At 41.0% G+C, this 129,527-nt stretch overlaps 11 protein-coding genes and 1 pseudogene across 15 annotated transcripts; 3 read left to right on the top strand and 9 right to left on the bottom strand.

The window, feature by feature from the left end:
• The first annotated feature begins 4,091 nt into the window (after positions 1 to 4,091).
• proca1 (protein interacting with cyclin A1) lies at positions 4,092 to 7,775 on the top strand. The gene is made up of 4 exons (XM_034603512.1): positions 4,092 to 4,746; positions 4,844 to 4,976; positions 5,500 to 5,634; positions 5,748 to 7,775. Exons 1-4 carry the CDS (start codon positions 4,236 to 4,238, stop codon positions 7,441 to 7,443), a joined length of 2,475 nt encoding a protein of 824 aa, XP_034459403.1. The 5' UTR covers positions 4,092 to 4,235; the 3' UTR covers positions 7,444 to 7,775.
• A 4,507-nt stretch (positions 7,776 to 12,282) lies between these two features.
• Positions 12,283 to 15,963, top strand: ca4b (carbonic anhydrase IV b). The gene is made up of 8 exons (XM_034603521.1): positions 12,283 to 12,360; positions 12,563 to 12,607; positions 12,706 to 12,870; positions 13,224 to 13,369; positions 13,464 to 13,556; positions 14,409 to 14,484; positions 14,734 to 14,897; positions 15,675 to 15,963. The coding sequence occupies exons 1-8, from the start codon at positions 12,300 to 12,302 to the stop codon at positions 15,858 to 15,860; spliced, it is 936 nt and encodes a 311-aa protein (XP_034459412.1). The 5' UTR covers positions 12,283 to 12,299; the 3' UTR covers positions 15,861 to 15,963.
• A 3,362-nt stretch (positions 15,964 to 19,325) lies between these two features.
• Positions 19,326 to 23,100, bottom strand: LOC117772408 (RIMS-binding protein 2). Its single transcript, XM_034603517.1, has 5 exons — positions 22,278 to 23,100; positions 21,764 to 21,920; positions 20,427 to 20,548; positions 20,261 to 20,332; positions 19,326 to 20,169 (listed from the first exon to the last, which is right to left on the bottom strand). Exons 1-5 carry the CDS (start codon positions 22,641 to 22,643, stop codon positions 20,104 to 20,106), a joined length of 783 nt encoding a protein of 260 aa, XP_034459408.1. The 5' UTR covers positions 22,644 to 23,100; the 3' UTR covers positions 19,326 to 20,103.
• A 2,570-nt stretch (positions 23,101 to 25,670) lies between these two features.
• On the top strand, positions 25,671 to 32,343 carry ywhag2 (3-monooxygenase/tryptophan 5-monooxygenase activation protein, gamma polypeptide 2). Its single transcript, XM_034603519.1, has 2 exons — positions 25,671 to 25,955; positions 29,212 to 32,343. The coding sequence occupies exons 1-2, from the start codon at positions 25,869 to 25,871 to the stop codon at positions 29,866 to 29,868; spliced, it is 744 nt and encodes a 247-aa protein (XP_034459410.1). The 5' UTR covers positions 25,671 to 25,868; the 3' UTR covers positions 29,869 to 32,343.
• Positions 32,344 to 41,353: 9,010 nt separating this feature from the next.
• On the bottom strand, positions 41,354 to 49,384 carry camkk1b (calcium/calmodulin-dependent protein kinase kinase 1, alpha b). The gene is made up of 17 exons (XM_034604238.1): positions 49,307 to 49,384; positions 47,849 to 48,166; positions 47,705 to 47,752; positions 47,562 to 47,615; positions 47,419 to 47,470; positions 47,167 to 47,297; positions 46,415 to 46,451; positions 46,274 to 46,295; positions 46,074 to 46,162; positions 45,538 to 45,737; positions 45,340 to 45,393; positions 45,166 to 45,239; positions 44,740 to 44,827; positions 44,525 to 44,653; positions 43,742 to 43,845; positions 41,979 to 42,030; positions 41,354 to 41,555 (listed from the first exon to the last, which is right to left on the bottom strand). The coding sequence occupies exons 2-17, from the start codon at positions 48,086 to 48,088 to the stop codon at positions 41,496 to 41,498; spliced, it is 1,434 nt and encodes a 477-aa protein (XP_034460129.1). The 5' UTR covers positions 48,089 to 48,166; positions 49,307 to 49,384; the 3' UTR covers positions 41,354 to 41,495.
• Positions 49,385 to 53,146: 3,762 nt separating this feature from the next.
• LOC117772771 (mitochondrial uncoupling protein 2-like) lies at positions 53,147 to 57,992 on the bottom strand. The gene is made up of 6 exons (XM_034604214.1): positions 57,340 to 57,992; positions 56,676 to 56,883; positions 55,597 to 55,800; positions 55,338 to 55,439; positions 54,903 to 55,083; positions 53,147 to 54,811 (listed from the first exon to the last, which is right to left on the bottom strand). Exons 1-6 carry the CDS (start codon positions 57,463 to 57,465, stop codon positions 54,709 to 54,711), a joined length of 924 nt encoding a protein of 307 aa, XP_034460105.1. The 5' UTR covers positions 57,466 to 57,992; the 3' UTR covers positions 53,147 to 54,708.
• A 1,750-nt stretch (positions 57,993 to 59,742) lies between these two features.
• c2cd3 (C2 domain containing 3 centriole elongation regulator) lies at positions 59,743 to 75,368 on the bottom strand. 3 transcript variants are annotated; one of them, XM_034604213.1, is made up of 34 exons: positions 75,132 to 75,354; positions 74,042 to 74,311; positions 73,763 to 73,920; positions 73,179 to 73,357; positions 72,924 to 73,087; positions 72,709 to 72,841; positions 72,464 to 72,616; positions 72,239 to 72,386; positions 72,146 to 72,155; positions 72,046 to 72,085; positions 71,224 to 71,424; positions 70,997 to 71,112; positions 70,773 to 70,891; positions 70,323 to 70,454; positions 69,318 to 69,767; positions 69,046 to 69,197; positions 67,987 to 68,230; positions 67,458 to 67,641; positions 67,188 to 67,371; positions 66,606 to 66,778; positions 66,381 to 66,516; positions 65,920 to 66,188; positions 65,580 to 65,660; positions 64,874 to 65,491; positions 64,431 to 64,772; positions 64,215 to 64,353; positions 64,047 to 64,111; positions 63,753 to 63,958; positions 63,520 to 63,650; positions 63,273 to 63,422; positions 62,993 to 63,183; positions 61,496 to 62,240; positions 60,714 to 60,822; positions 59,743 to 59,979 (listed from the first exon to the last, which is right to left on the bottom strand). In XM_034604213.1, exons 1-34 carry the CDS (start codon positions 75,184 to 75,186, stop codon positions 59,842 to 59,844), a joined length of 6,585 nt encoding a protein of 2,194 aa, XP_034460104.1. In that variant the 5' UTR covers positions 75,187 to 75,354; the 3' UTR covers positions 59,743 to 59,841. The 3 variants fall into 3 exon arrangements, with proteins under 3 accessions (XP_034460104.1, XP_034460102.1, XP_034460103.1); XM_034604211.1 differs by having other exon boundaries at positions 72,046 to 72,155; positions 75,132 to 75,368; XM_034604212.1 differs by having other exon boundaries at positions 65,580 to 65,657; positions 72,046 to 72,155.
• A 1,870-nt stretch (positions 75,369 to 77,238) lies between these two features.
• p4ha3 (prolyl 4-hydroxylase, alpha polypeptide III) lies at positions 77,239 to 111,489 on the bottom strand. Of its 3 annotated transcripts, XR_004615834.1 has the most exons (14): positions 89,397 to 89,627; positions 87,605 to 87,759; positions 87,257 to 87,480; positions 84,361 to 84,504; positions 84,225 to 84,276; positions 83,800 to 83,957; positions 83,329 to 83,505; positions 81,088 to 81,152; positions 80,764 to 80,923; positions 80,311 to 80,373; positions 79,828 to 79,896; positions 79,003 to 79,099; positions 78,726 to 78,873; positions 77,239 to 78,040 (listed from the first exon to the last, which is right to left on the bottom strand). XR_004615834.1 is itself a non-coding variant. In XM_034604210.1 (13 exons), the coding sequence occupies exons 1-13, from the start codon at positions 111,436 to 111,438 to the stop codon at positions 77,970 to 77,972; spliced, it is 1,548 nt and encodes a 515-aa protein (XP_034460101.1). In that variant the 5' UTR covers positions 111,439 to 111,489; the 3' UTR covers positions 77,261 to 77,969. The 3 variants fall into 3 exon arrangements, 2 of the variants coding, with proteins under 2 accessions (XP_034460101.1, XP_034460099.1); XM_034604210.1 differs by lacking the exons at positions 78,726 to 78,873; positions 89,397 to 89,627 and adding an exon at positions 111,326 to 111,489 and having other exon boundaries at positions 77,261 to 78,040; XM_034604208.1 differs by lacking the exon at positions 78,726 to 78,873 and having other exon boundaries at positions 77,262 to 78,040.
• On the bottom strand, positions 91,682 to 94,594 carry LOC117773036 (odorant receptor 131-2-like). Its single transcript, XM_034604731.1, has 2 exons — positions 94,497 to 94,594; positions 91,682 to 92,621 (listed from the first exon to the last, which is right to left on the bottom strand). The coding sequence occupies exon 2, from the start codon at positions 92,612 to 92,614 to the stop codon at positions 91,682 to 91,684; it is 933 nt and encodes a 310-aa protein (XP_034460622.1). The 5' UTR covers positions 92,615 to 92,621; positions 94,497 to 94,594.
• Positions 101,858 to 105,037, bottom strand: LOC117772669 (odorant receptor 131-2-like). The gene is made up of 3 exons (XM_034603993.1): positions 104,112 to 105,037; positions 102,128 to 102,174; positions 101,858 to 101,979 (listed from the first exon to the last, which is right to left on the bottom strand). Exons 1-3 carry the CDS (start codon positions 105,035 to 105,037, stop codon positions 101,858 to 101,860), a joined length of 1,095 nt encoding a protein of 364 aa, XP_034459884.1.
• A 2,122-nt stretch (positions 111,490 to 113,611) lies between the features above and the next one.
• LOC117772983 (odorant receptor 131-2-like) lies at positions 113,612 to 114,556 on the bottom strand. The gene has a single exon (XM_034604638.1). It carries the CDS (start codon positions 114,554 to 114,556, stop codon positions 113,624 to 113,626), a length of 933 nt encoding a protein of 310 aa, XP_034460529.1. The 3' UTR covers positions 113,612 to 113,623.
• A 5,046-nt stretch (positions 114,557 to 119,602) lies between these two features.
• LOC117773091 lies at positions 119,603 to 124,789 on the bottom strand (annotated as a pseudogene).
• Between the last annotated feature and the right edge of the window lie 4,738 nt (positions 124,790 to 129,527).

The raw sequence follows: 129,527 nt of genomic DNA, 5'->3' as shown, positions 1-129,527 counted from the left end.
TCCATTGAGAGCAATAGATAATCGACACTGGACTAAATGAAGTGAGACGTACTCATCTCACTACATATTGATCTCATCAGTTCACTGCTCATAATATACATGTTTAAAACTGCTTGATTCTTGACTGATGTTTCTATTCCTGTTGTTCACTTGCTTTCATTTACTATTTTATTTAATCCTATGGTTTTTACATACATATTTGTGATTTTCCCTTCAATGAGATACATACATACAGAAAATTCCTCCCCTGGTCCTATGAAAATGTTAATATTTTCTCTCATCCACGCCTGCAGTCCTGAGGCGTGGATGAGGACCAGCGTGTAAACAGGCTCAGGTTGCGATGGGGCTCACTGCAGGAGACACAGAATCCATGATGATACTGTTCACGCCCCAGTGCTGAGACTAAACAGATTATCACAGTTATAAAATAAACTCATGTCTGAAATTTCAGGCCATTTTTTGTGCAACAGATTTCAAACTGAGCTCAAGACTGCGTGTTCACTCTTCTGCCAACAGTAACTTTCTCACACTTCTGATTTATGTGTATCCTGAACCCAGTGAACTTACTGTACAGTTATTTTACACGTTTGCATCTGCACAGGAATTTACAGGATAATAAACCTGACAAGATATATATGATATTTGAAGGATTCTGCTGTTTGAGTTAATAGTGATTGATTTATGAGGTTTTGAAGTATCTTATAAATAAATGCTTAGACCTGCTACAATACATGTGTTTAGCCACCCGGTGGCAGTGTAAACAAGCTGTAAACTCAACATAGACATAAGAGTATTATCACCTTATAGCAAACAAACATGAATATTTACACATCCAGCAGACATGGAACAACATCAGGAGAATAGTCTTCTGAAACTTTTACACAAACAAACTTTTTTCTTAAGTTCTTTCAGAAAAAGTTTCAGAAAACAGAGGAATATTATACTTCTATATACGTTTCAGTTATATAATATTCATAAATATATTGTAAATATGTGTTTTTACTTTAAGTTTATTTATAAAAATTTTCATGATGCCTTTTATATTTTATGTAAATTACTTTGGTTTGCCTTGATGTCCAAATCTTGGAGAATACTTTACTTTAACTACTGCATTTAGCATCTATATACGCAGTATGTAAAACTTCAATGATTGGTTTACTACACACTAAAATGCAGTAAGGAAGTATTACTGTAAAGTAAAACTGAAAAAGAAAGTAGTTTCATTATCAATACTGACATCTGGCTTAACAACAATTGATTTATAAGATTTATGTCTTTTTGGTTTGGTCAACAACCTTAAAATGACTTAAATGATAATTTACTTAACAAAATCTTTGCAGATTAAAGAATGAAGACATATTTTATATTACTACTGTGCTTTACTGTATCATCATTTATGATACAGTGTTCACAAATGCATTAATAAACACTTTATATGTAATAAACCATTGTTGTATAATGCTTATAAATATACTTACAGTGTTACTGATACATGTAGCACATTTCATTTTTATGAAGACACTGCGTTCACTAACTTACAAGAGTAATTTGTTTGACACTTTGCAAACACATCTGGTCTCACAAAAGGGGCCCTGACACCTCAGCTCGTCCAGGGGGCGCTGTTCTGAAGCTGTCTGTGGATGAGAAAAAATGTTACCCAGCAGGAATTCTAAAGTACACAGAGCAGTACAAGTGTCAGCTTTCTGCTTCACTGGGTGATGTCAGTTGACTCCAGATATCTCCTGATGAACAGCAGGATTACTCACGTCCTCTCGCACTCAATCCCTCCTCCACTTTAATTCATGAGAAACCAGTCCCCCCCTCCTTCCTCCTCCCCCTCTTTCAAGATCTGGTCGAATGTTGCCTCTGGTGATTTTACATCATTTCTCTCCGCCTTCCTACAATCCGATTTCAGTGCCTGGAGTAGGCTGGATCTCCGCCTCTAGAGCTCTGAGTAAGACCAGCCATGTGACATAACACTGGGCTGATTAGAAAGATTTTCTTTTCTCTGGGGAACAAGTCCCTTGTTCACAGAGTTCTTCGTCCTTTTTCTACACTCAACTGTGAGAATTTGTCATTTGTAAGCCCACAAAGTTATTGATCAGACACAGATAATAATCCAATCCACAAAACACGTTTCTTGACTGAGTGGATGAAATAAAGTGCAGCCGCTGACACTTTAATGACTGAATAACTGTTTTTCTTTTTCTTGAATTGTTGTGTCCAAGCCCGGTGTGCAGGCAGCTTGCTAGACACCACAATGTGGACCAGATTCTGATCCACATTTCCAAACAACAAAAAGCACATGAAAGATACATCAGGTTTTCAGATCTTCAAGGTCTTCCAAGTGGAACCTAATTCAGCAAACATTCACACTCGGAATTCTTACAACCTTTCTATTTTTTTCATCACACAAACTGTACAATACAAAAGAAAAGAAGTGTTTCTTCTCAACTGTGGCACCAAAGATATGTGGCTTCTATTTAGGCAGGTTTAAACGTGCAATGGGATTCTGGTCAAAAGTTCTAGAACATCTTCATTCATTCAGCTGTCATTTAAATTTACACAGTTTATTGTTTATTTAGAATAAAGGTACCGTTGCAGATTGATGATCATGGAATTGTCTTTTTTACTAAACTTAATCTTAATTTCCTAATCACTGAGCAGCCGAACATACATTTGTTCAGTGGAAATGAAATATTGTTCAAACTGTTCCCACGACTGTGTTACACTTGCAGGTTTCTTAACTTTCAACCTTCCATCCAGATCAATAATGTCATTGGGGTACGAGTCTGGAGACGGTGCAGATCTTTCATTATTTGATGCCACTCTCTGGTCCTTGTGATGTTTTGGGTCAATGAACCTCTGACCAATCAGTCGATCTTCATTTGTTACTCTGACAGCAACATAGAGTTTCACCTACTGCAGCTCAATCTTGTCCTAATGATGCATCAGAGGGTTTAGCAACATCACAGGGTTTGTAAGTCATCAACAAACTTTGAGGCACCTGTCGGGATCATTTGTAACTTCCAGGCTTCATTTACTTCAGTCGCTCCAGCAAAACTGTACGTTGAGTTTATTTTTCGTGGCAGTTTATACACTTTTGTGTCATTTTTAAGTTTTTACCAAAGATTGTTCATTGGATTCAACTCAATGTTGTCATGCGTCTAAACTCTGAGATAAAGTGTTTTGGGACACTTTTGATTATAGACTTTCCATGCTTGCTTTTCTGCAAGAAACTTAGTTTAAACTAAAATACATTTTAGTTTTTACTACCTCAACTCTGACAAATGTTCAATAAAAACAGGAACAATTAAACTTTTCTAAAATCTTTGTTCACATGGAACATACAGTACTATTTTCATGATAAAGGAAAAAATGAAAATTGGAGCATTTTGACAGGGAACTGTTTGATCGATGAGTTACAAAATCCTTAAAAAAACATAATTTTCCTAACACACAATTAAAACGGATATAGAGGATTACATAATATATCACCATCCACCTATAGAAGCAACTTGAGCTAATGTTGGACTAATTTGAGTAATAAGGGCACAGTCACATTTTTAATGCTGAGTTTTGTCTTAATCACCATCATTTCAGTATCAGCCTCAGTCTCGTGGGCTGCTGAGGTCTCTCAGTCAGTCCGTGGGGTTTGCGTGCAGCACCAAACCTTTCTCCACATTCCACAATGAAAGAGTTTAGTCCCTGGCGCGCATTGTGATTTAGGTCATCGCCAATTCAGCGCCTGTTTTGTGGCATCTGAAAGATGTCCAATCTCCTGGGTTGGCACAATCACCCCATGCCTGTTACCATGGGGAGCAGGGCAAGCTGGAACCTCCTCCGTGCGCGTTCCCAAAGTAAATCTCCACTTTCCAGGGGGTTGAGGCTGAGGGGGTTGGGAGGTAACTAGCGGTCATATGTGCAGTGGAAGGTGCTGGAGGTTCATGAGGCACACACCCACTAATTAACCCTCTCCTCTACTCCTGCAGGGCTTCACTCAGTGGGGTGATATTGATGGATAATGTGCGCTCTCAGTGCGTATTGGCGCTCAACCCCGATGGAAATCTAAAGAGGTTAATTCAGCTGACTCCTCCTAGTGTTGTCATTTATCGTATTAATAATCGCGCCACTCGAGTTTCGCCTTAAAAGTGGGAGGGCTGCACGGGAGCGCCGGGAAACCGCGAGGAGCTGTCTCCGTTACGCGTGGTGCTGAAAGTGCCACACGCCGCATCATGTGGTCGGTCTTCTTTGTCTTTCTGTCTTATCTGGACAGAAACTTCGTCAAGGGCGACTTCCTGGACGCGGAGAAGGAGAGCAAAGAGATGTTCTCCATGCTCAACGGCACCTTTTGCGCAAAGATGTCCAGCGTGGGGGAGAATCTCCTCTACCAGGTGTCAGACGGAGCCGAGGTGGTGCGCTCCGTCGTCAGTCCCTCCGGCAAGCTCGTGAACTGCACCGTCATAGTGAACCAGATGCAGGTGAAATCCTTCATGCACGAGTGCAGGCTGGGGCTGAAGGAACAGAGAGCCGGGAGCCAGCTGGAGACGCGTTTCACGCGCATGGATGAAGCCAAAATGGTTTGCCACGAGTTCAGAGAGAGGTCCGGGCGCAGCGTCAAGAGGGAGGACAGCGATGACTCTTCGCTGCAGAACAAGGTGTTAAAAAGATCCAAGAGGGGCTTCACTTATCCCGGGACCCTGTGGTGTGGAGCCGGTAACATGGCTGATAACTATGAGCAGCTGGGTAGGTTACACCACATCTATATGTTTCAGCAAATTACATTCTGTGTGCATTAAGTGTGTTTGTGCACGGTTTACTATCAGTGACCTCCTCTTTGCAGGAGACTTTGCAGAGACCGACAGCTGCTGCAGAACTCACGACCACTGTCCTCATGTCATCCACGCCTTCTCCTCAAATTATGGCCACACCAATTTCAAGTGGCACTCCATCTGCGATTGTGACTGTGATAATACGTGAGTAAAAAACGTTTTATTCTTCTGTCAGACCCAGATTGTTTCAGACTTGTTAACCCCACTCACAGTTAAATGGATTATTACAAAAAGAAAAGGCTGGAATGTGTTGAGTCACCAGCGTTTAGTCATATTGACAAACCTGTTCTGTCCAAAAATGTGGTCACGTTGTGCGCAGTGGGAGTTTAAAAGCATATTTACACAAAATGAAATTACATCAGAATTAATAGATTATTGATGATGTTAAAATAAAGGGAATTCATTGAACTCAGTGAACCTAAGTTGTTACTATGAGAACCAACTGGTATTTATGTCACTTTTAGTCATATCAATATTGCAGTCATCATCTGGACACCTAAAAATTAGGTTTAAGTAAAATCTAAATTTCAGAATTAATGACCTTAACTTGCAGATGCATTACAGTTCAGGATACGTGTCTATATGTTAACACCTCTGTCAATTTTTGTTTCTTTTCCTTTTGAAACTTAATGAAACAAGACTTTTTGTTGTGTCCATCTCTCTGCAGGTTGAAAACTTGTCTGAGGAAAGTCAACGACACATCTTCCAGGGTTGTTGGTCAGGCGTTCTTCAATGTTATCGGCGTGCCTTGCTTTGAGTTAACCTATGAGGAGCGATGTGCAGAGCGGCACTGGTATGGCCTGTAAGTATGGAGTTAAACTTTTAAGTAGCTTTACAGCATACTGAGCAGTATTACTCCCTGATATCCGCACACTAACCCCCCCCCCCCCTTTGATCCCTCTTTTTTTTTCATAGCTGTAAACGATATGAGAAGCTCCCCATTGCTCTGCTGCAAGAGGCGGTCCCATACGACTTTGGTGGTATTGATGTCATCGATGAGCTGACATTGGCTCCTCCCAAGAATAAAGAATCCGAAAAAACTGAGGAGGAAGAGAAACCGGAGAGTCCAACTCAGTCAACCATGCCAGGCCCTGAACAGCCCTCACTCACAAACGTCGTCACCGCCGCCGAGGACTTCATCAAGGTCCTTGCTACTGTCTCCACCTCGCAAAGCTCCACCAACGACTCTGACAAAGAGACTCAGAGCTCAGAGAAGAAGAAGAGGAAGAACAAAGGGAAGAAGAAGAAAACCCCTAAAAAGCATAAAGGAAAGGGGAATAAAAGGAAGCAGAAAGCAGAGGCAGGTGTCAAAACAGACGACAGAGCTGCGGTTTCGCCTTCTGGCAGCAAACCAGGGGAAGTCATCGCCCTGAGTAACTTCATCAGTGAGTCACACAAACATGACCAGTCAAGTACAAACAGAGCAGGTGACAATGAATATGAGCTCAAAGGAAAAGAGGAGCCCTCCAACGAAGTCATGAAAGATGAACCAGCTATGGATAAGGAGACGCGTTCCACCACGCCATCACTGATAGTCCAGAAGAAGCCAGCAGAGGAAATTACTCTTTCTGCAAGAACAAACACAACCATTATTCCACGTAAAGCAAGAACCAGAGGGATAAGAAAGGGCGGGAGAAAGAAGAGCAAGAAAGTTCCTCCTCCTTCTTCTGAGGAGGTTGTAAGGAACACAACAGACAAGTCAAGTGACATTTCTGTCCCCACCTTCATTACCATAACCCCGATGCCACAACCCCAGCAACAAAGCCTTCAGAGCGACCCTGAAAAGCGACCTGTCGTCAGCACTGCTGGTACCCCCACTGGAATCACCAAAGTCAAAAGGAACAGGTCAAAGGAGAGGGGAGACAGAGAGGGGAGGAAAAAAAGGAGGAAAGTCAGCTCAGCTTCCCCCATTGTGGCTGTTGCCCATGAAAATTCCTCCGTGGACAATCTGAATGTGATCCCTCTCAACAGGGCTCCCACTGTAAGACCGGTCTCCACTGCAGAGCCGCCGGTTTCTCACCGGCTGGACATTTATGGAGGGAAAAGATCCGACCACAGTACAGCTCCGAACTCTTCCTTTAGTGTCTTGAAGAGGCGAAGATCAAAGAAGAGAGGACTGAGAAGGAGGAAGACGGCTTTGCCTTTTTCAAGTGAAAAAACATTTTATCACAACATCTCTGACAATTTGCCCCCTATTCCCACAACTCCAGCCCCGGGTAGCAACACTCTTGCAATTCGATCCACAGAAAGTCTTCCAACTCAAAGTGTATGGAGGCTTTTTACAACAGCGCCCCCTGCTGTCAGTGCAAAACGACACAGGCCAACAATCAGGCGGCAGAGGAAGTCGAGACAGAAAGCCATGCCCACTACTCTCAGCAATGGACTTTCTGTCCTTGAACAAACTAAACACATACCAATGACATTTACAACCCCGCCGTCCAAAATCACCACCACTGACGAGCTCAATCCACAGACGTCCGACAGGCCCCGCATCACCACCTCTGCTCCTCCCGCCATGAGCCCGATTCAGATAACGATTGAGAAAGTAAAGGCACAATTCACCAGGAAGAAGAGGAGGAAAGCAGCAGCGCTATCTATCAGACAACAATGAGCCATGTGGTCTGAGAACAGCGGGATATGCTTAAAAAAAGGCATCCTAGCTGGCTATGCTAGCTTCTGTCAATCAGATAAATCTGCTTCATAATGAGATAAATGATACATATTCAAAATATAATCTTCTTTGTTCGACATTAAAATCACAGATATGGACGAAAATCATTTAGATTGTAAAGTGTGGATCATGTTTTGTTATACTTTATTCTGGATGGGTGTAATACATTTACATCTGAATGACCATGAATGTATTTCACAGTGCTTCCATGTAGCTATGTTGAGTGATAAAATGAATAAAGTAAAAAAAAAATCTTTTCAACAATTGTTTTACATTTGAGAAGGATGCCTCTTTTTTTCCTTGTCGAGAGTTAGAGGGTCAATGCTACTTTCATTCCTGTATGCTAGCTACCACACAAACTACATAGTAAAAGATATTGTTTATTTACACATTGGGTTTTGCATGAATTAAACAAACTAGATCTAATATGTTAGCAGTTGGTTAGCTTATATGGTTAGCTTACTGCTAGCAGTCAGTTAGCGTAGTTTAGCTTACTGCTAACAATTGGTAAGCTTATTTGGTTATCTTACTGCTATCAGTTGGTTAGCTTACTGCTAGCACTCGATAAGCATGTTGAGAGTGGTCTACTGATCCAATCCCTGACAAGAAAGCACACATTTTCCAAAATATTTTATTATTTCTTTGAATATATCTGTAGCTAACTGATATCTAAACAGCAGTAGAGAAGTGTGACACTTTACTGGGTCTAAAATCCTTTTATGTCCACAACCCCCCTGTTATCTCAGCTGGAATTATTTAATCAATATTGGAAGAAAACTTTGAGGCTCAACACATAATCTGCTTAACCAGATTTTTTTTGCGAACCTTTCTTTCCGTACTGAGCACAGAAACCATGCCAAGAAAACGTTTGTGTGTTTACTGTGCTCTTTTGCTCCGGGGCACTGAGGACTTTGATCTTATAGCTGCCACCTGCCTGTGTGGTTTGAGACATGGCCACATTCTCCACACAGATTAGGAGCTCACTTATACACTTTCACCCCCCACCATTGAGGGTTGTAACACCCAGTGCACAGGCTGAAATCCTCCAGGTCAGCTGATTCTCACACTCTGACCAGAAAAATGTATCTGGACGTGTTTCAAAGGCCAAAATGTTCAAAATTAGACTCACAGAAAATGCATGTTGGCATTTTTGAAGAAAGAAGAATCTTTTCTGAGAATATTCCCGTTCCTTCGTCTTGCAAACAGTGGGAGCGATGAAACAATGCAGACTTTCATGCTGCAGCTCAACTTTCCCGATTTTTTGGAGGACATCCAAGCATTCAAAGGGGCTTAGCATTCATAAGCTGAAATGGCAAAGTGACTAACACAATTAGATGTGTGGTAAAGCCGATTCTCACAAAGAGACGGGAAAGGTGGCAGAACATTGAAATGCTTGTGTAAGTGTATGACCTTTGAGAACGTTTCGGCCTCGTGGTAAGTTTACATGAAACATCATCCAATGGACTGAAAGTGTACGTTTCAAAACTCCAATGACTATGAACCTCAGCCAAAATATAAAGACCATTATTACCCAAAGGATGAAGAGAAATCTTCTGCACAGATGAACAGTAACAGTCTAGTTCACTTTAAGTCATGTCATGATGCCCATTATCCTCGTGAGATTAGAGTCTCAAGGTTCATCTTATCACGGCACCAGACACAGGTTGGCAACTTCCAGCACCAAACATAAAACATCTAATCTAAAGCATTCCTGCAGAGGCCGTCAGTCCTCAGGTCAACTTTCTGTGGAACACAACTTTGGCCAGGAATAATTTTAGTAACACAATAGTAAACATGTATAAGCAAAAAATTATCTGACACCAACACAGGTGCATATTTGAAGTTATGCCTCAATGCTTACTTATACTAAAGATTATCTATCTATCTATCTATCTATCTATCTATCTATCTATCTATCTATCTATCTATCTATCTATCCATTTGAGTAAATGTACTTAGTTACTTCCTACTATGGATTGTTAGTACAGCAATATACATACTGCAATATCCCGTACCTTGCTGACAGGTGCAGCTGAAACAACCTTCACACTGTATTGTCTCGTTACTGCGGCGATGGCTCTGAACATCTGAGAGTGGGCTCTCACACAAAGGAAAACGCAATCTGTGCTATAGAGAAGGACACGGTAATGAGAGGACATACACTCAGCGGCAGAGAATCCAATAACCTATTATAGTCACCAACAAAGCGGAGAATTTATTGATTGAGAGAAACAAACCTACAGAGGTTAAATTGGCTTGTGTGTCATTGATGGATGAGGAAGTGCACGTTCTTCTCTTGTTTCTGAAATGAGGAGAAAGGCAGCTCATCCAATTCAGGCAATCCTGCAGCAGCAACAGTCTCTATAGGAAGTAAGTTAAGTATGACGCACAAACAGGCCAACACAGTGAACAATAAACTCAACAACTGAATAAATATTTAAATATACCCTTTGCCAGTTTTCCATTGGTGTGACTGCTATCAGGTTTTGGTTGTTTTACTTGTTTGATTTGTTCCTGTTCAGGGACCTGAACCTGTTTAGTCAACCACCCTCCTTTCATCTTCTTAGTCTGGGGACATCATGCCACTCATGGCCACTCCTCTGTCCACGCCCCTGACAACAATTTCTAGCAGCCAATCGTGGAAAAGACAACCCACATTTTTCTGACACACTTTTTCTGTTTGGGTGCGAGGAACCATGTCCTGGCACCGAGGCTGATTCTTAACAAAGTGGAGTACGTATGGACAAAACCATGGAGCAAAGTGCACTGTGCAACATTTGTGTATTTCTACAAATGTGCAGTCTCCACACAAACAGATGGTCATTAACATCAGAAAGATGGTAGGGGGTGGTTGGCAGGCACCGGTGTCCCTTGGCTTCCGTTGGACTGGAAGCTGAACAGGAACTTCACTGGCAGCTCTCTGCGGCAGGAACACAGAAACAGAGGAAAGTTGGTCTCTGTCTTCAGAACCTTCTTTTTCTTATTCACTAAAACGGCAGCTTGTGAGTTTGCGTTGGGTTGAAAACATATGTCCATTAAAGTATCATATACAGAATAAATGTCTTTGTGCTGCTACAAACTGTCAACAGAATCTCCCTTTCTGTCACAACCATTGCATTTCTGAATAAATATGCGAGAACGTTATCAAATATGAAGAAAAATAAAAGTTTACTAATCAACAATGTCTTTAACATGTTAACATGCAGTGGTGGAAAAAATACTTGGATCCTTTTTATGTGAAAGTACAAAAGTGTTGGACTGAAAAGGCAGCTTTTCTGTGACCAATATATTTACCAAGGACATTTTCACCAAGGATATGTTTTCACTCGTGTCCGTTTGTGTCTGTCCCACTGGAGGACTAACCACTAGACCAAATGAGTTAGTTCAAACCCTCTTGACAATTCACAACTGAAAATGTTATTTTGTTAGTGCTGATGATCTAATAATGTCAGAGTGAAACTTCAGCTAGGGTCACTCTTCTGCAGAACAAGTACATCTCTTTTTGATACTCAAAGTACATTTAGCTGATTATTCATTTTCATTTTTACTGAAGAATGGATTAAAATACTTCCTCCACCACTGACTGCTAATTATTTTAATGAAGGAAGTAGATAAATAATCTGGAGGTGTTTATAATTGTGCTTGTTGGGACCTCTAGTGGAGAAAGCCTTAAATGAAACTCACTCAGTGGAGATTCAAGCAAATAGTCAAATAATTTGATAATTAAACTATTAGTGCAGCTCCAACGTAACCAAATAGTAAAATGTTATTCACACATTCAGACATGAGTAATAATGATCCAGTGATATATAAGCATAGTAAACAGAATATTTAATTTGACTAACTTTCACTTAATTTCATTACTTTCCATGATAAAATAAATTGTTTGTTCAATCATACTAAAGGTTAATTGTACCACAGTTAAAATACAATTTGATTCGACAACTATGTTACATAATCTGAAGCTGAAGTGCAACAGATGTGTTCCTCTGAACCATGAACCCATGTCCTTTCACTTAAAAATCATTTATTCCACAATCAGATCATTAGTTTCACAAAAAGTCATAAAAAGGTCAGATGAAGAATGTGTGAGTACAATCAGCAATCAGCCATCACATGACCGACATGTACAGGTCGCACCCGAATGTCTCCAATCTGAAAGAGAAGATATATGAAGGGTGTCTCATAATAGGTAACCCATGATATTTCAACAGTGAGGGTAAAAGGTGAGTCACTAGAGAAAGCACTGGAATATGTACACAAGATTAAAAATCACATACCTGTGCATAGGGAGGAACACATGTGTAACAGCATTCACAACAACTACTGCGTCCAAATACTACAGGTGAAGTGAAAATCTAAATAATATGGACTGTTCCAGATGCAATTAATAGAGTTCTTAGATCAACAATTGTATAATAATAACACTAATACTACTACTACTACTACTACTACTAATAATAATAATATTAACAACAACAATAATAATAATAATAATAATATAATAATAATAATAATAATAATAATAATAGTAATAATAATAATAATAATAATAATAATAATAATAATAATAATTTTAATAACAGTTTTACATTAAATTTTAAGTACACAGAAGCAGATTTGTTTATCTTGAGGATATCAGTCTCCTTATCTCAGCGCTTGCTGTGTGTGAGTGGTCACAGAAATCACAGGTCATAAAAGAGGTGGGCCTACCTGTCTTATAACCGTCTGGTTTCTGCCATTGTCCCTTGAAACGATCAGTGCAGACAGACATGGACACATGCAGGACATTTGCAATGCTGCTCGTAACTGTTTTATTTTTGCTTGCATCTTTCCTGAAGATTGTCTCAGGCTCAGGTATGTTTGTGCCATAAAAACAAATAATTACAATTAATCTGAAAAAGTGTAGTGAATGCATTGTTTGGATTTGTGATAGTTTGTTAGTAAATTAGTTGCGTGTAATCAAATATTATTCAACTGAAAGTTTTTTTGCTTTTATTCAATATTAAGAAAAGAAATGCAGATGTTTGTTTTTTTTCATAATCTGCTGTTGTTCTAGATTGGTGCTACCAGTCCCAAGTCACATGCAATCACACCTGTGCAGGTAAAGCTCAAGACAAGACACTGACAATTAACAGTTTTTAAAAATGCAGAAAGCAGTGTATGCAGCATCTGAGCTCTTCCATCCTCCTGCCTTCACAGGTCCAGAGACATGGGGACTGGTGTCTCGGCATTGCAGCGGCAGATCTCAGTCTCCTGTTAACATCGTGACGAGGAGAGCACTTCCAGATGAACGCCTCACTTCTCTTCACCTCACGGGCTATCAAGAGACTTTTCATAGCCACTTCATAAACACCGGTCACTCTGGTATGTCTTTGTGATCACTGAAGGTTTAATTGAAAGATTGGTGGTTAAAAGACAGTTAGTCACTTCTGGATGATTTAAATCAGTTTGGAAAGAGATGCTAACTCTACTAAGAAAATGAAAGCCAAAAAAAACCATTAAGAGACATAAACTAAGCACAAAATGACTCAAAATACCACAAACAGATGCAAGATTACGAAAAATGGATTCTAAAATAAAACCACCAAAGGAATCAACGGTCACAATGAGTCACAAATAGAACAGAATGATGTGCCAGACAACACAAATGACGCACAGTCACAGTCTGGGTGGGATCTCCATGAACCATTTTGTTCTTTTTGACTTATGTTTTGCAGTTAAACTGGACCTGCCCTGGAGTATAAGGATCAAGGAAGGAAATCTGCCTGGGACGTACAAGGCGATTCAACTTCACCTGCATTGGGGCAAAGATGGAGGGCCGGGTTCTGAACACTTAATCGATGGAGAACAATTCCCAATGGAGGTATGAGATGTGTTATAACAATCACTACATGTGATAAATTAAGGAACAATTATACTTTTAAAAATGTAACATTAACTTAATATGTCACCCACAGATGCATATTGTTCACATAAAAGAAAAATATGACTCCTTATCCGAGGCCGCCACAGACCGCACAGGTGTGGCTGCTCTTGGATTCTTCTTTCAGGTGATTTTTTTTTAATTCTAATATCTTGCAACATAAGTAGTTTATATTAAAAATACAAAAAGTTGAAATATGAAAGGCCCAATATTAAAAACAATGTTTGGAAAAATACTACATAAAAATGTTGCTCTGGATTTCTTTGGGTTCAGTAATTGTTCAAAGTGTCAATGAAAGCATGTTTCAGGTTTGAGCTCAAAGAACGTACTTAATCTGGGGGTTTTCAATTAGTCAGAGGAGCAGGACTTTAAGCTCATGAAAGATAAGGATAAATATAACTGTTGGCACTGGTGGCACTGGTGGCACATGGTGGTTCAAATACAAAGATCGATTAAATACTAATAAGGAGATTTTCTGAATTGAAGTAAGTGTCATCATCAATGACCCATTTTGTCGATATTTTAAAACACTAAAAGGTCCAAGAATCGAGCCTTGAGGAACACCAAAAACATTTACACAAAACAATGACTGTAAAACATAAAATTAACTGGAATTTGAAGTCATGAGTGAAGCAGTAACTTTACAATGGGCAGTATGTTTTATTGTTGTGTTAATTAAGTTCAAAAATGTCACAGGCAATAAACTGCAATACAACTTTTAAAAGGTGATTGTTTAACACTTGACTCAGATAGGATGAGATAGGACGTAAAGCCTTAAATAAACGTCATTGTTGTTTGTCATCAGCGCACACAAAGCATCAATTTACCAGCAAAAATATATTTCAAGGGACTTAGCACTGCTTCAGTTTGCAGTCCACTTATCAACCTTTTCAAACCAAATAATTAACGGTATTTATTTGTTCATTTATTACATTTTCTATTTATTTCAGCTAGGTAACATTCTATCCTTTCATTGCAGGAGTCTGAATTTGCAAATAAGAAATTTGACCCCATTATAAGGGCTCTGAAATACATCCAACAACACAGTAAGTCTCGTTTACTGACATGGAAAAATAATGTAATGGTGCTTTATCTTGGAGTGCCATAGATCTAATTGTTCTGCTGATTGTTCCAGCATCAGGCTAAAGTGCAAATTTAGAGATAATAATGTGTCATAAAACACATTTCCTGATATCTCAACAATGAATTGATTCGAACAATAAATCTGATACCTTGAACTAATTTGTTTGATAATAGATCTCTTGCTTACTTGATTGCTTTGTCAATGTTTAATAAAAAACCAGAAAACAGCACTACACTGAGGGAAGTGTCGCTGGACATGTTCACTCCGCCGCAGAAAAACATGACCAAGTACTTTCGCTATGAAGGTTCCCTCACTACACCGGGCTGTGCTGAAGCTGTCGTCTGGACTGTGTTTGAAGACACTATTCCTCTGAGCAGGAAACAGGTAATTATATGCAAAATACTGCCTCTGAGGAAAGTACTGAAGTACTGCACTTAAGGTTATATAACATTAAAGGTTCAGTGTGTAGAATTTAGTGACATCTAGTGGTGAAGTTGCATGTTGCAGCGGAATACCCCTCACCTCACCCTCCCCTTCCAAATGTGAAAGAGAACCTGTGGAAGCCTTTAGTTGTCATAAAAACTCAAAAGGTCAAAAACCTGTTTAGTTTGTGCTACTGTAAAAAACATGGCTGCCTCCGTAGAGAGGACCCACTCCTGATGAAAATATAAAGTATTTAAATATAAAGGGATCATTCTAGGGTAAAGAAAACAACAATTCGTACAAGTTAGATGAAACACACTAGTGAAAACATCACTAGGATTATTCTATATTCAATTTCTGCCAATAGATCCCTTTCACCTGAATCTTACACACTGGACCTTGAAAGCAGTTTGGGTAATCATCATGAATTAATCTACATCTCTTCCTCTTCCTTGTCTCTTTACTCTTTTGATTCACCGACACAACTCGTATAATCATTTAATCAATCATTAATATGCTAATTACGACAAAATACATTTACTTTTGTCACCACATATAACATACGAGTCCATACAGACATGGATGTAAACTCATACTTTGCAGAGGCATGAAACACTGAAGTGGTTATTCCAATTTTTATATTTTTGTATTTATCTAATTTGCTAAAAACAGCTGTTTCGTGCACATGCAGAACGTTGTACATTTGACCTGTGTGCTGTGATTCCCTCCTTGTTACAGCTCGCTGCTTTCTCCCAGCTCCAGTTCTCTGACGGAAAGCAAATGGTCAGAACCTTCAGATCAGTGCAGCCCTTGAATGAGAGGCAGGTGTATTACTCCAGAGGCCACGTGGCAGCAGTGAGCACTGTGTTACTCATGCTGGCAGCGCTGGTGCCCAGTGCACTCTCCCTGCACACCACAGCGTGAACCTTAGTGAATGAACCTTGATGAATGAATACTGCTCATACAAGAATAGCAAATACAAGAAATGTATTTAAAGGTAAATTAAGTATGTGTGAGTCTACTGTATGCACTGTGTGCAATGTTATTTTTGGGTAAAAAGAAATGTCATCAGCATTTTCTTTATTTGTTCTATACTTGAGTTGTGTATTCAAGTTTAGGGCGCGTAGTTTAAGTCTTCATTTGATTTATACAAGAAAAGCACTGGGGTTCACTGACGTTATGGATCTATTAATCGTTTTCACCGCTTTTGATTGCACCATGTAGGTTGATCCAGTACAATCACAGATTAGCAGCTGCTAATTCTTTTATTCTTATCTGATATGTTATCTTGGTTCATTTAAGTTTCCTTCCTGTTCTACAAATATTTGCACCCTGACCTGAGTGATGGCACATAATGTATGTTCAAGCTGTTTGGTTACAACAGGTTAAGCCTTTGGTGCACTCAGTTTGTGAAACATTATGTGACCAGTAAAAGAAAAGTAAAAGAATAAAGTTTGATTCCTGCGTGGTAAATAAACATTTTAAAATTTTTTGTCTTCTTTATGAGTCTCTGTCATTAGTCCCATTCTCTCATTATCTGTTCATAGAGTTTATTTGATTATATTATTAACTTTATTTGGAGTAATTAGAGTAACATCCATGTATTGCATTGAATAAATACTGTTACTATTAATCACATGCCGTTTGTTATTTGCCAAGTGTGTGTGTGTGTAAAAAAAAAAGCCAAATGTGAAAATAAAGGATACAAAATATTCACCTTTAACAATCTGTAAAACTGTTTTATATTTTGTTAGATTTCTCCTCTACAGACTACATCTAGCCTGGATGTGCTTCAGTGTCACCTCCACTAACATCCACTAAGTGGCAGCACCCAGCACTGGTTTCAGGTAGCAGTTGCATTGTGTCATAAATGTCCTCAGACTTTTTATTTCTATCCTCAGGAGTCATGAGGAAGTTTCATCTTGTGTGGCAACAATCATGATGTAATGAGAAAGAAAAACAAAAATAATCGTTGTCGTGGATAGAGTGTGCAGAAACACAGGTGGTAGAGTCACAGTTTCCAGCAGATGCTCACAACCATATAAAATGGTTGAATAATAAAAATGATAATAATTTGCAATGCGACTGTTACATAGGAGATAAATATTGATTTCCTGTCTGGGATCAATCATCATAGGTGAAACATAATTCAATTAGTCCTAAACTGTGACCTGCAGGATTATACCCACTGGTGTCATTAGATGCTGCGCTTGTTTTTGGCACCCGGACACTATCCCTATCACCTTAAGTGCTCAAGCAGATCGCTTCGGATATAATCCCATGTTGCACAGGAATAGATGTCTGATGCAAGCACAGCATCAGTGCTGAGATAATCTGCAGGATGCACAGTCATGCTCGCCTGCTGCAGAGCTCCATCCCCTGCTTTCTTGGACAGGACACAAAAGCATGTGTGTGCATGTGTTATTCATCATAAAAAAGGCTTTAGGCGCCCGATTCCCGGCAGAAAACCAAACTTTGTTATCAACACCTGCATCTGCGAGCTTGACTGTGTGCATGTCATTTCTTTTCTTGTTTTCTCACAAGGACAGCTTTTCTCGGTTTGTGCAAACAGCCCATCCCCCACTTCCTCTTATTTCTCTTGGTGTGACTCTGAGGTTTGTGTTGTCGTGACAACAGAAGACACGGGCCCGTCTCTCGTCTATTTGCGAAGTTTCTGTTGTTGCAAGCATATTGCACATTTGCCGCCAGGATAGGGAAGAGCCTCGCACCACCATCCCCCACCCACACCTCATCAGATACATGCAAGGCGTGAATGAGTTCTCAGAAATGTAAAGGAGATTTGAAGCTTCCTGTTATCAGCAGAGGAAATTTTAGACTTAGAGTAACTTTGATGATATCATGTAATACTTGCTCATGAACATTTAACAGCCCCAGGATCTTTACATGAGCTCCCTCAATCGAATTTTAGTCTGTTGAAAATCTTTGATTTATCATTATCTTTGTATCTTCAGTCAATGTATGCCTTATAAATGCTGCATCTAATACTGTGGAACACATCCACATCAATTATTACCTGGATCAATATTCATCTGCTTTAGTGTCTAACTTCTTTTTTAAAAGCAGGTGTACTGTTTGTCCTTATAAGGGATGAGCTCACGCTGCAGTGGTGCAGTACGGCCACTCATAATGGGCGTAGGCTTTGAATTTAGTCTCAGAATAAGTGTGTGTGTGTGTGTGTGTGTGTGTGTGTGTGTGTGTGACTGTGTGTAGAGAGAGTAAATATGTGCACTTCCCAAAATAAAGTAAATTCTGAGACATTGGTACGTTGAGTATTTATAGTTTGTGAAACGTTATTTGATGTTTATGGCTGTATATACAAATATATTCTATAAATACTTCAATTTAATTCAATTTTATTTGTATAGCACCAGTGGATAAAAATGGAGAAGAGAAGAGAGATTGGTGGAAAAGAGGGGAAAGAAGAGAAAGAGAGAGAGATAGGGGACAGGGCAAGGAGAGGGGGGAGAGAGGAGACAGAGACCAGGAACAGTTAATACTATGAAACGTGTTGATTTATATACAAGAATATGAAAGAAGATATATAAATAATAGTATGAAAGATGTGTTGACGCACCTCCAGACAAGTTTGTAAAGTAGTGTGAACTATAATCACCTGCAGCAGCTACAAGTTCATACAATACTGTTTAAAACTGCCCTCAGTGCTGTGTGAATATAGAAACATGCATGTGTGCATTCACTTCCCTGCATGGAGACTGTGGTGTGTGTGTGTGTGTGTGTGTGTGTGTGTGTGTGTGTGTGTGTGTGTGTGTGTGTGTGTGTGTGTGTGTGTGTGTGTGTGTGTGTGTGTGTGTGTGTGTGTGTGTGTGTGTGTGTCAGAGCCTTTCCTGTTTAAACCACGTGGCCCAGACAGGGTTAATAAAAAGATCACGTTCACTTCTGGGTTTTCTTTCTTCTGCCGAGTCCAGACACTGGTAAGACCCTGACAGCAAGTGACTTTTTTTACAGTGACAACTAATGATCGCTGCTTTTGTTTTATTTGTTGTATCCCTTCTGTAAAAATATAGAGCAAACCTGTTTCGTCAATGTCCTATCTCAGCATTTTATTTGGCAACAATGTTGAAGTTGCAGTTGATGGGAAAAGTTCATGTTTTTCACGTTTCTGTTTTACCATGTTCCCTTGTGTCATATTTAACTTGTGAAAACTTGACATTGCTCAACCCATCGTGCCGTCGGCGTTCGAGGTGAAGCGACCAGGATCTACTGATGTACAGTGTTGTCACCCATAAAGTAGAAAGCACTACTAAACTTCTCTACACAGTGTAGTGTTTCCTACTTTATGGATGAGTATACTGTTGGCTGCAGAGAATTCAAGAAGAGACCAGCGAGCTGCGTGGAAGACTTTTAGCCACCATCATCATATCCTGTTGAATTTCTCTGTCATTTATTTTTTTTTTTCATTTAAGATTTGTATTGTGGTCATTTATCACAAAGTCATATGATAATGGTGAGACTAAAACTTCATTGATATGCAGTAAAATCATGTACAAGTACAAACAAGTAGCTGAGACGTATGGTTAAAAGATCACAGGTAAACGTGGCAGATATTTAAAGTTTATTTTTATTTTGTGTTACACTGGAAACATAATCAGAACATTAACAATTTCCTTTATGCAACATTTTTGTTGTACTTTGTTTTACATTAAAGTTGCTGTAAAACTCAAAAATTTAAAAATACTCTTTCTTAAGAACTCCTTTATGAGCTGTTAATATAAAATGTACTGTATAGAGAGAGTATAAGGCAACTTTACAACTTTAATACACTCTGGTCTGCAAAAACTGAGACTTAATGTATTATTAAGGCTAAAATAATCTATAGTTTGTGAACAGGCTTTATTATAATTAAATATTAAATGTATCTTTTTGCAAAGTCAGTCAGTCGCTCATGTTGGGCTTTTAATCCAAAGTGACCTTTAACCATGATTTTTGTAATTTTCTGTTTTGTTTCTTTACTAAATGATTTGCAATTTTCAATAAAATATATTTTCTGAGATTTGTATTTGCAGTATTTGCAGCGCCCACAACATCACTGGTATGACTGATAATAATGGTTTAATCAGCGGCTGATTTCTTTCTGTGTCTGAGACTTGGCATCTGTAGCAAACATCGCGTGTCCTGGCATTTTCTATTAATCCCACGGAAACGGCTGCAGGAAGTTTGATGGAACCAAACCTCGTCGTCCGTGCAGATCCCCCTGAAAATTAAAATGAAAGTAAAAGCTTGTGTGAAAAAGCATAAGAACAAAGCAGCTATGACTTAATTTAAACTGTAGAGGTGATGCTCACAAAATAAAACCCATCTTGATCCATGTCACCTAACACATAAATAATGTCTCCTGAACGAAAGCCAAGTTCATCCTGTAAGAGAGAAAACGTCAGGGTCAGATTTCTTTCAAAAATATATTGATTATTACACTAAAATCCTGTGGTTCAGGGGGGTTTTCGTGCTTACTTCACTGTCCACGTTGGGTGAACTCTCCCAGGGATCATAATCAAATAAGGCCACCATTCGTCGAACAACCAATTCGTCACTGACACTGGAAACATCGCTCATATCTGATGTTGGAGAGAAACCTGTCGGCCAAAGTGCAAAAAACATCTCTCCTTGATTTGAAATCACATTAACACATTAACATTAACGCTGAAGTAGAAAATCAGATCCCACGCACGTCAGCGAACGCATCAGATAAAGCCGTCATAATGTTTCAATTAAAGATTTGTGAATCGCTTTGCTTCTTATTTGTTGTTGGATCTTTTTTAAGTCTTATAAACTTGTGAAAGTTGAACACTGTCACAACAGGAAGCAGCGCGGTGCAAACATCCTCTCTGATCTCGGTCTTCTTCGACAATAACCGTTGAAGGTGGAGACAATTGTTGGGGGTGCTAAAACATAACTAAGTACATTTACTCAAGTACAATTTTGATTTATCTGTACTTTACTTGAGTTTCAGGACACCTCATTCATAGTGAAATACTTTTATCTGATGGATACTGTTACTACTAACAAGATGATTTCCTGATTTTACATATACAAAAGCATATAGTGCTCTTTCAAAATATGATGATAGAGGCTTTATCGATACGTTTTTTTATATCCATCAATACATACAATACATCAAGAAAAGTAAACTTATCTATAATGACTATGATGATCAGATGCATGTGCTATTGCATGTGATTATACTATATATTACGTACTGTGTCTCTTAGGGGCCTTTCTCTGCTTTTGATATTGTGAGTGCATGTTAATTCTTTATTGGACATTTTCAATGCAGGACTTCACAAAATCTTTTTTATGTACTTGTACTATTTTATCATACATCTGCTACATACATAAATACACTTATTACGTCACTTTATGTATATAATGACAAGTTACTTTGATTCATATGAAAAATATGATTAACTTATAAGATATGAATTATTATTAGATATTTACATATGAATCACCAATAAGAGTGATAAAGTTGTTACAAACTAACAGAAGAGATTATGAAGTCTCAAGAGAATATATTTTAACTTGTCTTACTTGTCCTCTGTGTACAAAATATATTCTATTTAATTCAACACTCTTCTGCCAAATTCTGCAATACTATAACTTAGGATACTTCAAGTACAGTTTGTTCATATGTGGTATTTTACTGAAGTAGATTTTTTAATGCATGACTTTTAGTTGAAACAGTACTTGTGGTATTGTTGTTTTTACTTTAAAAAAGGAAACAGCTTCTTCTTCCACTGCTGTTGTTCTTGTCAGTGTGTTTCAGCAGAGTGTTTCAGAGGGGCTCATACCTGTGTGGTCCACAGGGAGGAAGCCCTGCTGCATGAGTAGATGCTTCAGGTACTCATCATCCACCGGGATCTCAGACACCATGTTACTTGGCACATAACCGGAGAGACCACCAGACTCCCCGTCATAGAAACCATCACGGTCTTTGTCTCCAAACACCTAACGGATGCAGAAACAGGCGGTTCGGTTGCTTTATTTTACTTGAAGCATTAGAGGGGAAAACAAGTGAATGTGTGTGTATGTGCACGTTGCAGCAGTTATCAGGTTCAGTTATAGGGAGGCAACATTCAAAAACAGTGACAGGAAACAGAAAAAAAAAAAAAAGCTCATGTCTTCGCACACTTTGATGTGGCCTGAATCCACAGCACAAACAGGAAACATCATCACGCTCTTCCAAAGAAGCTGATGCAGTGAGAAAACACGACTCAAATCACAAGAGATATCACTGTGCACCAAACTGTCCACTGCTTTAACATGAAATTACAAAAGTAAGCGACGTCACATGTTTTTTTTTACCTTGATTATCTGTCCTGGTACAAAAGGCAGCTCCTCTGCAGCCGTCTCATAGTTGGGAGACATGGCAGCAGGGTTGTAGGGGTAAAGTGCCACAAAGAGTCGCACGGTGGGTATGGACACCTGGCTCGCAGTCTCCAACTCCCATTCCCAGAGATCCTCCGGAGTGGCGATCCTCACTTCGTTGGGGTAAATCAAAACGTCCAGCTCCAGCCTCGTCTCCATTAAGACAGCAGCGGGAGCGCTCGACTGTCCACTTGGCAGACAGATGGCTGCTGTAGACAGAAGACCGCTCCTTACTCTTATCCTAATTTCAGGTAACTCAGCTAAGCGGAAGGACCAGTAATCCTCTTTGAAGGAAGTGGACATTGATTAGTTCAGCACTGCCTGTTGCGCTGCAAGACTCGTCATGCAAAGTATATGGGAGCCACATGTTTTCTGTTTTGTTATTGTTATGTTATTTAGTTTTATTTGGCTGCTTCTAACTGACGTGTGGCTGCTGAGAGATGTCCTCATGGCCACGTCCTCCTTTATCTGTGAACGGATGCTTCAGCTAGAACTTGCTTTAGGCCTCCAAACAGTTTTTGTCCCTAAATGTCCAACTAGAGGCCTTAGATTGTATATTTATATGACAAACAAGTTGAAAGACTTATATTTATCTATATTTGTGCCTCTGTTCTGTGTCTTCTTCACTCATTCTGACTGTTTGGTTGTAAAATAAACGGTTGAAAGAGTTGAGGCACAGCAACCATTTCATTTTTGGTACATTGTTTTTGCACATGATGATGACTTGGCTTGGATACAGTCCAAAAGGCGGGCTCAGATGAAAAGGTAATAATGAAGGAGCACTGGAATATAAAAGTAAAAGAACAAGTTGAAGCATTGGGATACATTAAGATTTTTTGCATAGTTTCAGGTCTTAAAGGCCTGTGTTCATCTACTCGTAAGAAATAAAATGCTTGAGAAACAAAAAACTGAAGAATAAAACTAATTTTCCTTCTATAGATCAAGCATTTTAAGAACAATAGTCATATGTGATTAAGTGTGAGGCAGCAGCGATATAGTGACTTGACCCAGTTTACATGTCGCTGAAAGTCAACCCTTCTTGACCTCCGAGCAGGTCAGCAGGTGATAATCTCCTGCTGCAGAGAGGGAGAGAGGTTTAACGAATCAGTGTGTGTGTGTGTGTGTGTGTGTGTGTGTGTGTGTGTGTGTGTGTGTGTGTGTGTGTGTGTGTGTGTGTGTGTGGATTGGTTTATATACCTTTATCTGTGAGCGAGATAACTGTCGGTAAGAACACCGACAGGTCGAACCAAGGATGAAAACGCCCGACAGCATTTCATCCATTTGACACCAAGTGTTTGCTTTAAAAAATAAAACCTACAGCCGTTCAAGTTGGTTCATTCATTTGTATATTTTACTGTAATTCTAATTTGGGTTGATTCACATTTGATATTTATATTTATCTCATAGGGGAAATAAACAACATTAGTATTCATGCCCCTTGTTCATTTCAAGTACCACCTTTGAAAAAAATCGACAACTCAGCATATTATAGTACATGTGTTCCCCTTCAGTTGTTCATTAGGTTTTTGTGGCTTTTTAGTTTTTTGCCTGTTGTCATTTTTTAAATTCCTCTACATTCATTTGTTTTTGTTGCATCAATACTTTGTGTATCTTCTTTAGATATTTTTATTTATTTATATATTTCATAGGCCTTTAAAGTTGATTAATTTAGCTTTGTGATTCGAAATTATTCTTCTTCCTTTCATCTGCTGGGTTTTGAGCTGCTGCCGACAATCGTCCCAAAATGAATAAATACAGTTGAACTGTATTGAACTGTCCTCTGCCACCGGGTGGTTATTCTAGGTCAGAGCTTGTGACCTGAGAATGGTCTCTTGATGAATGGTTTTAAAAATCTTACTCTTACAATAGAAAATCCCATTCTTACAGACTTTCACTTCCATTTTTGTCCACAAGAGAGCGCTGTAAGCTGCTAAAGTAACTCCTACAGCTAATTTGCCCAAGGACTCCACACAGAGACTTGAATGACTCATTGAGCTGAACAGATTCCTTCAGGGTGGAAGGTCGAAGTATTCAGATCCTTGTGTAAAAGTTAAAATATCACTTTAAAATAGAACCCACAAAAATCTCAATCTGGTTTTGGAGACACTCGTTGTTGGTTTCTGTCTTTCATTGGATTTATTGACAACTTCTACCTCCAGCACAATGACACAGCACATGTCATAAAGAAAAGATCTCAAACTGGTTTCATGAACATGACAATGAGTGGCACAAACTGTAAATCACTATATTTTCTGGAAAATCATTTCCAATTCAGTGCAATGAAGTGCAACTTAAAAATTGTGTTAGTGATTATTAGAGAAGCTCTGATACTGCACTTTTCTCTGCCACCTCACAATGAGTTTTCATAGATCCTCAAAATCTATTTTTATTGCAAATGAATGAACTAAAAAATATATTAAAACCCTTAAACATGAATAAATATAAAACTACTGGGCTGCTCCTGCTACTTCTTCTATTTCTTAATCATATATTAAACGTATATATGCTTTATGTGAGACTGTAACTAGCATGTATCCCTGCTTCTTTACCATCAACTTCTTGTTCTTCACTAACCTGTGAGCTTGTTTTAAACGACATGCTGACTTTGACACGTTTGGTTCACATCTGCTTGGGCCTTTTTCAGCTTCCCTTCCTTTCTCTGTTCTCCACCAGGTCTTTTCATTCTCCTCTTCCTCACTTACATCCCAGTGATGTCATCTAAATGATGCCTGACATTCTGCATCGTCATGCTTCAGAGTTGTTGGGTTCAAGTGGAGTTGGTCGTGATTAAGTTCGCCTACCTCTGGAAGCTGTAGTCTTATCCTCTATTATCAAAGAGATTGTGTCGCTGGTGCTTTTTTGCCAAACAACCAGAACAACCCACCAACAATCTTCCCTTTCCTCCTGCCTGTCCACTCCGAGTCTGCATGGGTGTGTATCTGACAAATCTGCAGAAATGATGTGACGTCATGATGCCAACATGAGCCTGGACCTCAGAGGAATGTTTCTAATGGGCTGTGAAATCCTTGCCACAAAGACCCCAGGCCCCACCCATGATGAGTATAGTTCTTTAAGTGCTCAGCGACTGCAGATTCTATCGGCCTCCCCATGTTAAGTCAGACTTATCTGGCTCCTGGCTGCAGTGTGGCACCCACCCAGGACTCCATTTCCCACAGGGCCTTTCGCCCAGAGCTGCTCCCTTGCATCCATCCGTCCCTGTACGCCTGGCCCCTCTGGTTCCCATGTACGGGCTGTTACATCACTGGCACAGACACCCACCTTTCTGAGCCATGACGCAGCCGAGGGAGAGTGAGCGAGGAGGAAGGGAGGAGGGAGGGAGGGAGGGAGAGAGAGAGAGGAGAGGAGAGGGTGTCCCGTCTGCGCGGAGCATAGACAGACAGCAGGGAACAGCTGCAGCGTGAGGCTCGCGTAGGATTTCACTGCATTGCGATTGACAATATCAATCATTTCATCCCCAAAAGCCGAGTAGAAGCGGCTCTGCACAGCAACCAAACCTCATCCACAAACATGGTCGACCGCGAGCAGCTGGTGCAGAAAGCCAGGCTGGCTGAGCAGGCTGAGAGATACGATGACATGGCTGCAGCTATGAAATCGGTAAGTTCATTCAGAAATCGTCGTAAATGTGACACGGACGCGTGTGAAGTGTGTGTTTTTTAACCGCTGCTCCGCGTGCGTAAAAGGCGCGTCCGGCTGTCTCCACCGCGGAGAGAGTGTGGCTGGGTCTGGGTTCAACTCGATGTTACCGCACTATACAAGCAGGGACCACAGGGAAATGTCCTAATCAACGTATTAGTTATCTTCTCACAGAATTCACCCACAGCCCAGTGCGGTTTATTGTATTAGTTTTCTGAGGAGGAAAGTCCAACTCGTCTGCTCCTTGGGCGGTGCCTTTCTGTCAAGGCACGTTACAATGAAAACGCGCACGGGCCTGAGCTCTATGCCTCAGTTAATAAGGGGGCTCTTATCATATAATGGCCCCTGCTCCATTGTATGTGCTGGGTCCCCCCTCTCCCCCTTCTCCCACTTTTGCCACCCCACCTCCCCTCCCTCCATTATACCGAATTTATAAGCGCCTCTGCTGCTGGGAGCCATGTGAGGTAGGTTGCTCGGGAAAAAGCCTATCAACTGCTGCTACCCCCCTCCTCCTCTTCTTCCACCTCCTCCTCATCCTCCACCTCCTCCTCCTCCTTTCTTTGTCACATTAATTAAAATGATATACATTATCAGCATCTGCCTCTGTGTCCCAGTAGAGTACAAGACTTTTTTGGGGGGGGGAAGCAGGAGTGCCTCACGCAAAGAAAGAAAATCCTCCACAAAAGGAGCCTTGAAGCTGCTCTTTCCTCCAAACAAACGTAGGAGGCAGTAGAATCTCTCTAGAATATTCTTTGTCATATTGCAGTGAGTCAGTATGATCAGATTTGATTGTAGCCTTTGTTTCCTCCTCGCTCGTCCACTTTATTCCTCATATTTCTCCACGTCTCGATCTGCGGATGTGCAGATTCCTCCTGATATCCAGCAGCAATTTGAAACCATTGTGGGTTAATGAGTCTTGAGGAAGTTGTGTTATATTGGAGGCATAGAGTGTTGAGGACATAGCCCTGTCTGGGTTTTTTTTCCTTCTTCCTCCTTGTCTGTCCCCTTAAGAAATCCTGGGACCTGGATTCACCAGTAGGTTAAAAAAAAAACTGCTGTGTCACACCAGCTCCTACTGGAACCAATTGCACCCTGGGAGTGTTTCGCCAGGCCCAGTTTGAGGTCACGTACAGATCAGAAACCATCCTATGTTCTTTAAACAGGAGGAACACTATGTCTTAAGTTTCTCGGGAAAGATGGAGCCCCCATGGATCGTTTGCCATCGAGGGTTTCTGGTTGCAGGAGGTGGGATGATGTGTGTGCAGGGAGGGATTCCTTTCCCTTTCAACAATCTGCCAAGTCAGTGCGGTCCAAACTGGGCCCTTTTGCAGGGGTGTGTTCTCTTATTCTCTAAACACAGGGAATCCCTTGCCATTGCGGCCAGAAATGACTAAACGAAAGGCCGTCACGTTTGTGGTCCTCAGCAGAAATATAGTTTAGCTTTGTCTGGATTATTTTTAAGGACACGCTAAACTGGCAGCTAACGGTTATTTGCCGTGTTCATTCTTTAAATCCTGATTTGTTCATCCAAAATAGTTTTTGACAACTCAGGTTTAGAAACACATAAAATATTCACATTTATGAAGCTAAAAATCGAAAAAGTTTTGCCATTTCTCAATAAAAAAAACCCCATCTAGAAATATTGATTATTAGTTTTGTCGCCTATTCATTTTCCGTCAAACTGGTAATCGGCCAACATTTCAGCTCTAGATTTACATGTTAGTGTTTAGATATTGCTCGTTTATTTATTGTCAGCTGCTCGTCAGAATATTATATATCTGAGTCAGTCTCATCAATAAATCATCATAAATCGAACACACAATAAGCTTCCTAATAATCGCTTCATTATATTTAATGATGTATTGCTCATTAGTGTGATAGAAATCTGCTTCCTCTTGCGGTAAATGTCACACATATTGATGCGTGCTTCAGTTTTTGAAAGACAGATGAAGGCCACTCCATCTCTCCAGGTTCAACCCTCCTCTTCATCCACTCAGCTGAGTGACGTCGGCGATCCTGCACCATCTTTGTGCTCCTCTGTCTGAGCAGAGAATGTCAAAACTGAGATATGCGAAAACGTTTGCACATCAGGCAGATTTCCAGATTAAAAAAACCCCTCAAGGAAATATTAGAAGCCTATTTCTTTTTATTTTATATCAGTATATTTCAGTGCAGTCATTGATCACTGGGCTGCTGTTCCAATCAAATAACCCTGAGTGATGTGTCCTTTTTATAGCAACGCAGTCAAAATCTAAATTTAACAATCGAGCTAAGTGTGATGTCATGGCGTGGTGTTTTAAACAGGTAAAAAGGTCAGTTACAGCCAGAGAGAAGGTCACTGGGACACGATAACCGCCTGTGCAGTGATGGTTTTCATTTACAGTGCAGCTGCCCCCCAAGTGCTTGTGGGAACATTTTAGCCTCCTGCAGCCCTCCTCTCACCACCCCACCCCCACCCACCCCACCCACCCTCCCTCCTTCCTGTCCCGGCCTCCCCCCGCTGCTGCCGACTATCTTGTATATCATTTCTCACTAACTAGCATTAGCTGTCGTCCACGTGACAGCCGGAGCTACTGGTGCACTAAATGAATGGATTGCCATGGAAACTGGGAATTGTACATGACAAGTGAAATATTGCCCATCTTCTATCTGCTGTGGACGGTAGCGTTACTCCAGATCCTCTCATGCACAAACACTGTGTTTCGTTATAATTGGGGCCGAATGATGATTATTCTTATTTTCATCATTGTTTTATTACTTGATTAGTTCACTGGTTTGTGAGAAAAGTGTCTGTTACTGTATTCCAGAGGCGAATGTGACTTTGTTTGCTTAGCTAATAAGTACATTTTCTTTTTCTTCTTTTACGCCTTTATCACAGACAGTTGTTGGAAGGTGAAAGGAAACAAGGACGAAACGTCCGACTCTATTCGAGGGCGTTGCAGTTCATGGTTGCCATATTAACCCCCAAGCCGCAGGGACTGAGATTTCCCTTTAGCTACTGCAGTTTTTTTGGGTCCAATATTGAAAACAAAGAAAATCGCCAAAACACTTGATTTAGAGAAGCTGGCATATTCAGCTTTTTTACCTGAAATAATGCTTTTCGCACATTATATGTTCTTATATTGATTTTTCTATAATGTATGTCCAGTGTATTGTTGTTACTCAGGGTTTCAGCTCTTAGTTTTGGGCTAAATGTTCCATTTTCTCCGTCTTCCAGGTAACAGAGCTGAACGAGGCCCTGTCCAACGAGGAGAGGAACCTCTTGTCTGTGGCTTACAAGAACGTGGTCGGGGCCCGCCGCTCCTCCTGGAGGGTGATCTCCAGCATTGAGCAGAAGACCTCGGCCGACGGCAATGAGAAGAAGATTGAGATGGTCAGGGCCTACCGGGAGAAGATTGAGAAGGAGCTGGAGGCCGTGTGCCAGGACGTGCTCAACCTCCTGGACAACTTCCTGATCAAGAACTGCAACGAAACGCAGCACGAGAGCAAGGTGTTCTACCTGAAGATGAAGGGCGACTACTACCGGTACCTGGCCGAGGTGGCCACAGGCGAGAAGAGAGCCACCGTGGTGGAGTCGTCAGAGAAGGCCTACAACGAGGCCCACGAGATCAGCAAGGAGCACATGCAGCCCACCCACCCCATCCGCCTGGGCTTAGCTCTCAACTACTCTGTGTTTTACTACGAGATCCAGAATGCCCCGGAGCAGGCCTGTCATCTGGCCAAGACCGCCTTCGACGACGCCATCGCCGAGCTCGACACCCTCAACGAGGACTCCTACAAAGACTCCACTCTCATCATGCAGCTGCTCCGAGACAACTTGACACTGTGGACAAGTGACCAGCAGGATGACGAGGGAGGGGAGGGCAACAATTAAAGAGAAACCACACTTCGAAAAAAAATATGAAGGGCCGGTGGACTTTGGCAGCAGCTTTTGCCGATGATACTACCGCAGCAGCAGTTCTTTATTTTTCCATGTGTTAAAAGAAAAGAATCAAAAGAGAGGTGAGAGTGGAGGTTAAATCTTAGTTTAAATATATATAGAAATATATATACAGTTGAAAGGGGCCTCCGTCTTCTTGATTTACTCTTTGACATTTGCCAAAACCACTGATATGTCAGTCAATCAGCCTGAAGTGGTTGTTGTTGGATTGAAATGGCAGCCTCACACTGGCATAGGAACTGATCTTGTTCTGTCAAGATAAGCTGCTTAGTTAGGTTTTTCGCGTGATAGAGATGCATTTGAGTCACTTGAGAGAGAAAATGCTTGAATGGGAATGCCTCACAAAAACTAGTTTGCATTGGTTCCAGCAGTAGTCTACATACAGCAATGAGAACGGGCCCCGAAAGCCATGGACGTTAAACCCACACCAAACACTGAGAAAAGAGAAAAGTTTCAAACTGATTATAGTTATAAAAATATTAATTAAAAATGTCCCCCAAAATTTTAAAGGATTAATTACATGGGAGCGTTAATTAAGAACAGTTATTCAAAACTGATTCCCCTCTTTCTGTCTAAAGTGTATTTGGCATCTCACAGATTCGTCTGTTTAGTCACTGGAACCATAGATTATTTTGGAGGTGAAGATTACTAAAGGCAGAGACTTAACGATATTAAAAACGATTAAAAAAATAAAAATAAGACAAAAAATGAAAATAAAAGCAGCTTCAGAGTTTGTGGTTTACTTCTGTGTTTGTTTTATTAAATGCACTTGCCTACTATACTGTTTCTTCAGTGTACGATGATGACAACAATAATATCGATTATTCAATATTGTGCATGCTGGTGATGTATTTATATACAGTAGCTTGACTTTATTAACTTATACTGTGCGTGTTAAGTATTCATATGATTGAGAAAAACAGGCTTTGTCTGATGTTGATTTCTAATTTCTAATTTATTTCATTTTGTTATGGTTTTTTGATTTGCTATACCAAAATGGTGATCGTAAAAATTGACACTGTAATGGGCGTTGCTATAGTGACATGCAATAGGTGTATTTAATTTGTTAATAAAAAGCAAGAAAAAAAAAAGGAAAATAAAAACCCACCAGTGATCACTTAATCTTACCGGCTGGTGTTTGTCACGATGACGTATGATTATGACATATTTTGTTCTTTGAACAGTATTTAAGTACTTTTTTCTGTCATGCTATCCAGTTTTAATGATGGTGAAGTTTTCAGGCTCAATGTTTCTGTTTATGATTCACAGACATGGACCATATTTTCTTTCCGACAGTATACATTTTTTGTTTGTTTGTTTGTTTTTATACCTTTTAGCTGTTCCTGAGTGACAAAATATCTTGAATGTGAGTCATTATGTAGCAGTTGCACAAGAACCCGAAATAATAGCTATGATAATAAAAAAGAATATGACTAAATTATACATGCACCATTTCCGTGGTGGTCTAGTGTATTGTTGTACTGTCACCCATAAGTAAATTTGTTTTTAAGGGAAAACCATTTCATTGAGAACATGTTTTCAACGCTTTGTTTTGTGGCCTGAGTACGGTATGTGCTTTTTTCTTTTTGTGCCTGTATTATGATTTAAAATGCCTCATTTGCAAGTTAAGCGGAAAAAAAAGAGGAATTTATCTGCCAGTATTTTACGTTCATGCAAGCATGTGTGCAAGATGTAACGCAACATTTTCCCGTCAGTGGTTCAATGTGTCCGCTCTCTGTACAGCACACACTGTAGATATGAATATTCAACACCGATGCACACACACAGTCACAGGCGATTCACTAGAACTGGTTATTGATTAGTGAGAATGTGAGAATTCACGTCTTCAGAACAAACATTTAGACACTATGTAGAAAAGCTGCGCAAGAGCACGGAAAGCTGCTGAACCGATTTATCTTCATATTGCTGCTAGTTCTATAGATGATTATATTAATATATTCAGACAGAGGGGCAGGTTTATTTTCCCTTATCGACGACAGTTTTACTTTTTTCTTCAGACGCGATGGTTTAAGTGAGAAACCAAAAGCCTTAAGGTCAGTCACACACCCTTGTTCATGTTTGCCAATTATGTCACCATCATGAGTCAGCCTCCATGAGCTCACATCTATGTCACAGCTGCTTTGATTTATTTTTAAACGTCGTATAAGGTTGACGGTCTCGAAGGCTCGCCTGACGATTCACATGAAATCCCGATGCCAAACTGCTCACGCGGCTTATGAATATTGGAACGGAGTTGAATCCTATACGATTTCATTTTTAAGTCATGTGTTTTTAAAACAAATGCAAACTGAATATTTCTTTGTTTTTCTTTATTTTAATATTTTTTTGCAAAACCATGTCAGGAGACTTTCACTCATTGCCAAGAATACATGCATTGTGTTCCTTTTTGAAACTATTTTTCTTTTTCTCAGTGGTTTGTGTTTTGTTTTGTTTTTGTCATTATTTCAGATGTTGTTTCTTGTTTCAGTGACAGGAAAACACAAATACAAGCTCTGACAAGGAAAGAATTAGATTAGATAGAACTGAAATTAGCAAGCGGTGTAGGGGGGGGCAATAGCTGAAAATGGGATATAAACTGTATGCTCTGAGGAAGTTTTGGTTGCCATCTGTTGCCCATTAAAGTTATTTGTTTATCTGTATTTTTCTATATTTTCATTTATTCCCCATATTTGAGCCATTTACAGTCATAAGCGGAAACACCGCAGCTCATTCTTTCTCATTCTCTGCGTTAACGACTGAGGAGATTCTCCACATTTCTGTCGAGGTGTGCGGCCTTCGCATCGATCGAGGAAGTCAATATGACCTTATGTAACCCTGTATAGGTCACATTTCTGCTTTGTGTGGTAAGCGTGAGTGTTTGCATCCATATCTGGATTGGTATGTGTGTGTGTGTGCTGTATGTGCCTGCACCACTGCATGTGCGGTGAACATATGAGATGGAGTCTGTATGAGCTGCAGTGCAGAGACGCTGGCGGCTCACAGCACAACCACAGTATGTCTTAAATGAGACTCTTTGCTAATCGTTAACTGAATTAGTGCACAGTTGAGAGAAAGTTGCTTCAAAAGACGACAGATTTTATGATCACACAAAGAAGCGCTGCAATAAAATGATAATAATAAAAAATCCTGCATCTCATGATGAACAGTGGACGGAGGGAGCTGCACCTTTTAAACGTTTCACTTTACATCCACGCAGTTTCACACCCGAGGGTCGAGTTTATCTTGGTAATAAGCATATATGTGTGTTTCAAATTGGATCGATTGAAGCTGAAGTAGCGAGCTGCTGGATCATCCACCCTCAGACTGCAGCCTCCTGCTGCAGCTTGCTGCACTGAACCTTTCATGAGATGAAATTCTGTGCTTTGAACGGTCCTCCTTGCCAGCCAATAGCTGACAGGCACACTCTCCGCAGCCACCAATCCCGTTCCTGTTGCTAGGGCTATAATAAGTATCCACTATTAGCCCAGCTCCTTGCTGCACTGCTCAGACACCTATTGCATCCTGTAAAAAAATGAAGGCTCAAAGCACACAGGAGGTATTAGGATTCAGCACCAACCTATCTTCCAGCCTGTGTTTTAATGCACTGCTACACTTTCAGGGACATTGGTGTCGTCTTTATTGGTAAATGTTGGTGACATTGCACACCCCAAAACACTCCTGGGCATCCTGATGGACATGTAATTCAATCAACCGGCAGCTACAAATTCAATTTAATATTTTTCATTTTCAAATTCAAGTAAAATCTATATTTCACATGAAATAACATGTAATTCAAGCTGGTTACATTAAACATACGTATCCAGTTAAACCAGTTTATGTAATGGATGTAATCAACATCCCTGGAGATGATGAAAGGTCACATCCACAGGATACGCACCAAACAGGAAGATAATGCTGCCATGTTCCACTTACGCAATAAACTGCTCTGTCTGATCACTTTCATCACATGAAGCATTTTCTTCCCTGGGGGGAGGCCAGGAAGTGAAGTCACAAGTGATCATCGAGCCATCATTATGTCACCCAAAGGCGAACGCCCTCTGAATCACTGCATCGATTTCCTCATTTGCAACACTGGACGACCACTGTGAGGTAACTTTCCAACAGTCTTTTTAATAAGGTTAGAATAATATAGGAGAAACAATAACAGATAAATCCTGAGGAATTCCATGAGCTCTTTACAGTTTGTGGAAGGATAGTTCAAGAACCCCCCTCTCTTTTTAGGTCAGGATGACGGATTCACGGGAGGGAAATGTAGGTTATGCGCTGCATTTAAAGGAATAGTCAACATTATGTGAAATATGCTTTCTTGCTGAGACCTGTAAAAAATCTGTACCACTTTTAAATATGTTGGCCACTGCCTGCAGCTGGTTCCAGCCTCGAAACAACGGTAAAGACGTAGAAGTATTTAACCAACTCTTGGATGGGTTGACATTTAATTAGACATTTGTCGTCCCAAGAGGATGAAACCTGACTTTAATGCACCTTTCATGTTCCCTCTAGCACCACTTGCTGGTTGACATTTTTGGCTTGTAGACTTTTTCTTTTATCTTTCTTGGTTATTTATGTGTTTTTAGTTCACCTGATTTTATTTGGTCCAAGATTTCCATCCATCCAATCCGTTTTCTTCCACTAATCCGGGATCGGGTCGAGGAGGCAGTCGTGTTCCAGACATTCCTCTTCCTAGCCATAGTTTCCAGCTCCTCCCTGGGGATCCAGATGCGTTCCCAGGCCAAATGGGATATGTAGTCCCTCCAGCAAGTTCTGGGTCTAAGTCCAAGTTTTTCTGTACTTAATTCAGACAACACAAGTTCAGTGACTTCTGTCAAAACGACATCACATGGTCTGATCGTTGTTGTAGTTTATTGATTTGCATTAACACACTAAATGCAGACAACTAAACAACTACCAAAGGGCATCTTAGTCTACGAAATTTGTTTTTTAGGGGGTTTAATGTCAGAAAATAGTCCCTGAAGCTCAACTGAACAGCTGTTTTGTCCGAACAGCTGTTTTGTCCGAACAGCTGTTTTGTCCAAACAGCTGTCAGCAGAATTTCTTGGCAATTGTGATTAAAAATTATACAAATATCAAATCATGAAAGTCGTTTTCTGTCAATCAGCTAATTTAAGCTGTCGGATCCTGTCCGGTCTCTTGGTGGAGAGTCAGAAGGGGCCCAAAGTAAATCTTTGCCCTGGGGACAATAATGACGTGGCTAGATTTGGGGCTGTGGGTCCAGCTGAATTGACGATACACTGGTTGGCAGCAACAAGAGAACTTCACATATTCCCTGAAATAACATTTTGAAACAGGATGAATAAGGATTGATCGGTCTCTGATTCTGGAAGTCAGCTGAAACACGGCAGCTTATGACCAATCAGGTAAAGATATAAAACCCTGGATTAATTCCTTAGCACTGAGACCATGCAGACACGATGACACCGTATTTCTGTAGTGCACACTCCCAACCCAGACAGACACGTCGGATTTTTGAAAAGTTTGAGATCCAACGCAACGTGATCTGCACCTCAAAGATGCTAAGAAGATAATAGCTGCACAGCTCCAGAAATATCAACCCATTAGAGGGAGGGGAGGAGTGAGAAAAAAGAGACGGAGAGAAAGAGGGGACCGATGTAGAAGCAGGGAACAGAGACAGATCTATAAATAGGCCTTCCTGCAGCCTGTGAGTAGACAGTGAGTAGACCAGAGACATCAATGTGACAGCCTCTCCACTATAGACACTATCTGCCTCTGTATGGACCACCAGAGTTCATATCTTCAGTTACAGCCCGATTCATGCAGTTTTACCTCCAACTGAGCAAACACATGACACCAAATGACACAGGTAATACAAATAATCCACTGTGATATCTGCCGTTTTAAGACCTGTTTTTCTTTTCTTGCAGCATTACGTTACATGACGATTTAGAGCACTGCCGACTCTTTCAGGCACAGAGACAGCTGTTATGCATGACTGCTGCAAAAATGAATTATTCACGCTAACATTTAGACTTTTAGATTATTTATCGAAAAGTGCCACAGCGTTCGGCTGAAGGTTTTGAGGGACTATTTTAGGGAGCACTTGTCCCAAAACATTGCAGGATACATTGCATGTGATCTGATAGAAAACCTCTGCATCGGGCTGCAACATGCAACACTGACGTCTGTTCGTTTCATTGTGTGGTCACATGCTGTTTACACACTATGGGTGAGTATTCATAATCACAGAGGCTTGTGTGATGAACAGAAGTTTGTAAAAAGGGAGTCTAAAATTAAATCGCCCCCCCCCAGTCGCTCCCCCACCGTCTCTAGTCTCACAGCTACATCACACTTCATCTTCTTCCAAGGCCTCCCCCACGCTCCCTGACAAAACAACACAAGTATGTGCAAACTCAATTATTTAAACTGTTTATTACATAAGATATGATGACTTTTGACTTTATTGAGAAAAATACTCATTAATATATCAAATTCCTCTAAAACACACTTTCAGAGGATGTTTTCTCTCTCACCACTTCTCCACTGAGAACAATAACGTGATGGAAATGTATTAAAGGTACTTTTACTTGAGTGTTTTCTTTCCATGCAACTTTATTTTTCTACGTCTTGACATTCATTTGAGTTGTAGTTGTTCCTTTGTAAACTTTTTAAAGATTATAAAATAGGATCCTATTATCAATGTCTTGCTGACTATTAGTTTGCTAACAGTTTATTTTTTCAACCAACACCATTTCATGGTTTCAGCTTCTCAGATGTGATGGTTTGCTGCTTTCCCTTATGATTAATTTAATAATTTTTGATTTAGTTTGAATAATTTTCAGGTACGGACTATTACTTAGAGAAAAACTGTCACCATTTTCTCAAATTTTACAAACCAAACAATCAAATTGATTAATAGAGAACATTTAGAAGATTGATCAATGAGGAACATAAACAGTTACAGTTTGCCTAATCCTCCAGTCCTCACTGTGTACACTTGGAAGGAGTACTTTTACAGTGGGCTATTCTTACTTTTAGGGTGTCGTAATGCTGAAGAGATTGTGAAGCAATATGTGAAGTTGAAGATACTGAGACCAAAACTATTTTTATTAAAGAAAAGTGGAAACTTTTGACAACAAATGTGCATTAGACCTGTTCCAACATTCCCAAATGTCTCTTATGATTTTGGGAAAGTGACTTGATCCTAAAGAATTCACATTGTCCCTGCATAGTCGAACAATCGGAGTCAGCTCACTGTCAGAGGGGGTGACCTCTCCGTGTGACCTCTTCTGACAGAGCACTGACCAAGGGTTGGGGCCTCGCAGGGAACCAGCCATAATGCACTAAATTTAGCAAATTATAACTTTCAGCATCCATATTAGAAAGTTATAATTTGCTTCTTTTCAGCTAATTATTTAATTTGGATGTAATATGTAAGTTTTTTGATTTGTTTAGTGATCTGTTAATGCTGGATTTGATAAATCATTACAAAGCAGTTCTGAATGACATTTCTTCCTGTTTGATCTGCGTTGTGCATCAGATCCTCATTGTGTGGTGTCTGTGTGTCCTTTTACCTTAAACAAGGTCTAACCAGTCGTGCTTTGTTTTAAAATTAGCCCCGCAGGTGCCAACTGGTTGACAAATTATATCTTCTAGTGTTTGTGGGTCTGCCTGACATCTGAGGAGGTGACTCATCATGAATGTGGGCACAGGGGGTTTCCTTACAGAGTGAGGAAGAAGCAGGGGGAGAGTATAAGAAGAAAAGCCTCTCTCCACTCTGAAAGCTTGGGAGAAATGTACAGTTCGGTTAACAACGGGTCAGTTGGGTCAGCTGCGGTGAAAAACAGGACGGGAAATGACGTGGAGCCGGTTGAGGCTACGGCTGTAAGACGTGGCGCGGTGAAAGGAATAGAGGGTTAACAGAGAGATGTAAGGGTCAGTGTTTAACTAAATATCTGAGGCTGAACTGCAGCTGGCTCTGGATTTGGAAACTGAGGCGAGTCTGGGTGTGGAACCAGACGCTGAGGCAAAGTTTCCTCTGCCCATCGATGAAACAATGACACCACAGTTACAGCCCGGGAAATAAAGGCCCTATTATGCATTTGGACATACATTAAACAGAATAGAATAGAGTAGAATAGAATAGTATAGAATAGAATAGAATATTGCATTACTACTCGGGCAGTGTGAGCCGAGGAAAAAGAGCAGTTGTACAGTGAAGTTACTACTCGGTATGAGCTCAGTATTGTGCTGTTGCATGGCAACAGTTTCCACAGAAATCTTTGCTCAGAAACACTTCTCGTTGGTCTTCACATAACTGCAACGAGCAGAAAAATGGGCTGACTGCAGGAATACAAATGAACCATTTTAGCTTGCATGGTCCAACTGTATTTAATGTATTTTAATTCAGCTAACACGGACACTGTAATGTGAGAGTTCATGTATTTCATTTTTTTTAGAATCTAGCCTTTTTGTTCTGGGGCTGCACTGTATCAAAGCCACTTTAGGGAGCAGGATAAAGGCTTTGAAGATTGGAGGCTCTTAGATATAATATGTATAACATGCGAAACCACCCGTGTTGCCAGATGTACGATAATTATTGTATTTGATAATTCTGCCCTAATTCTGCCCTGTACGATGTATGATCAATAATGCATGATGTACAATGATTTTATCATTTTATGAAAGGATCACGTCTGTGTTTACACATCTCTTCTCACATGACGTCTTTCCAGCAAATGTTTCAAAGATGAACGTGAATATGGACCCCTACGTCTGTATTTAACTTGATGGATTTAAATTATAAATGTATGAGCTACTTTAATAACCTTTCATTATATAGATGTAAATATGTCATTTAAAGTTAGCTGAACCACACCAAAATGTATGAATCCACTGCAGTCTACAGAAATACTGTTACTTTGCTAGCTTGGCTAGTTAGCATTTAGCAGTAGTTTATCTGTTTTTCTATTTTCACATTAAACAAAGACATAAGCACTTTGAAATTTGGGGTAATTTAGCCTCATGCCCAAAGTGAAAGGAAACAATTCAACAGGATATTATGGTATGTACAGTGATTATGAAGATGACGCCTATTAGCTTAGCTTAGTGACTGCTGAAAACTGGGGAATCAGCCTAGCTGTGGAATGTAGGCTAACATACTAGCACCTAGCTGTCTCTAGTGTTTGTAGTTGTACCAAAACATTAGCTTAAAACTACAACTTTTTCTTTATTAGGTTTTATTTATTCATTTAGTTTAAAAAACACAGAACAAACTAGATGCTGTTTGTTAAATTTGGAGCTTCAGCGATGCTGCGTGGGGCATTTTAACCTTCAGACGGAACCCAGCTGTTTCCCCTGATTTAAGTAATTATGCTAAAATAAGCTAACAGCACGGTCAGTGTTTTGGATTGGGCTAATGCTTCATTAGTAAATTAACGTTGGCTAGGATTAGCTAAATCACGCGTAATCCTGTACGGCTCAATTATTTCACCACGAGTCCGTTACAATTTGATTTTCGTGGTTTTCTCTTGAGCAGCAGATGTGTTCGATATAATTTCTGCTGTGCTTGCGAAAAAAAACCATCATGGTCTTGTCAGTGCCATTGTTTCTTTTCCATCCTGTTGATCATCAGATGTTCCACCTACCACACACTCCTCCATCTTCAGGCCGGCTCACTGAAGCCTCCCTCTCTCCACAGCTGATGGGTTTTTGTGCAGACGCTCGGTGAACAGCTGTGATGGCGACTGCCAGTGGCCCTCGTGCGCAGGCATTTCACATTTTGCCGCATCATGCCTCCTCCTCCTCATCCTCTGAACTGAAACATCTATTTTTGCAGCACAATCAAAGGAGAGAAAAGGAGCGGCGGTGGGATTTGCATTTGGCCAAATCCTCTAAAAGCCTACGAGTACTTTGAGTATTACATATTTCTGCTACTTCATACTTTTACGCCGCCACATTTCCGAAAGTAAATATTGTAGTGTTTACTCAATTTCACCTTGCAGCTTTGGTGACTGGTTGATTTCCAGATTCAAATTGTGAATACTACAAAATAAACAATTTTTATTATTGATGAATGTATTATTATAGCTTTAGCAAGTCATCAGCATATAAAGTAGTTGAAATTAGCCCCACCTAATGCAATATTATATAACATTGTATATCATTAGTGTGGAATACTCAAAAATACTATAGTTCTGCGCTATGTACATTCTTTATACCACATTTTGATGCTTAGACTGTACTTTCACTTAAATGAGAATTCTAAATACAGAAAGTTTACTTGAAATAATAATTAAACAAATAAGTAAAAATGTATTTTTTTACACTGTGGTATTGCTACTTTTACTGTAGGTATTTCTTCATGTCAGCAGACGTAAATGAAACAAAGTGATACAGACATATATATATATATATATATAAAAACATATTTGTACTTCAACTGGAATTTTGAAAGTTGTGGTGGCTTGTGTTACAGAAATGGCTCCTGATTGAACAGTGCTTCAGAGGTTCCCTTGTAGATGTTTTTTTTTAACCTAATTTCTAAAGTTTTAATGATTTAAACTAACTGTTTTAGATTTTTAATACATTTAATAAAACTATGATGTAGTTGGAAGTAGATTTAACTCTTTAGAATTAGTTACAAACATTAACTCTGCAGTGGGCCCCTATGAGGACACAATATAATGGATGAAAATATGGTAATACATGGTTGTATTAGTATTAATTGTGTCTTCATAGTTCTAGTTTATACAGTATTCAGAGTTATTGCTGTCATCAAGGGCTCAAACTCAGGGCCTCTTTACTTACAACACAATGCTGCTCTCTTCTGGTCTGGAGAAGAGAGTGCATTTCTTACTGAAAGGCATTAAAATCAGGCCTTGGAAATAAAATCTGGCTGCAGGTTCAGTGTTTAAAGATGTGAGATCCTTAGTTCAGCCTCTGAGCATCTCTGGAGGTTTAAGAAGAATGCACAGCGATGTAGGAATATGTATTTACAGGAAGATTAAATAGCATTTTTAAGAAAGATTAAATGCGACTAATGGTAAAATATCACAATTCCTGTGTAAAACAACAGCACAGACCGTTGCTGAATGGGTTGATGAGGGAATCTAAGGACAGAACAAAGAAGAAAACACAATACACAGGCTGCCACAAGGCTGTCATCTAGTGGTTCAGCAATATTAATGTTTGTAGCAGAAACTGCATTTTCACAAAATCACCAATGGCTCTATTCTGCACTCACTCAAAGTCACCGTTTGAAATTGGATTTTTTTATTATCTTCAACAGCTGTAGGAAAATGTAAAAATATCTTCTTTATCGAGCATATTTACATTTTTAAGAACAATCGAAAGAAAATAAATCTTATTACATTCATGAGAATAGTGAGAATAACATCCAGTTTTAATTGCTACTTTTTAAAATCTATTTATTGCACTATTCCATCTTTTAAATATTAATTTTATCACAGAAGAGTTTTTGCACTAAAGTGATAAAAAAACAATTAAGCACAGCAAGCATGACAGCAAAGCACTAAGATTTCAGTCGGTGTCAATGCATGTGTGGTTTAATCTGTGTACTCTTCATACAGGTCCTCCAGCTCTCCGTCTCTGCTCCCCTCGTTGCTGACTTTCCTGTGGACAAATACTCTCCGTCATGTTGTTGAAGGGAGGAGGAGTAGGAGGAGGAGGAGGAGGAGGAGGAGGAGGAGGAGGAGGAGGAGGAGGAGGAGATGGAGAAGGGGTAGACTAAAAATGTCACAGAGAACATGTCCTCCACAGGACAGCTCATCACTTTTTATCCACATCAACCTCAAGAGGACACCGGAGAAGGAGGAAACACAAAGCACTCAACAACAACCCTGTGTGTTTGTGTTTGTGTGTCCAGTTATTTTAAGTACAGCTCGCTGTTGAGAGATTTGCGTTGTCTTGCCTCTCTTAAATCCTCTTACGGTTGAACAACTGATGAGCTGTGGTGTGTGTGTGTCTGCGTGTGGTGTGTGTATGTGTGTGTGTGGAGAGCTCAACATAAATGCTTTTAAAAAACTTTACCTCAGGGAAGGATGAAGCTGAGGCGAAGACTTCAATAAGCCCCAGGAACCACTGTAAGAAGGAGATGTGACGTAAGAGGTCAGACTCACAGATACACTGGGTTTGCTTACATCACTGTTAAACACAGACTTTATCGTAGCAGGACTGTGGCAGTTTAAATAAAAAGTCAAACATTTGGGTAAATAAGCTTATTTGCTTTTTACAGACTCAGATGTTACTCTTATTACAATAAATATAAAGCTAATATAGCTTAGCACAAAGACTGTAAACTCACTTCATCATGTTTAAAACTGACAACGTCCATCAAGAAAGCCGATTGACATGATTATGATTACAAATTACATTTTTTAGTTTAATCTGCAGAAACGCTGAATTATAAAAACAAGTTATGTTTTTTTTCAGGTATTAAAACGGAAAACGATTGATTATACGCTACGGTTTGAGTATGAAATGAAACCAACAAGATCCAGCGTGTTAATTAGTGAGCTTCAGACGTGCTGACAGGCAGATTTTGTTGCCTTTGGACAGAGCCAGACTGTTTCCAGCCTTTATACGGAGCCACGGGCTGTTTGGCTGCAGCTTCATGTTTACTGAGCTGTGATGAAAGTGAAATCAATCTTCTCATACAAGTCTCAGCAACACAGCAAATACTTTTACAATTTATTTATTTCCAAAAGCGTTGTTTCCTTTAAGCATCAGCATTTCAAATTTTAAACACTAATAATGACACAACCATCTGGAAATCTGTAATTTTATTATTATAACGCCCCCATCAGGCCAATTGTGCTTAAGCTTCTGAGAAGATGCAGCGAGCCAAAGTGCACGATATTGAATAATTTAAAAATGCTTTATGAAGTAAATAATTATGGATAAATACAATTAATACTTTTTGAAACTGAGTTAAATATCTGATATGTTATTACAACCTGCTTGTTTATTGATGCAGGAGTTTAGTCTTTCTTACACTATTGAAATATTTCTGTCCACGTACAAGCATCATTTCCTGTTGTCAAATGTATTTATTCATTTGATTATATTATTCTACTCAGGGGAGGACATTGTCATATTCAATAACACAATGTCAAGAAACATCAACATTTTGATCTTCTTCATAAAACCGGCTGCATCAAACTACGCCTTTCAAATAATGAAATGTGTATTTTTAAAGCGCTCAGAAACAACTTCAACAGACCCATTTTCAGCTAATTTTTCATTTTCAGTCCCACCTGCTGTCGGACCGTTTCCACACAGAATCACATGATGGACAGAGAGCCTGGTCTCCACAGATTTCATTTGTGTGGGTGACTGCAGTGCTGTAAATGCTGTAGCACTGGTGCTGGTGTGACCGTGTGGAGGAGGATGTAGCTGCAGTTTCACATCTCTTTACATGGAGGTGTAATTAGCTGCTGTCCCCCTGGATTGTTAATGGAAAACTAAAGCAGCACGACCATTATTAGCGCTGCTGCTGCTGCTGCTGCAGGGTTTTTCCAATTAGCTAATAAAAAGAGGACAAACACTTTTATCTGGACCAAAACAAACTGTAACCTAGCACGTCACTATTCAAAGAGTAATGGCGTAGATGTGATTGTGGATCTAATATGTTCAATATGTGAGAGGCAAACTACAACGTGTGAAGTTTTCGACTGACGGATCTATTTTTGTTCAAGCGCCTGCTCGCTGCTTTGTGCTGTTGGAGGCCTAATCGCAGAGCTGGCAGATTGGCAGAGCGGAGCAGGAAGGATTTGCAGAGTAGGCTACTTACGTAAGAAGACCTCCAGGGGCAGACATGGACCTTTCTGCCCGTCTGCCCAGACACTCAAAGGGATTACTGAAAGAGCGCTTCCTCAGCATTGTCTTCACCACAATCTGCAGTGGACATCACACAGTCTCAGAGAAAAGACAAGTCTCCACAACAAAATATACACTTTTGAATAGCTTGTTTTTTATAAAGAAGATATCCATTAAAATCTAAAACTCTTTTTAATAACTATTCATGTCCCCATCACCTATCCTGTACTAAAATGTCACAACTTGACAGACAACATTATAAGCAAAATTACATTTCTTGCGTCCTCTATGAAGCAATATGTATTTTTCTCCTGCCTGCCAACTTTTAACTGTTAACTCACTAACGTCTTGCAACTAAACTATATTTTTTAATGTTTAAATACTTTAATATATACAAAAGTACATCTGTATACAGTTTATGGTATAATAAAGTAAAGTGCTAAAGTGCAAGTGAGGTAAATGGTTGTGATGCAAAAAACAAAAACAATCTGACCCCAATTTGTGATAAACAAAAAAAAACTAATCAGTATCATAGACTGTTAATAAAGATGGACGATGCATCTCCACTTCCTTCCACAAACAGCCACCAGGGGGCCATTAGATGTTTTGGCTTCACTTTTGGGTGCTGCAATGTCGTCCATCTTTATACACAGTCTATGGTCAGTATGCACTGAGTCGTGAGTTTGGGGCGGTGTGGTTGGGGCGATCTTTAAAGTGTTGACTGATGAAAGACAAGCAGCAGCGTTGTGGGACTCACCACAGCAGAAAGCTTCGGGATGAGCTTGACGCTGTTCTGCACCTCCTCCTCAGTGACTTCCAACGCAGTACAGTGCTCCTCCTCCAGGGGGAGAGGATCCAAACCGTCCTCCGTCACCCACGGATGAAGCTGTAGCAACATTCAACAAACCTTCATTACAGATGGTGTTTTATAAAATAATAATCACATGAGGTGATTCTTCTTTGTTTTGTGACCTTGATTTCAGGGATGGTGATTCTTGTTTCAGGGTTTTTATCCAGCATCCGTTCAATGAGCTCCTGCAGTTCGCTACAAACCGATGGTCTGTGTAGATAGAAAAAGAGAAATTGCACATTATTTTTATAGTTTTACAGATAAATATGTTTTAGCTGTGGCTGCAAAACTGGCAAAGGATTCAGAAGAGAAATAGGAAACGGAACTTGTCTGTGATACTGACTGGGTGAGTAAATGACCCAATGATTACACCTTATAATGCATTAAACTGCTGCAGAGTCAGTTTCTGTTGGGAAAAAAGTCTGATTTATTTTTAGCAAGATAAAGAAACATGGCCGCTTTAATGCTCACATCAACAGGCTAGAAACTTTTAAACTTTCAATGACGAGCGTGACTGTAAAGACTCAACAGGTCGACTCTTTGCTTACGTCTCTGGAAAGTCCACAGGTTTGTTCTTGATTTCTTTGCGCAGGGCGACGATGTATTCGTCATAAAAAGGACACTGAAACCGGACAAACAACATTTAATGATATCATTATTAAAAGTACATGTTAAAATGTAATTATTTTATTCTACGTGCGTTTTGCTGTTAACTCACGTACCTTCCCGATGACAAAACAGTAGAGCGTGACTCCCATCGCCCACACGTCTAACGCCTGGAAAACAAATGCACGTCAGTACTGAAAAGCTCTCAGAGGGTGGTGAGACAACAGTGTGAGTCACAGTCAGACCCCATGTAATGCACTGGTGACGACCACTGTCGGGTCACCAGCCGACCAGCAGGGGACGGTTTGTCTCACCTTCCCACTGAAGGCCTGCTCGTGTTCGGTCATCATCTCAGGGGCCATGAAGGCCGGGGTCCCCGCCGTGCTGGACAGGAGGGCGTCCGCCCCCTCAAACTCATTGCTCACGCCAAAGTCAGCGATCTTGATATGGCCGTCGTCTCCCAGCAGCAGGTTGGAGGGTTTGATGTCTCGGTGGATGATCTTGTGGTAATGCACTGCAGAAAATAATCAAGAGAAATATTATTTTCAACATCCCATGAACGTTATTATCAAGATGAATCCCTATTTCTAAAGAATTTAAGTGTACAATCCAGCAAATTAAAACAGATCATCAGATTTAAAAGACAGTAGTTACAGACCACAAATTCAGTATTGCATCACTTTACTTTATATTCACCTACTTAGAATTTACAAGCACTATGTATATATTAAATACATACACAGCCACATTATAGTGTGTTGTATATAATTTAATACAGGTTTATATACTTCTGAAATAGGGGTCCTTTACGTAAAGCTGTTATGTGATATCTTATATCATTATAACTTACAGTACTCTATTCCCAGGACGATGTCTCTGAAGTAAAAGCGAGCCTGCTCCTCTGTGAACGGGTCGTCTGTCGGCACCTCCATCACCGGGCTGACGTCAACATGAGAGGTGGAGATAAAGAAATGAAAGATTTACACTGTGTCTCATGGTGGAATGAAATTTTTAAAAAACACGTGAATGCACAAAAAAACAACAACATACCCTTTAGTCACCAACTCGAAGGCTTGAGGAAAAATAATCAGATTTTCACGACTTCCTACATTTGTGCTGATATTGTGTTTATCGTATCGATACACGAGGAGCTAAGTTCAGTGACTGCAAAATGGATGAATGAGTCCCTACCCATATGAAGTCCATCTTCATCAGGATCATCAAGCACCTGCAAAACACATTATTACCAGGTCTTGTGTTCTGCATTTTTTTTTACACAAATCCTGTCATTTATTTGTGCTATAGGAAGAATAATCATGTGGTTTTAAAGGCCATGAATACCCGTGGTAAAACTCCACAGACGACTCCATTTAGTTTGAACAGAAGTACCTCTTCTCAGGTCTCAATGTAAACCTTCAGCAGTATCATTATATATAGTGTGGTGACAACATTAAATCCAATTAAAAAACAAAAACACATGTTTCTCTGCACATCTCTTTTGACTCTTTTGTTGTATTCCACATTTTGATGAAAAGACCACTGTGTAGCATTTAGTGATATCTAGTGGTGAAGCTGAATATTGCACCCAACTGTACACAATATAAATATTCAGGAACCATTTTTAAGCTAATATAAAAACTCTACAATGTTTAGTTTGCAATGATTAAACATATTTCTGAATTTTCCATTTCTGCAAATAGATCATAAGGAATATTACACACTCATCCTTTAAAATGCATTAGTCTTTTCACACGAGTATATCACCCTTTCTTTTCTTTGCACCATTTGTGTTTTCACAAAATAAAATGAAAGTTACATCATATTTGACCTGCACTCCATCACCATGTATCCGTCTTCTTACAGAAACATGCCAGACTAATATTTAAGTAGGGGAATTATTTTAATTGAACATGTTAGATAAACATCAGAGTCATGTGACTGACCTCCACCAGTTTAACAACATTATGATGGTCGAGTTTCTTCAGGATGGCGATCTCTTTGTACACTTTCTCCAGATGCAGCGCGGCTTTGGGTAACGGATCCTGTGAGTTTGATCTCGGAGGAGGCAGGCGGCCTGACAACAAACAATCACACACACACACACACACACACACACACACACAAACACACAAACACAGATTATCACCAGAGAAAAGACATTTAAAATGTTAGTGGAGAAGGAGATTTTCACTCACGCAGAAATCCACACAGCCTCATCAGCTTCTTCTTTGAAACGACTTTCATCGCCTGAATAAACAAGAGTCGTTGGACAAAAGTTGGACAAATTCTTGTGTTAACACTTTGACCGTTAATGCACAATTTAGGAGCTTTGACTCACGTAGTACTGTTCAGAGTCTTCATCATAAGCTAACTTCACCACTCCATATGAACCCTGCAGAGTAAAAACAACCAGTGTAAATAACTTAAGTCATCACATCTATTTCATCTGGATCACTAATCTATTACATATTTATTAATCACCTTTCCAATCTCATTCTTCAGCTTGTACTGGTTGAGCTGGATACAGTCCTGCAGAGTTTGAAAGGGAGAATTCAATCAGTGACACATTTCAGGTGTAATATATAATCTGTTCAATTATGCTTGTGCCAGGTCAGGACTCCTCACATCAGCATCTGTGATGGACACGCGTTTGGTCTCGATGGTGGGCTGCCGGGCTATGCGGGACCCTCGCTCCTGCAGAGACAGCTTCCTGTCCGAGAGCCGAAGTCTCTGAGAGCTGCTGGGCCTGTTGCCGTTGGGCGGCGTCACGCGGCTGGCGGCCATGTTCATGGCAGCCACCAGGTCGGCCAGCTCCCCGTTGTGCTCCGAGTCCGGCTCTGCCCTGCAGGCAGTGTCTTCACTCATGGTGGTGGGTGCTCCTTCACTTACAGCTGAACGTCCCTGAGGTGGTTTGGTAGAAGTACCAGAGGAGGCATCACTGCACTGAGACGTGTGGGAGCAGAAATGAAGACATCACACACACTCACAAGTACACAGCCACAAAGCTGGATTCAGTGATTTGACACTTTTTCATTATTGGTTAACTTATGTGGAGACAAAATCCAAACTCCTAAACCTGAGAGTCACCTGATAAACCAAACTTTTTAATGCAAGAAGCCAAATCAATATTTTCTTATTTTATTTTATTTCGTAAAGCTTTTTAGCAGCTTTTTATAACTGGAGATTCCTCTCAAGCATGTTTCTGTTCTCTGCAAATGCATCTTCATGCCAAACACAGATGAAGATCACCATTAGAGCTGGAAGAGTCAATATATATACAGTATACATGCATTGTATGTTTAAAGGGATCTTTTGCGGCTCCAGAGGAAGCTGCTGGATGCCTGATTAAAAGCCTTGAGTGATGTCGTTCAACAGTTGGGCCTGAAAATTATGAAAATTAAGTAAATACATCACACAGAAATGTGAGATTATCTTTGTTATCTTGGAAATGGACATATAGATATTTGAATGTATTATGTATTATATAGTGTATAGTATATCGTAGAAAACTAAAGAAAAACAATACTTTAAATAAATAAATAGATTTGGTTTAACTACACTTAGTGCTATCTTGGCTTTGACCGCTGAAACTGACGTGCTGGTACGTGTGGTTCACCTTCTTATACAATGAAGGCATTATAACGCTTTTAACTGTTGTTGGCCAGTGTCAAAACTTCAAACCAGTTTTCGTTTGTATTATTAACATTTCATGATCTTAACACGCAAATAAATGTGTGATTTTGACCCTTAACTCCTTGTGAGCTCGACTCGCTGTTTCGTAAGCGTGCAGGATTGAAAAGCTTCTTATGTCACATAGAGGAACGAGTTTACAGGTAAGGCAAGTGAACTCACAATACAGCAGAAGACTCACACATTGTGAACTCTCTCTGTGTTTGTGTGTGTGTGTGTATATATATATCTGTGTGAATATATATAAAAATTGATGTCTTTGCAATAAGATTGGTCGATTAAAAAACAGCAGCAAAAGCCTCCGATTCCTCTGAATCCCATTCAACATATATGACACAGATAAACTAATCCATACAAGTTGAATATAAGAGGTAGATAGTTGACTGGACTCACACAGTGGAGATGTCCTGTGTCGAGGGCGGCTGGGGTTAATCTGCATATCGTCCGGCTGCTCTCAGGAGGGGAAACTCCTCCATGTCTCAGTGCAGGACTTTCACTGATGAGCAGGGAGGGACCTCAGCCGCGCTCGTATTAAGGATTAACTCAGGCCACATATAGACCAGGCAGAGTTATTCTGAGGGAGGCTGTGTTCCCTCCTCCAGGCTCCACCCTGTCCCACGAAGGACAAACACTCACAGGACAGCGGGTGCAAAAACACAGAATAACACACAGCACACCTCACAGTCTGCTAACAGGTTGATATCACACATCACTAAGTGGAAAAATGTATGGGTCCAATAAAAAAATTTGCAGATTATTAATAAAAAAAATTTAAGACTATAATGAGTAATACAGGGAATAATGATTGGTGTGCTGTTATTTACCAATGCTTGCATGTTTCAGATGAGATATAATAAAACCAATACTTCTATCTGCAGTAGGGAAATGTTGTAATTAACCCACTGAGAATACATTATTTCTTATTACATTTTAAAAACAAATAAAATAGGGTTAGGGTTAGGGTTAACCCTGTATGATGTTGTTTATGTTGTGGCTGATCTGCATCCTCTGTAGAAGTGCCAGTAAATATTTCTAGTTTGAAAGATGTAGAACAACATTGAACAAATGAGAAAATCAAGAACTAAAACAACCACAGAAAGACGCAGAATGACCAAAAAAGAGACAGAGGATGATCTCAAGCACAAAATGAACATAAATAAATGAAAAAAAAGACAAAGAGAGACTCTAACTTTCGGGTTGTTGTGTTTATAGTTAACCAGAAAACTGAATTTTCATTTACACCTACATTAAAAATACAATAGCTACACTGAGCAACACCAGTGTGTTTAACTTTTGAACAGAAATGTTTGTAACGAAGAAACCTTTGGTCTATTGAAGCTCATTATGTGCTCTGGTCTTATTTTAGAGAGTTTTCCGACAGTCCCTGAATGCAGCATTGACAGCTCACCTTGCATCAGGTACCAAACTCTGAGCTCCCAGAGCCGAGGGTCATCATGTCTCTGCCGGAGGTTCAGCTCCGAGGTTTGAGGACTAGAGAGCTGCGGGAGCTGCTGGAAGACGAAGACAAAATACATCACATCATCAGCTGCAGTGAGAAGGTGAGAGCCAGATAGACATATTTCCACATACATGCAAAATGTGTGGGTACATATATGCATTGTGAGAAACTATATATAAAAATTACAGGGGTCCCACATGTAGTTAGATCTTGCAGGGTTTGGCTAAAGTGCAACACTTTCAGGAGTTTTGAATGTGTGTTTGTTTCCAGTTTCAGGGACTTCAGAAAGCTGTGGAGAAGACGCTGGTTTCAAATCAAAGATTGGCAAAGTTCAGTCTTTCCCAAAAACCCAAATTTAGAGACGCTAAGCTGCTGCTCGCGATGAAATACAAGGAACTAGAAAGACGCAGAAGCATCATTCAGGCCAAACAAGAACAACTCGGTGAGTTCTTAAATGTATTATGATAGATTTTTTTTCTCCTATGGCTGTTTTAAATATGCATTGCCATTGTGAAGATAGTTTCTCCTCCTTCTGCAGCAGAGAAATACAGTGTTTACTATGCACAACTGTGTCTCCTGAAAAAGATAAATCATGCAGAGGAGGAGTGTGAGGTAAGGATGCACTTCTGTTTTAAAAGTCAGCATATTGGCCTCTGATGTAATTTTCCGTAACGCTGCTAAATCGCAGGATGTATTCAAGCACCTTGATATTAATTTGTTTCAAAGAAGAAGCTGCCAAATCCAGCTGTTTTCAGGTAATATGATTTTACACCCACCGTCCTGTAAAGGGTTGAAGAGCAGCAACATTCGGGCTTAACGACAATACCTGAGAAACAGGGGACAGGAAAGATAAGCAGATAAATAAGATCTAAATCAACCAAGTTTAAGCAAAGACCATTAAAATGTCAGAAGCTAATGAGAGGTCTAATATGTTGATGGACAATAATGAAATATTTCTCCTGACAGCTGCTCTTCCAAAGGTTTGCAGAGAGGAAAATGCAGCTGGCACATTTCTTGGATTCTTTCCTCAGCCTGCGCGGACGCCATCACATCAGGTTGATCGTGGTGAAGAAACTCGAGGAAACGATTCAACGTGGAGAGACAACAAGACTCAGGGAGTTTCACCCTGAAGCTCAGGGTTTCTCAGTGATCTTTCCTGAGCAGATGCACCACCCCTGCCTCCCTGCAGTGTGCGGTCTAACCACAGCTGTCGTCCTACCCTCCTGCTGCCACCCTGCTTTCCTGCCCTTTGGAGACCATGGAGTCTCTGCCCGATATCTATCCATACCACACTTACCGATGTGTTTTCAGTCTTTCTGTCCAGGAGAGTACGGACGAGGCCCCAAGCGGCCGACAGTCCCCGTCCGTCTCGAGCCACTGAAGGTGAAGCAGAGGAGGCATCAACAGGCGCCACAGTGACGTTTGATCCAGTCTGAACGTTTTGGTTAGAAATATTCAATGTGACTGTATTTTTATTCGTCTTAATTTCAAACCAATCCAACACAAAGTCTGGAGATGCAGAAACTTTAAAAAAACTGCTTGGTCTTTTTGAGATTTGTGATTTTCTACATTAACCAACAGTCTTTAGTGTATTAAAATACAAACATGTCTACAACTATACATCTTTTACTGTAACACTGAGGCAGCTGCATTGAACAAATCTCAATGGCAGTGGGAGACAAGGAACTTACATTTAATATAAGATTAAAATTTAAAGTTCCATCTAAATAACAATAATTAGGACTTACACATATATATTCTATGTAGTAACACAGAACATTTACAATACAATATATTTATGTTAATGAGACTAATAGAAAAATCTAATCTGTCCAACAATCCTGAAGAAACAATTTTGTGTTGAATAAAAAAACATACATACCTGTGTTTCCACTGCACCTGTTAAATGAACGATGGCCCCAAATGAATGATGAAAAACTTTGTCCATGACCGTCCTCCATCAATAACTGTTACTGACCGAAAACCCAAATTTGGATCTCGTAAATATTTATTAGTTTGCTACCGAAAAGGAGGGAACCGCTTCTGTCTGATAAATGAACAATAACATGGATTGTAAACAGCTGATTGAACAAAAGACAACAAGACTGGTGAGAACATGTGTGTCTGAAAAATACTGAACAGAACAGTGAACTTGAACTTCTCACAGAAACTTGATATCTCCGGCCAACGTCAGCAAAGGACCATTAACTCCACTTTTCTTTAATCTGACCAATACCCCTCCTCATCCTAACATTTACCTGCACATATTTTAAGTCTTTTACAATAATCCTGTAAATTCCATCACTAGTTCACTGTCTTTGAAGTTTCCCTCCCGGTCGACTCATCTGGACTCTGGTGAAGGTTACCCAGGGTGCCATATGGCCCCGGACAAGCTCGCCATACCAATTCAACCATGGAGGAACCTCGCTGGCACGACAGGAGATGATTAGCAAGGCGGAGCGTGTTCATGTTACACCACAGTCTTCAGTTACATCTTTTGTCAGCAGCCTCTTTTGTCCCACAAGACTCAAATTGGGCAATTTTCTCATCTGTCAGCTCATCGTTTTGTGCTTCTCACCTCATTCACCTCAGCGTCTCTGTGATGACTCGTTAAAATGCTCCAGCAAAGCCGACGTACACTGAAGAATATACATTACAATTATAACAAGCTGACTAAAGACTATGTTCTGAAAATGGGGTCCCATATGTTGGGTCATACCCCCCCCCCCTTGTTTAATTTGCTCTTTCAAAAGGAAAAATAAACACACCATAAATGGATTTTTTGGGTACTTTATTTTATTTGGAAATAAATCCTGTGGATGTGGTTTCAGTGTCCTGCTTAATTTGTATCATTTACCTAGTGAACAAATACAAATATGCATATTTGTATAGGACATAACATGAAATATAAAATCCATATATCATGTATAATTCACAGTTTGCATAATATTAAAAAAAAATTGCTGTGTTTTCTGTATTTAAATAATTATTCAAATAGAAAAACTATTGGCTTTGGCTCATTCCTAATAGAACTGGATCAATACAACACAACATCATTTTTTGTTAATGCAAATGATGAATATTTCCTGGTTCCACATTCTCAGTTGTGAGGATTTGCTGCTTTTCTTTGTCTTATGTGACAATAAATTGAATATTTTGGGGGATTGGGGGAACATGAGTCAAAGAAAACAAGTTTTTTGAAATTTTCATGACCATTTTTAACCTTTTTTATAAACGACTATAAAAAACTGTAAAAGAAATGATCAACAGCAGTAAACCTAACGGCTAAATGTGCGTATGAAAGACAGTTTTTTGTCACATTGAACAGGAAAGTTTCCCCTGAAACCAGCCAGTAGATACAAAACCCCAACCAAGACAACCTAGAAAAGTAGTAAGTTGGCTGACAGGAGGAAACCTTTTATCCTCACCCACACCAGATTCAGTAAATTGGCCTTTTCACAGCTGACATTTTGACCCATCATAGTAGAACAAGCACAGTTATTAACAGCATGGATCTGCTGTATTCAAGTGTCCCAGTAAAGCTGAGGAGACACTTGCAAGATGTGTGAACTCCTCATGTTTTAATCTGCCTTCCTGCGCAGTCAGAGCCTGTGACTTCACTCACACTTTAAATTGTACCGTACTCTTATCGAGAAGAAAGAAAGAATGGAAAGCTACTGGCATGAGGCCAGATTAGAGGTTTCTGACAGTGGTGTCATTGCAGTCTCCTGAAACAAAGATCTCATAACTGCGGTTCTCAGGACCCTAAGGACATTACCTGCCCATATCCTGTTGTAATGCCTCTGCTGACAAGTCTACAACATGTAAAGTATTACACAACTACTGATTTGTGGGACATCAGATGAATATAACAGAAACTGCTCATGAAAACAGCCAAACACAAGTTCAAGCAGGCCATGAATCCAACTCGGTCTCGCTCAAATTCAGCCAGGTTGTAAAATCAATCTGGGTGAGTGATTCGTAGCTAAACACCCGACCCTGAAACTGAAGCAGCTAAATGGAAAAGTATTGTATCAATTACTGCAACATGTTACAATGTCCTCTGTGAAAAGGCCTAAAACAACATTACAAAACATGTATAACAATGTGCGCATGTTATGAAAAAAATCATGAACATAAAAACATCCCTGCAGTTTTTCTATAGGGCCCATAGAGGAGCCTACAGGGCCTCTTCATGGACAGTACAGTCAGTGCAGATGTAGTTTCATCCCTGAGGAGGAGCAGGTCCAGACCGGCAGCAGACTCTCTCTCTTTAAGAACGTCCTGCTTCATCGCTCCAGTGCCGCAGCAGCGGCCACACAGGACCCAGCGAGGACTACCAGGTCTGCTGAAATCTCACCACCGCTCTCTTGATCTGCTCGTAGCTCACAAACATCACGATGTTCCAGGAACCCAGACGAAGAAACGAGGGCACAAATCTGAAGAATTTAGAAAGGATTGAGATTTAAATGTATTTTTTTTTTTGCTTTGTTCAACATATAACTTTGCATCTATGCTGCAGTAACGTACCCCTTATAGAAAGCTGTGGGCCCCTCTTTAATTAGCATGGTGAGGGCACAGTTCATGGCACCGCTGTACTGCCCGGGGACTGAGTTCATGAAGCGTGTTTTGACCACGTCCACCGGGGACGCTACGATGGTGGTGCAGAAACCTGCGGCGAAGCCTGCGGTGAAGTGACACGGCATGTTGTCTGTGGAAATATCAAACTTTAATCAGGGACACAAAGAACAAAGAAGTATTTCTACTATAACATCTCACACTGCATTGTAACCTCACTGTCATCTCGATTTCTACTGTTGTATTTGTTGTATCTTCTGTATTATTTTACTCTTAAAATGTTTTTATATTGCCTTGTGTTTTTCTTAATCCCTTTCCCTGCGGAGGAACAAAGGTAAAATGAAACATCTGTAATGTTGAGGTTTGTATTCGAGGGATTGAACTCACCTGTCATCAGTTTGTGCTGCAGGATGAGCTCTTTGATGATGTCATACGTCACCAGCTCGGAGCAGTTCACGATGGCATTACGAGTTATATTTGGGAAAACACCTAAAAAAATAAAGGTTTTTAGGAATAATATTCAACCTGAATATAATAAACATAAGCGCAATCCAGTAAGTCAGTGTTGCTCAAATCTTAGACGTCTAACACACTAACTTTACAACAATAACACCGACAGTTACATTATCTCCACATTTTAATGCACCTTTCCAGAGCCCTCTGACGCCTTCTTCCCTGGCTATGGTCTTGTAGGCCTCGATGGTGCTGCTGTATCTCTTCGCGGAGCCGCCCTCCGGAAGGCGCACCTGAGCCTGGAACCTGACTTTGACCACATCAGTGGGCTGAGCGAGCGCCACCGCCATGGCCCCCGTGGTGCAGCCCGCCAGCAGCCGAGTCCCGATTCCTACGTCTGTTGCAACAAGGAGCACGCATTAGACTGCACAAGCTAACAGACAGATCTGTTTTACTCCAGATTAACCACTTGATATGCAATTTGTGAAATATTGATATACAGTATATATGCAGTATATTTGAGTTTATCATTGCACAGTGCAGCCACAGCACCTAGTAAAGTGCAGTTATGTTTCTATCTGCTTTTATATTTCTCTATTTATTTTGACAGAGTATTTTTTTCTGTCCGTCTTTCCATGTTTCTCCCAGCCTCCCTGTCGGTTAAGATCCTCCAGGATAAACACACATCTGTCCCCTGGGAAAGGAATCTGCCCTGTGACCTACATCCTTGGGCAGGTTTCTGCAAAACCAGTTCTTAGCACATGCAGCTCTTTCTTTTTTTAAAACAGAAAAGTCTGTTTTCTATGCACCGAAACATTATATTTACTTGACTTGTCTTTAAGTTTCTCCAGTGCAGGTGATATTTTCTCACATTTGGGGACAGGGTTTCAACCGCCTGAAGGTAAACTGGTCCAACAGGTTGTTGTTGTCGAAGCAACAATAGGCTTGTTCAAATTTTTGGACTATTTAATTGTATCCCTAACTTATTGTTTTCGTATAGATATACTATACATATTGTAATTACCCAGTCTGACTTGTCGCCCATGATGTTGCGTCATGTTTGCAACTGTAGGTCTGAGTAAGAAATCATTCAAGCAGCAAAGATGATTTAATAAAATCATCATAAAAGAACAGAAGATTAGTCTGCAGCTATATTTATAATTTATTTTTTGCAATTGTAATGTTTTTTAAGCAAAAATCTCTAAACTGGGATATAGATTTGAATGGACACTGCTTTCTTTGGCTGCACATCTGGACTGTTTGGTGACTCACTCTCTGATCCTCTGCTGTAAACCTGCTTGATGGTGTCGTAGAGGCCGATCCGCACCGAGGCGAAGCTCATCTGTCTCTGCAGCCCGGCCACCAGGCCACTGTACAGACTCCTCGCGCCCTCGGTTTTCACCATGGTGTAGATGGTGCCGAACACGCCCCGGTATCTCGGCCTCTGGACTCCCACTGAGGGCTTGAATTCACCTTGGATCTGGAGTGAACAATAAAATGATTTAATACTTACGTTGCTCAACTCGGGTTGAAGTGAAAATACTTGCTGAAATCATATAAATTCATATAGAACCATATACAGTTTAAATGCCTGTTCTTATATGTACATTTTCAAGAGTTGCATCATTGATGATATACAGTCTATGTTAACTCGACTGCACGTGGTGAGATGCTCCTGGAGCAGGGCAGGGTTTAACAACATGAGGATGTGTTTACTTTCTATAACAACAATAACACAGGAATTACACTATGCTGAGTTTTTATGGTTTATTATGGTTCAAGGAGATTATTACATTTTGGGATTGTGTAAAGTGCTTTGACAACAAACAGATTCAATGCAGTGGTTTGACAGGTAACTCAGAGAAGTCCAAACATATACATCTGGGTTATCCAATCTGAAGTACCACTGGGGGTGGTTGTGTATTGATGAGCTCACCTGCAGTCTGACTTTGGCTGTGTCCAGGGGGAAAGTGACCAGGTCGGCCACGCAGCCAGCTGTTCCTGCTGAGAAGACCTTGACAGCGGCTGAAGGGGCCAGATCGACCGTCCCTCTCCCAGCCATGATCTGTGACTCAGCTCAGACGATCAACTAAATTCAATCCACCTCAACACCGAGCCCAGCCCATCAACCAATCAATCTGCAGCCGATAAAGCAGCTTAAGCCCAGTGTCACCTGTAATGCATCATATCCTACGACATAAACGTCGTCCCTGTCACGACTTCCTGTCCTGGGATCAGATGCCGGTGAGCCGGCTTCTTCAGCCAGAGTCCAGTCCCAGGTAAGAAAAGTATGTGTGTTGAAAAGCAGGAGCGCAAGTGAGCCATAAAAAACTCTAATCTATCAAACCACTACAAAAATATGAAATCAAGAACAAAGCAGGAAGTAGTCTGCCTCCTCGAGAAACCGCTCAGCCACTGAAACACCTGACTGAGTGTAAAGACACACCAGCCTCTGCTGCTGCTGCTGCTCCGCCCAACATGAGCAGACACATGACAGGCAAACACTCTGCTGCAGCTATGAGGAATGTCAAGAGGCTCCTACATCACCAGCAGAAATGTAGCATGGAAGAGAAGTAGAAAAAAAGTAAGGAAGCAACAGGAGATTTTTTTTTTTGGGGCATTTCAAAAATAACGTTTGAAATGTCACGAAAAAAGTGTAAATGTCATGAATAAAAAAGTTTAACAATCAAATAATACATTTTAAATGTCAGGGAATAAGTCGAAAAGTTGAGAATATAGTCAAAATGTCAAGAATAAAGTTGGACTGTTGAGATAAAAGTTGAACATTTTAGAATAAAGTTGAAAAGTTGAGAATTAAGTTAAAATGTCAAGAAGAAAGTGTAAATGTCATGAATAAAAAAGTTTAACAAATAAATAAATACATTCTAAATGTAGAAAAAGTTTCTGCAGTCAGTATAAAGGTCTTCAAAGAGATTGTGCTCCACACTGCGTCGGACGCTGTTTTAAAGCCAGTATGTGCAGGTTTGTAGGACGACTTTAGTGACACCTACATTACTGAAGGATTAGGGTTAGGGGACGATTGGTCCTTTGACTGTTTTTAACTTGTACCCCGATCTTATGAAAGTGGAACATGGTGACCAAAGACAACAACAGACAGTTGATTACAGAAATACTAAACAAGAGTCCCTGGCATCACCTCCCACCTCCACAGGGCAGGGCTGATGTTGTTACCGTCTCATCAGCTCATATGCAAGTAAGAATCAGACCAGACTGGAATTAACAAAGAAATGCAGGGATGAGAAACAGGTTCGATGTTTTCTGGTCTGAAGAGAACAAGAGTAACCTCCAGCGTAGAGAAGGAAAAGATTTGGACATGATCCAAATCAAACAAGCTCATCTGTGAAGCGCCCGGGAGGAGACGTCATTAAATGACATCTATAAAAAAAAATGGATTAACCTCATGCAGCAAACCAATGATCCAAAACAAAAAGAGACCTTCTGAGTTTTATGCTGGTCAAGCAGATCACAGGACTTTAACCTGGTAGAGCTGCATTTCATTTCCTGAAGAGGAAACCTCAGGGTGAAACGCCACAAAAACAAACAGGAAGTCAAAGAGGCTGCAGTAAAAACGAGAGGTTCAACACGTCTTAATGTCAATAACAGGAAATGAAGAATGAACTTCTGAGTGTTCATATTTTGAGTTAAAACCAAAATGTCTCCAGTCAGTTAAAAAAAAAGCAAAATAAATGCCGTTGTCCCTGTTGTGAAGACTTTTCTACTTTCAAACGTCAGCTAAGCGCAGGTTCAGACAGTCAGGACAAATCTCAACATGAGGCCTGTTCCAAGAAACACACACATAAAAAACAAACACAAAAACAAACAACAGACATATCACGCCCACAAATCCTGGAGAGCAGATAATTTGGTGCCTTCCCTTTGTGATAAAGAACAGAAGATTGAAAACAAGGTACAAGTCAAAGAAAATAAATATGATGTTATTATTAGAGATAATAAATGTCTGATAATTGTTTTATATCGTGTTTATTGTGCAGGTGTTGAGTGTTGATCCTGTATTTCAGTGCTGGTGATAACAAGTTAATCCCTTTATACCCATAACATTGTAAACAGAACTGTGTGGAGTCTCTGTTTCTTATCAATGAAAAGATCTGAGTATAGAGGCTGCTCTCATGGCAGGGAAGCACAGAAAACACAGGTGAAATATAATAACATTTTAAGATTCCCAGAACGTCTTAAAAACTTAAAAAAATGTATTTTTTGCTATTTGGTTTTAAAAAAAATGAAATGATTAGTCAGACAGATAGACGGACGGGATGACTAATATCGCACAAAATGTAAGCCGGGGGAATAACAACAAGGCTTCAAGTGTTCAAAACAGAGAATATTTATTTATAAAAATACAAAATGTCACATTTAATTTACAAAATTAAAGAAATGTCACGATCCTACAAAATACACACTAATGACTCTTATCAAAGTGAGCTGCGAATATTTTTGCTATTCTTTCAGTCTCTTTCTTCATGGACGAGGGCGACATGTCGGGGCGCTGAGGACGTCCTCTGCGACGAGGGAAGCTCTGGAGTGGAGAGATCCGCCCCTAGAACGCAGAACAAGACTATTTCATATTGTACTGAACATGCTGAAGATAAAAGAATCACGAGACGCGCTCCATTCAAACAACAACACTGAGTACTCAAAAGAGAATTGCAGAGTAAAGCATGAGTCACCACTCAAACACGCACATGCAAGACTTTCTATAGGAACAGTTCATGTTAAGTGTCACTCTGTCCAACAGGCTCGTCAGGTAGAGTACACAGTGTTCAGACTACATATCGTGTAACTACCTCTTTAAATGGTCACACCCTCCACACACTCCACACACTCCCTGACACCACTATGAATCAATAATGATGTATTAGTATTGAATGTATTATCCCATAATGAAACATTTGTTCCAGCCAGCCAGACAATTACAAAGAAACCACGCCTAATAACTAATCCTTGTTATCCACAGACTACATAATGGACACGCACGCACGCACGCACGCACGCACGCACGCACGCACACACACACACACACACACACACACACACACACACACACACACACACACACACACACACACACACACACACACACACACACACACACACACACACACACACACACCTCAGCTGAATTCTGCTTGTGAACAGGAAGAACAGGACACAACTTTCCAGCTTTATATTTTTAACGAGAATCAAAGCAAACAAGTGAGAGATGAGTGAAAAGAAAAAGAGGTGGAGGGAGTGAAAGAGTCAGAAGAAGCTGAGTTGGTGACATCTACTCACTGGGTCACTGGGCGGGTGGGAGAAGGACGGCGCGAGTTGAATGGCTCTCATAGACGCTTCCATTTGGTGAGAGGGCAGGAAAAAATTCGGGACCTCCACAGGATCCGAGCTTCAGGTCAAAGGTTAAAAACAACAACAGGTACAGAAAACGCGATGGTTTCATGGACACAAATAGTTGAGATCAAAGATTGCATGAAAAGAAACTGGTTTATAGCAAAAACGATATTTTAAAAAACACTATTGTTGACCTCAGCATCAGTGTGGGAACACATGAACAGACAGAAGATACTGAGACAGATTAAATCCACAGAAGAACTTTGGCAAGTTCTCTACGATGCTTTAAACAACCCACCTGCCAAGTACCTTGTAAAACTGTGTGCAAGCTTAACACTGCTGCTGTTATAAAGGCAAAGGGTGGTCACACCAAGTATAAAACACAACAGCCCAGTGATATATGCTATCTTCTATACTAAAGGCTGTAATGTTTAGTTTTTATTAACATATTCAAGGAAGGTGTTGATTAATTTGTCATTATTGAGGATAAAGTTTGTCATAGTGTTGAATTGAATAGCATTTTACAGAGATAACTTAGTATTTTAGCCTGTAATCACTGATAAATATGAAACTGACCTCATGTGGTGTCTAAAATCAGAGATTGGGACACTGAGGAGGATTCAAACTCTCAACCAGTTTTGTCATGAATCTTTGATATAAACTAGACTTTTAAAACAGCTAATCTAATACGAAAGACGGAAACATCAGCAAATACTGATCAAGGATACGTTTGTAGTTGTGAATCTTCATCGTCTAGAGAAGCATCGGGGGAGTCTGTGATGTGCTGTAACGCGGGTGATGAATCTTCGTCACCTGACTCCTTGTTGGGGCTTTGGGGCTCTTTTGCTCGTCTCTCATTTAAAGCTTGTAATGCACTTTCATCGTCTCTCTCTGTGTCCGAACCGTCTTCTGATCCACTACAACTCTCAATTTCCTCTGGTGTTGTACTTTGATGTTTTCCATCGGAGTCACAAGTTTCCAGATTTACCACCGACTCCTTGTCGTCCTCGTCCTGGCTCAGGTCGGAATCCTCTGGTGCCTCCAGACTCTCCAGTGACACCATGTCAGGGTCTGAGTGGATGCTGGTCCAAGGACTGGTTCTGTCTGTTAAAGAGGTCACCTCATTGAGATGCCTCGGCTTCACCACAACCTCGTCATAGTCTTCATCTTCCTCCTCGTCATCATCAACTCCCTCGTCCCTTGCGCAGGCTGTTCCATCTTCATCCTCATCTGTTCTTTCCTCGTTTTCATCCTCCGACATAGTAACTTTGTGGAGTTGTCCATCCTTTTCTTCCTCAGAGTCCGGATGGTCGTCAGACATCTTGTGAAGAGGAAGGGACACATCTTGTTGGGAAGAAGTGAACCTGGAGATACTCTCAGGAATAGTTTGAGGGTTGTGGTCTTGACCAGGGGAAGTTCTTGAGTCGCTCTGAGGGTTGGAGGGAATCGTTTCCAGGTCATCTCCCTGTAGGGCTACGTGAAGAGGACAGTGAAGATTTTAGTCAAAATGCTCTTGTGAGGATCAGTATTATTGTTGTTTTACTTATTTTGTTTGCCATTTATCATTAAGTACAAATTTACACTTGTGCTTCTATATTCCAATTTTTCTTTAGACCAAGGTGATATTTTGTTTGACCAACTTTTTAAGAAGATTTTCAAGTCACTATCATGTGCACAAAATAAATAAACTAAAACCATTATTTCATTATCAGTGGAATAGCTGATGATTTTTCTACAGGCTAAATTGATTAAGTGTTGCGACTAGAGACAAAACAATAATCAGCAACATAAATGATAACGAAAGTAAAAGTAAGTTACAGCCCTGCAAGTACTGAATCATAATGTGATATAAATAGCAGCAGCACTTTCTGTGTGACAGCGATGCAGCGTTGACTTTATTCCATTAGCTGACATTTCAGCACCGCTGGTCCATCAGAGTGAGTTCACAGTTAGTCCTGCCTCCTTTTATGGAAGCAGTGAGCTCGCTACACAGTTAACTGTGTCCTCTGTGAACTCTGGGTCAACTGCTGAGGTTTGAAAAACCTAGAGCACGGTTAACCTGCCAAGAAGGAGCTTTAAATGGTCAGATGATCCATTTTAAATGCTCAAATTATGTTTTCACTTTAGATTGTTGAAGGAAAAATGTTGATGGATTTGCAGCTTATTGACTGTTAATTTCTGACCCACTAAGTGAACCCCCCCTTCAGCATGGACAAGCAGCTCACCACTCATGATGTTGTTGACTTCTCCGACTAACAGGTTGGACTTCAGAAGAAGCTGATTCGTGTCCGTCTCCGACGTCCCCTGTTCCTCATGTTTGTTGTGACGGTCGTGCTCAGTCACAGACGGGAGCGTGGGAGCAGAAGGCTTATGACTGAAATATTTCTGGATGTTGTCGAGCTCGCTTAGTTTTTTCCTGTAACGGCCACAGTCAGAGATAAGATGAATAAAATGCAAATTATCTACAGAGCAAAGCTGTTGGTGTGTCTAACTGAGGACTGATACCTGAGTGCTGAGAACAGGAACGAGCTGGAGGGACTGAGGTCACCTGCACTGCTGCCACAGACCGAGTGAGCGGCTGTTTGTTCCTGCAGACTCTGGTGGTAGAGACGTACTTTGTCCATGTGCTCCAGGTGAGAGTCTCTCTCATTGGAGCTGGGCAGTTGTAGATGACATTAAAAACAAACATTAAATATATATGTATGTATAATATATTCATATAAATATATATTCAAACATGCACTCAACAAACCTTTTAGGAAAGAGCCTGTCCGTGTGGTCAGGTGACGAGATCTTCTGCTCAGGGTAGCGGCTGATGTGAGAGGGGAAGCTACTATATGTGGCTGTGGTGTGATAGCTGAGAGGACGGCCCTGGAATAAAGTCTGTTGAACACATTCATCTTATTTAATCTTTAATAATTTAAACATTTTATGTGATTATTTTATTCTGAAAGGAAATCTGTATGTCTGAGTGAATTCTCTCACAGATGAGTTTTTGGCAGCTTCTTCCTTCACAGCTTTCCTCTGTCCTCGGAGGTCTTGGACCCCCTTCAGCGGAGTGACGGACACTTTGAGTTGGCCGCGACATTGACCACTGAAGTCTGTGATGTTGTACCAGCCACACACGGAGTAGAAGCCACAGAGTAAAGGGGACAGGTCTACGGAGGCAAACCCCAGCACCCTCTCAGTTTCTACAGAAGCAAAACAAAGAGTGAATTTAAGTATCAAACAGATCAGATCATTGTTACAGAAATCGTAAGTAGAAAGTGGCTCCTGTACCTCCTCTGTGCCAGACTTTGAAAACGAGAGATTGTTGAGGATCAACCAGTAGCTGATTTGAAAGCCTGGGAATGTTAAATGAAAACATCAAACATACATACGTTTATATTTTTAATTAACATTACATACTTTTGAAGATTTAAGTGAATGTGTGTTGTGTATTTAAACCTGCACTCGTGTTGATGATCCCATATGGGGCAGTTAGTGTCCGCGATGACAGCCGTGGACACTGGTTCAGTAGAGTCAGCAGTGACGTAGGAAACACAGCAGCATGGTGTCCCTTCACTGCGCTCTGCTAGAGGACAGCCTGCCAGAGAGGGACAGGTTTTATTTTACGCAAATGAGAGGGAACAAAGGAAAACAAATCTTAGACTATATGCTTACCTTTCAGATTCAGGTGCATGGCCTGGTCCACTGCGACCGTCACAGGGAAAGATTCCTCCAAGCTCATCTCTGTGTGCTGCACAGATGTGATGTCCGGAGTGGTTCTGCAGGTTTTAGTCTTGTGTCCACTTTGTGCAGATTTTTTGGGGGTACTAAGCGAAGGGGTTCGATCTATCGATCTATCCTCTTCTGAAAAGTGCTCCCCCTGGCTGTCAGAGTCCATCTGGGTGTCGGCTCCAGCAGACGCCTCCCTGGGGATGGAAGCTGCTGTCAGGGTGATGTGAACCCTGAGAGCTGCCCCTTGCAGATCTGCTGCAGAGCGTCTGAACAGTGGGTAAACGCCTGTGAAGCCACAAATCAGAGATTAATCATACAAATATAGCCATGATTCTATTTAAGTAGTTACTATCGGTCAAATTATGACACAATTAAACATTTCTTACCGCTGAGAGTCAGCTTCTGCTTGGGCATCTTTGCAAGGGAGGACAGATCGATAAATGCTGAACCCACCAGTCGGTCCGTATCCGTGGGTCTCCTGGTTTTCTCCTTCTTGAAGGCAACCCACACCTGCACCTCCAGCTTCTCCTCTCGTAGATACCACAGTAAAGGTTGAGTCCTCCTCAGCTCCAAAGTCTTGCTTCCTTCAAAACTCACTGTGGCCTGGCTGTCCTCCCCGCCCTCTACGACAGACGGGTGGTTCATCTGCGAGCAGACGGCCTCCTGGTCATAAAACTTGTACCTGAAGTAGCAGTAGGTGGAGCGCTGAAGATCACTGTGGCCCGGCAAAAGCAAACAGTGGACTGGCATCCAGACTCTAGGCATTGAAAAGGTCAAGGAGAGTTTCTTCATGCTTTCTTCCCACGCTTCTTCTTCATCCTGCATTTCGTGATCGCTCTGGTTCAGTACCCAGCCCAAACCCTGAGCAGCTTTAATGACTCGCTCTCTGTCTGAGTTGTGGGCAAAGTTGACAGAGATCTCGAGGCCCCCAACCAAGACTTGCTGGTGCATATCTTGAGAGCTTGTTTCCTGAGGTATGTACACACCAAACCAGCCAGAAATACCTTTAAAAGTGAAGAAGAAAAACAATTATGAGACCAACACAACTATGTTCATCCTCTTGGTCCACAAGTATCTAAGAGTTCAACATACCTGTTCGTTTATGGATGAGATCAGCTAGTGGTATTTTCACTGTACCCAACATCACATCTTTAGGCTTGGAAATGTTCACTGCTGCAACAAAACAAACAAATAAGATCTTAAAAATGTTCACAACATCACAGAAGATTAAGAAAACCTGCTAATATTCACATTTGAGAGTCTTAAACCAAAAGAAATTTGGCATTTTTAACTACGACGTGATAAAAAATGATCTGATGATAAAACAGGTTTGTCTCCAGTGACTAATCAGGCAGTAAAAAATAAAGCTGGCTGTTTAACATTCTAATCAATCTGTAATAGTGCCTAATAGACATGATGAGTTCTCTTGAACCTTTGCGATTGTCTCTGTTCCAAACAGTAAAGACAGCAGAAGCATCCTCCAGCTGCTCAGCCAGGCTGTACGTTTCTCCACTGCTCCTCTGAACCAGCAGGTCACAGGACATCTCCATGTGGTGGTCGAACTCAGGGCAGAAGGTCCTGGCAACTGTGCGGGTGCACCTCCTCTCACTCTCGGGCAAGACGGAGAGCTGGACTGTGACATAGATGTTCACCCCCACATCGGCAAAGTAGCTGAACCGTTCATCTTGTTCTGATAACAACCTGCAACAGAAGATGCAAATACCTTCAGTTTGATGCAGTGAAATGTTGATACAGGCTCTGACAGCAGCAGAGCTCTGACTCAGCAAATTAATTATAAAGTAAATTAACTGATTGTTAAAATATCACTATTTTAAAGAGTAACCGAATGCTGAATTGTTCCATTTAAAAACAAATAAAGTGCTGGAGATGTACCTTGCAGCTGCCTGCAAACCGGATGCTCTGTGCACTTGAACCACAAGTGTCACAACACGAGAGGCAGCTCCTCTACCAGTTTGTCCTTCACGTCTCACCGGCCGGTGCTTGTACCGAATGCAAACATCTAAGAGGCCTGAGAAACAAACCAGACCAGTCACAACATTAAAGACACAAAATATGTGTGCGCACAGTATGATGCCACTGCTGTGTGAGTCTGTGTACCTGACGGCTGGGGCTGATGTCCTGTGGGATTATCTGTCCTGGGAATCAGGGGTAACGAGAACATGTGGGCCTCATTAGGCTGCTGTCGCTGCATGGTGACCATGGCACACAGCTTGGACAGCGGAAGCAAACCTTTGGCCACAAGCTGATCTCTGACATTTGGATAATAATATCTGCAGAAACACGGATTATTAATCATTGAAATATAACAAGTATGAATTAGTGTTTTAATATTGTAGGCTATTACATTTCAATCAAAATTACATGATTGATAACTTTGACACTAAAGTGTTGCATCGAGCAGTTACACCATACAGTAGATGTATTATCTGGCATTAACTTAGATTCATCATTTCACTTAAAGACTACTTGCTAGTTCACATTAAAAAAAAAAGAGGAAACAAACATATTTTTGTTGTCCTCTTTTACCCAATGTAGCTCCAGTTAAAGTTGAAAATGTATTTTTAAGGTGGTACACATCAGCTGCAGTGGGACTTTAAACAAAGCTATCACACTTTTTGCAACACTTTGAAACAAAGGCACGAATCAGCACTATTCACCTTAGAAGTAACAACCACAAACCTGCACCACACTTCGAACTGGACACCTCCCCCGCTGCAGAGGCCCTGACTCGAAAGAGAGCTGAGCAGCAGCCTCTGGACGGGAACACCTTCAGGAACCACGAGCACATGAGTCTCAGTGTGGCTGAACTCCGGGTCTGGGACACAGAGAGCGGTGGTGGTGCGAAATGGCTTCAGGTTCACACCTGTCAGAGATGAGATAGAGGTTAGAGTGATGCAGAGAGAAGAAAGACTTCTCAGGTGATTTGAGTACGTTTTTAAATGGCTTTACTGCTCTCTATGATGCTTTGGTCCAGTGATGCAGCAGCGTCAGCGTCCTGACAGGGGAAACTGTACTGGATGTAGCAGTCGGCTTCACCCCACACTGTAGACTGCAGAGGTGTCAGCCCATTGACTTTCTCCACTTTGATCACAAACAGATGCTCTCTCATAGCATCGCCTTTTGCAGCCGTCACCTGTGGGAGGAAGTGTTAAATGAGGTTGTTTATCAGGTTCAGAGGACAATAGTATGAGATAAGAGATTCTTCATGCTTGATACAACTGCTTCAAAACACACTTAAGTCTATTTTTAAATGTCTAAATAAAATCAGTGTTACAATAAGTCTGTCAAATCTTTTCAACCATGTCCATTAGTTTATTTGTAAGCAAGATAATGCAAATTCTAAATTGTGGTGCAGATTTCCCAGGGAATAATAACAAAAACAGGTATAATTAGGGGACTGATTTCTTTTAGTCTGTGCAACAGGAACATACCAAAATGCACGAGAGCCTTATACCACAAAGCAAATATTAACACGGACCTTTGTTTGTGAACGTGCCTGATGATCAAGCAGATGAACTGGTTTCACAAGATGAGACAGATTGTCGTACTCCTCGTCCCTCGTCCGCTGGAGGGCAACTATCTGCTCTGATCCCCCCATGGCCAAAACAACCCTGAGGTTTCCTTTACAACTTCCGGAGAACACGTCAATGATCGGCATGTAGCAGTCGACCCCTAGAACAGGGTACTGTGCCTGGAGAAGAAGGTGGGCAATCTTTGGATCTCTGGAGAGGAGGAAAAGAAGAAAGGGTTACTGGTTTCACTGTGACAGGTGCATTTTAGTTCATTGTCCTCGCCATTGAAAATTTTCAGTTTTGGAGTGTAATTATTCCCATGAATGCCAAATTTCCTTTCTATCTGGAGCATCAGAAACTTGTAAATCAAAACTATTTTATTAGATTTGAAAATGTTTATAGTAAAATCCTACAGCTGGACTCCTGCTCCAATGGAAAGCTTTATGGTCACTTTTCATAGGTTTTCATGCAAAAAAGCCAGAGGCGGTTGAGAAAAAATCCACAACCCTTAGCCTAGAGGAATATTTGCCTGTGAGTCATTAACTGCAAAACTGTTCAAATAGCCAACATTCCAAATCACTCAGCCTCCGGCCTCACGGTGTCACAGTCACATCTCATCGTTTTTTTCCCTTTTCAGATCTACACCAATCTAATTCAGGGTATCTCTGGAATCCAAATGATGGAAACCTGTTTAAGCAACTGAGACTTCCTGAGTAAGTCGATTACCTTCAGGAAAAGTAAGGTAAGGAAGAGTAATAAATAAATCAATCAATAAATAAATCAATATCCTTGTGGTTTTTCTTACCATGCACAGCACTTTGACATTGTTTTATAAAAAGACTGACATCATATCAATGTGCACTGCAGTGGAAATCAAGAGGTTAATAGACTGTTCTCCTTTTCACTTCAAGTAACACTTTGCACTCTGAGAAGGCAAGTTGAATAAAAAAGGATGCAAGATATCACACTTGTACTTGCATTTCATGGGCTGCAGCATGTGTGTATTTTGTCTTTCCCTGACTTACCTAAATGACATGTAGAACTGGTGAAGAGGTAATTTAACAAGGCCCAAGAGTCGATCCTGCCCTGAGCTTCCTGTTTTCTGCCACACTTCAATCACCATCAAGTTATTCTTCATGCGCTCCAACAGCTTAGTTGTTAAAGCCACAGGAGTCACCTAACACAAAAGATGGAGAAAAGGACTTTTGGGGTCAATGAGATCCTGAATTCACATTCCCTCATAGTTTAATTTAAGCACTTAGATTTCGTTAGACGACTCTTGATCTCCAGGACTGACCTGAGCAAAGTTGAACGAAGGGTTAGCCTGCCCCCAGCTGACAACAGATCTCGCCATCTCATCACACCAAAAGAGTTTACAGTTCAAGTAGACATTTGGAGTCTGCATGGGCCCAGAGCTGAAGTTCTTTCCATCTGGCACCATGAGTAGGGTATGCAGCAGGACCTTGGGGTCCTCGTCCGCCTGCTGCCATGATTCATAAGGAGGTGTGTTGACAGCAGGATGGGAGGAGGGTCCTTTTGAGGGTTTCTGTGGACTCCAAACATTTAGCCTGGAGTCTTCTATAGCAGGCGACTCTTCTCTGCCACTTTGAACAAGATGAGATCTGAAAGTGGGATCTCTCTGTGGGATGGGTTCAGTCTGTGAGGGTGACGTTTCTCTCCGAGGCAACTTGCTTTTGCTTTTTCCAGAGAAGCAAACTTTGCCCCCTGCTGCAAGTTCTAGTGAAACCTAAAAGGAAATAACAGTTTCTTTGACATTCATTGGGGTCACAAGCATCAGGCTTTGCAAACATTAAAGAAAACCTCTAACTTCTGCTGAGCAACAGCAGCCTCTGCTGCCACAAGTGGTAATTAAGTTGGTTTAGCTCCAAGTCTGATCAGTCAATGAGTTGACTGGAGCTCAGGCTGCATAGTCCCACTCACTGAACTGAAACACAGCCCGACTGAATTCTATATTCTTCATGATCCTCGGCTTCAGGAACAAGAAGAGTTGTTACAGAGAAAAATAACACGAAACTCTTTTGGGAATTCTTCATATTTAAAAAAATTCATTGCTGGATATTGGAGATAAGAGCTTTAAAAAGACTAGACTAAGTGATCAACAGCTCAACATTACTTTACAACCTACTGAGCCTGATTCAAACAGTTTAAGTCACTAACTACACTTCAGCTCTGCACTTTTACAAGAGGTCATATACCATCACATATATTTTGAAGCTCTTGTTCTATGGTAAAATTGTCTCATTATGCTGTTTAATTCTTATGATAAAAAGCAGTAAATTACCACAAGAGGTCCAATCTCTTGCGAATCCCTGTTTCCTTCCAGGCTCTGCACAGGTAAGACGACAGACTGACTCAGCTGCTTGCTTTGCAGCAGAAGACGTAGCGGATGCACTGCTTTACCGATGGGAACAGCCTGCAACAAGACAAATCAATCATTTATATTGTGGTGAGGTTATTGTGATTCAGAACTGAGTTTCTAAGCATTTAACAGAAAAAAGGAAAAGCTTTACTTCACACAGCGAACTCATTAAAAGAAAACGATAGCATAACTTTAAAATTTGAAAATCAAAACATTCACTCATGGCTTTTAAAAGACAGCAAAGAGTGCACACTGTCTACTAATGTTGAATGTTTGTGTTATTGTGTTAACACTGGAGTAATAGATTTTCTGAACTGTGTTGTGTGTGTTGTGATGAACATTACAACTAATGTTAAGTTACGAGCTACTTACTTTCTTTTGGTCGGTCTTTCGTGAGTAAATCTTGAAAATTAGATCAGTTTGACACCAAAGTTTAACTGTAGCTGTGCTGAAGTGGACCGGAAACACAGAGTGCTGAAGGAACTTCACCGCTTTAAAACAAAAAGAGAGTATGTTTCAGATACAGCCATAAACCAGGAACCACAGAGTGACAAAGATATGTGGGGTTCATAAAACCAGATTCTAGTAGGTCATACCTCCTCCAGTGACTTTACTAGAAACAGCTCTGATCACCTCCCCATCTCCAGCTTTACCACCATCCTGTCGACTGGAAGTAGATGCCATCGGTAACGCGTACTCAACAAAATAAGTGCTGAAAATAAATAAAAGGGAGAGGAGATGTCACAGGCTTTTGTAAGTCATAAAAACAGTTACAGTTTTAAATTAGATCAACATAATGTCATAAAAACTATATTTTTCCTACCATTTTTTGCTGGTTAATGGTCGAGGAGGTTTCGCTTTACTGGAGGTCTTTCTGGGTGTGGTGGTTTTGCTGTGTGTCGGTACAGTCAGGGATTCGATGGTCACTCTTGCCTCTCGGATCAAACTCAGCAGAGTCAACTGCTCTGCACTCAGGTCGGGAAGACCACCAGCGTCTGGAGACCGCCGATGCTCCGAATTTGGACTGGACAGAGTTGAGATATGGTAAGATAAAATTGTCTTAAAGGTTCAAAAAGTAAGTAGAGTGACTCTCAGCAGTCAATCATGATGACTCATCACATTTGTATAGCACTGAAAAACTTATTAAATGCAAAGTTATCAGAAAAAACAATTGAACATAAACCACTGTGATAAGATCTACTGAAAATGATAGGAACCACCTATATACCTGTATACTTTGGGGGTTTTTTCCACTTTGTCCCATCTGCTAACATAAAGGTGGCAGATTTTATGACCAATATTGCAGCCAGCCACTAGAGGGCAATGAAGATGTTTTGGGTTCACTTTTGGGAGCTGTCGTGCCACCATCTTTATTTACAGTTATTGGTTAATTGTGTATATATAATGTATATTTTGTCCATTATATAAATGTTATTTTGGTACCTTGTGCATATCCCATACATTACATGTGACTGGTTTATTAACCTGGTCATATTCCTTATGGTGAATAAATGTCCTTATAGAACAAGGTCACACTGTCACTAAGTCCCCATTTAGAACTTTACAGGTGGATAAAAAAAAAATACTAGAAGGAGCTTTTCACTGCGCAAGCAGCATGAATTAAGACTCATGTAAAGGTCCTTACCCTCCACTAATCTTGGGTCCAGACTGTGTCAGCTGTGTGGGCGGATTTCTACTCAAGGACCCTGGTCCTTGACCCTCTGGCTCTGTGTCATCTGGTCTGGTATCTGACATCTGAAGGAGACAAGACAGCTTTTAAAGAAACTTCTGCTGGAAAATCAAGCAAACTTACAATTTTTAGAAAATCTTCTACTTACAGGAGTTTTGTAGAACAGATTTTCCAGTAAGCTTGTATCGTACTGTGGATCATTGAGCTCACTATCCAAACAAACACTGCTGTAGCCAGACAGAGTCTCAGGCAAGAAGCATTCTCCATCCCAGAGAGGCAGAGGAGATGTGTTCAAGCTAAAAAAAATATTACAATGTTGAAAGAAATCTTTACATTTTCTGTCACATTTAAAAGTAAATACAAAAACATGTACCTGCCAAGGAGAATATCTATGGCTCTGTTGTCTATATCAGCAACACAGTCATAGTCACAGTCGGGGACTAAAGCACCATCATCAGAGGGTTTAAGAGTTGAATCAGCATGCAAAATATTTTGAAGAAACATTCCAGAGGGAGATTGCACAGGCCTGTGGACACAGAAATGAATTATTATGAACTGTGTTTAAGATAGTTAGAAAATTATGCAGTTTATTTCTTCTTAAACCTTTGAAACACTAACTTGAAAGGTGGCAGGATGTTGTCCCTTGGGAGCGGGAGGGGGGCGTCTTTCAGAGCTGGAGCCGAATCCATGTCACATGTCAAAGCTGACAGCACCATGGCGTTTCTCAGCTTGTTCCCACGCTCTAAAATAACTGAGGTGAAAAAAGTGTTGTTTGTTCAAACACTGTTAAATTTGTCCAAGTACATCTGATGTAATGTAGCGCTGGGACCAACCTGAGAGGATATCATTGGTAGTTTGTCCACGAGGCTCCTGACTTGAAGGATTCACAGCCCTTTGACTGTCCTGAGATCTGTTTGTTGTCGGCATCTGATTCTCCAAAAACTCGTCTTTGCCTTCATCTCTTTGGGGTTTTTGGAAATATAAGTGGTCTTTCCCTCTGAAAACATGACAACTATAACTGGTGAGATCTTACAACAAAACACAGGTATTTGATTATGAAAAGCTACAACATAATATCTAGTTCAGACCTTGGTGTGTTTCCGCTGCTGCTCCCAACCGATTCTTTCCCGCTGCCGGCTGAGAGTGATCTGGGCCGTGAGGGCACAGTCAGTGTGGTGACTTGTGGGTGTTCAACACTGATATCTGTGGGCAGACATGAGCTGCTGCTGTCATAGGCTTCAGTCAGAGGCTCCAGGTTAAGTGAAACCTGAGGGAGTGAAAGAAAAAGTTGTGGTAAAAAAGTAATAGTAATATATTTGGTTAATATTATTTATTACTGCAGGTACAAAAAAATAGAAACGTGAAATTTCTAAAGGGTATTCAGTCAGTGTTTCACATTCATTACCAACACAGTGGCAGCCTCCATAGTCTAATTTGCCCCACAACAGTTTCATAGTGATACAATTTATTTTACACTTCTTATAAAAACAAATGAAATACCTAATTTTGTGTTTTGCACAATTTGAGATTTGTGAGCCAACACTGCAACACACAGGGTTTGAAGTGAAGGGAAAATAACAGTAGTAATAAAGTTAGTATACCAAACGTAACTTGCAGGTGGTAATACACAAAAGCAGTTTGCAGGTTGCAGTTAATTCATATTTTCACTCGCCTGTAGCTCTCCCAGCTTTTCAGATGTCGGAGATACAAGGGTGTAAAATCCGCTGATGGGGTGTGACAGAGAAAGACGGGAGATGCCAGCGACCTTGGCCCGTGCGATCGGCAAATGCTCCGGTTTTGTCAGAACTTCCAGCACCAACGAGCCCATATCTGTTCATGAATGACAGATTAGTTGTGTAACTTCAGAAAAACAGCTGTAAAATCAAGCATTTCACGGAATGACCTGTGAAATCCTGGATCCTGATTTATTCTTCTTATACGTCTTAGTTACCTGCAAGATATGAGGTGAACTGCTTTGGACCACAGCGGATGGCAAAGCGACTTGTGATCTTGACTGTCTTCTGCGAGAGCTGCGACCCGTCCCTCGGGAGGAAGTGCGTGCCGTTGGACGACTCTCCCCACCAGCGAAGCCTGACGAACGTTGCAGGCGGAGGCTTGTGAACCGTCCATAATATTCGGCTTATCGTCACATGCAGGAAGCATCTCAGCTGACCCTCCACCAGGGGAGGGAGGCTGGTGGAGGGGGACACATCGGTGGGGACTGCAAAAAAGAATTGCAACGCATGACCAAAAGGCAAACATAGTAAATTTCCATCATATAAGGAAACAGGTGAGAGCTCCATGTTGACAGTCTATTCTGTTCACTAGGACTGGGCACAGTTTATTATTGTTTATGGACTCCATAGGACACAATATGATGGATACCTGAAAACATACAACACCATTGTAAAAAAGTAATCGATGTAAAGACAGTCTACAAATGGTGAATGTATATGATTATATGAGTTTAGGTATGAGTTTACATATATATATACGGTATAGAACACGATGTGGTGTGATGTGGTTTTACTTGAATAATTAAGTGGAGAGAAAAGACTTGATAAAAACATTTGAAGTAGAATTGAAAAACAATTTGTTATTCTATATTTTTTACCACTGAAAATTTCAAAATAAAAGAAACAAAATAATTATAATAGCTCACAATAGGGAAGATAAAAAAAATACTTTATCAACAATTAATTCAAAACTTTTCCTTTTGGGGGTGGGAAGTGTTTTATTAAAACTATCTTTAGCCTCTAGGTAATTTTTATAATATTTGCTATTAAGACGAAGAGGATGTTATAAGTCTGTTGCAGCATCTTTATCCAAAACAAAACAAACTGCCACACAACTGGCACAAAGTTATAAATGACGCACACAAACACGCAGCGTTGACAACACACGTGAAAGAACAGTCACACAAACCAAAGGAGAAAGCGAACAACAGATTTACACAACAACACAAACGAGGCTAACGTGACAGCTGGGCAGCTACTTAACAACATTAGCATTAGCGGCTAGCTGAGCTAACAGCAGTTTACCTTTCTTCCTGCTGCTGCCTCCTGCTGGGGTCGCTCTCTGTCTCCTGCTCTTCATCCCTCAGTGAAACTCAGGAGCGGAACCTCCTCCTCCTCCGAACAGCCTCTGTGATGTTGATGCTCATCATTTAGTCTCAGTCCGAATAAACTTTATAATCCGTTTAACAGAGAAAACACACAAACACACACACACACACTGTGCACAACTTCCGTCCCGCCTTCGCTGCCGCCGCCGTTCACAGGGGCATTCTGGGAAATTGAGTTTAACGTTAGTTTTTTTTATTTAATGCAATTTCTCTTCCACTATATGAAGAGTGAAAGAAAAAGTAATATGCAACTATTTTGATGATGAATAATTTGACTACAGTAGTTGAGTGAATCTATTTAAAATATATTAGATTATCACTTTTACTAAATTATAAACTGGATGCAGAAATTACAAATATCCTCTTTACTATAAATCAGCTATAACTTATTATTCTATATGTAGATTCATTCTAAGCCCCTCTTTTCTGTTTCTATGTATTTTCAGTATTTTGTTTTTGTTCCTTTTCGTTTAAATGTATTTTCAACACAATCTTATGTCATTTTAAATCTATTCTCTTGTATGAATTACATTTTAACATGTTTTTATTTTATAAACATGTTTTTTATTTTTATTAACATGTTTTTTAAATCTTTATTGTATATTATTATTATTATTGTGAAATATTTGTTGGCAAGAGGAATAAATAGGGAATTCAATAAAAAATGTCAGGGCTGAGTGCACTTCTATTAAAGATATAAAGAAATGTCAGTGTTGCGGTCGCCCATATTGTGTAATGACAGATATAAAATACAGCACACAGCTTTGCATCCATCCACTTAAATATATCAAATTAAATTTACTGATGTATAACTTTAACCATAAGAAACATGATTATTTTAATAGTGAGAAAATGTGAGTATTTCTCTGACGACACGCAGCCTTCTTTAACATCACCAGCAGAGGGAAGCACTGATCTTTCTATTACTCTACAAAGCTGCTGACGTTCCTAACAAGAGATTTTCTCTCAGACCTGAACCTGTTGCATTTATATTTTACAGATATGTTTCTGTTTTGCAGTCAGTCACTTCTTTCAAAGGTTGGAAGTTTACCAAAGTGTTAAAAAGTCTGGCCTTTAAAGTGCAATTTACAGTGTGTACTTGACAATATGCTGAGGTTGACCTGTGATGTAGGTCGGCCGGCTCCTAGCAAACAAGTCTCCCATGTTTGTTGTGGTTTTCATGGTAACAGTGAGGGCTGCTGAGGGCAGAGTGCAGAATGAAGCCCTTTGAATTCTGGGGAAAAGTGAGGTTTCAGATTGTAAGACGGTCCTGTGAAAAGTCACTTATCCGACTTGTAGCTGCAACGTGTGTTTCTATCAATCAAAGTAGTAGCTGCAGGCAGTTGAGTTGCAAACAACGTGTTGACAATACTGGGTCCATTTGTATAATTACTTAACTTTATAATTAAAAACAAATGGTGCAAATCTCACATTAAGCTGCAGAGAAACAGATGTGAAAGAGCTTCAGTGAAGCAGCAGCGTCCTCATCCCTCGGTTCAGAGGGAAAATAATCAAGTCCTGCTGTTTCGCCTGCACCCAGGAATGTGTATCATGTATATATGGCCCTCGCATATATTTTCTGTATGTTAGTGTGTGTGTGTGTGTGTGTGTGTCTGTTTGTGCAAATCATAGTGAGCTGGAAAGAAAACTTGTGATACTGTGACGACTTTCACCATTGCAAAAAAAGTCAAATATAGAGATGCCTTCTGTTTCCTTGAGCTCCTATGAGTTATAGTACTTTGTGCGTCCCATCCCACATTGTTTTAAGAAGTGTTATGACCTAGTTAGACACAGATATCTGAGATCTCTGGGTGGTATGTGCACAGCGTTGGTTGTGTGAGTCCAGACATGAAATCCGGAGCGATCACGGGGCGTGCAGACGAATGATTAATGGCGACTGGCCTCTGCAGCTCCATAATAGGATGACAAATCTGGTTCATTTGTTCCATTAGGCAGTTAGTTACTTGAAATTAGACTGAGAGAGTCTCGCACAGGCAGTGATGACCACATTGCTCAGTCAGCTGGGACCTAACAGGCACACTCACAATGAAAGGTTCCTATGACTCACTAAGCACCAGTCTGAGCTGCAGTCCTGAGGTCTGAGAGGACCAGAGAGAAACCTCAACAAACTTAATGGGTTTTTTTTGTTCCCTGTAAAACACATCTTCTGTAGCGTGCAGTAAATCAAATCAAATCCAGAATAGACATTTATTTCTGTCAACACCATCACACACACGGATATTTGTGAATGTCTTGTGCATCTGCTTATGCACATTTATCCTGAGTATCCAGAAAGTTCCGCTGTGCTGATTTGTGATGACAGACCCTTGAGTGGGCCCAGCGTAGGAAAGGAGCTGCATGAGAAGTTCAGTTTTTAAGCAGGCGGGAGGTAAACAGCCTTTGCACGGTTAACTGAAACCAGCACAGTGTGCGGAGGCAGAGGCCTCTCTCCATCTGCAGGAGCAGCATTTGGCCTCTGGGGGCCCAATTTCCAACCGCCCCACTCTTCTCCCACCCCGCCTCTCAGCGCTGTGTGATCCATGTGCACTGCAGCAGTGACCGCTGTACGCTCCAGGCTCCCTGGGTGCGGGGGACTTCAGTCACAGATACAGGCCACCCCCCTTCACGCCTCTCAGCTCCCCTGCCTGTGTGCTCACTTTTTGGGCTGCCTCCCTCTCTTCGCCTGTAAGTGTGCCTCTCAATTGTAGAGGCCGGCTCTTGCACCCCGAGGGGCCCAGCTAATGCTGCACGCATCTCACTCTTCAGGATTCAGGCTGCAGCGATGTAGGAACTCCTGGCCATACTCATGGATCCACTTGTTTGCCACTGAAACATACAAACCGATTCAAGTTATCTTTATATATATATTTCAAGACAAATAGAGATTAATGAAGTTTTACTTTTTGGGATTTGGATAATTGTGTTTGAAAAGTACATTCTTAGAAGTATATTCCTTGATGCAGTGAATACCCGTGTACAAAATGTGCAAGTTTAAATTGTACTTGAAAACATGTAAGTATTTGTATTTCATTCTACTTAGTTTTTTTCCCTTTTATATTCCCCATGGGAAATATTATACATTTTTTAATCCAGGATATTAACTAAACAGCTAAGGTTACAATCTTGTGCATACAAAAACTATTACTGTGTCATTAATTATGATGCATTTACAGATTAGATTCTCTTAAAATTGATAAAATGCTGCCTACACTAATAATAACAATCCAATAATATTACACCCAGATAATAAAATACGTTAAATGCTGCAATGTCTGCAGAACAAGCAATACTTTACTTAACAAAAATATTAAGTGAAGGACTTTTTTCTAGATTGCACCATTGTTACTTTAACCAAAGGACAAATATTTATTCCACTTAGTAAAGCTTTAACATTCATTCTGACGATATATATATTTAGTTGCCAAAATCAACACAGCCAGCGAATGCTCCTGCAGCTACTTTGTGATGATTAATATCCTCCTGTTATTTTAACTGGGTCTGTGACACACACGTTTCGGCGTTGGGAGTTCGACGGCCCGGGCCAACCAGCAGCAGATGTTCAGCTTCCAAGATGAGCTCAGTGTCTCAACAGTAACACCTCTAAATGCATAATGCAGCACAGATGTGGCCGAGCTGTTCACTCCTGTATAACAGGGACACTGGAAAATATAGAGAATGATGCGAAAAAGCTCAATGAGGTCTCATAAACTGCTCTGACTTCCTTCCATCACTGATTGGCTCCCGCTGACGCAACCATCACATCACTCCCTGAATCTACTGAGTCATACCCCATTTATCTCCAATGAGCACGGGGCAGCCGGCGTGCAGGGTGTCGACATCTCCCTCACCGTTTCTGTGGAGGTTCCACCAGAAGATGGCAGCTCTCTGGGATGAGAAAAAGACAAAAAGTTGAAATGAGTTCTAAAAATACTGCTTTAGTCCAAATTGAGGTTGGACCAAAGTGTTATTTTAATCATAATATTATATCCTGGTTAATCCATGAATCTAAATGCACCCAAATCCAAAGATATTCAGTTTACCATAATATAAAAAACAGAAAAAAAAGTTAAGTAAAAAAGTGAAATCCTCACCAATCAATTATCCAATGATGAATAAATTTACAGATGGCAGATTGGCTGAGCAATGTTGTTTTAAAAGGTTGAATGAAATTAAATCAAATTACAGCTAGAGAACAGTAAATGAGGATGTTCTTGGAGCTACAAGTGTAGTTTCTGCCATGAATCATTCTACTTATCTCAGACAGAGTTGAATTTCATGCATGAACTATTTTATTAGTCATTTTATCAGTTTACGAGCTTCGGTTATTTTCTGTATAAACAGCCAGGAAGTGAGGTGTCAGTGAAATTAAAGGTGAAGGGTTAAACCCCAGGAATGGTCTAGTAAACCTTCCACTGTAGCTCATTTATCAGACCCAGTAACACCTCCAACCTCCACTGAGGCTCGACTACACAACCGCAGTACTGTGGCGATGATCTTTCAGCCCTTTGACAGCTGCACAGGAGAACGTGAGTGATGGGAAAACGATCTCGCTTGAGGCAAAAAATGTCTTGAAGACGAGAGAAGCTCATCTCGGTGAATCTCAGTGTGTTTACCTCCACGACAGGAGCGCTGAAGTTGGCGTAGATGAAGGCCGTGGAGCCACCTGCCTCGACAGAGCTGAGCTGTGGAAAAGGACATTCCTTCACATTAGTGTCTTGTGTTTATGTGATCGTGTGATCAGCTGCACTGTTTCCAAAGCCTCACAAAGAGCCAGTCTCTTCTTTATCACAATCCAATTTGACTCACATGTCCATATTAGATTATTGGTGATGATAATACAAAAGAGAACAAGTAAGACATTGAAAGGCAAAAATGTACAAGTACACTGTGTAATGCAGTTTGAATTTAAGTTAGCTGCAGGTTTGTTGCATGATACGATATCAATAATAATGTACTTCACATCCTGAGTTTTTCAGGCTGGTGGTTCCGAAGTCCTGCAAACTGACCTTTTGTTTTTAACTTAGACATCGGACCTTATCTAATCTTATAGGAACCTCTGGCTGGTTGATTCAGGGTCGAAAGAAGACTTCACTCACATATATCATGAAGGTTGCCACTCGATTCCCAGTTTTCAGCTTGTACACAGGACTGGAAGGTGACTGGTTGTGTGGAAATATAAACAGATATTAGAAATCAGCATTAGAAATGTAATCAGAGTCAGACGAAAATTTATAATATAATGGTACAACAAGTCAAGGCATGGCAATTTTATTTATAAAGCACCTTCACAGAGGTAGATTCAAAAGATTAGATTAAAATGAGTAGAATAAAAGAGATAAGAAGCGATGAAAAGAATAAATCTGTATCAAAACTAAAAAAAATAAGTTGAAAGGGAAAAATAATACAAATAAAATTGAATGGAACTGTGTAAAAAAAAGAAAAAAAATCATAGAACGAAATAGAATGATGGTTCGGCCACCTAAAATGAAAATGTTTTTAACCTGGTTTTAAAAAATTACAATGGAAAAGAGTGTCAACGATCAACTTACCGTAGCGTGATCGAAGTGAGGCTCATAATGGCCACCAATCCCATAATTCACCACTTGGAGGTACTCGCTATACGGATGCTGTACGTTCAGGCCTGTGATCATGGAGATCCTCTGGTCCAGCTTCCCTATGATGGAGTGTGCTGTGTTCTTCAGCCAGGCACTGGAAATAAAACGTTTTTATAAAAGGTATCAATCATTCGCTTTCTTGTTGATTACCCCTGCAAATATGTGTACACAAGACGAACCGTCTAAACATGCTAATACTAATAGAATAACTACCCTAATAATAAACAACATGTCGTAAGTATTTCCAGTACTTTGTACCTCTTGCTGATGCGATATTCTACCGTCGCTTGCTTCTCTCCAGCTGCCACCACAGACCTTCTCAGCTTGTTAGCAAAGACAGAAAACAGCATCTCGTGTTTGTGAGTGTTACGGGAGCCAAGCTTTGACATTCGGCTAAAACAAAGTGTGAGTGGCCTGAAAATAGGTTCAAATTACACGTTCAAAATGAAAAACTAAACAAAAAGTGCAGACAGTGGACAGTGGAATCTTTCCATTTGGCTTTGCACGGTAAATGATCTTTCTTGACTGCAAACCAACCAGAATATAGAGATTTCACTGCTTTCCCCACAGATAACGGAGTCGAGTTTCATTCTGTCTCCCTGCGCAGTTTGTCAAAGTGAGGGAGGGAGTCTGGGTCCAGATGTTTTGGACCCAGTCTTCTTTTCTTTAAACTGATCCTGTCATTTATTTGTACAGCCGAGTGGTCACACTGCGTTCTACTCAAATCATATGTGTTTTCCAGTTTGCACCGGGTCCATCAACTGTAGTGTTTTATACAACAGTGAATCCAGGCGTCTTATGACCACCACTTACACTACAGGTCAAAAGAGGCGAAATACTAAAACGTCGACTAATTACTTCACACGTCATTTCTTCATAAAAGTCGAGTTGGCTGAGCTGTTAACTCAAAACAGACCCTGTGTTCTTCCAGCATCCAGCACAGAACAAAGTGTAAACCAGGCTCATGGTTTGTGAATGAGCCCATGGTCCCGGGCCTGTTTTCAATCCAGCCACAAGCTGACATAATGACGAAATAAGTAAAGGGGTTTCCATCTGAACACAGGATGGAAAAGTCATCGAACAGAGCCAAAGCCTCACAGAAACTATAGGGTAGCAGTGGAGTTAGCCCACCAACTATTCTCTAAGTGAGTCAGCAGCTCGGAGCTTGTGCTGTTAGATTTTTTTTCGATGGTCCACATTCAGAGAGATGCCGAAGCTCATTGACAGTTTTGTGACCCTCTGCCAAGTTTTCACAGTAATGTATCCCTCATTCCTTTAATGGTTCTAAATGGTTGGAACGGGACCAACTCTTCCTCCATAGGGTCTTTCCAGGATCTGTCCAGCAGGAAAAGGTACATGGCTGAATGAGACGCCAGCAGAGCCCCACAGCAGAGCGCATTAACAGGAAATATGTGCAAAAGTAATATTTACCAGAAAAACCTTCTGATCGACATCTGATGGAAAAAAATACCTTTCAAGTTCATTTTCCTGTTCAATGTGCATTACCACAGGGACGTTTGAAAATGTATTTAAACTATCAAAAGATGTTTCTCGCTGTGCAAACTGGTCACTAACAGATGCACTAACTGGGATATTTGTCCAGGTGGAGCAAATTTGAAAATTTTTATATACTGGGAATTTAGACAATTACTAATCAACATATTTGAATGTTCTGTCTAATATGTTCTGTCTGTGCACAAGGTCTTAACCTATAAAGTCAAAACAAACACAAACTAGTTCCCTATATTGGAGAAAAACTAAAAGTAGAAAAAATATGGAAATCCAAAGTGAACTTCATTAAAGCACTTGAGTAAGTGTCCACAATAGGAGCACAAAATCTCAGGCAACGATAAATACACAACTTTGTGTTTTATAAGATCATCTGGTTGGTCAGAGGGAAAGAAAACGTAAGACACAGTATCAGTGATGAAGATGTGATAGATGACCAGTGATGCCTGGTGGGTATTGGAAAATAACAGTTGGATCCCTGTCAATCCACAGCTCATGCACACTTGTAGTGACACTTACATATACTGCACCGTGTGCCAACCAAGATTGCACTGAAGTGAAATGACAACTGCTCAAAGGCTGCAAATATGATGACGCTTCTCAGGAGAACAAACATCTGGGATTGATGAAAGTAAAAATGTGTTGGGAAACCACCTAAAATCCCCAATAATGAAGACAATCCCAATAGATGTAATGGTTTCCCAATGAGGAACCACAAAGACGGTTATATTCTGAAAACTGTGACCCTGGCACTGGTGGAACAAATGAGATCTGATTCTCAAACGTGAGTCCCATGTGGAGGAAACAGCACATTTCCTGTTGTTATTGCGAAAACGCTATAAAACATGGGATCCAAAAAAACACGAGAAGATTTATTAGGATTTAAGACGTTGCTCTTTGTCTTAATTCTTAAAAATCGGTCATATTGGACACATTTGCCGTCCCACCCCCCCCAAAATTATGAGAAAACTGCACAGTGCTGACACTTACTCCCTGCTGGGCGACCTGCTTGATGTCTTCAGCCTCTGAGCGAGTGATGAAATCGTGGTAGAGGACCACGTACGGCTGCAGGCTCAGCACCTCGCGTCTCACTGGCATCAGCAGCAGGCCGGGGTCGCCATTGGTGAAGTCGTCGCAGAATAGTCTGGGGTTTTCAAAATGCATTGGCTGTTAGGAGAAACAGGCATCTGAGGTCCATTAACAAAATCAAAGAAATAATCTGGGTTTTTTTTCGTTTTTCATCCACAAACTGTAAATCTTAGCATTGGATCTTGATGAACTCTTGGATAAAGGATGAAATCTGAGAGCTTTGTCAAATCTTTGATTAACTACATGGAGACGTTGGAATGAAAAACATCATACTTTCATTTTGGGTTTTTATATATTCTATAAAAAACACTGTGGTTGTTGTATTAACTCTTCAATGAACAGTATGTGTCCAGAATGAATTGTGCTGAATACCTGAGAGCCTTGGGTCCGACAGAGATTCTCGTAAGTGTCCCTGGTCCTCAAGTGATCGGATGAAGGTCTCCTCAGCCCGTTGCTGCTGGGTGGACTCGCAGAAACCAGCAGCTTCTCGTATTTCTCAACATTCTGCAGAACTCTTCCATTCTTTGGATCTGAGAGGAAACACGTGTAGAGTCACACATTAAATAAATGTAGTCTTTACAACTACTCAAGAGTCACATTCACACAAACACACTGACAGTTCAGCCAACAGAAGTTCAGATTCATTATTGGAGGAATCAGGTACCAAACCACCAACCGCCAGATTAAAGGATGGCCCTCTTTACCTCCTGAGCCACCGTTCACTGAGGCAAAGACAAAACCTGTACAGAAGTTTTTTATGCCGCACATGCAAAGGATAAGTGTCTAAAAAGATTTACCGTGATGCAGCAGCTCCTGAGAGAGACTCAGAGCGTAGGAGACGTTTCCTGTCTGAAACAACGAGAGCAGCTTAGAGCAGCACGATGCATCGGCCGTGTTATCAATGTGCATTTTGTGAGTTTTTCCTTCTTATACTTTAAAGTGAGAGAAGGCCAGGTGATCCAGAGCATCCTCCAAAGTGCCTTCATTCTCAGGGCTCCACTCGACTCCTCTGAAGAGACGCACCGACTCCTCCAACCACTGCACCGAGTGGTAGTAGTCCTGCTGCTCGTAGGCCACCTGTGTGCAACAACACCTGGGTTACATTCCATCAATAGTGGGTCGCTTTATAAGAATTTGTCTCAGGACCAAACATCAGCCAGATGTTGCATCTCTGCCAGAGTTTGTTAGGTTTTGGGGGATTTTAGACTTGAGATGATTTATATTAGGAATCACATCCGTTCAGCCGCGGTGAGGCTGTTATGAGTCGACATCAGCATTAAGAATCAGACCAATTTCTTTCTGCCAAATCTACAACGTCATGCAGCTGGTATAACTATATGTGCCCAGCGAGCAGGATTTAGGCTGAGTGAGGGCCAAGCCTTCCTATTAAATTACAAAAAAATGCATTTTCCACTGATGACAGATGCAGACATGCGATGTGGAATACATTGGATAAAGTTCGAAAGTGTCGTACTGGATGAAAAGAGAAACCTTTGATTGATTTTCATTATCAATTCATTTGAAATAATCATTCAGTTTTTAGAATGTCAATGCTGCACAATGCTTATTTGAATTTCTTCCAAAATGTATCATTTAAACCGTTTTTGATTAATGGATTAATTGCTGCATTTGTTTAACCTGTTCTGCCATCATGTGTTTTTTACTCTGAGTCTGTTTACAGGTATTACTGGTGGGGAGTGCAGGTTCCTCTGTTGCCCAATCCTGCTCACTTAAGGCTATCAGCAAGAGGCAACATTACACGCTTTTAGCAGAACAAAAAAACGAAAAACGTGTGTGACTGAATTGTAATTGGTTGCAAGAATAAAAAGTTGTCATTCATAGTTCTGCTGCAATAGCCTCGACCCCGTTTTATGCCACATAAGACACAATAGTCATGTTTCGACCATAAGTACCAGGACCAGGAACTATTTTCAAGAACTAAAAGGTTCCAGTGGACAGTTACGTTTTCACCGCCATCGAGAGACCAGCTACAACAAGCTGTTCCAATCCAGGCCACCAGGCGGCCGTAATACAGAAGAATACACAACAGAAGTTCATCACAGAAGTTAGGAATTAATCTTGGCTTCTCAGTCAAATGCACTAATGATGACGATAGCTACGTGTGTGGAGATCCAGTAAAACAACGGCAGTAGTTTTACATGTAGAAAGTGAGGAACACAGGATTAACTCTTCACCTGTTTTTTCACTGAGCTGACTCCACTTGATGAAGTAGGTGCTGAGTGAAGCTCTGACAGCCCCCACACAGAGAGAGGCTCCTCCCCCCACAGATTATATCCACAACCCCTCAAGACAGCACACAAACACAAATTCCAGTGTGGCATTTGACCCCATAAACACACACACACACACACACACACACACACACACACACACACACACACACACACACAAACACATGCCACCATTCAACTACTCAAACACCAATTTAGCCACTCTACAGCTTCACACCCACTACCCACTATAAAACCCGGTCATTTGGAAGCTGTTAGTCTCTGCAGCAGTTGAACAACCATTGATTTCTTAAAGATAGTTTATGTTCAGCAGATCTTTTTGCTGGAGTGGAGCTTCAAACTGCTTTAAAATTCCACCCAAAGAAACTGACAAGCTTCAAGTTTCTGTTAACACGCCCGGTTGGTTTAACGACCATATAAAAGCACGTGCGGGCGGCTCTTTTACTGACGGCACCCTAAAACGAAGCATCTCCGTTTACACAGAGTCTCAGATAATCTCAGTGTGAGTGAAGACAAGCTCTGCCGGGCCCCCCCCCCCCCCCCAAAACACTTCTCACTGTCTGCTGTGTGAGATAATGTCTTTTCCATGCTCAGATGACTCTCCCACCCTCTGCCCCAACTCATCACCACTGCACATAAACAGTGGAATTTTTTTTCTTCTTGTAGAAATGTATATTCATCTTCACGTGGAATGGAATCCCAGGCACACAATGGGAAAGGTTCCGCTTTTTCCAGACGGATGGTCTGAATTCCCACCACCACCCGATGACTGACAGAGTTTTGGAAGGGGCCGATAATCAGGGAGGGAAACCTTCACAGCAACGTCATTCAGCCTTTTTCAGTTTTAATTTGTTCTTACATGTGTTTATTTTATGCAGAAAAGTGACCCAGAAGGACGACAGACAGGCCAACACACTTACACTTTTGCTACATTTCAGGAAATAGAGAAGTGAAAAATAAGCAGTTGTGGAATGAACAAAATAGATTTACTCAAGTTTACGAAACTTTAGCAGCCTACAATTTTGAGCCTCTAGTTCTGTACTATTTTCATTTTTATGTTACTTTAAACACCACATTTAAGAGGGAGAGAGTGTACTTTGTACGTTTTAATACTCCACATGTGTTGGAGAGCCATAGTTACTAGTGACTTTGCAGAAAAATCGAATACAAAGATGAGGATGTCGAACAAGTTCCAGACCTTATTTGGTTCATGACCTGTCAGACATCGATGAGGTGTTACAATAGACTCTAAATGAAGATAGACAACGCATCTCTATAGGAGAAAAATACTTTTTAGTTTGGTCCGCGTCCCAGAAATTAACACGGAGGAGGTTCAGCAGCCAGCCACCAGGAGGTGAACGAGATTTGGCTTTACTTTTTGGCAGCTGTCATGTCGTCCATCTTTATTTACAGTCTATGGATGTTACTATATCATCAAAGAGTGATTTCAACTTTAAACTTCTCAGGTTGTTTGATTTAAATAACTATTGGAGGATTAGAGACATGAAGTTCTTAAATGTAGAATTAGGTTGAAACATTGTGAGGAGCCAATAAAAGGGAAATAATGGCTTGTGTACCTTTCCAACCAGAAAGCAGTCATCACCAGACAGTGGCACAGAGACCGCAGGCACGCAGATATCAGCAGGCTTTCCATTTGTGACTCTCTGGAAGCGACCCCTGACGAGGCTCTCAACCTGGAGACCATACACATCCTGCAGCCTCATCAGGCCCTTGGCGGCCCCCTGGAGGTCTTCCAGTTTGGGCAGTTCAGCCTCTTCCTCCTCGTAACTGGACCTGAGGGCTGGACAGCAGAAGGTCAAAAGGTGAGCGTGGGGGTTGGGTGGTGACAGCAGAGAAGAAGGGTGAGTAGGGGGGGTGTTAAGTTATCACCACCAGATGTGTCTGTGAGGAGGCGGTGAGTCAACCTTGTGTGTTCTCTGAGGCTTCTTTGCTGTAGATGACATTCAGCCACTCTGAATGCAGCCGTTTGATCAGGGTGAAGGCCGCCAGCGGGTTCGCCATCGCAGCCGCCGGGCCTTTATAAAGTCCAGTGTGCAGGTCAGACACTTTGGTGTAGAAGCTGTGTTAAAGTGTGGTTATTAAAAGGAAAGAAGAGGACAACCACTCAATTAGGATTTGGGTTAGAAGCTCGTGAGCTAAAAACTGTTCACAGAAGAGAAAATATCCTTCAGGCAGAACCAGGATTGGAGTTATACGAAACTCTGCTGTTCATCAGAGTGGAAATACCAAATACACAATGATTTGTGGTACTTAACACAAACAACACGCAGGAAATAGACAGATCATCATTTAATGAAATAATCAAGAGATACCTTTTTACATAACAGTTCACCTAACTCCAAAGCACATCACTTTATTTATGACCTTATCTGCTTTTATTTATTCGTCTTTATTCACTTAATTAAATTTTACTTCCCTACATCTAATAACAGCAACCTTTTAAACTTCTGAAAGTTCAGCGCTGGGCTGAAAGGAAACAGCTTTTTGTTCTGACGCCAGAAGAAGAAATTCAAATGAATGTTGGATGTTGACAGATCAGTCAAGCTGATGCATGACATGACTCATTTTCCAACCAAACCACAAAAACACCACAACACTGAAGCTTCAGTGTCTTGGTCAAAGTGACTCCTCCACACAGAAACTGTTCAATCTTCAGCATTTATTATTGGGAAGTGACTTGATGAGTCTTGTTCTGCATCAGTTGGGCTCTTTGCTTTTTTGATGAAAGTTTCTGGCCAAGGGAAAGAAAAACTTGAAAAGCCATGATTCTACCTGCACAGTTAATTGATGTCATTGTTTTCTTGTAAAGAAAAAACATAAAACTGAGCTTTGATTCAACAACAGTGAAGTTGAATATCGTATCTTATTGCATCGTATCATTTGGTATTGTATTGAATTGTAGCTTAACTTCTCTTGTCTCATCTAGACTTGTCTTAAATTGTCTTCTCTTTACTTGTATTATATCGTATTGTATTTCATTGTATCGTATCGTAGCGTATTATATCTTAACTTTTCTTGCCTCAACTTGTCTCGTCCTGTCTTAACCCGTATTGCATTGTATTGTATCGTACTGATCGTATGGTATGGTATCATATCCCATCGTATATGGTATGGTATCATATCGTATGGTATCGTGTATTAGGTATCGTATCTTATCGTATCGTAAAGTATTGCATCGTAAAGTATTGCATCGTATCGTATCATATTTCATTGTATGATATCGTACCTTAACTTGTCTTGTATCAACTTGACTAGACTTAACTTGTCTTGTCTTAAGTTGTATCCTTATCATCCTATCGTATCTCAACTTGTCTTGTCTTAACTTACCTTATCCTAACTTTCATGACTTGTCTTGTGTCTTGTCTTAACTCATCTTAACTTATCGTATCTTATCTCATGATCATATCCTTGTGAAATCTCTGATCATCATCATGTCCACAAACTTTTAATTGTCCACTATATGTCGCAGCTCCAGTACTGTTCACTGGACAAAACCCATCACCACTTTCAAAGTAAAACACATCTGGAAATTAAAGCAGATGTTTCCCTAAATACAGAACAGAGGTGCAGCTCTGTCTCTCTCTCAGGATTTCACAGTCACAAATCTCTGAGGGAATCATTGTTTATTGAATATCCAGCATGCAGGTAGAGAATTGTATAGAAACCATCCACCTCCACTTTGCCACCATCACTCACCGCCTGATGTCCTGCAGCCTCTCAAACTCGTGGTCGATGTAAGTTCTCAGGTCATCGATCAGCTTCCGTTCAACACTGATCGCCTGCTGGACGTTCAGCAGCGATGTGTACATTTCTCCTGCGGACACAGTCAGGACAACGCAGCCGAACAAAACACGTGTGAGAAGATTCATCTCCACAGCAAAGAGTTAAATGTCCTTCCTCCTGCAGCAGCTCCTCAGTCTGAGCTCCTCTTCCTCCTCCTCCTCCTCCTCCTGCAGGCTTCTCTGTCAGAATCAAACCTGCCTCCAGATCCTCCTCACATGTGAGATCAGCTTTCACCCACAGCCTGAGGAGATGGGTTTTACACCATTACACTCATCACACTGGTTTATTTCCTCCACAACAACAACAGGAGTATTCCAAACTTTTATTTAGGTTGTTTGTGCAAATTAATCTGATTAAATTATTAAATTTGAGCCTGGTTGCCTGCAAACAACTTATTGTATGATATACTAAGATCAACTTGCCACCTTTATTATAGCCGATATATATAATTATATTTATTTTATTTTATTTATTTGTTTTTAGGTGAGGATAAATCACAGCGATAGGTTCATATGGGTCTTAAGTTTGGAGTCACAGCGACATCTGCAGGCAACAGTGCTGAACAACAACCCATCTGTAGCAATAAAGCTCCATAAACTTGAGTAGAGAGATTAATTAATTATTGATGTAATTAGGCTATTATTATGATTATTATGATTACTATATTATTATTAACATTATTCTTATTATTATTGTTGTTGTTGTTGTTGTTGTGATTCCATGTACGATTAAACTACATGTGTGACTGTGACATGCATAAACAACTCAACTTAAACCACCAGTTCACAAGGAATTTACTTTTAATCACTTTTTAATTACTCAATAAAATGTGAGTAATGTACGTAATATATCTGGCCTATGGGCATCTGTTCAATATAGTTTCCCTTCTAATGGACAGTGCAAACAAAACATATTCAAAGTTTAAATTTGTGTATTTCAGGAGAACAGATTGACTTGGAGGGTTACATTTTGTATTTTTATTTATTATCTATAACACAATTCTGACACATCTTTACCAGCATCAAGGGAAACTTGCATTTAGGCTGCTTACATACACATATATAAATATTCAAATGGAAATTTCAACCCACTTATTTGTGCATTGTTCAAACATTTATGGTATTTAAACTTTTATAATATTCGTTATGAAGTCTGAAGCTCAGTCACAGACTTGCTCATAAATCCTGCAGGATCAGCAGTGCATGCTCAATGAGAAACTGAGAGGCTGAAGCACAGCAGCTGCCAGATTGTGTGATAACAACTAAAATTCAATCCCACAACTGTCAAAAACCTGTATTGACTCTGGTGGCGGATCCATAAATGTGTCGATCTTGTGGACACACAAGGTTTAATCAGTGTCTGGTTATTTCTTGTTCAGAGATTGTACATTCTGTTCTCTCTGCGTCACGAATAATCTTTGAATTACATCAGTACAACTTGAAATGTTCATTCCCTTTATGTATATGCAAGAACGGGGTTGCTGCAGATTTCATAAAACTAGGTTTAAGACATTTAACAGACACATAGAAAACAATTTTATACTTTTAAATATGTTTCATGATAACATCGGCACATGTTTGAAAGTATGATGGAAAACCAGTTGGGATATTAGGACTTATAATATTTTAATTCATATCACATGGACTCATATAACACATTTCCACTGATAATAATCATTCAGTGGATCCAGAAATGTTTCATGAAATGGGCAATGAATCAAGCAATACAATTTATTTTAAGCTTCTTCTTACATTTTTCATCATGAGACAATGAGCAACCTAAAGCAGCAGTAGTGACAGTGTTTGCTGCAGATCTGATGCTGCTGACTGACAAAAAACAAAAAGGGATTGATGAGTCTTCTGCAGCACAATCAACTGTTTCATTAAGATACAATGATGTTTCATAAACAAAATGACTGTCTAAGACTTTTTTAATACCCTCTGAGGCCTTTTTGGAGGAAAGAAATTGAAATTTTGTTTTTTAAAGGACTTGTCATAACTTAGCCCATATTTTTTTTAATGAATTTCACACTAAAATGGCAGATACACATGGCATATACATTTACCCAGAAGAACAAGGACTTTGTGTTTTGTCACCATTACTTACAATGGAAGTGCATTAGGAAGCGTCTCTTAAAGGCTTGTGTGTGTGAAAAGTAAGAATATAAACCTGTCTCGTGTCTTTAATCTTATTTAATTCTACGACCAGGGTTTGACTTTCTTTGAGCAGCAGAGGAACGTTTTCCCGATGTAGCCCCTGAGACTCTGGTCTCTGAAGCCGTAGATGAGCGGACTCAGAAAACGTGGCATCAGGATGAAACAGAAGTAATTAAAAAAAGAGATGTCCTCTGGTTGCCAGTTGGTGGGCAGCACTATGAGAGTCTCAGTGATGGGATGGCTGAAGGCCAGCACACACAGCAGCAGCTGGAAGCCGTGCAGCAGCACCGTGTGCATGGCTTTGTTCACGTACACTCGGTCCTGTCTCAGCTTCCTGGTCTCCAGCAGGATTCTCACATATGTAAAGAGGATGATGACTGTGACCACTGCAAAGAAGAGCAAACTGACAGCAGCTTTGAACAACATCTGGATAGGAGAGGGGTTGACAAAAATAGTTACGCAATACACAGGGGTGGAGAGGACATCCACAGAAGGATCACGTTTCCCGATGGAGAAGTCAATGACAGGGAAGATGCAGCTGATGAACCATAGACACAGAATAATGATCCAGATACGGTCTGAGCGCCAGGAGGCCGGGCGTCGCAGGGGGTAGACGATGGAAATGTAACGCTCCAGTGACATGGTGGCCAGGATAAAGGTGGTGTTCTGGAAAGTGGCGGTGGATATGATGAGCAGGGGAACACAGTATACCAGAGTAAATTTCACCCGACCTATGACGAAGAGGAAGAGCAGCACAGAGGTCATGAGCTGGAGGGTGTCGTTGACCAGCATGGAGGCGAACAGGATGTAGCGGGACGTGTCCAGGAACTGCCTGTGGGACGCAAAGATGTGCAGCATGACAGCGATGCAGCACAGGAAGACGCAGAAGAACGGGATGACCACACACACCTTGATGATCAAAGACAGGCTCCTGTGGGAGGTTGCGTTGGTTTGAAGCTCAGTCAGATTCTGCATTTTGCAGCTGTGGAGGCCGGGGAGCACACATGTTAAAGCACTTAAAGCTCCATGTACATATTGAGAAATAAAATGAATACACACATAAAAGCAACAACATAATCTACATGATAACTTACAGAAAACCTCCAGCATTGTAAATACTCCTTTGACTTTAAAGCAGTTTGAACTTTGTCTCAATAAACATCCAATTTTCATAATAACAAAGCACTTCATTCACCTACGAATGTCTTCGTCCGTCAGAAGAGTTCAGATTTCTATTCTTCTCATCATAAGATGTGTCTTCGATGAACGTTCCTGAGACGTTCTCCCTCTAATCTCTGGCCTCGTTCCTATATGTTGTGTCTGATATAGGCCCGATTCCTCAGAGATAAAGTCATTTCATGCTTTCATCATTAAGCATTATGTTTCTCATCATCAACAGATTTCAGTGGGGAGTTGGACTCACGGGCTGAGACGAGATCTGTGGAAAGAAGCTCTGAACATGGAGAGTGTTGTGACATGAAACTTTTCTTAAATCATAGCAACTTAAAATCATAACAAACACGTCACAAGTGATGTTGCACTGAACTTGGTCAGGACCCTCAGAACCCCTTCAGAGCAAAGTCATAAAAACCGGGATTCTTTTAAAAGTATTATTTATTGTTTAAAAATCTCTAAATACATCAGTTATGTCTCCAAACCAAAGTCTTGGCAGAGTGTAATTACTTTTACAGTAAATCAATTTCCAACATCATTTACATTGTTTGCCACTCAAATAATTGATGATCCACACTGTCTACAATAAGCTGTTGATTTACATTATTCTAAGTATGATGTTCACATGAGTTGCTAATAGAATATTCCATTCATATTCCTGTTTGCATGTTACAGAGCAAAGTCTGATTATGACGTCAAGCAGTTGGTAATTGTCGTGTACATGATGTTTCAAGATGCTGTGAAAACTCTAATAAGACGTTCTAATTTCGATTAATACGTATACATGTCCGTCATGTGACTACTCCACATGTCTTAATTTGATTATTGCTTATTCTGGTTATGACCTTATTCAGGTGAGGATCATCAGAGCATGCTGTTGACATGGCAGTGTCTTATTCAGACTTATGTCTTAATTGGGTTGATTTTGGAATATTTCTGTCTATGTTAACTTAAAGGTTCAGTGTGTAGAATTTAGTGACCTCTAGTGGTGAAGTTGCATTTTGCAGCTGAACCCCTCACCTCACCCCTTCCAAACATGAAAGAGAAGCTGTGGCAGCCTTCAGTTGTCATAAAAACTCAAAAGGTGTTTAGTTTGTCCAGTCTGGGCTACTGTAAATAACATGGCGGCTTCCTTAGAGAGGACCTGCTCCTTATTTAAATATAAACTGTTTCAATATAAACGGCTCATTCTAAAGTAAAGAAAACAACAATTTGTACAATTTAGATGAAACACTAGTGAAAACATCACTTGGATTCTTTTTTATATTCACTTTCTGCCAATAGATCCCTTTCACATAAATCTTACACACTGAACCTTTAATATGACCGAGTGCCATCTGTCACTGCAGCAGTGTGGTTCTGTTGTCCAGCTGCAGCAAAGTTGTATGTAAACCAATATGTAGAGGATCAGAATTAAACCAGGATATTAAGAGAACCTGTTTGACCAGCTGCATTATTTCTCCATCCTGTTTGCCCTGTGGGGTGAAAATCATGAACATCGTCGACCTCACATGTACGACAGGTGCATGAACACATTGTGCAACAGGACATATTTTCTTATGAAAATAAACAGATAGCTTCAGCACAGAATTGAAAAACGTGGACAAATTTTGTTTAAGTTAAAGTATTTTTAATTAATCTATCTAACTATTTATTTCCTGCTGATGTGGTGCTGTCACTCAACTGAGCCGTTTCCAGCTGTCACGGGGGCGGCTCTCGTATCGATCGCTGGCACTGAGAGGATTCTGCTGAGAGGACACTTCCATGTGAGCTGGACCAGACTCATTCAGTGCAGTTTGTGAACTGTTGAGCAAAGTGTTTTTGGCAGCAGTGCTTCTTACTTCAGCTCACAGTGCTGACGTCAATGCAGGCGACGCTTTGTGAGCTGTAGATGTCACTACAGTCAGTGAAGCTGAGTCTCTCTCTCAGTGAGTCCATTACTGCAGGATCCAGAGTTGCTGGGTCTCACTGACGCCTGTGAAAGCATTAAGTGTTGTTACTATCACTGCAGAATTTTACCTGTAAAATTACACTTATCCCATATTCCTAAAAATGCAACATTTCTAATACTAGAAATATTCCCAGTCCAATATTACTAGGTCAATATTTCCATGACTGTTAACTTACTCCTCCAATGTTCCTGTTTGCATGCAGCCGTTACCTGATTAATTTTAAACTGTGTTCTTACTGGATTTCGTGTTCAGTGCACAGAGGTCAGGCCATGTGATGCAAACTGCCCTAAAACCTGAGAACTGTTTGAGACACATGTTCCGAATGCACTGTAAACATGAAGGTTGCTCCTGAAACACTGATGGTATCATCATCTCACGTGTTTTAATAAGAAAATTCTTATTTCAGAAGATGTTGTTGGCATGACCCCTATTACATTGTCACATTAATTAGGAATAAAATATATAAGACATATATATAATGGTGAAAAGACACATGTGTGGCACACGGCAGAAAGATGGTTTATCTCAGGGTTCAAGGATGTTTGACTGTGGTTGTGCATACATGAGGGAGGGTAAATATTATTGACAGTTGTTGTAAAGATCAGTACTGTGCATTTCAGCACTGTATTTTTGTAATTGTTTAAATGGTTTCTTACTATCCTGGAATTATACTTATTGTACTATTACTACAAGTAAATACCACTAGATTTGAAATCGAAGAAAATGCTCAAAATCTGCAAATTGCAGAGTAAAAACTCAAATTTTGTTTATTACATTTTTTGGACTAATATATATGATACTGATCTGACACAAACCTGGTGCAACTTTTTTAACAGTGTTTCAGTGTCAGGCTCTTGAACCACATCACTCATGTCAGTCATCACAGCACAAATAACCTACAGATATATTAACAGTGTAGTTATTCAAAAAGATGATGAACCACATGAAAAGTGTTTTCCGACACGCTCTCCACTGGAGTGAGCTGCTGCAGTGCGCGACATCTCCAGAGCACAATTAGAGGACAAGTCTCATATCCCCTGTTTAGTAATTAACAGACTGGCTGATTATTAACGTAAAGCTCCTGAGTCTAATTGCGCAACCTGAAGTTTTCACAAACTTTCTGCCTCTGAACCCCAGAGGATGTCAATTCAGCAGATAAGTTATTTGCAGGCAATTAGACAGAATCAATGCTCTGACTAATCTGTTGGCATCAAGAGCTTTAGTGAAATATTAAATGGCCTATTTAAGTGTGGAGTACAATAAAACTATTTTCAGTGAAATAAACTAAAAAGCTATTAGAAGATGGGATTAATAAAGGATGCAACAAAGAAAACCCCAAGAAAATGTGGTCTCATTATGTTACTGTTGGGGATCGGGGCCAGACAAAGGAAGGATGAGGCCTACATGGGCCTTTAACAGCCTGCCTCGAGTTGTTTCCTGCTGTGAGGCCGAAAAATACCCAGAATGCTTTTGGGGCATCCATGTTTTTTTGACCGCCGCCCGAGTTTAAACTCAGGCCTTCCATTGGCTGAGAGCCAACAGACCCCACGGCCCCCCCTGGAGGGAGGCCGGACATTTCTCAGGTAATAAATACAGAGAACCCCTCAATTCATTGCTTTTTCCCGTGCGCTGAAGATAGGACCAGAACCTCTCCCGGTTCCTCCAGATGATCCAGACACTTAAAGGGAGCAACCAATCCAAATGTTTGTATTTTTACCTTAAAGAGGACATAGCATGCCCATTTTACCACAAGTTGATATGGTTCCTTGGGGTCTTAATGAAATGTCTGTAACATACTTTGGTCAAAATACCACAAGGATCATTTAAAACAGCACCCTTTTTACCCTGTATAAAACAGCCCTCCACAGAGTGACCTGTTTTGAGTGCCTGTTCCTTTAAATGCTAGTGAGCCAGCTCCCCTCTCCCCCCTCTCCCCTCATGATTTTAAACGATATAAATTACATATTTTATATGATATAAATTATCAAATATGCATCCCTTACTTTGTATTCCCCTTCTGTTGTCCTGGAGTTTTAATTTTCCCAATCACATAATTAAATGTCCCCCTCTGCCCATCCACTACAAGCAGATAGACAGAGAGAGAAAGAGAGGGGGGGGGGGGGGGGGCTATGAAGACCATCATTTACCCCCAAACCCCGACATTCAACGGGTACAACAACAAGCGGAGAAAGCAGAATCGCGGGCTGACCAGCGCGGAGAAATGCACGTCCCGTGTGAACAGCCAGGCGGCTGCGCACTTGAGAATGGCGCTGCGCTGCCTCGCAGCCTCGCTGCGTCCGGTGTAAACCCGACGTAACGAGTGGGGGGGCTCTGTGTGTTTGTGCCAGTGTTACAGTAGTGCTGAACACTGCGGAAGTCTTCCACGCTGCTGACTGTGTGGCGTTTACACAAATTCCAGCTCACGCATGGGAGAGCGAGCGGTCGCGCCCGAGCAACTGCTGCAGCCTCCCAGTCCCAAGGATCCAGACAAATGCCACATGTGAGTGAATTGCGGGCTGACCAGCGAGGAGAAATGCGCGTCCCGTGTGATATACAGCAGTTGTTCTTGACTGAGCACGGGGCAGCCGGCGTGCAGGGTGTCGACGTCTCCCTCACCATTTCTGTGGAGGTTCCACCAGAAGATCCTATCGTATCTCAACTTGTCTTGTCTTAACTTACCTTATCCTAACTTTCATGACTTGTCTTGTGTCGTGTCTTAACTCATCTTATCGTATCTTATCTCATGATCATATCCTTGTGAAATCTCTGATCATCATCATGTCCACAAACTTTTAATTGTCCACTATATGTTGCAGCTCCAGTTAGGGCTGGGTATCGCCTACAACCTCACGATACGATACGTATCACGATACGGAGGCCACGATACGACACGTATCACAATACACATTGCTTTTGAATAATGACCATGTCCTGCACAGAATTTACTACAACAGTTGTTTTTTTATTATTCCATATAACAACAAAGGCAAAGCCTTAAGGATTGCACAACTTAAAACACTTAAAATTCTGGCCAACAAAGATCTCCAATGTTAAATAAAATAATTCTCCTTCAACTCAGAGTTATTAATAAATGCAAATAAAATATTCCTTAACTTTTAAACTTAAAATAGCCATAATACTCTGGTTTCACTTGACTTTAAGTGCACTTCCATTTGCTATAAGAATGTCCACAGCAAATCAGTTCTTTTATAAAGACAAAATTATAATAAAGAAATAAATAAAATCTTTTTTAACAAACTTAAAATTGGCCTTGTACTGGCAGCTAAGGCTTAACATGTTTTCAGATTTTTGTGCAGAAACACCAGTTGATCCACATGCTCAGGTTTCAGAGCACTCCTCTGAGCTGTAACTATGTCTCCAGCGGTGGAGAACACCCTCTCTGCGGCAACACTTGTACCTGGGATGCAGAGGGTATTCCTAGCTAAGTTAGATAGTAAGGGGAAAGCAACCTGGTGCTCCCTCCACCAACTGAGTGGATCCCCAGTAAGAGCCAATGGCTCTGCCTCTTTGTATTTCTTGATTTCATCAAGTGCCTGATCATGTAGTGACATAGGTGAGTCTTTTGGGAAGAGAAAATGTCTCTCCAAATAAATCTGCTAGAGCACAGGTAGAGTCCTTTCTTCTCTTGCAGGGTGGGGAAGAACAAGTTTTTGCCTTTTCTTGTTCTGGTACATAGTTCTGGTTCTTCTGAAATCAGAACATAAAAATGTACTCATAACATAGACTGTATATAAAGCTTATAACCAAGACCACATAGCATTCATAAATACAAAAGATGAGTCACAGTTGTATAGTTATATCATTACATTATACTGCACAACCTGCTGTACCAAAGTCAAGTGAAAAGGTCGTTTTGTTTTTCGGGCAAAAAAACACTTTGTAAACTAAGGTTAATTAACCCCCACCTGAGAAATCCGCGCTGCCTCTGCTGCCACGGTGGTATACGTGTCCTGTCTTTGGTCTTCTTCCAAGAAGGGCAACGCTTTAAAGCGTGGATCTAGTGCTGAGGCGATGCACAGAAAGGATCTGTCGCTCACGTATCTCTTCCCAAGATCCCCGGATACGGTGTTTTTAATGTCCCTCGTAACGGCCGAGTCTGTTGCTTGGACATGAGCGCCGTTGCACAGCTGGGCATGCAGCGGTGCTATAACAGACAGCGTAGGGGTCTTTTCTTCTGACATAACGAGTGTTGCAACTTTTAGCGGCTTCAGGGCTTTAGCCACATCTTCAGCACAGGCCAGGTCCGCTTCAGTTAAGGTCCACAACTCCTTGGCATTCTTCCGCACCTCAGTGGAGAGTAATGCTGCGCAAATTGCGGGCTGCTGCTCTAAGAAGCGCTCCAACATATCACAGGCGCTGTTCCATCTCGTAGCTACATCTGTCATGAGCTTGTGTTCGGGGAGATTAAGTAGCTTCTGCTTTTCATTCAGGACATGGCTTGCAATTGTGCTTTTCCTAAAAAAAGCCACGATGCTGCGAATTCTTCCCAGTAGACGGGAAACAGTGGGCGTCTTGAGTGCCCGTTGAGCGGCCAAATTCAGACTGTGCGCAAAGCATTTCACGTGCACTAACTTCGCCAATTGTGGGCGATTGTCATATTAGAGGCATTATCTGTCACCAACACAGGATCCTTGTCAACAAGCCCCCATTCATTAACCACGTCCCCTAGCAAATCTGCAATATTTGACCCGGTGTGGCTTTCAAACATAGCTCTGGTCTGCAGGACGTGTGAGACCATTTCCCAGTCTGGAGAAATATGGTGGCATGTGAGAGTTACATATGACTGGGTTGCTCTCGACGTCCAGGCATCACATGTAATGGCAACTCTGTTTGCAGAAAAGATCGCTTCAGTGACTTGTTGCTTCACGTCTGCGTACAACTGGGGAACTGCAGTCTCTGTAACGAACCGACGAGTGGGGATTGTGTAGCGTGGCTCACACTCATTAAGCAGTTGCCTGAAGCCTTCGTTATCAACAACACTGTACGGGCGCAAGTCTTTACATATAAAGCATAAAAGTGCATTTGTGATCTTCTTAGCCCGTTGGGATGTTGAGGGAAATTTTGAGTTGAAAGCCTCATTCAGGGTTGGTTGAGACGACACACGCTGTGTAGTACCTGTTGCTAGCGGCTGATCAGCGTGGTGTCTTGTCATGTGAAGACGGAGGTTGGTCATGTTGCTGCAGTATTTTACTTTGTTTCTGCAGATGTAGCCAGATGCGCGCTCCCTCCCTGCCGCTGCGGGGCGCTCTACCTGTTCTAATGGCGCACCAGTCATTAGGCGACGTCGGGCGTCCCGTATTTAAGGAGGCGGCCGTGTTTGGCTCGCACTCCTTCCGTTTCCGCTCCTCTCCGGTGGGTCGTGGATAGCGCGGAAGAGCTACCTCTGTAGCCGCGGCGTGGTTGTGCAACAGCCAGCGCCTCCTCTAATTTTCCCCCCTCGTACGCAGCGTGACTGACTGCTGGCGGGGGATCGCTCCGCCGGGGGACCTTCGGGGTGCAGTTGCGGGTCTGCTTTGTAAGTAACGTTGTCTGCCGTTTCTTGCTTCTCTTACCCAAGCTGACTGTTTATGTCATGCAACAGCTGGACTCATCTACGGCTGGGGGAGACTCCCACCCTCCGGGTTGCTGTGACGGTGCCTTGGCTTGCAGGGTGGTGCGTATGGCCCCATCATTCACCCAATTCAGTTGTTGTCATATTAATTATTAAATTTGTTTATTTCGCCCTCCTAGAGGCCCTGCTCCTTCGTCGGCCGTCATTGGCCACCACGTCTCAGACGGACCTGCTGTTTTGGCTTTACCGGAAATTGCACTATCCTAACTCACACTTTTAATGAACTGTGGCAGCTGATAGGAGCACGGCTCCACAGTTGGAGACTGCCCGGGCTCAGGACCAATTCTGTGTGTTCTTGGAGTATTGTCTCGTGCACTGAGTCTCTCCACGCTACACCTTCACGGCGCGTGGAGTGATCACCACAAAGGGACGCCTAGTTTTTTAGCAACCTTTTAAATACTGTTTATATTGGTTGGTGTTTTGTTGTTCTGTTTTGTTGTTTCCACGCGGACATGTTTTAATTATTCTTTTATTGTTGGTCAGGTGCTGTGGGCCTGAGGCGGCGACCCAATTCCTGGTGGCGGGGTTTTCTTCACAACCCGTTTTGTTGGTTTGCTGTGTCACGGGTGGCGAGTTTATTAATCCTTCCCCTTTTTCTTTGGTTGTCGTCGCCGCGGTAAGTCCCAGCCCTGTCCCTGTGTTGCTCATGTCAAGCGTTGTATTGCCTGTTAATTGGTGTTCTGTTTGTTTTCATTTTGTTTGTTGATTTATGCATTTATTTGGTTATATTAAAGTTCTTTGTTTATTAGTTAAACACGTCTCTTGCAGGTCTCTTGCCCCGTGTAAACGAACCTGTGCTGCTGCACTTACAATAGTTGAGTTATTTCCTGGAGGTGAAATTCCCCAGGTGGCGTTGTGGCAACCTATCACTATCCCCGCTTCCCCACCTCGCTACACATAGCTTGCATATTGCATGACTCATGTCCAATTCCCGACTTCCTGGTGTCTGCAAAAATCCGAAATGCTCCCATATCTTGGCCTTGAGTTTTACCGGCGGTGGAAACAGTTTTTCACTGTTTCCTTCCATGTTTGTTCTGGGTTGAGACGTGTGCTCTTTTTGCCTAAACTGCCACCTATTGGCTTCATTGTGCACTGCACCATAGGTGATGTTTCGTTTTCAAAACAGCCGTCACAGCATTTGATGCCGTATCGATACAGTAGCATCTGCATCGATGCGTGCATCAGCAAGGAGGACGTCACGATATATTGCCATATCGATTTTTTGAGCACAGCCCTAGCTCCAGTACTGTTCACTGGACAAAACCCATCACCACTTTCAAAGTAAAACACATCTGGGAATTAAAGCAGATGTTTCCCTAAACACAGAACAGAGGTGCAGCTCTGTCTCTCTCTCAGGATTTCACAGTCACAAATCTCTGGGGGAATCATTGTTTATTGAATATCCAACATGCAGGTAGAGAATTGTATAGAAACCATCCACCTCCACTTTGCCACCATCACTCACCGCCTGATGTCCTGCAGCCTCTCAAACTCGTGGTCGATGTAAGTTCTCAGGTCATCGATCAGCTTCCGTTCAACACTGATCGCCTGCCGGACGTTCAGCAGCGATGTGTACATTTCTCCTGCGGACACAGTCAGGACAACGCAGCCGAACAAAACACGTGTGAGAAGATTCATCTCCACAGCAAAGAGTTAAATGTCCTTCCTCCTGCAGCAGCTCCACAGTCTGAGCTCCTCCTCCTCCTGCAGGCTCCTCTGTCAGAATCAAACCTGCCTCCAGATCCTCCTCACATGTGAGATCAGCTTTCACCCACAGCCTGAGGAGATGGGTTTTACACCATTACACTCATCACACTGGTTTATTTCCTCTCCAACAACAACAGGAGTATTCCAAACTTTTATTTAGGTTGTTTGTGCAAATTAATCTGATTAAATTATTAAATTTGAGCCTGGTTGCCTGCAAACAACTTATTGTATGATATACAAAGATCAACTTGCCACCTTTATTATAGCCTATATATATAATTATATTTATTTAATTTGTTTTTAGGTGACGATAAATCACAGCGATAGGTTCATATGGGTCTTAAGTTTGGAGTTACAGCGACATCTGCAGGCGACAGCGCTGTACAACATCCCATCTGTAGCAATAAAGCTCCATAAATTTGAGAAGAAAGATTCATTAATTGTTGGTGTAATTAGGCTATTATTATTATTATTATTATTATTATTATTACATGTGAATAATGTTGATATGGATTAAACTACATGTGTCACTGTGACATGCATATGGTATTTTACACCCTTAACTTAAAGAACCAGTTCACAATAAATATACTGTTAATCACTTTTTAATCCCCAAGAAAATGTGAGTAATATCTGGCCTATGGGCATCTGTTCAATATAGTTTCCCTTCTAATGGACATTGCAAAAAAACCCAACATATTCAAAGTTTTAATTTGTGTATTTCAGGCCCCCAGAGAACAGATTGACTTGGTGGGTTACATTTTGTATTTTTATTTATTATTGAGGTTTATCTATAACACAATTCTGACACATCTTTACCAGCATCAAGGGAAACTTGCATTTAGGCTGCTTACATACACATATATAAATATTCAAATGGGAATTTCAGCCCACTTATTTGTGCATTGTTCAAACATTTATGGTATTTAAATTTTTATAATATTCGTTATAAAGTGTGAAGCTCAGTCACAGACTTGCTCATAAATCCTGCAGGATCAGCAGTGCATGCTCAATGAGAAACTGAGAGGCTGAAGCACAGCAGCTGCCAGATTGTGTCATAACAACTAAAATTCAATCCCACAACTGACAACAACCTGTATTGACTCTGGTGGCGGATCCATAAATGTGTCGATCTTGTGGACACACAAGGTTTAATCAGTGTCTGGTTATTTATTGTTCAGAGATTGTACATTCTGTTCTCTCTGCGTCACGAATAATCTTTGAATTACATCAGTACAACTTGAAATGTTCACTCCCTTTATGTATATGCAAGAACGGGGTTGCTGCAGATTTCATAAAACTAGGTTTAAGACATTTAACAGACACAAAGAAAACAATTTAATACTTTTAAATATGTTTCATGATAACATCGGCACATGTTTGAAAGTATGATGGAAAACCAGTTGGGACATTAAGACTTATAATATTTTAATTCATATCACATGGACTCATATAACACATTTCCACTGATAATAATCATTCAGTGGATCCAGAAATGTTTCATGAAATGGGCAATGAATCAAGCAATACAATTTATTTTAAGCTTCTTCTTACATTTTTCATCATGAGACAATGAGCAACCTAAAGCAGCAGTAGTGACAGTGTTTGCTGCAGATCTGATGCTGCTGACTGACAAAAAACAAACAAGGGATTGATGAGTCTTCTGCAGCACAATCAACTGTTTCATTAAGATACAATGATGTTTCATAAACAAAATGACTGTCTAGGACTTTTTTAATACCCTCTGAGGCCTTTTTGGAGGAAAGAAATTGAAATTTTGTTTTTGAAAGGACTTGTCATAACTTAGCCCATATTTTTTTAATGAATTTCACACTAAAATGGCAGATACACATGGCATATACATTTACCCAGAAGAACAAGGACTTTGTGTTTTGTCACCATTACTTACAATGGAAGTGCATTAGGAAGCGTCTCTTAAAGGCTTGTGTGTGTGAAAAGTAAGAATATAAACCTGTCTCGTGTCTTTAATCTTATTTAATTCTACGACCAGGGTTTGACTTTCTTTGAGCAGCAGAGGAACGTTTTCCCGATGTAGCCCCTGAGACTCTGGTCTCTGAAGCCGTAGATGAGCGGACTCAGAAAACGTGGGATCAGGATGAAACTGAAATAATTAAAAAAGGCGATATCCTCTGGTTGCCAGATGGCGTGCAGCACTATGAGAGACTCAGTGATGGGATGGCTGAAGGCCAGCACGCTCAGCAGCAGCTGGAAGCCGTGCAGCAGCACCGTGTGCACAGCTTTGTTCACGGACACTCGGTCCTGTCTCAGCTTCCTGGTCTCCAGCAGGATTCTCACATATGTAAAGAGGATGATGACTGCGACCACTGCAAAGAAGAGCAAACTGACAGCAGCTTTGAACAACTTCTGGATAGGAGAGGCGGTGAGTAGACTAGGTTTGCAATGCACAGTGGTGGAGAGGACATCCACAGAAGGATCACGTTTCCCGATGGAGAAGTCAATGACAGGGAAGATGCAGCTGATGAACCATAGAGACAGAATAATGATCCAGATACGGTCTGAGCGCCAGGAAGCCGGGCGTCGCAGGGGGTAGACGATGGCAATGTAACGCTCCAGTGACATGGTGGCCAGGATAAAGGTGGTGTTATGGAAAGTGGCAGTGGATAAGAAGAGCAGGGGAACACAGTATACCAGACCAAATTTCACCCGACCCATGACGAAGAGGAAGAGCAGCACAGAGGTCATGAGCTGGAGGGTGTCGTTGACCAGCATGGAGGCGAACAGGATGTAGCGGGACGTGTCCAGGAACTGCCTGTGGGACGCAAAGATGTGCAGCATGACAGCGATGCAGCACAGGAAGACGCAGAAGAACGGGATGACCACACACACCTTGATGATCACAGACAGGCTCTTGTGGGAGGTTGCGTTGGTTTGAAGCTCAGTCAGATTCGACATTTTGCAGCTGTGGAGGCCGGGGAGCACACATGTTAAAGCACTTAAAGCTCCATGTACATATTGAGAAATAAAATGAATACACACATAAAAGCAACAACATAATCTACTTGATAACTTACAGAAAACCTCCAACATTGTAAATACTCCTTTGACTGTAAAGCAGTTTGAACTTTGCCTCAATAAACATCCAATTTTCAAAATAACAAAGCACTTCATTCACCTACGAATGTCTTCGTCCGTCAGAAGAGTTCAGATTTCTATTCTTCTCATCATAAGATGTGTCTTCGATGAACGTTCCTGAGACGTTCTCCCTCTAATCTCTGGCCTCGTTCCTATATGTTTTGTCTGATATAGGCCCGATTCCTCCAGAGATAAAGTCATTTCATGCTTTCATCATTAAGCATTATGTTTCTCATCATCAACAGATTTCAGTAGGGAGTTGGACTCACGGGCTGAGATGAGATCTGTGGAAAGAAGCTCTGAACATGGAGAGTGTTGTGACATGAAACTTTTCTTAAATCATAGCAACTTAAAATCATAACAAACACGTCACAAGTGATGTTGCACTGAACTTGGTCAGGACCCTCAGAACCCCTTCAGAGCAAAGTCATAAAACCGGGATTCTTTTAAAAGTATTATTTATTGTTTAAAAATCTCTAAATACATCAGTTATGTCTCCAAACCAAAGTCTTGGCAGAGTGTAATTACTTTTACAGTAAATCAATTTCCAACATCATTTACATTGTTTGCCACTCAAATAATTGATGATCCACACTGTCTACAATAAGCTGTTGATTTACATTATTCTAAGTATGATGTTCACATGAGTTGCTAATAGAATATTCCATTCATATTCCTGTTTGCATGTTACAGAGCAAAGTCTGATTATGACGTCAAGCAGTTGGTAATTGTCGTGTACATGATGTTTCAAGATGCTGTGAAAACTCTAATAAGACGTTCTAATGCGATTAAGACGTATACATGTCCGTCATGTGACTACTCCACATGTCTTGATTTGATTATTGCTTATTCTGGTTATGACCTTATTCAGGTGAGGATCATCAGAGCATGCTGTTGACATGGCAGTGTCTTATTCAGACTTATGTCTTAATTGGGTTGATTTTGGAATATTTCTGTCTATGTTAACTTAAAGGTTCAGTGTGTAGAATTTAGTGACCTCTAGTGGTGAAGTTGCATTTTGCAGCTGAACCCCTCACCTCACCCCTTCCAAACATGAAAGAGAAGCTGTGGCAGCCTTCAGTTGTCATAAAAACTCAAAAGGTGTTTAGTTCGTCCAGTCTGGGCTACTGTAAAAAACATGGCGGCCTCCTTAGAAAGGACCTGCTCCTGATGTAAATATAAAGTATTTAAATATAAACGGCTCATTCTAGGGTAAAGAAAACAACAATTCATACAATTTAGATGAAACACTAGTGAAAACATCACTAGGATTATTTTATATTCACTTTCTGCCAATAGATCCCTTTCACATAAATCTTACACACTGAACCTTTAATATGACCGAGTGCCATCTGTCACTGCAGCAGTGTGGTTCTGTTGTCCAGCTGCAGCAAAGTTGTATGTAAACCAGTATGTAGAGGATCAGAATTAAACCAGGATATTAAGAGAACCTGTTTGACCAGCGGCATTATTTCTCCATCCTGTTTGCCCTGTGGGGTGAAAATCATGAACATCGTCGACCTCACATGTACGACAGGTGCATGAACACATTGTGCAACAGGACATATTTTCTTATGAAAATAAACAGATAGCTTCAGCACAGAATTGAAAAACGTGGACAAATTTTGTTTAAGTTAAAGTATTTTTAATTAATCTATCTAACTATTTATTTCCTGCTGATGTGGTGCTGTCACTCAACTGAGCCGTTTCCAGCTGTCACGGGGGCGGCTCTCGTATCGATCGCTGGCACTGAGAGGATTCTGCTGAGAGGACACTTCCACGTGAGCTGGACCAGACTCGTTCAGTGCAGTTTGTGAACTGTTGAGCAAAGTGTTTTTGGCAGCAGTGCTTCTTACTTCAGCTCACAGTGCTGACGTCAATGCAGGCGACGCTTTGTGAGCTGTAGATGTCACTGCAGTCAGTGAAGCTGAGTCTCTCTCTCAGTGAGTCCATTACTGCAGGATCCAGAGTTGCTGGGTCTCACTGACGCCTGTGAAAGCATTAAGTGTTGTTACTATCACTGCAGAATTTTACCTGTAAAATTACACTCACACTTATCCCATATTCCTAAAAATGCAACATTTCTAATACTAGAAATATTCCCAGTCCAATATTACTAGGTCAATATTTCCATGACTGTTAACTTACTCCTCCAATGTTCCTGTTTGAATGCAGCCGTTACCTGATTAATTTTAAACTGAGTTCTTACTGGATTTCGTGTTCAGTGCACAGAGGCCAGGCCGTGTGATAAGACATATATATAATGGTGAAAAGACACATGTGTGGTGCACGGCAGAAAGATGGTTTATCTCAGGGTTCGAGGATGTTTGACTGTGGTTGTGCATACATGAGGGAGGGTAAATATCATTGACAGTCGTTGTAAAGATCAGTACTGTGCATTTCAGCACTGTATATTTGTAATTGTTTAATGGGTTTCTTACTATCCTGGAATTATACTTATTGTACTATTACTACAAGTAAATACCTCTAGATTGGAAATTCAGGAAAATGCTCAAAATCTGCAAATTGCAGAGTAAAAACTCATATTTTGTTTATTAAATTTTTTGGACTAATATATATGATACTGATCTGACACAAACCTGGTGCCACTTTTTTAACAGTGTTTCAGTGTCAGGCTCTTGAACCACATCACTCATGTCAGTCATCACAGCACAATTGACCTACAGGTATATTAAGAGTGTAGTTATTCAAAACGATCATGAATCACATGAAGAGTGTTTTCCGACACGTTCTCCATTGGAGTGAGCTGCTGCAGTGCGCGACATCTCCAGAGCACAATTAGAGGACAAGTCTCATATCCCCTGTTTAGTAATTAACAGACTGGCTGATTAACGTAAAGCTCCTGAGTATAATTGCGCAACCTGAAGTTTTCACTTGTTTGGCAAACAAGTTGACTCTATAGAGAACAGCTCAGAGGGGGCTCGTCCACTCTTTACGCACGTCCTGCGTCAGTGGACACGTCTGCAGGGGATTGGACCAAACTGTGCAAAACAAACTTTCTGCCTCTGAACCCCAGAGGATGTCAATTCAGCAGATAAGTTATTTGCAGGCAATTAGACAGAATCAATGCTCTTACTAATCTGTTGGCATCAAGAGCTTTAGTGAAATATTAAATGGCCTATTTAAGTGTGGAGTACAATAAAACTATTTCCAGTGAAATAAACTAAAAAGCTATTAGAGGATGGGATTAATAAAGGATGCAACAAAGAAAACCCCAAGAAAATGTGGTCTCATTATGTTACTGTTGGGGATCGGGTCCAGACAAAGGAAGGATGAGGCCTACATGGGCCTTTAACAGCCTGCCTCGAGTTGTTTCCTGCTGTGAGGCCGAAAAATACCCAGAATGCTTTTGGGGCATCCATGTTTTTTGGACCGCCGCCCGAGTTTAAACTCCGGCCTTCCATTGGCTGAGAGCCAACAGACCCCACGGACCCCCCTGGAGGGAGGCCGGACATTTCTCAGGTAATAAATACAGAGAACCCCCTCAATTCATTGCTTTTTCCCGTGCGCTGAAGATAGGACCAGAACCTCTCCCGGTTCCTCCAGATGATCCAGACACTTAAAGGGAGCAACCAATCCAAACATTTGTATTTTTATTTTTACCTTAAAGGGGACATTGTATGCCCATTTTACCACAAGTTGATTTGGTTCCTTGGGGTCTTAATGAAATGTCTGTAACATACTTTGGTCAAAATACCACAAGGATCATATAAAACAGCACCCTTTTTACCCTGTATAAAACAGCCGTCCACAGAGTGACCTGTTTTGAGTGCCTGTTCCTTTAAATGCTAATGAGCCAGCTCCCCACTCCCCCCTCTCCCCTCATGATTTTAAACGATATAAATTACATATTTTATATGATATAAATTATCAAATATGCATCCCATACTTTGTATTCCCCTTCTGTTGTCCTGGAGTTTTAATTTTGTCCATCCATGTCCATCCACATCCTTGTCCATCCATTATGTCCATGGATGGACATAACTCTGTCCATCCACTACAAGCACACAAGCAGACAGACAGAGAGAGAAAGAGAGGGGTGGGGGGGGGGGGCTATGAAGACCATCATTTACCCCCGAACCCCGACATTCAACGGGTACAACAACAAGCGGAGAAAGCAGAATCGCGGGCTGACCTTATATATACAGTCTATGGGGCTGACCAGCGCGGAGAAATGCGAGTCCCGTGTGAACAGCCAGGCGGCTGCGGGCTTGAGAACGGCGCTGCGCTGCCTCGCAGCCTCGCTGCGAGGCAGCGCGCGAATCAGCCACCGCGCGATCAGCCACCGCGCGATCAGCCACCGCGCAATCAGCCACCGCGCGAATCAGCTACTCTAGAGGCCACGAACACAAGTAAGAGGCTTATGTCTGGGCAGAGACTAGTTTAAACATTAGCGTGTTATTATTTGAGTGTATATTTCTGTAGGACCGCCGAGTCCCTTTGTTTTGTGTCATCGCGTCGTGACGAATCTGCGTTTACGGCCACATCGCGGCACTGTTTACCGTTAGACCAATTTTGCGGAGATTTTAACCCATTAAAAGATCGGTACACAGCTGGACGGATCTTAGTTCATCCGCTTGGGTACCGAGTGGTAAAGTCCCCGCAAAGTTGTCTCTGGCGGTGTTTGAGATCTCCTCTGATCACTCTTTGCATGTTTCCTTTTCTCTCTCTCTCTCTTTTCTCCTAAACCCGCCTGCACACACGTTCCGACCTGCATCCACATAATTCACGTGTTATACCTGTCCAGGGACTTAGAGAGTGCGATCGCATCTCGACGCCATTCGGCGCTTTGAACCACGAGATAGACAAAAGCATCCCTTTGTTCTCCATTTCCTGTTGGTCAAACAACGCGGTTAGACCGCCATCTTGAATTCAAAACACGACACCACGCGGTTAGACCGCCATCTTAAATTCAGTAATACGACGTCATCCCCCGTGACTTCGTACGCCATCTTGACTCCCCCTTCTCTCTCTCTCACACACACACACACAGACCTACACACAGGTATTACATGTGTGTTATAAATCGTGTTAAGTGCTAGTGTTGTTATCTTTGATATAGTGGATTCTTGTTAGGATAATAGTCATTAATTAACATTGAGGTTATTATCTTTAATAAATTCTATTGTATTTAAAGTACCGGTATTTTGTGATTATTTGTGCATATGTATGTGACTACAGCTGGAACATGATAGCCAGTGCTTGAACTTAAACCTTCACTGTTCATTTTACAATCATTAATAGTAAATATTGAGATTTTATGAGACTGATCTTTACAGATTGATTGTTGGTCCCTGATACCAGGGTGGTGCCCCGTCTTTGATAAATTATAATTACAAATTGTATTATTCTTAATTGATAATTTTATTGTTTCTCATTAATTATTTCATTCTTAATTGATAACTTTATTGTTTTTAATTAATACATTTATTATTTTAATAAATAATTGTATTATTTTAATAATCATATTTTATTATTAATAATTAGCCAACATCAAGTCTACCTACTATTGCACAACATTACTTACAGTCCTGATGGTATAAAAATAAGACTTTCATGAAATGTGTATGATTATATATTCTTTAGTGATATACAGCAGTTGTTCTTGACTGAGCACGGGGCAGCCGGCGTGCAGGGTGTCGACGTCTCCCTCACCATTTCTGTGGAGGTTCCACCAGAAGATCCTATCGTATCTCAACTTGTCTTGTCTTAACTTACCTTATCCTAACTTTCATGACTTGTCTTGTGTCTTGTTTTAACTCATCTTAACTTATCGTATCTTATCTCATGATCATATCCTTGTGAAATCTCTGATCATCATCATGTCCACAAACTTTTAATTGTCCACTATATGTCGCAGCTCCAGTACTGTTCACTGGACAAAACCCATGACCACTTTCAAAGTAAAACACATCTGGGAATTAAAGCAGATGTTTCCCTAAATACAGAACAGAGGTGCAGCTCTGTCTCTCTCTCAGGATTTCACAGTCACAAATCTCTGGGGGAATCATTGTTTATTGAATATCCAACATGCAGGTAGAGAATTGTATAGAAACCATCCACCTCCACTTTGCCACCATCACTCACCGCCTGATATCCTGCAGCCTCTCAAACTCGTGGTCGATGTAAGTTCTCAGGTCATCGATCAGCTTCCGTTCAACACTGATCGCCTGCCGGACGTTCAGCAGCGATGTGTACATTTCTCCTGCGGACACAGTCAGGACAACGCAGCCGAACAAAACACGTGTGAGAAGATTCTTCTCCACAGCAAACAGTTAAATGTCCTTCCTCCTGCAGCAGCTCCTCAGTCTGAGCTCCTCTTCCTCCTCCTCCTCCTCCTCCTCCTGCAGGCTCCTCTGTCAGAATCAAACCTGCCTCCAGGTCCTCTTCACATGTGAGATCAGCTTTCACCCACAGCCTGAGGAGATGGGTTTTACACCATTACACTCATCACACTAGTTTATTTCCTCTACAACAACAACAGGAGTATTCCAAACTTTTATTTAGGTTGTTTGTGCAAATTATTCTGATTAAATTATTAAATTTGAGCCTGGTTGCCTGCAAACAACTTATTGTATGATATACAAAGATCAACTTGCCACCTTTATTATAGCCTATATATATAATTATATTTATTTAATTTGATTTATTTGTTTTTATGTGACGATAAATCACAGCGATAGGTGCATATGGGTCTTAAGTTTGGAGTCACAGCGACATCTGCAGGCAACAGTGCTGAACAACATCCCATCTGTAGCAATAAAGCTCCATAAACTTGAGTAGAGAGATTAATTAATTATTGATGTAATTAGGCTATTATTATAATTATTATTATTACTATATTATTATTAATATTATTATTATTGTTGTTGTTGTGATTCCATGTACGATTAAACTACATGTGTGACTGTGACATGCATAAACCACTCAACTGAAACCACCAGTTCACAAGGAATTTACTTTTAATCACTTTTTAATTACTCAATAAAATGTGAGTAATGTACGTAATATATCTGGCCTATGGGCATCTGTTCAATATAGTTTCCCTTCTAATGGACAGTGCAAACAAAACATGTTCAAAGTTTAAATTTGTGTATTTCAGGAGAACAGATTGACTTGGAGGGTTACATTTTGTATTTTTATTTATTATCTATAACACAATTCTGACACATCTTTACCAGCATCAAGGGAAACTTGCATTTAGGCTGCTTACATACAACTATATAAATATTCAAATGGGAATTTCAGCCCACTTATTTGTGCATTGTTCAAACATTTATGGTATTTAAATTTTTATAATATTCGTTATAAAGTGTGAAGCTCAGTCACAGACTTGCTCATAAATCCTGCAGGATCAGCAGTGCATGCTCAATTGGAGAGAGAGAGAGAGGCTGAAGCACAGCAGCTGCCAGATTGTGTCATAACAACTAAAATTCAATCCCACAACTGTCAACAACCTGTATTGACTCTGGTGGCGGATCCATAAATGTGTCGATCTTGTGGACACACAAGGTTTAATCAGTGTCTGGTTATTTCTTGTTCAGAGATTGTACATTCTGTTCTCTCTGCGTCACGAATAATCTTTGAATTACATCAGTACAACTTGAAATGTTCACTCCCTTTATGTATATGCAAGAACGGGGTTGCTGCAGATTTCATAAAACTAGGTTTCAGACATTTAACAGACACAAAGAAAACAATTTTATACTTTTAAATATGTTTCATGATAACATCGGCACATGTTTGAAAGTATGATGAAAAACCAGTTGGGATATTAGGACTTATAATATTTTAATTCATATCACATGGACTCATATAACACATTTCCACTGATAATAATCATTCAGTGGATCCAGAAATGTTTCATGAAATGGGCAATGAATCAAGCAATACAATTTATTTTAAGCTTCTTCTTACATTTTTCATCATGAGACAATGAGCAACCTAAAGCAGCAGTAGTGACAGTGTTTGCTGCAGATCTGATGCTGCTGACTGACAAAAAACAAAAAGGGATTGATGAGTCTTCTGCAGCACAATCAACTGTTTCATTAAGATACAATGATGTTTCATAAACAAAATGACTGTCTAAGACTTTTTTAATACCCTCTGAGGCCTTTTTGGAGGAAAGAAATTTAAATTTTGTTTTTGAAAGGACTTGTCATAACTTAGCCCATGTTTTTTTTAAGAATTTCACACTAAAATGGCAGATACACATGGCATATACATTTACCCAGAAGAACAAGGACTTTGTGTTTTGTCACCATTACTTACAATGGAAGTGCATTAAGAAGCGTCTCTTAAAGGCTTGTTTGTGTGAAAAGTAAGAATATAAACCTGTTCCAATGTTCACATGGGCTCCTGACTCCTCTTTAATCTTATTTAATTCTACGACCAGGGTTTGACTTTCTTTGAGCAGCAGAGGAACATTTTCCCGATGTAGCCCCTGAGACTCTGGTCTCTGAAGCCGTAGATGAGCGGACTCAGAAAACGTGGAATCAGGATGAAACAGAAGTAATTAAAAAAGGAGATGTCGTCGTGTTGCCACTTGACGTGCAGCACTATGAGAGACTCAGTGATGGGATGGCTGAAGGCCAGCACGCACAGCAGCAGCTGGAAGCCGTGCAGCAGCACCGTGTGCATGGCTTTGTTCACGGACACTCGGTCCTGTCTCAGCTTCCTGGTCTCCAGCAGGATTCTCACATATGTAAAGAGGATGATGACTGCGACCACTGCAAAGAAGAGCAAACTGACAGCAGCTTTGAACAACATCTGGATAGGAGAGGGGTTGACAAAAATAGTTACGCAATACACAGGGGTGGAGAGGACATCCACAGAAGGATCACGTTTCCCGATGGAGAAGTCAATGACAGGGTAGATGCAGCTGATGAACCATAGAGACAGAATAATGATCCAGATACGGTCTGAGCGCCAGGAAGCCGGGCGTCGCAGGGGGTAGACGATGGCAATGTAACGCTCCAGTGACATGGTGGCCAGGATAAAGGTGGTGTTATGGAAAGTGGCAGTGGATAAGAAGAGCAGGGGAACACAGTATACCAGACCAAATTTCACCTGACCCATGACGAAGAGGAAGAGCAGCACAGAGGTCATGAGCTGGAGGGTGTCGTTGACCAGCATGGAGGCGAACAGGATGTAGCGGGACGTGTCCAGGAACTGCCTGTGGGACGCAAAGATGTGCAGCATGACAGCGATGCAGCACAGGAAGACGCAGAAGAACGGGATGACCACACACACCTTGATGATCACAGACAGGCTCTTGTGGGAGGTTGCGTTGGTTTGAAGCTCAGTCAGATTCGACATTTTGCAGCTGTGGAGGCCGGGGAGCACACATGTTAAAGCACTTAAAGCTCCATGTACATACTGAGAAATAAAATGAATACACACATAAAAGCAACAACATAATCTACTTGATAACTTACAGAAAACCTCCAACATTGTAAATACTCCTTTGACTGTAAAGCAGTTTGAACTTTGCCTCAATAAACATCCAATTTTCAAAATAACAAAGCACTTCATTCACCTACGAATGTCTTCGTCCGTCAGAAGAGTTCAGATTTCTATTCTTCTCATCATAAGATGTGTCTTCGATGAACGTTCCTGAGACGTTCTCCCTCTAATCTCTGGCCTCGTTCCTATATGTTTTGTCTGATATAGGCCCGATTCCTCCAGAGATAAAGTCATTTCATGCTTTCATCATTAAGCATTATGTTTCTCATCATCAACAGATTTCAGTAGGGAGTTGGACTCACGGGCTGAGATGAGATCTGTGGAAAGAAGCTCTGAACATGGAGAGTGTTGTGACATGAAACTTTTCTTAAATCATAGCAACTTAAAATCATAACAAACACGTCACAAGTGATGTTGCACTGAACTTGGTCAGGACCCTCAGAACCCCTTCAGAGCAAAGTCATAAAACCGGGATTCTTTTAAAAGTATTATTTATTGTTTAAAAATCTCTAAATACATCAGTTATGTCTCCAAACCAAAGTCTTGGCAGAGTGTAATTACTTTTACAGTAAATCAATTTCCAACATCATTTACATTGTTTGCCACTCAAATAATTGATGATCCACACTGTCTACAATAAGCTGTTGATTTACATTATTCTAAGTATGATGTTCACATGAGTTGCTAATAGAATATTCCATTCATATTCCTGTTTGCATGTTACAGAGCAAAGTCTGATTATGACGTCAAGCAGTTGGTAATTGTCGTGTACATGATGTTTCAAGATGCTGTGAAAACTCTAATAAGACGTTCTAATGCGATTAAGACTGTATACATGTCCCGTCATGTGACTACTCCACATGTCTTGATTTGATTATTGCTTATTCTGGTTATGACCTTATTCAGGTGAGGATCATCAGAGCATGCTGTTGACATGGCAGTGTCTTATTCAGACTTATGTCTTAATTGGGTTGATTTTGGAATATTTCTGTCTATGTTAACTTAAAGGTTCAGTGTGTAGAATTTAGTGACCTCTAGTGGTGAAGTTGCATTTTGCAGCTGAACCCCTCACCTCACCCCTTCCAAACATGAAAGAGAAGCTGTGGCAGCCTTCAGTTGTCATAAAAACTCAAAAGGTGTTTAGTTCGTCCAGTCTGGGCTACTGTAAAAAACATGGCGGCCTCCTTAGAAAGGACCTGCTCCTGATGTAAATATAAAGTATTTAAATATAAACGGCTCATTCTAGGGTAAAGAAAACAACAATTCATACAATTTAGATGAAACACTAGTGAAAACATCACTAGGATTATTTTATATTCACTTTCTGCCAATAGATCCCTTTCACATAAATCTTACACACTGAACCTTTAATATGACCGAAGTGCCATCTGTCACTGCAGCAGTGTGGTTCTGTTGTCCAGCTGCAGCAAAGTTGTATGTAAACCAGTATGTAGAGGATCAGAATTAAACCAGGATATTAAGAGAACCTGTTTGACCAGCGGCATTATTTCTCCATCCTGTTTGCCCTGTGGGGTGAAAATCATGAACATCGTCGACCTCACATGTACGACAGGTGCATGAACACATTGTGCAACAGGACATATTTTCTTATGAAAATAAACAGATAGCTTCAGCACAGAATTGAAAAACGTGGACAAATTTTGTTTAAGTTAAAGTATTTTTAATTAATCTATCTAACTATTTATTTCCTGCTGATGTGGTGCTGTCACTCAACTGAGCCGTTTCCAGCTGTCACGGGGGCGGCTCTCGTATCGATCGCTGGCACTGAGAGGATTCTGCTGAGAGGACACTTCCACGTGAGCTGGACCAGACTCGTTCAGTGCAGTTTGTGAACTGTTGAGCAAAGTGTTTTTGGCAGCAGTGCTTCTTACTTCAGCTCACAGTGCTGACGTCAATGCAGGCGACGCTTTGTGAGCTGTAGATGTCACTGCAGTCAGTGAAGCTGAGTCTCTCTCTCAGTGAGTCCATTACTGCAGGATCCAGAGTTGCTGGGTCTCACTGACGCCTGTGAAAGCATTAAGTGTTGTTACTATCACTGCAGAATTTTACCTGTAAAATTACACTCACACTTATCCCATATTCCTAAAAATGCAACATTTCTAATACTAGAAATATTCCCAGTCCAATATTACTAGGTCAATATTTCCATGACTGTTAACTTACTCCTCCAATGTTCCTGTTTGAATGCAGCCGTTACCTGATTAATTTTAAACTGAGTTCTTACTGGATTTCGTGTTCAGTGCACAGAGGCCAGGCCGTGTGATAAGACATATATATAATGGTGAAAAGACACATGTGTGGTGCACGGCAGAAAGATGGTTTATCTCAGGGTTCGAGGATGTTTGACTGTGGTTGTGCATACATGAGGGAGGGTAAATATCATTGACAGTCGTTGTAAAGATCAGTACTGTGCATTTCAGCACTGTATATTTGTAATTGTTTAATGGGTTTCTTACTATCCTGGAATTATACTTATTGTACTATTACTACAAGTAAATACCTCTAGATTGGAAATTCAGGAAAATGCTCAAAATCTGCAAATTGCAGAGTAAAAACTCATATTTTGTTTATTAAATTTTTTGGACTAATATATATGATACTGATCTGACACAAACCTGGTGCCACTTTTTTAACAGTGTTTCAGTGTCAGGCTCTTGAACCACATCACTCATGTCAGTCATCACAGCACAATTGACCTACAGGTATATTAAGAGTGTAGTTATTCAAAACGATCATGAATCACATGAAGAGTGTTTTCCGACACGTTCTCCATTGGAGTGAGCTGCTGCAGTGCGCGACATCTCCAGAGCACAATTAGAGGACAAGTCTCATATCCCCTGTTTAGTAATTAACAGACTGGCTGATTAACGTAAAGCTCCTGAGTATAATTGCGCAACCTGAAGTTTTCACTTGTTTGGCAAACAAGTTGACTCTATAGAGAACAGCTCAGAGGGGGCTCGTCCACTCTTTACGCACGTCCTGCGTCAGTGGACACGTCTGCAGGGGATTGGACCAAACTGTGCAAAACAAACTTTCTGCCTCTGAACCCCAGAGGATGTCAATTCAGCAGATAAGTTATTTGCAGGCAATTAGACAGAATCAATGCTCTTACTAATCTGTTGGCATCAAGAGCTTTAGTGAAATATTAAATGGCCTATTTAAGTGTGGAGTACAATAAAACTATTTCCAGTGAAATAAACTAAAAAGCTATTAGAGGATGGGATTAATAAAGGATGCAACAAAGAAAACCCCAAGAAAATGTGGTCTCATTATGTTACTGTTGGGGATCGGGTCCAGACAAAGGAAGGATGAGGCCTACATGGGCCTTTAACAGCCTGCCTCGAGTTGTTTCCTGCTGTGAGGCCGAAAAATACCCAGAATGCTTTTGGGGCATCCATGTTTTTTGGACCGCCGCCCGAGTTTAAACTCCGGCCTTCCATTGGCTGAGAGCCAACAGACCCCACGGACCCCCCTGGAGGGAGGCCGGACATTTCTCAGGTAATAAATACAGAGAACCCCCTCAATTCATTGCTTTTTCCCGTGCGCTGAAGATAGGACCAGAACCTCTCCCGGTTCCTCCAGATGATCCAGACACTTAAAGGGAGCAACCAATCCAAACATTTGTATTTTTATTTTTACCTTAAAGGGGACATTGTATGCCCATTTTACCACAAGTTGATTTGGTTCCTTGGGGTCTTAATGAAATGTCTGTAACATACTTTGGTCAAAATACCACAAGGATCATATAAAACAGCACCCTTTTTACCCTGTATAAAACAGCCGTCCACAGAGTGACCTGTTTTGAGTGCCTGTTCCTTTAAATGCTAATGAGCCAGCTCCCCACTCCCCCCTCTCCCCTCATGATTTTAAACGATATAAATTACATATTTTATATGATATAAATTATCAAATATGCATCCCATACTTTGTATTCCCCTTCTGTTGTCCTGGAGTTTTAATTTTGTCCATCCATGTCCATCCACATCCTTGTCCATCCATTATGTCCATGGATGGACATAACTCTGTCCATCCACTACAAGCACACAAGCAGACAGACAGAGAGAGAAAGAGAGGGGTGGGGGGGGGGGCTATGAAGACCATCATTTACCCCCGAACCCCGACATTCAACGGGTACAACAACAAGCGGAGAAAGCAGAATCGCGGGCTGACCTTATATATACAGTCTATGGGGCTGACCAGCGCGGAGAAATGCGAGTCCCGTGTGAACAGCCAGGCGGCTGCGGGCTTGAGAACGGCGCTGCGCTGCCTCGCAGCCTCGCTGCGTCCAGTGTAAACCCGGCGTAACGAGTGGGGGGGCTCTGTGTGTTTGTGCCAGTGTTACAGTAGTGCTGAACACTGCGGAAGTCTTCCACACTGCTGACTGTGTGGCGTTGACACAAATTCCAGCTCACGCATGGGAGGGCGAGCGGTCGTGAGTGAATCGCGGGCTGACCAGCTCGGAGAAATGCACGTCCTGTGTGAACAGCCAGGCGGCTGCACGCTTGAGAACGGCGCTGCGCTGCGCGTCCGGTGTAAACCCGGTGTAACGAGTGTGGGGGGAGGGGGGATGAGGTGGGGGGTGGGCCAAGGCCATGTAGGGAGACTTCCAGTGTATTGTGACGACACAATACACAGGAAGCTCATTCGAGTCACTCAAGCATGACGTTTCTGACTTAGAGGAACCATAACAAAACGCGCAAGTGTTTTTTTCCCAGAGTTTTTGGGTTGGTAGACATGCCAGATACCCAAATTAACGTGTAGAAGCACTAACAAAGTGGAATTTTCATGATATGTCCCCTTTAAGTTCATTCCCTTTTATTTTTGTGAACTTCCCTTTTTTACCTGAGTTTTATTTTGAAACAACTGCGGCAAAGTCTTTCACTCGCCTGCCGAGTTCCCCAGACTTTTTCCGGATCCACAACTACAGCTGCTCCTCAGCTGTTCATACCTGCAGAAGGGCACGTAAATTCGCCAGAAGAGCAAGAACATTCGCCACGAAGGGCAGGACACATTCGCCAAAGAGAACGAGACGAATTCTCTCCTATCCGGCCCGCTCGTTTCCCGCTGCCACCGCGCGAATCAGCTACTCTAGAGGCCACGAACACAAGTAAGAGGCTTATGTCTGGGCAGAGACTAGTTTAAACATTAGCGTGTTATTATTTGAGTGTATATTTCTGTAGGACCGCCGAGTCCCTTTGTTATGTGTCAGCGCGTCGTGACGAATCTGCGTTTACGGCCACATCGCGGCACTGTTTACCGTTAGACCAATTTTGCGGAGATTTTAACCCATTAAAAGATCGGTACACAGCTGGAGGGATCTTAGTTCATCGCTTGGGTACCGAGTGGTAAAGTCCCCGCAAAGTTGTCTCTGGCGGTGTTTGAGATCTCCTCTGATCACTCTTTGCATGTTTCCTTTTCTCTCTCTCTCTCTTTTCTCCTAAACCCGCCTGCACACACGTTCCGACCTGCATCCACATAATTCACGTGTTATACCTGTCCAGGGACTTAGAGAGTGCGATCGCATCTCGACGCCATTCGGCGCTTTGAACCACGAGATAGACAAAAGCATCCCTTTGTTCTCCATTTCCTGTTGGTCAAACAACGCGGTTAGACCGCCATCTTGAATTCGATCCTACGTCAAATCACGTGGTTAGACCGCCATCTTGAATTCAGTAACACGACACCACGCGGTTAGACCGCCATCTTAAATTCAGTAATTTGACGTCATCCCCCGTGACTTCGTACGCCATCTTGACTCCCCCTTCTGTCTCTCTCTCTCTCACACACACACACACACAGACCTACACATAGGTATTACATGTGTGTTATAAATCGTGTTAAGTGCTAGTGTTGTGATCTTTGATATAGTGGATTCTTGTTAGGATAATATTCATTAATTAACATTGAGGTTATTATCTTTAATAAATTCTATTGTATTTAAAGTACCGGTATTTTGTGATTATTTGTGCATATGTATGTGACTACAGCTGGAACATGATAGCCAGTGCTTGAACTTAAACCTTCACTGTTCATTTTACAATCATTAATAGTAAATATTGAGATTTTATGAGACTGATCTTTACAGATTGATTGTTGGTCCCTGATACCAGGGTGGTGCCCCGTCTTTGATAAATTATAATTACAAATTGTATTATTCTTAGTTGATAATTTTATTGTTTCTCATTAATTATTTCATTCTTAATTGATAACTTTATTGTTTTTAATTAATAAATTTATTATTTTAATAATCATATTTTATTATTAATAATTAGCCAACATCAAGTCTACCTACTATTGCACAACATTACTTACAGTCCTGATGGTATAAAAATAAGACTTTCATGAAATGTTTATGATTATATATTCTTTAGTGATATACAGCAGTTGTTCTTGACTGAGCACGGTGCAGCCGGCATGCAGGGTGTCGACGTCTCCCTCACCATTTCTGTGGAGGTTCCACCAGAAGATCCTATCGTATCTCAACTTGTCTTGTCTTAACTTACCTTATCCTAACTTTCATGACTTGTCTTGTGTCTTGTCTTAACTCATCTTAACTTATCGTATCTTATCTCATGATCATATTCTTGTGAAATCTCTGATCATCATCATGTCCACAAACTTTTAATTGTCCACTATATGTTGCAGCTCCAGTACTGTTCACTGGACGAAACCCATCACCACTTTCAAAGTAAAACACATCTGGGAATTAAAGCAGATGTTTCCCTAAATACAGAACAGAGGTGCAGCTCTGTCTCTCTCTCAGGATTTCACAGTCACAAATCTCTGGGGGAATCATTGTTTATTGAATATCCAACATGCAGGTAGAGAATTGTATAGAAACCATCCACCTCCACTTTGCCACCATCACTCACCGCCTGATGTCCTGCAGCCTCTCAAACTCGTGGTCGATGTAAGTTCTCATGTCATTGATCAGCTTCCGTTCAACACTGATCGCCTGCCGGACGTTCAGCAGCGATGTGTACATTTCTCCTGCGGACACAGTCAGGACAACGCAGCCGAACAAAACATGTGTGAGAAGATTCATCTCCACAGCAAAGAGTTAAATGTCCTTCCTCCTGTAGCAGCTCCTCAGTCTGAGCTCCTCTTCCTCCTCCTCCTCCTCCTGCAGGCTCCTCTGTCAGAATCAAACCTGCCTCCAGGTCCTCCTCACATGTGAGATCAGCTTTCACCCACAGCCTGAGGAGATGGGTTTTACACCATTACACTCATCACACTGCTTTATTTCCTCTACAACAACAACAACAGGACTATTCCAAACTTTTATTTAGGTTGTTTGTGCAAATTAATCTGATTTAAATTATTAAATTTGAGCCTGGTTGCCTGCAAACAACTTATTGTATGATATACAAAGATCAACTTGCCACCTTTATTATAGCCTATATATATATATATATATATAATTATATTATATTTTATTTATTTGTTTTTAGGTGCTGATAAATCACAGCGATAGGTGCATATGGGTATTAAGTTTGGAGTCACAGCGACATCTGCAGGCAACAGTGCTGAACAACAACCCATCTGTAGCAATAAAGCTCCATAAACTTGAGTAGAGAGATTAATTAATTATTGATGTAATTAGGCTATTATTATAATTATTATTATTACTATATTATTATTGTTGTTGTGATTCCATGTACGATTAAACTACATGTGTGACTGTGACATGCATAAACAACTCAACTGAAACCACCAGTTCACAAGGAATTTACTTTTAATCACTTTTTAATTACTCAATAAAATGTGAGTAATGTACGTAATATATCTGGCCTATGGGCATCTGTTCAATATAGTTTCCCTTCTAATGGACAGTGCAAACAAAACATTCAAAGTTTAAATTTGTGTATTTCAGGAGAACAGATTGACTTGGAGGGTTACATTTTGTATTTTTATTTATTATCTATAACACAATTCTGACACATCTTTACCAGCATCAAGGGAAACTTGCATTTAGGCTGCTTACATACATATATATAAATATTCAAATGGGAATTTCAGCCCACTTATTTGTGCATTGTTCAAACATTTATGGTATTTAAACTTTTATAATATTCGTTATGAAGTCTGAAGCTCAGTCACAGACTTGCTCATAAATCCTGCAGGATCAGCAGTGCATGCTCAATTGCAGAGAGAGAGAGGCTGAAGCACAGCAGCTGCCAGATTGTGTCATAACAACTAAAATTCAATCCCACAACTGTCAACAACCTGTATTGACTCTGGTGGCGGATCCATAAATGTGTCGATCTTGTGGACACACAAGGTTTAATCAGTGTCTGGTTATTTCTTGTTCAGAGATTGTACATTCTGTTCTCTCTGCGTCACGAATAATCTTTGAATTACATCAGTACAACTTGAAATGTTCACTCCCTTTATGTATATGCAAGAACGGGGTTGCTGCAGATTTCATAAAACTAGGTTTAAGACATTTAACAGACACAAAGAAAACAATTTAATACTTTTAAATATGTTTCATGATAACATCGGCACATGTTTGAAAGTATGATGGAAAACCAGTTGGGACATTAGGACTTATAATATTTTAATTCATATCACATGGACTCATATAACACATTTCCACTGATAATAATCATTCAGTGGATCCAGAAATGTTTCATGAAATGGGCAATGAATCAAGCAATACAATTTATTTTAAGCTTCTTCTTACATTTTTCATCATGAGACAATGAGCAACCTAAAGCAGCAGTAGTGACAGTGTTTGCTGCAGATCTGATGCTGCTGACTGACAAAAAACAAAAAGGGATTGATGAGTCTTCTGCAGCACAATCAACTGTTTCATTAAGATACAATGATGTTTCATAAACAAAATGACTGTCTAGGACTTTTTTAATACCCTCTGAGGCCTTTTTGGAGGAAAGAAATTGAAATTTTGTTTTTGAAAGGACTTGTCATAACTTAGCCCATGTTTTTTTTTATGAATTTCACACTAAAATGGCAGATACACATGGCATATACATTTACCCAGAAGAACAAGGACTTTGTGTTTTGTCACCATTACTTACAATGGAAGTGCATTAGGAAGCGTCTCTTAAAGGCTTGTGTGTGTGAAAAGTAAGAATATAAACCTGTCTCGTGTCTTTAATCTTATTTAATTCTACGACCAGGGTTTGACTTTCTTTGAGCAGCAGAGGAACGTTTTCCCGATGTAGCCCCTGAGACTCTGGTCTCTGAAGCCGTAGATGAGCGGACTCAGAAAACGTGGGATCAGGATGAAACAGAAATAATTAAAAAAGGCGATGTCCTCAGGTTGCCAGTTGGCGTGCAGCACTATGAGAGACTCAGTGATGGGATGGCTGAAGGCCAGCACGCACAGCAGCAGCTGGAAGCCGTGCAGCAGCACCGTGTGCATGGCTTTGTTCACGGACACTCGGTCCTGTCTCAGCTTCCTGGTCTCCAGCAGGATTCTCACATATGTAAAGAGGATGATGACTGCGACCACTGCAAAGAAGAGCAAACTGACAGCAGCTTTGAACAACGTCTGGATAGGAGAGGGGTTGACAAGAATAGTTTTGCAATGCACAGGGGTGGAGAGGACATCCACAGAAGGATCACGTTTCCCGATGGAGAAGTCAATGACAGGTAAGATGCAGCTGATGAACCATAGAGACAGAATAATGATCCAGATACGGTCTGAGCGCCAGGAGGCCGGGCGTCGCAGGGGGTAGACGATGGCAATGTAACGCTCCAGTGACATGGTGGCCAGGATAAAGGGGGTGTTATGGAAAGTGGCAGTGGATATGAAGAGCAGGGGAACACAGTATACCAGAGCAAATTTCACCCGACCCAGACGAAGAGGAAGAGCAGCACAGAGGTCATGAGCTGGAGGGTGTCGTTGACCAGCATGGAGGCGAACAGGATGTAGCGGGACGTGTCCAGGAACTGCCTGTGGGACGCAAAGATGTGCAGCATGACAGCGATGCAGCACAGGAAGACGCAGAAGAACGGGATGACCACACACACCTTGATGATCACAGACAGGCTCTTGTGGGAGGTTGCGTTGGTTTGAAGCTCAGTCAGATTCTGCATTTTGCAGCTGTGGAGGCCGGGGAGCACACATGTTAAAGCACTTAAAGCTCCATGTACATACTGAGAAATAAAATGAATACACACATAAAAGCAACAACATAATCTACTTGATAATTTACAGAAAACCTCCAGCATTGTAAATACTCCTTTGACTTTAAAGCAGTTTGAACTTTGTCTCAATAAACATCCAATTTTCATAATAACAAAGCACTTCATTCACCTACGAATGTCTTCGTCTGTCAGAAGAGTTCAGATTTCTATTCTTCTCATCATAAGATGTGTCTTCGATGAACGTTCCTGAGACGTTCTCCCTCTAATCTCTGGCCTCGTTCCTATATGTTGTGTCTGATATAGGCCCGATTCCTCCAGAGATAAAGTCATTTCATGCTTTCATCATTAAGCATTATGTTTCTCATCATCAACAGATTTCAGTGGGGAGTTGGACTCAAGGGCTGAGACGAGATCTGTGGAAAGAAGCTCTGAACATGGAGAGTGTTGTGACATGAAACTTTTCTTAAATAATAGCAACTTAAAATCATAACAAACACGTCACAAGTGATGTTGCACTGAACTTGGTCAGGACCCTCAGAACCCCTTCAGAGCAAAGTCATAAAACCGGTATTCTTTTAAAAGTATTATTTATTGTTTAAAAATCTCTAAATACATCAGTTATGTCTCCAAACCAAAGTCTTGGCAGAGTGTAATTACTTTTACAGTAAATCAATTTCCAACATCATTTACATTGTTTGCCACTCAAATAATTGATGATCCACATTGTCTACAATAAGCTGTTGATTTACATTATTCTAAGTATGATGTTCACATGAGTTGCTAATAGAATATTCCATTCATATTCCTGTTTGCATGTTACAGAGCAAAGTCTGATTATGACGTCAAGCAGTTGGTAATTGTCGTGTACATGATGTTTCAAGATGCTGTGAAAACTCTAATAAGACGTTCTAATGCGATTAAGACGTATACATATCCGTCATGTGACTACTCCACATGTCTTAATTTGATTATTGCTTATTCTGGTTATGACCTTATTCAGGTGAGGATCATCAGAGCATGCTGTTGACATGGCAGTGTCTTATTCAGACTTATGTCTTAATTGGGTTGATTTTGGAATATTCCTGTTTATGTTAACTTAAAGGTTCAGTGTGTAGAATTTAGTGACCTCTAGTGGTGAAGTTGCATTTTGCAGCTGAACCCCTCACCTCACCCCTTCCAAACATGAAAGAGAAGCTGTGGCAGCCTTCAGTTGTCATAAAAACTCAAAAGGTGTTTAGTTTGTCCAGTCTGGGCTACTGTAAATAACATGGCGGCTTCCTTAGAGAGGACCTGCTCCTTATTTAAATATAAACTGTTTCAATATAAACGGCTTATTCTAAAGTAAAGAAAACAACAATTCATACAATTTAGATGAAACACTAGTGAAAACATCACTTGGATTATTTTTTATATTCACTTTCTGCCAATAGATCCCTTTCACATAAATCTTACACACTGAACCTTTAATATGACCGAGTGCCATCTGTCACTGCAGCAGTGTGGTTCTGTTGTCCAGCTGCAGCAAAGTTGTATGTAAACCAGTATGTAGAGGATCAGAATTAAACCAGGATATTAAGAGAACCTGTTTGACCAGCTGCATTATTTCTCCATCCTGTTTGCCCTGTGGGGTGAAAATCATGAACATCGTCGACCTCACATGTACGACAGGTGCATGAACACATTGTGCAACAGGACATATTTTCTTATGAAAATAAACAGATAGCTTCAGCACAGAATTGAAAAACGTGGACAAATTTTGTTTAAGTTAAAGTATTTTTAATTAATCTATCTAACTATTTATTTCCTGCTGATGTGGTGCTGTCACTCAACTGAACCGTTTCCAGCTGTCACGGGGGCGGCTCTCGTATCGATCGCTGGCACTGAGAGGATTCTGCTGAGAGGACACTTCCATGTGAGCTGGACCAGACTCGTTCAGTGCAGTTTGTGAACTGTTGAGCAAAGTGTTTTTGGCAGCAGTGCTTCTTACTTCAGCTCACAGTGCTGACGTCAATGCAGGCGACGCTTTGTGAGCTGTAGATGTCACTGCAGTCAGTGAAGCTGAGTCTCTCTCTCAGTGAGTCCATTACTGCAGGATCCAGAGTTGCTGGGTCTCACTGACGCCTGTGAAAGCATTAAGTGTTGTTACTATCACTGCAGAATTTTACCTGTAAAATTACACTCACACGTATCCCATATTCCTAAAAATGCAACATTTCTAATACTAGAAATATTCCCAGTCCAATATTACTAGGTCAATATTTCCATGACTGTTAACTTACTCCTCCAATGTTCCTGTTTGCATGCAGCCGTTACCTGATTAATTTAAAACTGAGTTCTTACTGGATTTCGTGTTCAGTGAACAGAGGCCAGGCCGTGTGATAAGACATATATATAATGGTGAAAAGACACATGTGTGGTGCACGGCAGAAAGATGGTTTATCTCAGGGTTCGAGGATGTTTGACTGTGGTTGTGCATACATGAGGGAGGGTAAATATTATTGACAGTCGTTGTAAAGATCAGTACTGCGCATTTCAGCACTGTATTTTTGTAATTGTTTAAATGGTTTCTTACTATCCTGGAATTATACTTATTGTACTATTACTACAAGTAAATACCTCTAGATTGGAAATTTAGGAAAATGCTCAAAATCTGCAAATTGCAGAGTAAAAACTCAAATTTGGGATTTGAGGTTTATTTAACTTTTTGGACTAATATATATGATACTGATCTGACACAAACCTGGTGCCACTTTTTTAACAGTGTTTCAGTGTCAGGCTCTTGAACCACATCACTCATGTCAGTCATCACAGCACAATTAACCTACAGGTATATTAACAGTGTAGTTATTCAAAAAGATGATGAATCACATGAAGAGTGTTTTCCGACACGCTCTCCATTGGAGTGAGCTGCTGCAGTGCGCGACATCTCCAGAGCACAATTAGAGGACAAGTCTCATATCCCCTGTTTAGTAATTAACAGACTGGCTGATTATTAACGTAAAGCTCCTGAGTCTAATTGCGCAACCTGAAGTTTTCACAAACTTTCTGCCTCTGAACCCCAGAGGATGTCAACTCAGCAGATAAGTTATTTGCAGGCAATTAGACAGAATCAATGCTCTGACTAATCTGTTGGCATCAAGAGCTTTAGTGAAATATTAAATGGCCTATTTAAGTGTGGAGTACAATAAAACTATTTTCAGTGAAATAAACTAAAAAGCTATTAGAGGATGGGATTAATAAAGGATGCAACAAAGAAAACCCCAAGAAAATGTGGTCTCATTATGTTACTTTTGGGGATCGGGTCCAAACAAAGGAAGGATGAGGCCTACATGGGCCTTTAACAGCCTGCCTCGAGTTGTTTCCTGCTGCGAGGCCGAAAAATACCCAGAATGCTTTTGGGGCATCCATGTTTTTTGGACCGCCGCCCGAGTTTAAACTCAGGCCTTCCATTGGCTGAGAGCCAACAGACCCCACGGCCCCCCCTGGAGGGAGGCCGGACATTTCTCAGGTAATAAATACAGAGAACCCCCTCAATTCATTGCTTTTTCCCGTGCGCTGAAGATAGGACCAGAACCTCTCCCGGTTCCTCCAGATGATCCAGACACTTAAAGGGAGCAACCAATCCAAACATTTGTATTTTTATTTTTACCTTAAAGGGGACATTGTATGCCCATTTTACCACAAGTTGATTTGGTTCCTTGGGGTCTTAATGAAATGTCTGTAACATACTTTGGTCAAAATACCACAAGGATCATATAAAACAGCACCCTTTTTACCCTGTATAAAACAGCCCTCCACAGAGTGACCTGTTTTGAGTGCCTGTTCCTTTAAATGCTAATGAGCCAGCTCCCCACTCCCCCCTCTCCCCTCATGATTTTAAACGATATAAATTACATATTTTATATGATATAAATTATCAAATATGCATCCCATACTTTGTATTCCCCTTCTGTTGTCCTGGAGTTTTAATTTTCCCAATCACATAATTAAATGTCCCCCTCTGTCCATCCACTACAAGCACACAAGCAGACAGACAGAGAGAGAAAGAGAGGGGTGGGGGGGGGGGGGCTATGAAGACCATCATTTACCCCCGAACCCCGACATTCAACGGGTACAACAACAAGCGGAGAAAGCAGAATCGCGGGCTGACCTTATATATACAGTCTATGGGGCTGACCAGCGCGGAGAAATGCACGTCCCGTGTGAACAGCCAGGCGGCTGCGGGCTTGAGAACGGCGCTGCGCTGCCTCGCAGCCTCGCTGCGTCCAGTGTAAACCCGGCGTAACGAGTGGGGGGGCTCTGTGTGTTTGTGCCAGTGTTACAGTAGTGCTGAACACTGCGGAAGTCTTCCACACTGCTGGCTGTGTGGCGTTGACACAAATTCCAGCTCACGCATGGGAGGGCGAGCGGTCGCGCCCGAGCAACTGCTGCAGCCTCCCAGTCCCAACGATCCAGACAAATGCCACATGTGAGTGAATCGCGGGCTGACCAGCGCGGAGAAATGCGCGTCCCGTGTGAACAGCCAGGCGGCTGCACGCTTGAGAACGGCGCTGCGCTGCGCGTCCGGTGTAAACCCGGTGTAACGAGTGTGGGGGGAGGGGGGATGAGGTGGGGGGTGGGCCAAGGCCATGTAGGGAGACTTCCAGTGTATTGTGACGACACAATACACAGGAAGCTCATTCGAGTC

The sequence above is a fragment of the Hippoglossus hippoglossus genome, chromosome 13 (assembly GCF_009819705.1).
Source record: "Hippoglossus hippoglossus isolate fHipHip1 chromosome 13, fHipHip1.pri, whole genome shotgun sequence".
Lineage (NCBI taxonomy): Eukaryota > Metazoa > Chordata > Actinopteri > Pleuronectiformes > Pleuronectidae > Hippoglossus > Hippoglossus hippoglossus.
The sequence above is the reverse complement of the archived record's forward strand: the minus strand, read 5'-3'. Positions and strand labels throughout refer to the sequence as shown.

Coding starts and splice junctions, on each gene's coding strand:
- proca1 (XM_034603512.1), top strand. CDS start 4,236: ATGTGGTCGGTCTTCTTTGTCTTTCTGTCTTATCTGGACAGAAACTTC. Junction 4,977..5,499: donor GATTGTGACTGTGATAATAC/GTGAGTAAAAAA, acceptor ATCTCTCTGCAG/GTTGAAAACTTGTCTGAGGA. Junction 5,635..5,747: donor GAGCGGCACTGGTATGGCCT/GTAAGTATGGAG, acceptor TTTTTTTCATAG/CTGTAAACGATATGAGAAGC.
- ca4b (XM_034603521.1), top strand. CDS start 12,300: ATGCTGCTCGTAACTGTTTTATTTTTGCTTGCATCTTTCCTGAAGATT. Junction 13,557..14,408: donor CTCTTGGATTCTTCTTTCAG/GTGATTTTTTTT, acceptor CTTTCATTGCAG/GAGTCTGAATTTGCAAATAA. Junction 14,898..15,674: donor TTCCTCTGAGCAGGAAACAG/GTAATTATATGC, acceptor TCCTTGTTACAG/CTCGCTGCTTTCTCCCAGCT.
- LOC117772408 (XM_034603517.1), bottom strand. CDS start 22,643: ATGTCCACTTCCTTCAAAGAGGATTACTGGTCCTTCCGCTTAGCTGAG. Junction 21,921..22,277: donor TACCAGGACAGATAATCAAG/GTAAAAAAAAAC, acceptor TGCATCCGTTAG/GTGTTTGGAGACAAAGACCG. Junction 20,170..20,260: donor ATCAAGATGGGTTTTATTTT/GTGAGCATCACC, acceptor TTTAATTTTCAG/GGGGATCTGCACGGACGACG.
- ywhag2 (XM_034603519.1), top strand. CDS start 25,869: ATGGTCGACCGCGAGCAGCTGGTGCAGAAAGCCAGGCTGGCTGAGCAG. Junction 25,956..29,211: donor TGGCTGCAGCTATGAAATCG/GTAAGTTCATTC, acceptor TCCGTCTTCCAG/GTAACAGAGCTGAACGAGGC.
- camkk1b (XM_034604238.1), bottom strand. CDS start 48,088: ATGAGTGAAGACACTGCCTGCAGGGCAGAGCCGGACTCGGAGCACAAC. Junction 47,753..47,848: donor TGTCCATCACAGATGCTGAT/GTGAGGAGTCCT, acceptor CAAACTCTGCAG/GACTGTATCCAGCTCAACCA. Junction 41,556..41,978: donor AGCTTCATCCTTCCCTGAGG/TAAAGTTTTTTA, acceptor CACAGGAAAGTC/AGCAACGAGGGGAGCAGAGA.
- LOC117772771 (XM_034604214.1), bottom strand. CDS start 57,465: ATGGCTGGGAGAGGGACGGTCGATCTGGCCCCTTCAGCCGCTGTCAAG. Junction 56,884..57,339: donor CAGCCAAAGTCAGACTGCAG/GTGAGCTCATCA, acceptor TGTTCACTCCAG/ATCCAAGGTGAATTCAAGCC. Junction 55,440..55,596: donor CGTCAGAGGGCTCTGGAAAG/GTGCATTAAAAT, acceptor TTATTTTTTTAG/GTGTTTTCCCAAATATAACT.
- c2cd3 (XM_034604211.1), bottom strand. CDS start 75,186: ATGAAGAGCAGGAGACAGAGAGCGACCCCAGCAGGAGGCAGCAGCAGG. Junction 74,312..75,131: donor AGGCAGCAGCAGGAAGAAAG/GTAAACTGCTGT, acceptor TCTTTTTTGCAG/TCCCCACCGATGTGTCCCCC. Junction 71,113..71,223: donor CCATTAACCAGCAAAAAATG/GTAGGAAAAATA, acceptor ATTTATTTTCAG/CACTTATTTTGTTGAGTACG.
- p4ha3 (XM_034604208.1), bottom strand. CDS start 89,569: ATGAATCTTCTCACACGTGTTTTGTTCGGCTGCGTTGTCCTGACTGTG. Junction 87,760..89,396: donor AGGCTGCAGGACATCAGGCG/GTGAGTGATGGT, acceptor ACTTTAACACAG/CTTCTACACCAAAGTGTCTG. Junction 87,481..87,604: donor AGCCTCAGAGAACACACAAG/GTTGACTCACCG, acceptor TCTGCTGTCCAG/CCCTCAGGTCCAGTTACGAG.
- LOC117773036 (XM_034604731.1), bottom strand. CDS start 92,614: ATGCAGAATCTGACTGAGCTTCAAACCAACGCAACCTCCCACAGGAGC.
- LOC117772669 (XM_034603993.1), bottom strand. CDS start 105,037: ATGTCGAATCTGACTGAGCTTCAAACCAACGCAACCTCCCACAAGAGC. Junction 102,175..104,111: donor TCAAAGAAAGTCAAACCCTG/GTCGTAGAATTA, acceptor CCATCTCCTCAG/GCTGTGGGTGAAAGCTGATC. Junction 101,980..102,127: donor TGAGGAGGATCTGGAGGCAG/GTTTGATTCTGA, acceptor CTGTGTCCGCAG/GAGAAATGTACACATCGCTG.
- LOC117772983 (XM_034604638.1), bottom strand. CDS start 114,556: ATGTCGAATCTGACTGAGCTTCAAACCAACGCAACCTCCCACAAGAGC.